The sequence below is a fragment of the Megascapheus bottae genome, chromosome 21, assembly GCF_031878675.1.
Source record: "Megascapheus bottae isolate mThoBot1 chromosome 21, mThoBot2.hap1, whole genome shotgun sequence".
Classification (NCBI taxonomy): domain Eukaryota; kingdom Metazoa; phylum Chordata; class Mammalia; order Rodentia; family Geomyidae; genus Megascapheus; species Megascapheus bottae.
In genome coordinates, this window is record NC_143529.1 from 39,792,623 (window position 1) to 39,933,658 (window position 141,036).

A 141,036-nucleotide genomic window follows, 5' to 3' on the forward strand; every position below is an offset into this window, starting at 1 on the left:
TACGAGCTGACACCGTGAGGCTGCCTCACACCGAACCTTGGGGACGATGGGCCTTGCGAGGCTCTAGTGAGGCTGACCTGCCTGTCGCTCGTGGGTTTGTTGTAGCCCCTTGGCAGCTCTGGGACAATGCGAGTCAGGCGTGGCATTGGGAGCCGGTTACTCGGGCTCGGCTTCCGGGGAGGAACGAGGCTAGGGAGGAGCCACAGCCGGGGGTTTGAAGGCAGAAGGGGCCCACGAACGTCGGCAGGGCTCCCAGTGCTACGCCACTAGGCGACCGGGCATGGCGGCGCCGGTCTTGGTAGCTCCAGGAGAGATGGCTGGCGGGTAGGAAGGAGCCCGACTCCGCCGGAGCAGCCGTCCCGCCTAGAGGGCCAAGGCCCGCTTTCTCCGCCACGCCCACCTCGGTTTCCTCACCAATCAGAACGGAGTGCCACGCAAGCCCAGAAGGTCCCGCCTCCCCGGCATGATGGCCAATCGGCGGCCCGTCCGCGGCGGGGGCGGAGCCGCGGCGGGGGCGGGGCCGCGGCACTCGGGTTCGGGCGGCGCCGGAGGAGCTCTGCGTGGCGGCGGCGGCGGCGGCGGCGGCGGCGGCGGCGGCGGCGGCGTTCCGGGCCCGCCTGGTGAGGACGCGGCGGGCGGGTGCGCGCGGGTGCGGGCGGTGGCAGCCAGGGCCTCGCCGGAGGGACGCTGGGACGGCTGCTGCTGCGCCCTGAGGCCGGCGGGGCACCCCAGAAAGTCCGCGCCGGGCTCTGAGGCCTTCGCCGAGTCCCGGCTCGCGCGCGCGGCCGGGAGCCGGCGGCTGGGGGCGCACGGGGGCGGAGGCCGCGCCCGGAGCACCGGGAGCCCAGCAGGGGGCCGGCTGCCCCCGCCTCCCCTCCCCTTTCCCCCGCCGCGGTTCGCTCCGCCGAGGGCCCCGAGCTCTCCGGCCAGAAGCCCCGAGAGGCCCAGCTCAGCCCGCACCGCCGCGACGCGGGGAAAGGCAAATTAAAGCGGGGCGTCCCTGCAGGAAAGACGTCCAGGCGTGGTGGAGGAAGCCCCGGCGGGCCGGGCGATGGGGAGGGGCGGGCGCGGCGCCCGGGGCCGAGCGGGCGGGCGGGCGGACGGCGTCGTGTGGCAGGTGACCGGACTCGGGAAGGAGGAGGCCAGGTGACTTCGCTGTGGACCACGTCGCGTTTCCAGGCTCCTGCGCGCCGGCCTGCGGGTGCCTGCCGGGCGGTCCTTCGGCAGGGCCGTGAGCGGCACGCCGCGCCGGGCCCTCCCCGGGCCCTGCCTCAGGACCCCCGCTCCCGAGCACGACGCGGCCCAGGTTCCGGGAAGTCGACCCTCACCCGCACTCCCGCCCTTCCCGGGATGAGTCCCCGCCGCAGAACTCGTGCCTTCTGCTGGCGTGGCGCCCGCTCCTCGGTGCCCTCTGTTCCTCTGACTCGCCAGTCCTGGGCTGAGCGCAGAGCCCGGCGCTGTCCTTGGACGTTCTCGAGGCTGGCGCTCTGCCGCTTGGCCCTGGCGCCACCGCCAGCTTTTTCTGCGTGCGTGGAGCCGAGGAGTCTACCAGGCCTCGTGCACTCCACCACCAGGCTGCCCTCCCCGCCCCCTCCCGAGAAGGAAGTCCATGTACTTTGCATTCGTTTATCCGTTCTATGTTTTTTGTCGGTGGTGGGATTTGAACTCTGGGCCTGGGCTCTGTCCCCGAGCTCTTCGGCTGAGGCTGCTGCCCTGCCCCTTGAGCTACAACCCAACTTCCCCTTTTCTAGTGATTAATATGCATTCTTTAGTCCCTTAGTGCCCGGGACGGCTTTCAGCCGAGGTCCTCCGATCTCGGCCTCCTGAGTAGCTAGGGTGACAGGTGTGAGCCGCTGCGCCCAGCTCTATTTATCCATTCTCAAGGCTCCCGGTCCTTAAAGTATGTTCAAAACCAACACACCGCATGGAGCTGACTACGTCAGCACATGATAAGCAATTAACGTCAGCGATCAGTATCGGGTGGAAGAAAAAGTAGACAGAACCAGGCAACAAAAGTTGAAAGAATTGGAAACTTGATGTACTTTTAAGCTCAAACCCATTTTTTTAAAATGTTAGAGCAGTTTGTGTAATGATTTCTCTGCAGTTGTATATAAAGTGTTTTCACCATAAAATGAGCTAATGTAAAAATACTTCTGATGTCATAATAAAAATATTAGTACTTTTTTAAAAAAGAAAGAGAATTAGGCAGTAATTAAGCAGAGGTATCTTGATTGGAGACAAAAATATAAACTGAATTGTCAAAGCAAATATTAATATTTAGGTAATACCCTAGGAGCCCATTTAAGTCTTCTTGGCACCAAGGAATTCAGTTTCCTCCTTGTTAAAGTTGCCTGCTTTTTTTTTTTTTGCCAGTCTTGGGGCATGAACTCAGGGCCTGGGCACTGTCCTTGGACTTCCCTCAAGGCTAGTACTCAACCACTTGAGCCACAACACCACTTCCAGCTTATTCTGTGTGTGTGGTACTGAGGAATCGAGCATGGGTCTTCATGCATGGTAGTATGCACACTACCACTAGGTCAAACTCCTGGCCCCAAAGTTGCCTGCTTTTAGTCACATGAGTACCTCTGCTATTGTAACCTGTCTTTTAATGCTGCTTGCCTGTTCAGTTACACCCATACTTTTCCTATCACCTCCCCAGCTTCCCCTTTTAAACACACATTCTGAGCTGTGTACATGCAGTGCCTATTCATTATAATCAGGATGTGCTGAGTCCCCTAGTATATTTGTTGCTACTGGGGATTTACCTTTACTAATGAAATTGAAAAGTTGCAGATCCCATAAAACATGATATGATAAAATCCATTGTTTGGGTTTTTCTTTTTTTTTTTTTTGTCAGTCTTGGGGCTTGAACTCAGGGTCAGGGTACCGTCCTTGGGCTTTCTCAAGGCTAGCACTCTGCCACTTGAGCCACAACACCACTTCTAGCTTTTTCTGTGTGTGTGTGTGTGTGGTACCAAGGAATTGAACCCAGATTCCTTCGTTCATGCTAGGCAAGGGCTCTACCACAAGGCCACATTCCCAGCCTTTTTGGGAGTTCATCTGTGCAGCATTTATATGGTGGTGATTAGTTCAGTAGTTTTGGAGAGCAACTAGCAGGATGTATATGATCATGATTTTGATAAGAATTATGGTCCCCCAGCCTGGGAGTAGGGCCTAGTGGTAGCGTGCTTGCCTAGCATGCACAAAGCCCTGGGTTTGATTCTTTGGTACCACATACACAGAAATAGCCAGAAGTGGTGCTGTGGCTCAAGTGACAGAGCGCTAGCCTTGAGCAAAAAGTGTCCAAGGACAATGCCTAGGCCCTGAGTTCAAGCCCCAGGACTGGCAAAAAAATAAGAATTATGGTATCCCAGTTTTGCAAACAATCCTATAAACCTCGTATCAGTAAGGTAACATACTCCTCAGCTGGGAAGCAAACTTCTGCATCCTCATTTCTGTCCTTCCCTCAAGACAGAATTTGAACCAATTTGATCCATGAAAATATCTTTTTATGTAAAATGTGAAATGGTGTATAGACAGTAATTATAGTGTTGAAAAATGTATGTGAGGACTTGGTCAGGGACAGGAAGGAAGGTAGAGTGATATTAGCGATTTCATTTTAGAGTCTTGGGATTATTTTCCTTTAAACTGGCATTTTAGTTGATTGCATTCTAAAATTAAAAAAAAACAAGACACTCATACTGTAGAATACAAGGGTGAGTGTTACCTTATTCCATCTGCCCCTGCCTGAGTCCACCCTCCTGATGGTTGCTCCAAACAATTTCAGTTTGATCAGATCTTATCGCTCCTCCCAAACCGCTTAACTACATGATTCCCGTCCAGTAGGCCCACTGGATGCCTCACAGCCCAGACCCAGGCTGCACCTCTACTCCGGCAGGGTCTCAGGGCCCAGCCACACTCCGCCTTTCTCCTCTGTCCACCTCACTCCCTCTCCCTGGAGGGCCAGCCACAGCATGCTGAGGAAGCCACCTTAGGTCAGACTGGCAGTGGCCCCTCTTTCTGCTCCCTGTGACCACAGTGGACAGGGGTTGCTGCCCACTTATTGTCTTTCTGGATTAAAAGCCTTTCTCTTGTGTTCCTTGTGTACACCATGGGATGAAAGCCACACTGTATAGCTGCAAAGTCATACAGCTTTTTCAAGCTGAGTTCCTTGAGTCGTGTGTAGCAGGGGGAGAACGACTGCCCAGAGGTGTGGGCCAGTGTAATCAGAGGACTTGGCGTGGTCCCCCTAGCAGTGGTAGACACTCGGGACTTGTGGGTTTGTGTGGTGGGACACTGTTGAGTCCTCTCTGTGGTCCTCACTCCAGGGTACCTGTCACCATTGAATGTACTGTTTGTGTTGGCCCACTGTGTTGGATGGGATTTCTCTTCCTTAGAAGATCCTTTATCCATAAGAACTTAGACTGTTCTTAATTCAGAATAGAGCTCAATGGGCAGTGAGTTGGTTTGCCAGCCAGACCAACTGTGATGGCCAGCTGATGTGTCTCCTCCCTGCATTTATTGTTACAACCAGTAGAGGCTGTTTGTCAAAAAAAAAAAAATGCAGAAAGCAAATAAAGTTGAGGGAAAAAGCTTGAAAGAGCTGACCAATAACACAAATATAACTAAAGAAAATAATCTATTTGTTAATTACCTCACACTTCTATAGCACTTTCTTTTTGGCTATTTAATTTTTTGTCCTTTCATATGACAGAGAAAGAATTTGATTTCCGGGGCCAGGAGTTTGGCCTAGTGGTTAAAGTGCTTGCCTAGCATTCACGAAGACCCGGGTTCGATTCCTTGGTGCCACATACATAGAAAAAAGCTGGAAGTGGTGCTGAGGCTCAAGTGGTAGAGCTCTAGCCTTGAGAAAGTCCAAGGACAGTGCTCAGGCCCTGAGCTCAAGCCCAGGATTTATTGATTTCCTTCAGCATAGTTGACACATTATTGTTATTTATAGACTATGTAAGTATAATTTCACTTACAATATTTCTAGTGCTGCTACAGGTTTGTGTGCCTGAAAGGCAATTATTCTAATCTTATTTGGTACAATTTTGTTCAAAAAAGAAAAAGATATATTAAAGCACATTTATAATTATAAAACTACATCATTGATGTTGTTGTGGCAATCAGGAATATCTGCATTGACTGCTGAGAACTGAGCTCTCCCTACAGTGCACCACACCTGCTAAGCTTCCCCCTGCATTCAATCTTGTGTCTTTTCCTCTTCCGTGTCAGGTGCTATTGGATCTGTTCAGATTGCTTTAGGACCCCTAATTCTGTGACTAATCCTAGGATATGGAACATCCTGGTTTCATCTGACTAGATTACTGATAATCACTCATGTTTGCACCAAAGTAACTGAACAATGCAAATGTATTTTGCCTCCGTGTGCCCTTTGCCTGAACCCAGAAATGTAGACTGTTCCTCCAGTGACTCCTCCATGACACAGAAGGGAAAAGGCAAAGGCAGTGTAGCAGTGGAAAGATGCAACAATCATGATTTGATACAAGTAGAATTTTTTTTTTTGCCAGTCCTGGGGCTTGAACTCAGGGCCTGAGCACTAGCCTTAGGCTTTCTCAAGGCTAGAGCTCTACTACTTGAGCCACAACACCACTTCTGACTTTGTCTATGTATATGGTACCAAGGATTCAAACCCAGGTCTTTGTGCATGCAAGGCCAGCACTCTACCACTAGGCCAAACTTCTGGCCTAGTAAATTTTACAGAAGCATGATGATGGGGACACTTAGGCCCTTTCCCAGGACTTTGGAAAGAGGACAGATGAGAGGCCCCGAAATGTGAGCTATTCTGGTTTTACTTATTTTTTGTGATGGTACTGGGTCCTGAACTTAGAGCCTCGCTGGCTGGCACCTTAGCATTTGAACCACATGTTCATTTCTGGCTTTTTGCTGAGTAGATGCAGAGATTTGTCTGTCCATGCTGGCTTTCAACCTACATCCTTATATCTCAGGCTTGCTAGAATTGCAAGTGTAAGCCACTGGTGCCTCATCCATATTCAAGCTTCATAGTCAAAACTACTGGTAGGGAGATCCTTTTCTAACCCACTGCTTGATGCCAGATAATCAGATAAGATGTCAGGTGATGGGCCCAGTGTATCAGCAGCTATAAGGATATGTTTGAACAGAATGAGAATTGGTTAGAAATTGTTTAAATTACAAGCCTTACTCATCTTTTACCAAACCCTGTATAGTTAAAATCCAGTTCCTACAACAGTTGTTGTTAAGAGGAATTTGGGGACAAGTCCCAATATCTGATTAAGAAACCAATCCCAGAAAGTGTGGCAAATAGTCATTTTTATTTTAATTGAACTGGTTTAGAAAAAAGAGCAAACCTAGAAAAGAGAGTGGTAGTTTGGGTTTCTCTGAAAGATAGACAGCTTCATGGTGTAGGTAGTCCCTTCAAGCCTCGCAGCAGACGGTGCTACAGGTGTCTACTGGAAACTGCCTGGTTTCAAGGGTAACATACTCATCACTGTAAGCAGTTTGCAAGTACAGAAAATTGAAAAGAAGAAAGTAAAAGTCAGCATTGTTTTGCCAGCTGTAAGCACTGTAAGCATGTTTCAAAATGCATGGATGTGGAGCTCAGGTTCCAGGAGGTGGAGGATGCACACCCATTCTGCCTGCCTCACTGACTAGCCAGAACATAACACTCTGGACATGTGCCCAGAGCAACTGGGGAAGATACTGACAACGGGTAGAGGGCCAGCATTTGAAATACTATCACATCAGGAGTGAGCTTCTGTTAAACCTCCAGCTGCCCTGGGCCTAGAGTCAGGATGTCCAGACCTGGAAATAGACACGACATAAGAACAAGGAGAGCTCCCGGGAAGCCTGCTTCGAACTCTAGGAGAAAATGGGAGAAAACTTCCATTTTCTTTCTCTCTCTCCCCCTTCTCCCTTCTCTAGTCATTCTTAGAGCAACGGGTTCCCTCTCTCCCCTCCCCACCCCCGCTTTCTCTTCCCCTGAAGCTCTGTCCCAGGCAAGTCTACTCAAAAGAAGTAAGTGGTAGGACAGAGTAATTTCAGCCCTAAATCAGCCCTGAAGGACTGAAAAGAGGAGCCCTGGGCAGCTTGGGAGTATACCAGAGAGAAGAGATAGAGGGAGAGAGAGGGAGAGGGAGGGAGGGAGGGAGGGAGAGAGAGAGAGAGAGGAGCTTAGTTAAGTGGCTAAGCTGTGCATGAAGGGATTTAACTGAACAGTTTATCAGACTGAGAACTTTGCCCTGCAGCCAGCTTACGAAAGGGTAAGCAAAATACATGCAGGACATTGCTGAGAGTGTGGTACAGCCACTGACACAATACACAGAGAGCTGGGAGGGACTTGCATCCTGAACCTAGTCAGGTTAGTACTTGCTCAACAGAAATACCAGTGTTCTCCACAGGACGTAAGCATGAGCCGTATACTATAAAAGCATAATCATTTTGCCAGGCACAGGTGTCTCTCGGCTGTAATCCTGATACTCAGGTGGCTGAGATCTGAAAAACCCCCTTGGACATGAAAGTTCATGAGACTCATCTCCAGTTAACCACCAGAAAACAAAGTGGCTCTGTGGCTCAAAGTGGAAGAGTGCTAGCCTTGAGCTGAAAAGCTCAGAGATATCACCCAGGCCCAGAGTTCAAGCCCCACGATGACAGGCACAATAATTTAAAAAACACACAGGATACAATTCAAAATTACTTGGATACCATGAACCAGGAAAATACCCACTCACGAGAAAAGACTCAAAAACTAAGATGATGCATTTATTGAATGGATCTCACTGTGGTTTTTTTCAAGGAATGTTCTGATGTCCACAGCCTTGGTCTCCTAATATTCATCTGAGGCGTACGTTAGGTCACTGTGGCAGAAGCACCATACACGTGTAATTACAGGTACTTACCAGTCTGCCAACCTTGAAATAGGCTATCCTGGTTTATCTAGATGGGCTCATGTAATTAGAAGCAGAGAAATTAGAAACGTGAGGAGTTTTCAGTATACTATTATTGGCTTGGAAAATGGAAGGGCCATGGTCCAAGGAATGTAGGGCCTTTTTTAAACATTTTGACTGTAATCTGTTGGACAGGGAGCCAACATGCAGGATACCAGTCTTGCCTTCCCACAGATGGAATCATTGCCTTCCTTCAGCAAGTAGCTTCATTCTCTTGGCTGTAGTTTCCTATGGAAAGTGTAGAATCAGGCCAGCAGGAGAAAGCTCTCCCCCTCTGTTGGCTCTGAAGTAGCCTGAGGATTCTGCCAGTCATTGTGTACATGGAGTTCTCTGGCTTGTTTTTAACAACAGTGAAAATTCCAGACATTCACAAAATGTAGGAGGACTGTAAAAGACAGTGTATCCAACTTCAGTATCAAGGCATGAACAAGCTTTATTTCCTGTACCTCCTCCACCCATTCAGTTAAATCATAATTATTCCGCTTGATCCCAAACAGTATATATTTTTAAGGGATAGCGATCCTTCCCCACTTCACATCCTCACATTGCAACCATTCAAAAATAATTTTTTATTGCTTAACATCTAGACATCAATATTGGATACTTATTAGCAGTCACATCTTGTCAAACCATAAATATTTGATTTGGCATTCAAACAAGGGCACATGACATTTGGCAAGTAACATCTCCAACATTTTCAATTCACTTTTTTCTTCCCCTGCCCTTCCACATACACACACTTATTTTTTTTTTATTTTTTATTTTTTTTTGCCAGTCCTTCCACATACACACACTTATTTTTTTTTTATTTTTTATTTTTTTTGCCAGTCCTGGGCTTGAGCTCAGGGCCTGAGCACTGTCCTTGGACTTTCTCAAGGCTAGAGCTCTTCCACTTGAGCCTTAGCACCACTTCTGGCTTTTTTCTATATATGTGGTACCAAGGAATCGAACCCGGGTCCTCGTGCCTGCTAGGCAAGCACTTTAACCACTAGGCCAAACTCCCAGCCCCATACACACACTTATTGAAGAAACAGGTCACTAGCCCGGTAGGATATATCACATTCTTGATTTCTTGGAATTTCTTTAATTCCTTAGGGTATATTTTACTGGCTATGTGTAATGAAAATCACTGGCTTATAAGCTCACTAGAAATAATTGTATTGGTAATTTAGCTGCTGACTTAATGTCAAGTTTGAAAAGAATATATATATGCATATATAGCATTATTTGTTTCTTGGGGAAGAGTTAGGGCTTATTTTGCTCAAGTATTGATTTGTTTCCTTTCTAGTTATGTATACTTTTTTTAATTTCCTAATCAAAATTATTAAACATGATGTATTAGAAGAATACAGTGCACCAGCTGGGCATGGTGATTCATGCCTGTAATCCTAGCTACTAAGGAGGCTGAGATCTGAGGATCAAGGTTCAAAGCCAGCCCAGGCAATACAAAGTCGAGAGACTCTTGTCTTTAATCACTAAAAAATGGGAAGTGGGGGGTCCGGCAGTTTGTCCTAGTGGTAGAGTGCATGCCTAGCATGCACGACGACCCAGGTTCAATTCCTTGGTACCACATACATAGAAAAAAGCTGGAAGTGGTGCTGAGGCTCAAGTGGTAGAGCTCTAGCCTTGAGAAAGTCCAAGGACAGTGCTCAGGCCCTGAGCTCAAGCCCAGGACTGGCAAAAAAAAAAAGCGGGGGGGCGGGGGGAAGTGGGGCTGTGGCTTAAGAGTAGAGTGATAGCCTTGAGCTATCACTTGAGCACTCAGGCCAGAGTTCAAGCCCCATGACCCCCCCAAAAAAAGAATACAGTTCACCAATCATCTGTTCGCTTTATTTCCTCTTCCATAGGTAGATACCCACCTCCAGTAATTTTCATCATCCTTCCATTGCTTCTGTTATGAATATAAGCAAATACATACATATATTCCTTCTCTTTTGACAACAGCCTGACCTTTGCCTATTTTTATACCTTGCTCTTCTTTACTTTCACCAAGTATCATGTAAAACATGTAAAGTTCTTTTATGGTAAGATGTCAACATTTACTTGGGTGATTTCATACCCCAGCTAGTTATCTGGCTAGCAGGGTCCTAAGAAGAAAAGTCAGAATATGGTAATTCTATGGAGTAAATCACTTGTTTATCTAGTAAGTGGGTATATTTTTAGCTCTTTATTTTTCAGGACCATGACTGTAACTTTGGTAAAGCACTTGCCTAGCATGTGCAAGGCCCTAGAACCACTTTCTAGCACTTGGATATGGACACACGCACACACACACACACACACACACACACACCACACACACACGGGCGCACACATGCACACCTAGCTATTCAGGAGGCTGAGATCTGAGAATCAAAGTTCAAAACTAGCCTAAGCACAAAAGAATCAGGGACAGCTCCCAGGCCAAGTTCAAGCCCTCTGACCCAAAAAATAAATAAAAGTAAAAACTGTAAAGTTGAAATATAGGCTCTGTTCAAAGATGGCTTCTTGAATCTCATCTCAGTCTGTTTTGTGGTATTGAATTTATTTGAATGTGATCTGCCTTTTTGGTAGCAACTGTTATATGGCAATTAACAAGATGTTAAGAAATATATTTATTTTTTGTCAGTTCTGGGGCTTGAACTCAGGGCCTGGGCACTGTCCTTGAGCTTCTTTTTGCTCAAGGCTAGCTCTCTACCATTCTGAGCCACAGCACCACTTCCAGCTTTTCTGTTTATATAGTACTGAGGAATCAATCCCAGGGCTTCATGCATGCTAGGCAAACACTCTACCACTAGGCCCTACTCTTGGTCCCATTTCTTGACTGCTAAATAAATTAGTTGGAATCAAAAACACATCACCTTTCAGTTCATTTTCAGGTAACACTTAGAATTATAGATCCTTAGATTTGAAAAGGAGCTGATTATCCATCCCTTCCCTTCCCTGTCAATTTCCAGATGCAAAGCTGGGCTACTGGGAATGTAGAAGTGGCCAAAATAAATGGCAGAATTGGGATTGGAACCTGTGCAACATTTGTGTTTGCTCTGCCAGGCCGCTGCTTTCATTCTCACCCCCAGAAGTGCCTGCTGTACTGACTGACCTGTTTAAAGTCTTGGTAAGCTACCTTATAGAGCCAGAGTTTCTTGAATTGTAGGCTTTCTAGGGTTTGAAGGGACAGTTCTTGGCATGTGTAGCTTTGTGCAGGGAGTGGATTCAGGCATGGTTTCCGTGATGCTTGGGCCATGTCAGCTGCCAACAGTGCAGCCATATTGGGGGGAGTAGAGGGGGAATATAGCTAGCTAGTTCTTGGAGTGTTGTCTTGACATATTGTTTCTTAGTTTCATTACATTGGTTAACTTACTTTGTTGCTTATTAGAAAGAAATTAAGCATACTTAGGAAGAGAATAAAGGATTAATCTCTAGCTATACCTTAGTAAAGAAGAAAGGCAGCCATTAATCTAGGGATTTAGGTAAGAATCCATTCCATTTATCACCAAGTATCAAAGTTTATTGTTTGGGTATTGCTTGTTTTTTGCTTGAACTCATTCTTGTACTTGCTAGCCAAGTGCTGTACCAGTTTGAGTTATCCCTCCAATTCTTATGTTTTTAGTAGTTTTTTTCTCCCCCACCTGATAGAGTATTGTATTTTTACTCTGACCAGTCTCAGACTCTGATCCTCCTACTTTCATCTCTGAAGGAGCTAGTGTTACAGTTGTGGGCTAAGGCATTTGCCTGGGGTTTTGTTGCTGCTGCTGTTTTTTTTTGTTTTTGTTTTTGTTTTTTGTGAATCATGGGATTTGACCTCTGGGCCTAGGCACTGTCCCTGAGCTCTTCAGCTCAAGGCTACCACTCTACCCCTTGAGCCACAACTCCACTTCCAATTTTCTAGTGGTTAATTTGGAGATAAGAGTCTCACGGTCTTTAGTGCCTGGGCTGGCTTTGAACATTGATCCTCAGATCTCAGCCTCCTGAGTAAGCTAGGTTTATAGGCGTGAGCCACCGCACCCGGCTCAGCCAACTTTTAAGCTGCATTTTCCAACATTAGTTTTTTTTTATTAAGTTACTAACTTAAAATATAGCCATAGGAACCAAATTTGTAGTTAAAAGTATGAAATGTCAGTAGTAGAGATACTGCTTTTGTTTTATTTTTGTGCCAGCACTGGGATTTGAACTCAGGGTCCTGGGCACTGTCTCTGAGATGTTTTGCTCTAGGCTAGAGCTCTACCACTTGAGCCACAGAACCACTTCCAGCTTTTTTCTATGTATGTGGTACCGAGGAACTGAACCCAGGTCTTTATGCAGGCTAGGCAAGCACTCTACTACTAGGCCAAACTCTGTGCCCACTGCAGTTGTTTTTAAAGCGTCTGTCAGACTTTTTCTGCCTGGGCTGGCTTTGAGCCACAATCCTCAGATCGAGATCTAAGTAGCCATCAGCACCTGACCATGAGAGATACATTTAAGAATGTGATTATGCCGGACACTGAGGGCTCACGCCTGTAAGCCTAGCTACTCGGGAGGCAGAGAGAGAGAGAGAGAGAGAGAGGGAGAGGGAGAGGGAGAGGGAGAGGCAGAGGCAGAGGCAGAGGCAGAGGCAGAGGCAGAGGCAGAGGCAGAGGCAGAGGCAGAGGCAGAGGGAGAGGGAGAGGGAGAGGGAGGGAGGGAGGGAGGGAGGGAGGGAGGGAGGGAGAAACAACTATGAAGCATTTTATGTATATGGAAGATAAGAAAATCACCTTTGTCCTTCATGGGTTCTTTACACTGCTATTCTCCTGGGATTTCCAGGAGGGCTCGCCAGGGACCAGGAAAGCGGATGGCAGGCCCAAGACTGGCAGTGTCCTTGCTGTGTTTCTAGTGTTGGTCACATATACTTTCCTCTTTAATATTAACTTGTAAATATGTGATAAGAATCTCCCTGACTTTTCTGCCCCAGCTGGCTTTGAACCACCATCCTCAGATCTCAGTTTCCTGAGTATCTAGGATTACAGGTGTAAGCCACTGCACCCTGCTTTTTAAAATCTTTTTGAGATAGGGTCTTGCTAACTTCTTCCAGGCTGCCCTTAGACTCTAGATTCTCCTTCCAACACCTCCTAAGTAGTGAGAGTCCAAGTGTGTACTACTATCCTGGCTGAGTAATTAGTTTGTTTTGCTTGTGGCACTAGAGTTAAGCTGAGCCTCAGGTTGCTAGAGAGGTCCTCTACCACCTGGGACACACTCATTCCTTTTGCTCGAGTTACTTTGGATATAACGTCTGGCATTTTTTTCCCTGGGTTATCCTGGATTGTGGTCCTATTTACACTGTCTGTGTAGCTGGAATGACGGATGCCTGCCACCAGCTGTTGGTTCAGATGGAGTTTCACTAATTTATTGCCTTAAACCTTGAGACTGCCAATCTCCACTTCCTGGGTTGCTGGTTATAGACTTGAAGCTTCAACCTACATCTAAACTGAGCAACTATTAAATGAGTTTATGCCATTTTATTGTTGTAGAACAGCAAACAGATGTCTTTTGTTTTTGTTTTTTTTTTTTTTTGAAATATCAACAGCAGGGTACGTCTGTCTCTTAAGTGAATTTGTCTTTTTTTGTTTGTTTGTTTTTTGCCAGTCCTGAGCTTGAGCTTGGTCTGAGCACTGTCCTTGGGTTTTCTCAAGGCAGAACCCTGCCACTTGAGCTACAGCACCACTTTTGGCTTTTTCTATGTATGTGGTACCAAGGAATCAAATGTGGCTCTTTGTGCATGCTAGGCAAGCATTCTACCACTTGGCCAAACTCCCCGCTGGTCTTTTTTTTTTTTTTTTTGCACTTTTTGGTCAAGGCGAGAACTCTACCACTTGGGCCACAGCACCACTTCTAGCTTTTTCTGTGTACATGGCACCGAGGAATCAAACCCAGGGCTTCATGCATGCCAGGTGAGCACTCTACCATTACGTCAAACTCTTGGCCTGAAAGTAGTGGTTCTTTTTTATTTTCGGTCATAGGGCTTGAACTCCAGGCCTGGGTGCTGTCTCTGAGCTCTTCAGCTCAAGGATAGCAGAGCTGTACCTCTTCAGCCACAGTGCCAGTGCCAAATGGTGGCTCTTGTCTACAGTTTTTATAAATTTGGAGTGGAGACAGTACACATGGCATGTCACCTAGCCACCTTTAACCATTTGACAGTGAGTGGTTCTGAGTAGCCAGGATGGGTGTTGTTCATTCTGAAACATATAAAGATAATCTTGGCCTACCTAAAACTTGAGGACAGTTAGGTAAGCTGCAGAGCTTCCTTTTTTAAGACCTGCCTTCCAATTTTCTGTCCATCCCTAAAGAGTTTGCAGCTCCTTAACATCTCAAAGAAGCCAGATGCAGACAACCCTCGGACCCCTGTGTGACTTTCTCTTCTTATAACTTAACATCTTAAAGGAGATGGTGGGTGGGTAGCTTGCCATTCTAAGGATTTATGTTATCCTTCAGGATTTTTGTTTGTTTGTTAGTGGGTCATGGGGCTTGAACTCTGGGCCTGGGCTCTATCCCTGAACTCTTCAGCTCAAAGATACCACCCTACCCTTGAGCCAAGCCCCCCTTCCTGTTTTCTAGAGGTTAATTGGAGATAAGAGTTTCAGGTCAAATGGGTACCAAGACATGTGAAAGGGTATCAATGTATGTGAATTAATGCACCTTCTATCTGGCAAATATCATGTAACCCTTTTACTAATTACAATAAAAAAAAAAGTTTCAGGTCCTTTTGTGCTCAGGCTGGCTTTGAACCTTGATCCTCAGATCTCAGCCTCCTGAGTAGCTAGAATTACAGGTGTAAGCCACTGCACTTGGCTTCCTTCAGTTTTTACTTTCTAGTTCTAATGTCTAAGTTTGGCCCCTTTTATACTTGTTTATTCAGCCAGTCCTAGGCCTTGAACTCAGGGTCTGAGCGCTGTCCTTGGGCTTTCTCAAGGATAGCGCTCTACCATTTGAGCCACAGCACCACTTCTGGCATTTTTCTATGTATGTGGTACGGAGGAATCAAACCTGGATCTTTGTGCATGCTAGGCAAGCACTCTACCACTAGGCTACATTCCCCACCCTATGAGACACACTCTTATCAATTAAGCCACCAAAAAAAAAAACAACCATGAAGCTCTGACTCAAGTGGTAGAATGCCAACTCAGGAAGATCCCATATTAACAAATGAACCCACCCTGATAGTTACCAGCTAACAAGCAGCAAACACAGTGAGCCCTGCCCTTATGAACTTCCAAGACAATAGGTCACAACTCATCTGAACTTGGTGTGAGTATCTTATGTTGCAACAGACTTTGTGCAGGATTTGGGATGGGAAATAGGCCTAGCAAAAAGTCGGGCAGTTCCTCATTTTTGTCCAGATACTCATGTGGCACCTTCTCAGATGTTTTTGCATTCTTGTTTGATAAATGGGCACCCATGGGGGTTCCTCTTGGATTGTTGTCCTTATGGGACAGGGTTAAATGCGTAGTTGGAATTGGTTGGCAATAGGTCATAAAGAAACTTTTTGAACTTGTGCAATAAAGGGCCCTTGATTTGATCTGCTTGATAATAAAATATGAATAAAAAAAAGCAAGAAAGGAGCAGGAGATCCTGAGAAATTTTTGGCACACAGGAATGAGTGGGACTTAAGTAAGTTACATGTTTTATTTCCAGTGCTGAGGATTGGATCCAGGGCTATGGAGATGCTAGACCACACTCTACCACTGAAGTACATCACTGACTTTAGTAAGGTTAAATATTTAAAAGATTGCTGTAATTATTTATTGGAAGACTTTTTGAGGAGACTAAGATAAAGTAAGTTTGATAGTACTGCATTCCTTGTTATGTGCCTTTTTTGTATTATGGTTTACTGTTAAATATAATACTTCAAATAGTTTTTCCCCATATAAATAATGTATTGAAAAAGGAAAGTTGCCATAAATAGTAACTATATTAATACAATTTAAAAAATACCAATAGCTGGACACACCTGTAATCCTATGTACTCAGGGGGCTGAAATCTGAGGATCATAGCTTAAAGCCAGCCCCAGCAGAAAAGTCTATGAGAGTCTTATCTCCAGTAAACTCAGGAAAGGTTAAAAGTGGCACTGTGTCTCAAGTGGTAGAGTAGTAGGTAGTCTTGACCACAAAGAGGCTCAGGGAAGCACCCAGGCCCAGAGTTTAAGCCCTAGCACTTGAAAACAAAGAAACAAAAATCCCACCTATTAAGTGATCCTGGGTGGTGATAATGAGGTTATTAAGAGTTTGGGGTTGGGCAAAGGCTGAGAAGAAGCTGACCTGGGACAAGTGTTGTTGCTGCTGTCACTCAGTACTATACTGGAAATTACCTTCCAAAACATAGTCATGAAAACTAAGGAGTGCAAAGCCAACAAGGACGCGTGGGGCTGTTTGCATCTGCCTTAATCTCAGCCTCAGTAAGAGGTGAAGCGAGAGACATGCACAACTACTTAAGATCCCAGCTTATGTGTCCTGTAGTGCCTGTTACATTCATATCTCTCAAATGGGATTGTCGGCACAATTGACTGTGCTTGTAATGGAGATTTGCCCGGACTGGGAATCCCAGGGAAGGGTGCAGACTGAAGTTCTCCCCTCCATTATGTGAGTGATGATGATGTCACCTGTTAATAGTTCTTGGGGGCATTAAAGAGTAATAATGCATGTGCCTGTTTTACAGCATCTGGAAATACTGTTATTAAAGGTTATGTTTGTTATTATTTTATACTCCACTATATGTGTGTGAAGGAAAGGTAATTTTTTTTAGTTCTTTATTTTTGTCCTTTGTCATATTGTAATATCTATGTGACATAGTAATTCCCTGGTGTGTTTGTTTTAGTGTTTGCTCCACTTTTAACTGGTGAAGAATGGGGGAGATAGAAGGAACATACAGAGTCCTGCAGGCTGCAGGCACACGCTTGGGTGGCCAGACCCCAGTGGGCGTGAGCACCCTGGAGCCAGGGCAGACCCTCTCACCCAGAATGCAGAAGTACCTGCACATTCGTGTGAAGCTGCTGGACAACACAGTGGAGACCTTTGACATTGAGGTAAGAGACACATTCCTCATTCCCTCTAAAGGTCAAGGATTGTATACCTAGGTCCATTTGTTGGTTCTAACTTGTTCATTTAGAGCACGAATTTGACTAAGAGTGGCTTTGATGAACACAGAAAAATCCTTACAAACAGTGGTTAGGGTTAGTTTAACAAGTGGGATCCTCTTAATTTTCACCTAAAATTCTGAAAAGGTCCAGTGTTCTCACTCTTTTCTTTTGAGAGGCTTGCTTAAAGGACAGATGAGAACAAACTACAACCAGATTATTTCCCCCTCTATCTTCCCTGGTCTGACTTTGCCTCATTATTATCTCTGTTGGAAGACAGATTCAGTCCCTCCTCCTCACAGTGGCTGGTATGAGGATTATCACACCCCATACAGACAGCCTGACCTACCGAAGGTGTTATACAGTGTTAATGTATAAATTTCATTTTTCTAGGTCAACTATAAGTTGTTGTTTTTTTCTTTTTAAATTTTAGAAAGTAGCAGTTACTTAGGAGGCTGAGGTGTGGTTCAAAGCCAACACAAGAAGGAAAGTCTGTGAGATTTATTTCCAATTAACCAGCAAGAAAAAGCCAGAAGTGAAGCAGTGCTCAAGTAGTGGAATACCAGCCTTGAGCAATAAAGCTGAAGTATAGCATACAGGCCCTGAATTCAGAACTGGTAGTGCATGTGCACACAAACATACACAGGAAGGAAGGGAGGGAAGGAAGGAAGGAAGAAAAAAAGGAGGGACGGAGGGAGCACATAAAGCAGAGTTTTTATCTGTTGTCCTAGCTACTTCAGAGGCTGAGGCAGAAGGATCAGTTGAGACCAAGAGTTCAAGGCCTTGGATGCTGAGGCTCTGTCTCAGAAAAAAAAAAAAAATCAGACCCATTTTCTACATTCTCCCACTGTCTCTCATTCACTGGTTTCATTTGTATTCACTTTCCACCCTTGTATTTGAACCAGAAGACATGCTGTGCTAGGTGACTTTGCTGCTGTACATGTTTCCAGTCTACAGAAGGGCAGTGGTCAGATAGCAATGAGAACCAGCTCAGTCACAGACCAGGCTCTGTATCCCACAGTACTTTGCTCAGAAAATGTGTGTCAAATAAATGAAATTAGATTCGGTTAATTTGCTTTCTTTTTGCTTTTTTTCACCACTCCCTAGTACTGAGAGATTTGAACTTGAGGCCCCATTCTTGCTAGGTAGATACTCTTTAACACTTGAACCATATTTCTAGCCTCTAACCTGCTTTTTTTTTTAATTTTTAATTTTTTTTTTAAATCGGTCTTGGAGCTTGAACTCTGGGCCTGGCCAATGTCCTGCTTTCAGGGTTTGTGCTCTACCACTTGAGCCACAGTGCCCCTTCTGGTTTTCTGGTGGTTAGTTGGAGATAAGAGTCTCATTTACTTTCAGAGTCAGACTGGCTTTGAACCTTGATCTATAAATCTCAGCCTTCTGAGTAGCTGGAATTATAAGTATGAGCCACCAACACCTGGCCCAACCTTTCTTAAGAATATTTTCACTTGTTCTGTCTGTGACAGTGTTTTCTAATCTCAGGGATTCAATTTTTTAAAATCATTTCTAGTCTCTTATACCTGTTTTATCTCTTTTGTTGTTATTGTTTTTGTCTTTGTTGTTTTGTTTTGTTTTGTTTTTTTGTACCTCAGTGGCCTTCTGAGGTAAATGTGTATATATATTTGGAAGATGCCAGTTTCTGTGCATAGATGGTTACACTGTATTGTATGAGAATTCTGCAGAATTACCTAGCTGATATTGAAAGTTTATCTTTTCTTTTTCTTTTTGCTATTCCCAAGGCTTGAACTCATGGCCTGGACACTATCCTTGACCTTTCTCAAGGCCAGTGTTCTACCACCGGAGCCACAGCACCACTTCTGGCTTTTTCTGTGTATGTGATATAGAGGGATTGCATCCAGGGCCTTGTGCATGCTAGGCGAGCACTGTAACACTAGACCACACTCCCGGCCCATGGAAGTTTACCTTGAAAGGAATCTTTTAACAGAGAGAAGACATTAGTAGTTTTTCTGATCTTATTTTTTGTTATGGAAATATAAAACAAACTGAATGCTGGTGGCTCGAACTACTCAGGAGGCTGAGATCTGAGGTTTGTGATTTGAAGCCAGCCTGGGCAGGAAATTCTGAGACTCTTGTCTCTAATAAGTCACAGAGCCACTTCTGGCTTTTTTGAGTAGTTTAAGTGGTAGAACTCTAGCCTTAATTGCACCCAGAGTTCAAACGCCAAGACCAGAGGGGAAAAAAACAGAAACATACAAAGCACCTAAAGCCTTGGGTGTCCAGCCGTTAACTGTTGAGGAGCTTGTGCTTGTTCTCCAGTGTCTGTCTGTGTGGAGAGGTGCGTGGTACCTTGGGAGAGGAGCTCTGAAGTTCCACTTTTATCTTTGTCTCCTGCCTCCCAATGAGTAAAAAAGTGAGAAAGTGTCAAGGCTGATGATAACAGGGATGGCAAGTAACCCAGAGTAAAATCTGCTGGCAGAGAAGGCGCGGGGTGGCCCACCAAGGACAGTCTGATGGTCGCACCTCTGAGTCAAGAGGGCTTGAAGTGAGAAGTTAGAGTGTTGGAGGGTAAAGTTGAGTTGAAATTTTTTGATAGCTGGATGCCATTCATTTCACCCATTGAAAAGTATACACTTCAGCCAGATGCCAGGGTCTCAAGCCTGTCATTTCTGCTACCTGGGAGATTGAGATTGGAAAGATCTCTCTTCATTGTCCAACGCATGCAGACAAGATCCCTGTTCAACCAGTTGTTGGTCACAGTGCTTGGACATGGGCTCAGTGGTGCACCCTGTTACACTGGCTATAATAGGAAGCTTAACAAAGGACGCCAGATGCAGTGGCTCACGCCTGTCATCCTAGCTACTCAGGAGGCTGAGATCTGAGGATCAAAGCCAGCCACGGCACTAAAGTCCGTGAGACTCTTATCTCCAATTAACCACCAGAAAACCAGAAGTGGCACTGTGGCTAAAGAGCTCAGGGACAGCGCCCAGGCCCAGAGTTCAAGCCCTACAACTGATCCCCCTCCCCCCCGCAAAAAAAAAAAAGAATTACAGGTGTGAGCCATTCATGCTTGGTTTGCCTTTTTGAAAAAAATATATACTAAGGATTAAACTCAGGGCCTCAGGACTGCTAGATACTGCTATAACAAGTAAGCCACACCCTAGTCCAAAGTAAAGAGGTAATAGAAGGGGGGCAGAGGAGGGAAAGGAAAGAGAGAGGACAGGCAAGGTAGCTATTACTGGTACTTGAACTCAGAGGTTGATACTCTCCCAATTGCATGCCTCTAGTCCTTTTTGCTTTATTTACTTGTTTCAAGATAGGGTATTGCATTTATACCCACACTGGCCTGAACTTGTATTTTACTCTTTTTTCTTAGCAGTTACCTAGGCTGGCTTCAGTCTGTAACCCTCTGGATCTGCACCTTTGGAATAGTTAAGACCAGAGGCCTAGTGGCTCAAGATGGTAGAGCAGTAGCTTTGAGCTAAAGAGCTCAGAGACAGGGGGCTGGGAGTTTGGCCTAGTGTTAGAGCGCTTGCCTAGCATGCACGAAGACCCAGGTTCGATTCCTCGGTACCCCACATACATAGCAAAAAGCCAGAAGTGGTGCTGAGGCTCAAGTGGTAGTGTGCTAGCCTTGAGAAAGTCCAAGGACAGTGCTCAGGCTCTGAGCTCAAGCCCAGGACTGGCAAAAAAAAAAAAAAGAGCTCAGAGACAGCGCCAGGCCCAGATCCATGACCCCATGACCGACAAAAAAAAAAAAAAAAGACCAGAGGCCTGAGCTCCTGAGCCCCTGGCATTTTATTTTATTTTTATGTATTTCATTTTAAGACGAGTGTCACTGTGTAATCTAGACTGGCCTTGAATTCAAGTCCTCCTGCCTCAGTTTCCCAAGTGCTGAGATTACACATAGGCATTGCTCACCTCAGCCTCATTTTTTTGACTTTTTTTATTCCAGTCATCCTATTGGGTACGTTGTGGATCTTATTGTATTTCAAGATGTTTCAAGTTTTTGCCATGTTGAAGAAGAAAGCCAGAGCCTCACAAATGCTCTCTGCCACTGAGCTAAACACTTAAGCCCTGTAAGCTATTTGTAGTGGCCAAAGAAGGAAGGAAGGGCTTTAAGCTAAAAAGAATTATATAACTTAAAAATGAAGCCACATGGGTTGGGAGTTTGGCCTAGTGGTAGAGGGCTTGCCTAGCATGCATGAAGACCCAGGTTCGATTCCTCGGCACCACATACATAAAAAAAAAAGCCGGAAGTGGTAGAGCTCTAGCTTTGAGAAAACCCAAGGACAATGCTCAGGCCCTGAGCTCAAGTCCAGGACTGGCAAAAAAAAAAAAAAAAAATGAAGCCACATGTTCTATCTTAGAAGTGGTTATTGAGTCTGTGAATAAGGATGTCTGACCCAGAAGAGCTTCTGCAGTGCAGGGTTGTAAGGAGCTGGAGAAAATACAGTGTGCCTGAATGTTGGGAGCCGTGTGCAGGGTCAGGCTGGCCCATGAATCTGCATCACTGAGTAAGATAACCACACAAAGAAATGAGTTGTCACGTATGAACGCCATGCCTCACTTTGAGCTATATCGTCGGTATTGTGAATCACTTTCTGCTGAGACGTGATTACCATTGGCTACGAATGTGTTATTGCTTTATCATTCTCTGCTGAGACCTATAGTGAGAGTAAACACGTGGACCTGCCCCACCCTGCCCACCTTTGTGCTGATAGGCTCCTGCACCCTGTGTTAGCCGAATGGACTTCCTCAATAAACGCGCTCCTGCCTTGACGGGACCCTGACTCGTCTGATTGCCCTCCGTCGAGGGAGGGCTGGGTGCGGGTGGTCAGTCTGCTCTTTGCTTTCTCGGCTCGTCCTGGTTGGGACATGTGCTCTCTCTATCCCTCCTGCGGGTCGGGAGGGACCGAGCACTAAAAACCCCGACACCTGAAGACGCTGGCCAGCAGCAGAGGCTGCTCGCATCATCTGAAACGCATTTTAAACTTTCGTTTAGAGTTGTCATGGAGAGTAAAGCAGGAACTTTTATTGATAATGTATTTAAGTCAATACTTAGTCTCATATGTAAGTAGTAGTTACCGAGACTTAATGATCATCCGCAGAAATCATTTACCGAAACAAACTTGCTTACCAGGTTTTTCTAAAATAAAGAAATTGTCGTGAGCAGGGGAAGTAATTCACCAATAGACAAATAATAGGATGCAACATAGTTTATTGATTTAACATAGCTTAGCAGAGTTGACACTGTACTCTAGTTCCTATCTTCTAGTCCTAACTTGCCTAATCCTAATCTGCCCATCCAGCACACCTGCTGGACTCACCGCTCTGACATCTCTTAGTCCGGAAGTCGAACAGGGCCTGCCCATCAGTTATTAGATGCGGCTCCCAGTCCTGCTGTGGTATGAGCTCCGGGGCCGCACGACGCGTCTCCAGCCTCGTCGGTCTTCTCGAGCAAGGAGTAGCTTCTGCAGGCCAGAGATCCTCGAACCACAGACTCGGTGAAGGCCAGCAGAAGTGCTGCTCCCTATCCTGGTTCCTTGGTTTATACTGATCCTTGGCCTGCTCCTCTCTGGCCCGCTCCTCTCTGGCCCAGACTCCTTTGTGCTTGATTTGGATTGATGTCTTGGTCCTTGCTGGGTCTGGATTGGTTACACCTTTTGGTCAGTGGTGCCCAGAGATGTGCTGGTTGCTTGCTCTATCTTGCCCAGGTGTCTGGGCTCCTATGATACTTCATCTTGTAAGCCAGGCTCCTGGTCGTTTCTATGGTTACAGTCATATGTGTCCTTACATCATTTTTATCCCTCATGTCCACAAGCCTTAGGAACAAGTTTGTATTGGCAATATATTTTTATAACACTATTTTTATATTAGCATTCCACAATATATTCATCATATATCACTTATTATATTTATCATGCTAACATTTTCTCCCTATTAAATGCTCACAACAGTAATATATACTTTATAGTTCTTTATATTGACTGTACTTAGATTTAAATACTCTCCATGTATGGATTTTTTAAATTACAGTGTTGCAAAAAAGGGGGAGAGAAATCTTGATGGGAGGGTCAGAGTGAAGCCCTGTGTATGAATTTAGGCTTCAATTATGTCTACTTTTAACTACCTTTGATGTTTATTGGTTGGACTTTTGGCTGCCCAGAATTCACTCAGTAGCTGGAGTGGGGAGAGAGAGAGAGAGAGAGAGAGAGAGAGAGAGAGAGAGAGAGAGAGAGAGAGAGAGAGAGCGCGCGCGCGCGCGCTCGCGCGAGAGTGCGAGAGTGTGTGTGTGTGTAAAGTCTAGTAAAGTTGGTTTATTTCAGTCAGTTAAATGCATTATCTGGTTTGGAACATTGAAATATAGCCTCAACTGTAGGGTTTTACTTTTGAGCCATAAGTTTGCTTGAAAGCCATCTGTATCTACTTGCTTGTGTGTTAATCTGTGGATGATTCTGTGTTCAGTTCTGACTATGTTTGATATGGGGAGTATCCAGCTCTAATATCAGAACAGTGGAGGGAGAGGTCTGGCAGATTCCCAAGGCCCCACCTAGAATGGTTGTCTTCAGTCTAAAGGTCAGGGCAGTTATACTTTCACTGGTAATTAGTTATTTTATGAGTTAAAAAATGGGTAGATTGGGGCTGGGAGTTTGGCCTAGTGGTAGAGTGCTTGCCTAGCATGCACAAAGACCTGGGTTTGATTCCTCAGAACCACCTATATAGAAAAAAAGCCGGAAATGGTGCTGAGGCTCAAGTGATAGAGGCTCTAGCTTTGAGAAAGTCCAAGGATAGTGCTCAGGCTCTGAGTTCAAGGCCAGGATTGGCAAAAAAAATGGGTAGGAGGCAGAGTTCAAGTAATAGCACTTGAGTCTCTGGATTCAGTCCTTGGTACTACAAATTAAAAAAAGAAGAGTTAATGTAAGTTACAGCTTTTCTGTTATTTGAAAGTCAAGGTGGTATCTGGTGATGTAGCTCGGTGGTAGAACACTTTTTAGCATATTCAAAGGTTCTGGGTTCAATCCTCAGTGCTGCCTTAATGTAAGTAAACCATCTGGGACGTGGTTGAGGGAGTGAATGTTCGCTGTTTCACAAGCTATGATGATCATGAAAGTCTTCTCTGTTGTGATGTTCCATTGTCTCATATTTCCCTGTCCTTTAGCATGCTTACACGTGTTAAGCTTCTTTCTTTTAATAATTAGAGAAGCACCTGGTCCTGGTGGCTTACCCCTGTAAAATCCTAGCTACTCAGGAAGCTGAGATCTGAGGTTGCAGTTTGAAGCCAACCCTAGCTGGAAACACTTGTGAGATTTTCTTCCTCCTCCTCCTCCTTCTCCTCCTCCTTCTCTTCCTCCTCCTCCTCCTTCTCCTCCTTCTCCTCCTTCTCCTCCTTCTCCTCCTTCTCCTCCTTCTCCTCCTTCTCCTCCTTCTCCTCCTTCTTCTCCTTCTCCTCCTCCTCCTCCTCCTCCTCCTTCTCTTCCTCCTCCTCCTTCTCTTCCTCCTCCTCCTCTTCCTCCTTCTCCTCCTCCTCCTCCTTCTCCTCCTCCTCCTCCTCCTCCTCCTCCTCTTCCTCCTCTTCTTCCTCCTCCTCCTCCTCTTTCTCCTTCTCCTTTTCCTTTTTTTTTTTTTCCAGTCCTGGTGCATGAACTCAGGGCCCGAGCACTGTCCTTGGGCTTTCCTCAAGGCTAGAGCTCTACAGCTTGAGACACAGCACCACTCCGGGTTTTTCTATGTATGTGGTACCGAGAACCTAGTCTTCCTGCATGCTAGGCAAGCACTCTACCACTAGGCCAAACTCAGTGCCACATGAGACTCTTATCTGCAATTAACAAGCTAAAAACCAAAAGTGGAACTGAGGCCCAGAGTGATAGAACACTAGCTTTGAGTAAAAAAAGCTCAGGATCAGCATCCAGACTCTTAAGATCAAGCCCCACGACCTACAAAACAACAACAACAATTAGTTGAAATATGTAACAAGTAGGAAGACAAATTCTCAGTCATGAAGTCTATGCTTGAAGACTTTTTGTTTTAGCTAAAGTTGGTATTTTCAGTCTGGCCAGGAAGAAATAATCGAAATTCCAGAAAGTATCATAGCCAGATGTTTGTCATTGCTCCCACATGGACATCCTAAATATGGCAAATAAACTGCCTTAGAACTTATTTTGGCCTGAATTCAGAAGAAAAAGCTAGTAATTCAACATCTGAAATTTGGGGAAAATACAGGCTTTTTACAAAAGCTTTTATGTGTTTCTAAGAGACATAGCTATTATGCGACTCTGCCCTTGTTTTTAGAACCTGTTATTTTGTCATGGAAAATGGATTTTTTTTTTAAAACCTGGACAGGAAATGTGGTAGAGTAGTATATTACAGAGACGTGGACATTTTTTCTCATCTTGATAAAGATTTTATTTTATTGTCGGGATAATGTATAGAGGAGTTACAGTTACATTCATCAGGTAATGAGTACATGACTTCTTGATGCACCTTTTCATGTTTCTGTCCCTTTTTCCTTCCTTCCACCCCCTCCCAATCATCTTGTTTTTTCCCCCTTCCCTTTCCTATATCAAATAAACAAGTGTATACACAATATACCAGGTAACAAAGTTAGATACAATAACCACATGAGATTAACCATAAGTGGAGAAAAGAAATTATTGCAATGGTACGTTAAGAATAACAATCACAAAGATAAATCTCTTGATCCATAACCTAGAGTTGAGTCTCATCCTGTATGACTGTGTACACAGCTTTTGAGCTATTGTAATCCTCTGCTAGGAGAGTCCTAGGTGTGTACTAATCGTTACACATGAGGGAAGCATGGACCCTATGCTCCTCTGGGATACATGAACATTTTTATTCTTAGTTACTTAGTTGTGGTATTAGAGGTTTCAGTAACAGCCATCTCCTCTGAATGCAACACACACAAGCAGAGCTGGTATGTTAGTCTTTAGGCTAGAAAATGAGAAAGACTAGGGACTGCTGTCCTGTAGACCCTAGTACCAGAGAAATCCCCTGGCCACAAGTATGTAATGGAGAAGTTACAACAATACAGGACCTCCACCTAAAGTAGAGAAATGCAGTTGGCAGCTGTACTGCCTTACCTGGCTCACCATTGCTTGACTTCTTAAGCTGTGAGCCCCACTCAGAGCAGGCCTCATGCTGGCTTTACCTATCAGGAGAGCAGAAAAGCTCCCCTTCAACGTTTTTTGTCTTTTACCATTTACCTTTCAGGGCCCCTCTCTCCCCCCTCCTTCTCCTCCCTCCCCCTCCCTCTCTCTCCCCCTCCCCCTCCCTCCCTCTTCCTCTTCCTTTCCCTCTCCCTCTTCCTTTCCCTCTCCCTCTTCCTTTCCCTCTCCCTCCTCTCCCTCCTCTCCCCTCTGCCCTCTGCCCTCTCCTTCTCCTTCCCCTCTTCCCTCCCCCCTTCCCTCCCTCCCTCCCTCCCTCCCTCATTCTTTTATGACATTTTAAATGCCTGAATTCTTAGTCCAACTCTCCCCAGGCAGGCCGTCCACAGGAGCAGGGAGAGATGGGTTAGGTAGCCAGGAACTTGTGCTCCTCAGGCCTCCCGTTCCCTGTTTGCTAGTCCCATCTGTATCAGCTTCTGCCTTGGTCAGGTTAGGACCAAGCTTTACCTCTCTACCCTTAGCCACATGATGGAGTGTAGATGTGTGTCTCTTTTAGTCTGCAAATCTGTGAGAGAATCTGTGGAATTTCTTTGCCCAGAGATTCCACTAGGATCCCAGACCAATGCTAGAGAATGAAGTGTCACTTTTGCATGTCCTTGTCTGCTAGGGCCATGCAGATTTCAGGCCAGAGCTTTACCAGAAGTCAAAGGCCCTCACTTCTCTGCAGGCCTTCCCTTAGCTGACCAGTGGACACCTGTGTCACATACATTTTCAGGACTGCCTGCCATCATTTGGCTTTCCGTTGATCTGTGTTGAAATGAGTTGTCTGGCTGGTTCCACTGCCTCCTGAGTACATTGAAATTTGTTCTTGTTCTGTTGGTAAACAGTAAGATCATTCCTAAAATTCAGTTAGATCCATCAGCGTTGCCACAGGCATTCTTGCACACACATGTGCTGCTCTCTTCAGCCCTGCCAGGATTACCCTAGAAAGCAGTTAGGTTGATTCATGTTCCTTTTCCTCTATAGGAACGCTCCCAGCCATGGCCACTTATCCTCCCTGGTACTGATGGAGTCTGTTGTTCTCACATTCCCTCTTCTTCCACTGCCCGCCATTTGGTATTGCTGTAGGGTCTGGTGCTGAACTTGCTCCAGGTCCACCCTTGTCACTGCCTCTGCCATGTCACCCTCCAGCATACTTCTCCCCTTGAATACCACCCTGCTTCACTGGTCATATGTTTCTTTCAATTTGCTCATTTGCAAAACAAGCCCCTCTCTTTTCTATACCTAGAGGGTGCAGTGTTCTGTTACAGCTTTGCTTTTGCTAGAGAGCTTTTTAATAAGGTTTTCTCATCAGCTCTACCTACAGTTAGTTCACCTTCAGTATTGAGGAAGTAAGCCAGGTGCTAGTGGCTCATGCCTGTAATCTTAGCTATTCAGGAGGCTGAGATCTGAGGATCACTTATAGCTTAGTGTTCTAAGCTAGCACAGACCAGAAAGGCTGTGAGTCTCCTACCTCCAGTAAACTAGAGATGTGACTCAAGTGGCAGAGTATTAGTCTGGAGAAAAATGCTCAAGGATAGTGCCTAAGCCCTAAGTTTAAGCCCCAGGACCAATTCAAAACAAGAAGAGGAGGGTGAAGAGGAACAAGGAATGGGGAGGAGGAGAATGAAGAGAAGGAGGAGGAGGAGGGGGAAGAGGAGGTGGAGGAGGATGTGAGGAGGGGGAAAGGAACAAGAAGAAAAGGAGGTGGGGGGGGAAATGGACAAGGGAAAGAAGAGGAGGAGGAGGAGATAATGATGATGGTGATGGGAGGAGGGGAAAAGGAACAAGAAGATGAGGAGGGGGAGAAGATGAACAAGGAGAAAAAGAGGAGGAAAGGAAGAGAAAAGAGAAAAGGAGGAGGAGGGATGAGGGGGGAAAAGAACAAGGAACAAAAAGAAGAGGAGGAAAGAAAAAAAGTAGCTCTGGGAAATGTTTGCAAACTCTGAGTGCTACTTAAAAAATAAATAAAGCTAATTCTGGTCTGGAGGCTTGGCTTGGCAGGGAAGTGTTTGCCAAAGACATACAAAGCCTGTGGTTAGGTCCTCAGTGAATCCTAAGCCAGACACAATGGTATACATCTTTACTCTCAAGACGGAATTACAGATTTTAATGAGGCCGAAGCAGAGAATCTCAACGTTGGAGCCAGCCTAGGCAGTATAGCAAGATCTTGCTAAAACCAAAACAAAACCTTTTCTTTCCTCTTCTTTTTCTTTTGTTAGTTGTGGGGCTTGAACTCAGGGCCTGGGCGCTGTTCCTGAGCTTTTCAGCTCAAGGCTAGTGCTCTACCACTTGAGCTTTTCTGGTGGTTAATTGGAGATAAGAGTCTCACAGACTTTTGTGCCGGGGTTGGCTTTGAATTGCAGTCCTCAGATCTCATCTTCCCAAGAGGCTAGGATTACAGGAGTGAGCCACTAGCACCCAGCGTGTGGTTATTTTTGAAATGGCACCCTGCTCTCTACCTGGCCAATCTTGATTGTGATCCTCCTGTTTGTTTTTGTTGGGATGACAAGCACTCACTGCTGCACTCAGCCATTGTGCTAACTCCATAGCTTGGAATGACAGGTGTGTCAACCAGACACCCAGACCTTGGTTGAAATAGTTTCATGAACTTTTATTTTTCCCTTTTTTTTTTTTTTTTTGCCAGTCCTGGGCTTGAGCTCAGGGCCTGAGCACTGTCCTTGGGCTTTCTCAAAGCTTAGAGCTTTAGCACTTGAGCCCCTAGCAACTCTTCCAGCTTTTTCTATGTATTTGGTACTGAGGCATTGAACCCTGGTCTTCGTGCATGCTAGGCAAGCACTCAACCGCTAGGCCAAACTCTATGCCCTCATAGAAAGCCCTTTTAAAGCAAATTTCTATTAATTCAGGGTATTCAATTTTATATATGTTTTGTGGTGTTAGCGTTTGAACTCAGGGCTTGGCTATTATTAGTTAAAAGGTATACTCCTTAAGCCACACCACTACCCTTTTTTGCTTAGCTTTATGTGTTAGTATTAGAGAAGGTCTCTTGTTTTTGCCCAGGCTGGCCTAAGACCACCCATGATGGTCCCTTCACTTCCTCAGCAGCTGAGGTTAGAGGAATGTATCACCATACCTAGAGAACAAGAGAAAGGAAATCTAAGGCATAAATTAGCAAGCAAACTTTATAATTCACACAGTGAACACCAGAAAACCATTTAAAGGTTTCAGAGCTGATTTGCCTAAGTAGAAAGACAGCTAATATTTATGCACTGTAAAAGTTGTTATTTAGATGGCAATATTTCCAAATTGATTTACAAATTGAGCGTGATCAAAATCCCATCTGGCTTCTTTGCAGAAATTGATAAGCTGACCCTAATATTTTTATGCCAAAACAACCTCAAAAATTAAAAAGAAGCCAGGCATGGTAGCTCATGCCTGTAATCCTAGCTACTCAGGAGGCTGAGATCTGAGGACTGAGGTTCAAAGCCAGCCCAGGCATAAAGTCCATGAAACTCTTATCTCCAAATGAGCTAGAAAGTTAAATAGCCCACAGAGTGGGAGAAGATCTTCACTAGCCATACAACAGACAAGGGCCTCATATCTAAAATATGCCTACAGCTAAAATAATTGAATCTCTTCAATACAAATCTTCAAAGAAACAACCATCCCATTAAAAGGTGGGCTAAAGACTTTAAGAGAGACTTCTCTCAAGAGGAAATAAGAATGGCCAATAGACACATGAAGAAATGCTCGACATCTCTGGCTATAGAAGAAATGTAAATCAAAACAACTTTGAGATTCCACCTCACCCCAGTTAGAATCCCCATGATCAAGAAACCTGATAACAACAGACGCTGGAGGGGGTGTGGACAGGAGGGATCACTACTACACTGCTGGTGGGAGTGTAAAGTTGTTCAACCACTCTGGAAAGCAGTATGGTTGGTTCCCAAAAGACTAGGCATAGAGCTCCCCTGTGACACAGCAATCACACTCCTTGGCATGTACCCAAATATCCAGAAACCAGGGCATACTAAAGCCACTAGCACAACGATGTTCATTGCAGCATTATTTACCATAGCCAAGATATGGAACCAACCTAGATGCTCCTCAGTAGATGATGAGATCAAGAAGATGTGGTATTTCTACACAGTGGAATTCTGTGCTGCTATCAGAAAGAATGGTATCGCCCCATTTGTAAGAAAATGGAAAGACTTGGGAAAAATCATATTAAGTGATGTAAGCCAGACCCAAAGGAACAGGGATCCTTTCTTGTGACCTTCTCTCAGGGACTGGTCACATCTTCCCACTTCTTGACTCAGGATAGCCTGCTGCTCTGGATTTACAGCAGCAATTGCCTTACTAACTATAGTAAGTTTCTGTGCCAGGGTTTGTGTTGTTTTGTTTTCTTGTTTTTGGTGGGACTTGACCTCTGGGCCTGGGCACTGTCCCTGAACTCTTCAGCTCAAGGCTAGTACTCTACTACCTTGAGCCACAGCATCACTTCTGGCTTTTCTGGTAGTTACTTGGAGATAACTGCCCAGGTTGGCTTTGAACCTCGATCCTCAGATCTTGCCTCCTAAGTAGCTAGGATTACAAGTGTGAGCCACCAGCACCTGGCCCATGTCAGTTTTTACTCTTTGTACAGGCAATGTTTTTCTGCTGAGTGTTTTTCTGACAGTTGTTTCCATTTCTTGGCTGATTTTATGATGAATATCTTTGAATATTCAATGTTCATTCTATTTGATCGCCAATCTTTGAAGCACATAAGTTGTTTATAAGTTGGCTAATAAGTTGGCTAATGAAAAGAGGTGCTTGTGAGAGGAGCTGGTTATAACCTGGATGAAGTTTGGAATGTATCATGTCTTCAGGTTTCTGGGTGGAGGCTAGTCTATGTGTGACTCACAGGTATTGAGGTTTGTTGGTGGAAGCTGGTCTGTGTGTGACTTCAGTGTTGTCAGCTCTTAGTCACCAAGCCTCACTGGACCATTTTTTAGCTCTGCTTCCATAGTCTCCTCGAATCCTCATTTTTGCAAGCAATCACATAGGTTTTACTTATTTATTTATTCTGTTAGCCCTGCAGCTTGAACTCAGATCCTGGACACTGTCCCTAAGCTTCTCTGTGTGCACTCTGCCACTTGAGCCACAGCATCACTTCCTGCTTTCCTGTGTATGTGGTATCAGGAATCAAACCCAGGGCTTTGTGCATGTCAGGCAAGCACCCTACCACTAGGCCAAGCTCCTGGCCAAAGCATATAGGTTTTATCTCCTGGCTTGGGCCCTTCATCTTTGATGTTTGTGCTTTAGGGATTCTTCTGAAATTGCACCTAGTATTTCACACATTGGTCTACTGTGAACACCCACATTGCCTTGCTCTCTGGCTGCAGGCACTTCTCCCGCTCAATTTAGATTGAGTTTACTGAAAACAGAGCATCTTCTTCCCTCAAATTCTTATATATTTTAGGGAAGGGACATGGTACTGGGAGTTGAATGCAGGACCTGTTCTTGCTAGGAAGGTATTCTACCACTTGAGCCATACACCAAGCTATTTGGAGCCCAGGCTGTTCCCAAACTCATTATCCCCCTATCTCAGCTTTCCAGCTGCTGGTGGTATAGGTGTGTACAGTTTTCCTTCTCTCTCTCTCTCTCTCTCTCTCTCTCTCTCTCTCTCTCTCTCTCTCTCTCTCTCTCTCTCTCTCAATCTCTCTCTCTCTCTCTCTCTCTCTCAAGGATTTTTTTTTAAAAAAATTTAGTTTAGTGTAATAGGGTTAAGGGAGGGAGAAACAGAGAAGATAAAAACATTGCATGCCCCCCCGCGGGAAATGGGAGTTAAATTTCTCATTTTAGATTTGGTTGTTTTGTTCCCTCAGAAGTTCTCTGGGAAGAAGCAAAGGAAGGGGTGACACTGTTCAAAAAGAAATGTACCCTATCTATAACAACAGTTTAATGTTTAAGTTCCTTGCTGTCATGAATGCCTTTAGCTGTTTTTAGCAGTATTATAGAGGTGCTGTGCAGAGGACTTACAGTTATGTAAACCTTCTTTTTGAATGTCACCCCTTTCCTCACCCTCTTATAATGACCTTTTTAAAGATCTGTTGATTTTTTTTTTTTTTTGCCAGTCCTGGGGCTTGAACTCAGGACCTGATTACTGTCTTTGAGCTACTTCTGCTTGAGCCAGAGCACCACTTCCAGCTTATCCTCAGTATGTGGGACCAAGGAATTGAACCCAGGGTTTCCTGAATGCCAAGCAAGCACTCTATCACTAGGCCACACTCCAGGCCCACTAGTGAACTTTTTTGAAGTAGGTTTTCCCTTTTGGTGTGTACATTTGTGCTAATTTTCCACTTTCCAGGTAGGTAGCTGTAGTTCATGAGTTAGGTTTCCGTTTGATTTCGATTCGTATTTTCACAAATGAGGTTCCAAGGTGGTCTGTGTTGACTGTAACTGACCTTATTTAAAGGCCACAGTGATTTCCCAGACAGGCCTTCCCTCAGAAAATGACTCCAGCCTGATTCAGAGCTGTGGGAATGAGCAGCATCTGACAGGGAGGAGGGGGCAGGACACGCTGGCAGACAGGTTTCGTTGTGGGTGTACGTTTTCACAAGTACGCACAAGTAAGGACAGGCAAGCCAACCAGAACCCCTTCTGTTTGGGAGGGTGAAAGAGAAGAATTGCCTAGAGGCCAGCCTCCTTAGGAGATTTGACAGTCAGCTAGTTGCTCTTCTGTTTGCTTTTTTTTCTGGACCTAAGAAGTCAAGTTTTGTTTGTCCAGCAATTTCAAGCCTGTCATTTAGTAGCAGGTTACTTCCCTGTTTCTTGTGACTTAATATTATTCAGTTATGCAGTGAAGCCAGATATAGATCCCCTTGGGGTTTATCTTTCTGATATGCCATGCTGTCCTGGGGCAGTTCTACCAATATCTCCCTCCTGGAAGGGAAGAGTGGTTCACGGCCATCTCTACTTAAGAAGTTCACAGTTCTGTCTTCAGGCTTGTCTTTCTTGGCGAGGGCAGATGGCTAGGGTGATTTTCCTCTTCTCATGAATTTGGGAGTGCAAGTAAGAATTAGCAGACCAGAGGCCTGATGCTCCTTTAGTGAACCACTGATAGTGCACTTCCTCCCAAAGCCTCTCTGGTCACGTGGAGCTTCCGCTACCCTCAATTTTTGTAGCTGTGTATGCAGCTTGACCGGAACAACTTGCAGGAGTGCCACAATGCCTTGAGCTTTTTCCTCCCCACATTTGAGATGCTCTTTCCCACATAAAAAGTATTAAGACTATCCAATTTGTGGGCTCATTTAATTATTTAGAGCCCAATCAGGAAATGACACGAGTAACTTGAACTTAGAAATGTAATGGGAATAATAGTTAACTGGTAGCAGGATATTAGCTACTAAGGACCAGGAAATGGTCCTGAAGAATGTAGGAATAACCAAGCTGGTTGCTCATACATGTAATCCTAGTATTTCAGAAGACTGAGACCTGATTCAGAGCCAGCTGCAAAGACTTTTCTGGTTGGAATGCAAGGCCCCTAAATTTAAATCCGGCTTCTGGCACTCACATGTGTGGGTATGTGCACGTATGTACACACATGATGAATAGAAATGTACTAAGGAAAGAAAATCCAAGGAAACAACAAATGTTGGACAGTGGCAAAGTTCATGCAGATGTCACAGGAACAGCCTGTAGAGGCAGGTAGAAGCTAAGTGCCAATAAAACATATGACAGTAGTAGCCCCTGGCCCACAAGAACACGTAAAATTCAGGCATGATGGTTCATGCCCATAATCCTAGCTACTTAGGAGGCTGAGATCTGAGGATTGAGATTCAAAGCCAGCCTGGGCACAAAAGAACCTGAGACTCTTATCTCCAATTAACCTCTACAAAACCAGAAGTGGGGCTTGACTTAAGGGTAGGGCGGTAGCCTTGAGCTGATAAGTTCAGGGACAATGCCCAGGCCTAGGGGTAGGGTGGTAGCCTTGAGCTGAAGAGCTCAGGCACATGCCCAGGCCAAGTTCAAGCCCCATGACCCACACACACACAAAAAATGTAAAACTGCAGAAGCAGAAGAAAAGCTCTCTTGCTCCTTGGATCCACCTTGCCAATGTCTTGGCAAGCCAGACATTGAAGAGAGGTGTCTATAATGCCCTGTTCTAGCTTCACAAAGCAGGACAATCATAGATTTTAGATGGAGAGGCAATAAAGAAGTAACTTGCTCATCATTAGTAACGGGTTTCAATTTGGAGGGCTGGTTTTTTTTTTTTTGGCCAGTCCTGGGGCTTGATCTCAGGGCCTGGCCTCTATCCCTGAGTATCTCCGTGCTCAAGGCTAGCTCTCTACCACTTGACCCAGAGCGCCACTTCCAACTTTTTTTTTTATGTGGTACTGAGGAATCAAACCCAAGGCTTCGTGCATTCTAGGCAAGCACTCTACCACTAGGCCACATTCCCGGCCCTCTGATTTGGAGATTTTAAATTTTACTGTTTCCTTGAGGAGTTTAGGAAAATCTTATTGTGTAGGTATCAGAAAAACAATTTCCATGTCCTGTGGTAGAAGATAATGTGCTAGGTGATCTCCTTAGTCTAAGTACTTGGGAAGCATATGGTACAGAGCCCTTCCTGAGAAGGCAAGGCCATTCACACCTTTCTACTCCAGTCCTTTTGGTGCTCACTGACACTTTGATGGACATATTTTAGAAATGTGTGATAGTCTAAGAATTGAAAGTATTACCAGGTGATGCTGACCAACATGCATGCACTGTGTTCACAAGCTGATATTTTGAAGCCCCTTTGTACAACTATGTAAAAAAAAAATATATATATATATATATTTTTTTTTTCCTAGTCCTGGGCTTGAGCTCAGGGCCTGAGCACTGTCCTTGGACTTTCTCAAGGCTAGAGCTCTACCACTTGAGCCTCAGCACCACTTCTGGCTTTTTTCTAGGTCTATGGTACCAAGGAATCAAACCCGGGTCTTCGTGCATGCTAGAAGCACTTTAACCACTAGGCCAATCTCTAGGCCCCTGTAAAAATAATTTTTTAAAAAGCCTTCCAGAATAAGAATGAGATGCTTATCCAAAATGTTGATGACCTTTCAAAGAATCCAGTATGAATGCACTACAGTTTCCTGTGAGCAATCAAGATTATTTTCATTGTGCAGTATAATGTTATAAAAGGCAATTTGGATCTGATCTAATTATTAGACAAGAGAAATTGTAACTAAAGAAGCTAACAGTAGATGTGAGCTGAGCAACAGGAGTGGGCATCTGGACAGTTGGGGGGGTTAAGACTTGGCACGTGGACTATAAATGGGCACAAGAGGCAAACAAGCTGAAGGACATCAGGCTGTTCCAAAAGAATTTTCCCACAGCACTCAAGATAAAGCAGTGCTTTGTTAGCCAAGCCTCTGTACCCATTTCCATCTAGACATAGTCTTTAATGGCACTTCTATTGATGTAGATTTTTAACAGTATGTTTTATGTCTGAGCTTGGGGAAGGACTTCAATACAGTGACCAAGTGGTAAATGAAATATTGGACAAAACATTTTTGTTTCATATTTGTGGTGTATGTGTGTGTGTGTGTGTGTGTGCGTGCGTGCGTGCGTGCATGCCACTCGTAGTGCTTACACTCAGGATCTGGGTGCTGTCGCTGAACTCGTCTGCTCAAGGCAAAGAATTTTACCACTTAAGCCCCAGCTCCACTTCTGGCTTTTTGGTGGTTAATTAGAGATAAGAGTTTCACAGACTTTGCTGTGTAGGCTGGCTTCAAACAACAGCCCTCCGATTTCAGCCTCCTGAGTAGCTAGGATTACAGGCGTGAGCCACTAACACTCAAGTAAACGGGAAGTTCTTTAACTTACAATACATACATTGTGTTCTCATACTTTTCTTCCCCAGCTTGTATTTGAAGCACAGTTATACTCTGGGAGGCCGTGTTAACAGCAGGACATGGGTGGGACAACAGGTCTCTTCCTTTATCTTTCTGCCCACAATCAGGGCTGGATACAGGGGCTGGAAGGCCTTTCCGCTTGCTCTCACATTGGGTCTTTCTGCCCACAATCAGGGCTGGATACAGAGGCTGGAAGGCCTTTCCGCTTGCTCTCACATTGGGTCTTTCTGCCCACAATCAGGGCTGGATACAGGGGCTGGAAGGCCTTTCCGCTTGCTCTCACATTGGGTCTTTCACCTTCTTGCTGCTGCTTTGGGAACAGATGCTAAGTATCAAAGTTTATGTCCTTTTAGTACAGAAGATTTGGGGGTCACAATAGACATTACAGATACAAATGACATTGAGGGCACAGCTGCTCCTGAAATACCTATAAAAATCAAGGAATGTGACCTAGAGAAAATTGAACAAAGAGTTTAGGAAGGAGAGCCAGCCAGAGGAGGATCTAGTTCCCTGAAACTAGAATGGGGAGAGACAGTTGGTGTTCCCCACATCTTCCCCCTCCCTTCAAACTTGTAACTTATCCCCACCCCCCAGTCAGTGTTGAAGCCCCTTGTTCTCTTCTTTTTTTCTTTCCATGGGTCATGGGGCTTGAGCACTGTCCCTGAGCTCTTCAGCTCAAGGCTACCACTCTACCCTTTAGCTACAGCCCCACTTCCACTTTTCTAGTGGTTAATTGGAGATAAGAGTCTCATGGTCTTTAGTGCCCGGGCTGGCTTTGAACTGGGATCCTCAGATCTCAGCCTCCTGAGTAGCTAGGATTACAGGCATGAGTCACCAAGCCTGACTCCCTTGTTCTCCTTTATACCCATCTGTAACCCTTTGGTGATAGTTTTGGAAATTTCAGGAGTAAATGGTAATTCTCACAGGTATGGCTCTCCCACAAAAAAAAATTGAAGGGTATAAATTGAAAAATTATTTTACTGAGTAACACAAAAAAATGCCAAATATTATCTTCATAATACATTATGAAAAAGATGTTGAAATCTCTTTTTTATTTCAGTCCTAGGGATGGAATCCAGGGCCTTGTACATGCTAGACAAGTAGCATACCACTAACTTACATCCTCAGCCCCTGTTTACATGATTATTGGCAAGAAAAAGAAATTATTAGGGGCCGGGAGTTTGGCCTAGTGGTTAAAGTGCTTGCCTAGCATGCATGAAGACCCAGGTTCGATTCCTCGGTACCACATACATAGAAAAAAGCCAGAAGTGGTGCTGAGGCTCAAGTGGTAGAGCTCTAGCCTTGAGAAAGTCCAAGGACAGTGCTCAGGCCCTGAGCTCAAGCCCAGGACTGGCAAAAAAAAAAAAAAAAAAGAAATTATTAGCTGCCATTTTATGAGTTAATGCACCCATTACAGAACCAAGCATTGTGCATCGCTCATCTTTAACCTGTCCTCTCTATAGACTTTCATGGAGAAGACAGTCTGAACCCTGGGGATCAGTCCAATCAGACATCCTCTGGTAATGCCTATGTTTTTCCACGTGTGCAGTTGATGACTACAGCTTGGGGCTTGGAGACCTTTTTGTGACAAGTATGATGCAGAGCAGTTTTTGTACATTATTTCATTAAGGCCTCATAATTACTCTGAGGCTAAATCCAAGGATCAATGTTTGAATACAACCTAGACAGAAGAGTCCATGAGAATCATATCTCCAACGACTAACAAAGAGCTGGAAGTGAAGCTGTGGCTTCCACCAGCCTTGAGTGAAAAAGCTAAAGAACAGTGGCCAGGCCCTAAGTTTAAGCCCTACTGGCACCTAAATAAATAAATTAATAAATACCTTCTAAGATAGATTTATTCCTCAGATGAGGAAAACAGGTTGAGCCTACCCACTTAGTAGAAGCAGAGATTTCATTTCCAGAGCCCATGTTTTATGTGCATACACCAACTTGATCCTGTGACAAGTGCTGGGGCAGGACTGTGAGCACAGAGTGGCCTGTTTGTGCATGTTGGAGATGATGCAGAAACATACGTAAGAGGGTAAGATCCAGAAGACTGTGGTTTGTAGCCAGCTGTAGTAGAAAAATCTCTTGGAGTCAAGCTCCAGCGCCAGATAGCCAGCAAAAAAACCCCCACAGAACTGAATGTATAGCTCAAGTGGTAGAGTGCCATCCTAACAAAGACAAGGTCTCAGTTCCATGTTAAACACACACACACTTGAACTCAGGGCCTGGGGACTACCCCTGAGCTTTTTTGCTCATGGTTAGCCTTTACCACTTGAGCCATAGTTCTACTTCTGGTTTTCCGGTGGTTATGAGTCTCATGGACTTTCCTGCCTGGCTGGCTTTGAACTATGATCCTCAAAGCTCAGCTTCCTGAATAGCTAGGATTACAGGCATGAGCTATCAGTGACCAGCCCCGTGGCTTATACCTATAATCCCAGCTACTCAGGAAATAGATCTTGAGGGGGAGGGTTGATTGTGATTTGAAGCCAACCCAGAAGAAAAGTCTGAGACTCTGTCTCCAATTAAGCAGCAAGCTATTGAATTAGAGGTGTCGTTCAAATGGTAGAACAGCCATGAGAATGACCCTGATGCCAATTAACACGCACGCACGCACGCACGCACACATGTCCACATACACAACTAGAAACGGGATCTAGAAACATATCTCAAATGGTAGAACACTTAACCTAGCATATCCAAAACCCTGGGAGGATAGGAGAGAGACACTAGAAATTTACTTTTAATTAGATGCCTTCTTAATCCTTCAAATTATTCTTTGGTTTATTTATTTGGAGGGCTGGTAATGAGACTTGAATGATGTGCCTTGCCCTCTCTCCTCGCATTTTTCCTCAAGGTTAGTGCTCTACCACTTGAACCACATCTTCACTTCCTTCAAATTATTCCAGAATCAATCATATGATTTTTTTCTGTATGTTTTAGTGATAGGACTTAGCAGTAAATTTCCTATAACATTTACTTGGTTATGGTGTAGAATTATTTTAATTTACTACTTACCAATAATTTACTTCAAATATTTTTATTAATAGCCACAATTTTATGTTTTTCTGTAGGGATGTAGATGTCTTTGTGTTTGGGGAAAAATATCCTCCATGCTTTGGAGAAATTTAAATCGCACTGCAAATATATGTTTCTTGGTAGTTTGTAAAAAAAAAAAAATGCAATTCTGAGGGCTTTTTTGGGAGTTGAGCTACATGTGTATGTGTGTGTGTGTGTGTGTATGCAAATACATGTAGGACATGGCTAGAAAACATGGGGCTTGAACTCAGGGCCTGGGCACTGTCCTTGAGCTTCCTCAAGGCTGATGTTCTACCACTTGAGCCACAGCACCACTTCCGGCTTTTTCTGTGTGTGTGGTACTGAGAAATCAAACCCAGGGCTTCCTGCATGCTAGGCTAGCACTCGACCACTAGGCCACACTCCCAGCCCACAAGATGTGTCTTGAAACTATGGGTGTGTGTTTGCATGGTTGGCACACGGACTTCCCTAGTCACCCATGGAGGTAGATACTTTGGCAACTGAGACGGCCAGGAAGGAGGGGCTATGGGAACTGCTTCCTCACTGTGTTCTTGCCATAGGACTTAACTTCTCCAGCCCCAACCCCACCCCAAATCATTAGAATCAGAAGCAATTGGAGGGGGGCGGGGCTGGAGTTGAGCTGTTTATAGCACACTGCCAAATGCCAGACAGGATGAAGACCTTGTTTCTACTCTTCAGATTTGCAGGAAACTGCAGCTCAGGGAAGGTCCAGACACCTATTTAGCACCCCAAGGTTAAGCTGTCAGCTCTTTCATCCAGCCTTTAAGGTCCCCAGCACCCAAGGGCCAGCTGCCAGCCTTTCTAGCACTAAAGTATGTGTGTGTGTGGGGGGGTGACATTCCAGTCCCTCATTCCTTTTCCAGGTTTCTCGACTCAGCTTCAGAATTCCCTACAGTGTGGTGTGTGTATGTGTGCATGTATGTGCACGTGTGCATGCACGCATGTGTGCATATGCATGCTCACTCACCAGGGTACCAGTCCTGAAAGCCTGAGTGCTATCTGAGCTTTACCACCTGAGACTCAGCTTCACTTACAGCTTTCTGTGATTAATTAGAGGTGAGTCTCACAGGTTTTCCTGCTCAGGCTATCTTCAAACCTAAATCCTCACATCTCAGCCTTCCTGAGTGTCTAGAATTTCAGGCATGAGCCACCAGCATCCAGGTTAACCCATAAGGAATTGATTTCAACAGACAATATGGCTGTCATGATTTCTAGTTGCCAACCACCCCAGGGGCTCCATTGCTGGGTCTGAGAAGCACATCCATACTTGAGTTACTGAGCACTGGCAGAGTCTTCCAAGATGCCATGGTACTGGAATAGTGTTTACTGGATGATGTCAGAGTGATTTCAGCCCAGAAGATTTCCTCTTTATGTATTAATTAGATTTACAGAGTGTCACTCTGTCCTAGAGAGGTGTTCACTACACTATTTTTCTTTTTCATTCTTTTTTTTTTTAGAATGTTTTTTATTTATTTATTTTTATTTATTTATTTATTTGCCAGTCCTGGGCTTGATCTCAGGGCCTGAGCACTGTCCTTGGGATTTCTCATGGCTAGAGCTTACCCCTTGAGCCTCAGCACCACTTCTGGCTTTTTCCTGTGTATGTGGTACCAAGGAATTGAACCCGGGTCTTCGTGCATGCTAGGCAGGTACTCTACCACTAGGCCAAACTCCCGGCCCCACTATTTTTCTTTTTCATTCTTTTTTTTTTTTTTTTTTGTGGGTCATGGGGCTTGATCTCAGCCTGGGAGCTGTCCCTGCGCTCTTCGGCTCAAGACTACTGCCCAACCCTTGAGCCAAACCCTACTTCCCCATTTTCTAGGGGTTTTTGGAGATAAGAGTCTCAGGTTCTTCTGTGCCTGGACTGGGTTTGACCTTGATCCTCAGATTTCAGCCTCTGGAGTAGCTAGGATTATAGGCGTGAGCCACTGTGCGCCTCCCCTCCCCCATTACACTTTTATTCTTTGAGTACATCTTTAATTCATGGGATTATAGGTTTTTATTCCTCTCAAGAATAATTTCTCGGGGCTGGGAGGGTGGCCTTAGTGGTAGTGCTTGCCTAGCATGCACAAAGCCCTGGGTTTGATTCCTTGGTTCACATACACAATAAAAGCTGAAAGTGGTGCTGTGGCTCAAGTGGTAGAGAACTAGTCTTGAGAAAGATCAAGGACAGTGCCCAGGCCCTGAGTTCAAGACCCAGGACTGGCAAAACAAAACAAAACACAACAGAAAATGGGTTATTGTCTCTCGGGGGCCCAGGGCAAAAAGTCCTTGGCCTGGCCTACAGTAGAATGCTCTACCTGGGATGTGGGGATATTGTTTCCTGGGGGCCTAGGACAGAAGGACACCTGAGGACAAGTGGGTGAGCAAGCACATGGTGCTTTGCTTGACCCTGGGGAATAAGACAGGACTCAGTCCTTCACATGTAGCTAACGTTAGTAAGACTAGTCAATAAGTAAGAGTATGGCCATATGGAAAATGATGCTGCCTCGGAAAGAACAACCAGGGACTATGGTACAGACTACAGGTTAGGTAAGATGAAAACTGAAGATCTCTATTTCCGTGCTATGTATGTAATATGATTCTCTTCTCTATTTTCTAGTTTCTGCTTCCTTGTTAAGCCCTATATAAACTTACCCCAAAATCCAGTCATTGCCACAACCTTCCAGCCTGGGAGTAGACCTGTTCCCTCATGGTTCCTCAATAAACAGTCTTCGCCTGTCGATGATGGAGTCCAGCCTGTTCCTTTCCATTCTCTTCTGTTTTCCTAACAATATACAGTTTATAAGAGTGTTCATAGAGAAAAGGTTTTGCTGATAAATGTTAAGCTTTGACATGCTTACAAATTACTCCTCCAAAGTTGTGTTAATTTACACTCTCCTACAGTATACTGTGTGGGAATTACCAGCTTTTTCACAGATAACTTCTGATCCTCCGTGATAGAGAAAATGTGATTTCACTACTTTGTTCTTCTGTTAGAGAGATTTAGAATATTTTAAAATTTCTAAGCATTTGTTTTTCTTCACTCAATTCATAAGAGTGGTTAAATTGCATCTAAACTGTAATTTTACTGAACATCTTTCCATTCAGAAGGGGTTTTTGTTTGTTTGTTTGTTTTTGCTAGTCCTGGGCTTGAGCTCAGGGCCTGAGCACTGTCCTTAGGCTTTCTCTAGACTAGAGCTATACCGCTTGGTCCCCAGAAGGATTTGTTTTTTTGTTTTGTTTTGTTTTTAATCTCAATAGTCTCTGTTCTTCTTGAACAGTAAAACTATGGCACTCCACTTTTTAACAAATATCAAATTTTCACTTGATAAAATATCATCTGAAACTGGAAATGGTTTCAATAATCTAAAATTATGAACATGACTTAAATCAGAATAAGAATGTAAAACAATTTTTTTGTTATAACCCAGTTTTAGATATAGCTTAAAGAAAGCCTTTTGGGGGCGTGGGGGAGTGCAGCCAGGAGTTTGGCCTAGTGGTAGAGTGCTTGCCTAGCGTGCACAAAGACCTGGGTTCGATTCCTCAGTACCACATACATAGAAAAAAGCCGGAAGTGGTGCTGAGGTTCAAGTGGTAGAGCTCTAGCCTTGAGAAAGTCCAAGGACAGTGTTCAGGTCTTAAGTTCAAGCCCAGGGCTGGCAAAAAAAAAACAAAACAAAAAAAAACAAAAAACAAACATTTTTGACTCAACAACTTCTAACTTAGGCTCTCAGCCCTTTTCCCCAAATCAGGTAATCAGACAGGTTCTAATCACAGTGGTTAACACCTCCACCCCTGAAACTTCACACATCTCTAGCCTCCAGCTACACTGGCAGAATGTTGACCATAGCTGTCGACCCCCAGGCTATATCCAGGGGCAGCTGCAGAAATGTCCCCCCAATGGCACCAGGATGTGACCTCATGAAATTGCTTATGATAAGGCTAATGGCAAGTTTAGCCTCTGTGAATCAGCTCACTTGCTTGTGAAGCTGCCTCACCATCTGTGTATGTTTTTTGTTTTTATAAACTCTGCCCTACAAAGGGCCAAGGCTGCTCTTTGTTCTGAGACCCTAAGTCCAGGACAGGACAATTGCTGGCCAGCCAACAAACTCCCAAGCTTGTCATCTGTAACCATGCCTCTGGGGACTTTTGTGGGTTTTTTTTTTTTTTTTGGTTGGTCATAGGACTTGAACTCTGGGCCTGGGCACTGTCCCTGAGCTCTTCAGCTCAAGGCTTCCGCCATACCCCTTGAGCCACAGTGCCACTTGTGGTTCTCTAATACTTAATTGGAAATGAGAGTTTCACAGGCTTCTTGCCCCAGCTGGCGTTGAACCATGATCCTCAGATCTCAGCCTCCTGAGTAGCTAAGATTGCAGATGGGAGCCACGGCACCGGCTCTCTGTGGACTTCCTGACTCTAAGATTATTTCATTTGTGTGTATGCATTTATTTTTCTGTTAGTTTCTAAGCATAACTATCTCTGATTTACTTGCTATGTGGCCTTTTATAAATGTTACACTTTTTTTTTTTTTTTTTTTTTGCCAGTCCTGGGCTTGAACTCAGGGCCTGTGCACTGTCCTTGGACTTTCTCAAGGCTAGAGCTCTACCACTTGAGCCTCAGCACCACTTCCAGCTTTTTTCTATGTATGTGGTATCAAGGAATTGAACCCGGGTCTTCGTGCATGCTAGGCAAGCACTTTAACCACTAGGCCAAACTCCCAGCCCCTAAATGTTACACTCTTGAAGGTAACATGAGCAAGAAATTAACTGAAGATGTATGTGAGGAATGTAGCTTCATGCCAATTTTCCTGTCTTTTTTGTTCACTACTCAGTATGTAAGATTTTTCTCATTTGTCTCCATATAGCCTAAATGTGATGGCCAGAATTTACTCACACAAGTGTGGAAACATTTGAATCTGATCGAATGTGACTACTTCGGGTTGGAGTTTCAGAACATTCAGTCCTACTGGGTATGTGCTTTTGATTTTTTTTTTTTTTTTTAAGACAGGCTCTAGCTCTTTGGAGAATGTTTATAATGTACTCAGTGCCCAAAGAGTCCGTCAGAACCTACTTTAATGGTATCAGTTGTTTGATAATTGGCATGTCCTGACCAAAGCTGTGTTATTAAAATATTTTCAGCTACAAGGAACATATTTTCTTATCGTCTGAATGCATAAAACTAGTTCCTGGGGCTGGGAGTTTGGCCTAGTGGTAGAGTGCTTGCCTAGCAGGCACGAAGACCCGGGTTCAATTCCTCGGTACCCCACATACATAGCAAAAAGCCGGAAGTGGTGCTAAGGCTCAAGTGGTAGAGTGCTAGCCTTGAGAAAGTCCAAGGACAGTGCTCAGGCCCTGAGCTCAAGCCCAGGACTGGCAAAAAAAAAAACAAAAAAAAAAAAACTAGTTCCCTCTCACTCCTCTGTCCAGTTGCACATCATAATGCCAAGGAAATCCTTCCTTTCTCTGTGTCACCACAGCAACCTCTAATGTAACCCCTCAAAAGCCATGTCAAAAGGAGGCCAAGTGTCAGTGGCTCACACCTATAATCTCAGAAGGCTGAGATCTGAGGGTTATGGTTCAAGTCCATTAATTCTTTTTGTTTGTTTGTTTGTTTTTGTTTTTTTGACAGTCCTGGGGCTTGAGCTCAGGGCCTGAGCACTCTCCTTAGGCTTTCTCAAAACTAGAGCTCTACCACTTGAGCCACAGCACCACTTCCAGCTTCTTTCCTATGTATGTGGTACCGGGGAATTGAACCAGGTCTTCGTGCATGCTAGGCAAACACTCTACCACTAGGCCAGAATCCTGCCCCCAACAAGTCCATTAATTCTTTTTTTTTTTTTTTTTTTTTTGCCAGTACTGCACTTGAGCTCAGGGCCTGAGCACTGTCCTTGGGCTTTCTCAAGGCTAGAGTTCTACCACTTGAGCCTCAGCACCACTTTTGGCTTTTGTCTATGTATGTGATACTGAGGAATCGAACCCAGGTCTTCATGCATGCTAGGCAAGCACTCTACCACTAGGCCAAACTCTCAGCCCGTCCATTAATTCTTATCTCCAGTTAATCACCAAAAAAGCTGGGAGTGGGTCCGGGAGTTTGGCCTAGTTGTAGAGTGCTTGCCTAACATGTATGAAGACCCGGGTTTGATTCCTCGGTACCACATACATAGAAAAGAAGCTGGAAGTAGTGCTGTGGCTCAAGTGGTAGAGCTCTAGCCTTGAGAAAACCCAAGGACAGTGCTCAGGCCCTGAGCTCAAGCCTAGGACTGGCAAAAAAAAAAAAAAAAAAAAATTAAGAGCCAGATGCTTGTGGATCTTGCATTTAATTCTGGCTACTCAGAATATTGAAATCTGAGAATTGTGGCTCAAGACACACCAGGCAGAGAAGTCTGTGAGGCTCTTACCTCCAGTTACCTAGCCCAGCACCCTATGCAGAGCCACAGCCTTGAGTGGAAAAGCCAAGGGAAAGCACAGGTCTCTGTGCTTAAGCCCCAGTACAAGCACACCCCAAAAGATTGTTAGAAAAATTTATCTTAATTTTAAAAATTTTATAGCATATGTATCAAGTGAAATTAATATATTCTTTTCTGTTACATCCTCTTTAGATTTGGCTTGAACCTATGAAACCCATCATTAGACAAGTACGAAGTAAGTCCTTTACCTCTAAATTCTGGCTACATAAGATGCCTCGTGGGTGGATATGGGTAGTGTTAGGTCTGCCTGGTAGAACATCCTCTCCCCTTCCTCTTTACCTAGCTGTCACTCACCTGACTGTGAGTCAGCAAAGGACACCAGACTCTGAGGTCACTTTGCCATTTGCTGAACCTCACTGGTCATGCCTCCCTCAGACAGTGAAAGCTTCCCCAGGTTCTGAGATCACTTCTGCCTCCTGCCTTTCCCTTTGTTTTCACATAAGATGGAAGTGTGTGGGAAAGAGAAAGGAAGGAAAAAGAGACCAAAAGGGGAGGGGACTTGCTGAGCCGGATCATATGGAAAAAGGCAGAAGGTGAAAGTGGTCTCAGAGCCTGGGGAACCTCTCATTGTTCAGGGAAAATTACATGTCTGTGAAATTACATGTTCATGTTATGTTGTATTGTATGCCTTCATGGTTCTAGTTCAGTGTACTAAGTGGTAAATGACATTTTCCTTTCAATAACAGAATAATGAAGGTTTTCAAAAATGTTTTTATTACTATAAGAATAGTATACTTTAGGCTAGGAGTTTTGCCTAGTGGTAGAGTGCTTGCCCTAGCATGCATGCAGACCCAGGTATGATTCCTCAGTACCACATACATAGAAAAAAGCCAGAAATGGTGCTGTGGCTCAAGTGGCAGAGTGCTAGCCTTGAGGGAAAAGCCCAAGGACAGTGCTCAGGCCCCGAGTTCAAGCTCTAGGACTGGCAAAAAAAAAAAAAAAAGAAGAATAGTATACTTTAGCCAGGTGCAGTGGCTCACACCTATAATCCTAGCTTCTCAGGAGGCTGAGATCTGAGAATTGTGGTTCAAAGCCAGCCCAGGCACTAAAGTCCATGAGACTCTTATCTCTAACCACTAGAAAACCAGAAGTGGGACTGTGGCTCAAGGGATAGGGCGGTAGCCTTGAGCTGCAGAGCTCAGGACAGAGCTGAGGCCCAGATTTCAAACCCCACAACAAGAAAAAATAAAAAGTATACTTTACCTTTTGTTTTGTTTTCCTGGTCCAGGGCCTTGCACTTGAGGTCTGGCTCTATCTCTGAGCCTCTCTCTATACCACTTGGGCCACAGCGCCACTTCTAACTTGTTTGTTTATATGGTACTGAGGAATTGAACCCAGAGCTTCATGCAGGCACTCTACCACTAGGCCACGTTCCCAGCCCACTTTTATCCTAGTATTATCAACAGGAATATGGTGGAGCTTCTAGCTTCAAGAACTTTTCTTTCTGCATTGTCTTTGAACCACAAATCCTCAGATCTCAGCCTCCTGCAAAGCCAGTATTGCAAGCATGAGCAACCAGTACCCACTATTTCTTTTTATTGTTTCTTTTTGGCCCAGAGTCCAAGCCCTAGGACTAACAACAACAACAAAAAAAAAAAAACAGTGGATGCTAGTTGTTCATGCCTGCAATACTGGCTACAATCTGAGCCAAACTCCAGGGGTTTGGCCTAGTGGTAGAGTGCTTGCCTAGCATGGCCGGGTTTAATTCCTCGGTACCACATATTTAGAAAATGCTGGAGTTGGTGCTGTGGCTCAAGGGTAGAGCTCTAGCCTTGGAACAGCCCAATGACAGTGCTCAGGCCCTGTGTTTAAGCCCCCACCCCTTAAAAAAAAATGGCTTAATCTTGGCCACTTTTTTTTTTTTTTTGGCTCAGGCTAGTGAAGCTAGGTAAGCATGCTACCACTAGGCTATGCTCCCAGCCCCTGGTTTGATCTTTTGAAAAAAAAAAAAAATTTTGTTTTTCTTGTAGGGCCAAAGAATGCAATGCTTCGCCTAGCTGTAAAATTTTTCCCACCTGATCCTGGTCAATTGCAAGAAGAATATACAAGGTAAATAACTCACATTGAACTTAAACAGGTCTTGTATTCATTGATCTGTGTTTAAGAACGAATGAGCCAGTATATACATAACAACAAGTAAATGAGAATAGTTAAAAGAAGCATTTTAGCAGTTGTTTATTACACAAATGCACAGTAGAAGAAAGGTTTATTGTACAAACCTGCAAATAAAGACTGGAATGTAACATTAAGTGATATTGAGCCAGCATTCTTTCAGATGAGTTTAGAGTTCTGCTTGTGAGTAAAGTTTATAGATATTTTGCTCATGCATGCGTTTTTAAAATCTGTGTACTTGGAGAAGTAGCACTGTCTGATAGTCCTTGTGAATATATGCAGAAGAAATATCTAAAATAATTTCTTCTGTGCTATTCTTTTTCATGTTTGATTTTCTGCAGGAATTATTGAAAGAAAATATTAGCAGTAATTATCTGGTCAAGGTTGGAAAATTTTCTTCTTGTATATTTTATTCTGATACATGTATTAATTTTTGATACATTTGGTAAATTTTTATTGTTATTACAAAAGATATACAAAGAGATTATAGTTACAAAATGGTTCCAGGTAATGAGTGACTTTCTTTTTGGACAATGTCACCCATCCCTCACTCTCTCCAGCTTTTCTCCCCCATCCCTATCCATATGTTGTATAGTTCATTTTCAGCTTAATGTCTAGTGAGTACCCCTGCTGATGCCAAATGTTCACCCTTTGTCCTTCCATTCCTTCTCTCCCCCTTATCCTCCCAAAGTCACGCATTAATTTTATAGTAAGGAATGAAGTAGCAACCCAAACACTTACCAGCAAAACAGAAGACGATATTGTCATAGTAGCTGTAGAATGAACCACAGCAGTGTCTTACTGTGCACCTCTTAAAGGCTTCTGCGGATTTTGGTAACATCACACGTTGTGGGTTGTCAGCTTAAAGGAAACGGAGAGAAGCCATCAACTCAGCACCTCATTTTTAGATTGAGTGGACAAATTTTCAGGATGGCAAAAACAAAAACAGAAGTTTATGAGTAAGCACAGAACTTACCTTTGATACTATATTAAATGTTGGTGGGCTACTCTGCAGTTCCTTTGGAAGGACTTTATTTTGAGGCAATCACTTTTAAATGTGTATTCTAGAAAATCAGAGCTAACAGAAAATGTTGGCTAGGATTCTGGGCCTAAATCTTAGGACATAAACTACAGACTTTTTATAGTTACTTTCTCTCCCTTATTTTTATATGAAAAGTTATTTTTTATTATTGATTACAAAAGCACATTTAGGCCAAACATGTTGGTTCATGCTTAATTTCAGGTATTTGGTTTTATTTATTTATTTTTCTACCAATACTGAGGCTTGAACTCATTGCCTGAGTGATGTCCCTGAGCCTCTTTGTGCTCAAGGCTGGTTGGTGCTCTACTACTTGAGCCACGGGACCACTTTTGACTTTTTCTGTTTATGTGGTACTAAGGAATTGATCCCAGGATTTCATACATGCAAGGAAAACACTTGACCACTACGACACAGTCCCAGTCCTAATCTCAGGTATTTGGGAAGCAGAGGTAGGAAGATCACAGTCAGAAGCCAGCCCTGGATACAAACATGTGACCCTATCTGAAAAAACTAAAACAACGGGGGCTAGCGAATATGACTCAAGTGGAAGACACCTGCCTAGCGAGTGCAAAGTCCTTAGTTCAACCCCAGTACTGCACACACACACACACACACACACACACGCACACACACACACACACACACACACACACACACACACACACACACACACACACACACACACACACACACACACACAAAATAGGCTGGGTGCCCATGACTCACACCTGTAACCCTAGCTACTCAGGAGGCTGAGATACAAGGATCGTGGTTACAGCCAGCCTGGGCAGGAAAGTCCATGAGGCTCTTATCTCTAGTTAACAGCAAGAAAACTGGAAGTGGAGCTGTGGTTCCAGGTGGTAGAATACTAGCCTTGAGCTAAAGAGCTCAGGGACAGCACCCAGGCCCAGAGTTCAAGCCCACAGCCAACAAAAGAAAACTCTGCAAAGAAACATCCATAGCATCTGTAAACAATGGGGAAACTGCTATAGGAAGTTTACAGAAATGGATCTGCTGGATATCAGGTTTACACATCTTAAATTTTAAGAGAACTTGTAATTTTTTTTTTTTTTTTTTTTTTTTTTTTTGCCAGTCCTGGGCTTGAGCTCAGGGCCTGAGCACTGTCCTTGGGATTTCTCAAGGCTGGTGCTCTACCACTTCAGCTTCAGTACCACTTTCGGCTTTTTTCTATGTATGTGGTACTGAGGAATCAAACCCGGGTCTTCGTGCATGCTAGCTAGGCAAGCACTCTACCACTAGGCCAAACTCCCTGTCTGACAATTTGTAATTTTTAATGGGTTTCTAGCTCTAAGAACTTAATATATGCTCATTAATTAATTAATGGTAAAATAATGCACATGTAATATTTCAAAATGCCTCTTCTAGGTACAGTCCCAATAATAGTGTTTCAGAGTGCCTGTTTCTAAAAAGATCAAAAATCTATTCCCAAATATTAACCAAGACTAAATATCAGTCTGTTAAAAGTTTTACAAGAGGGGCCAGGAGTTTGGCCTAGTGGTAGAGTGCTTGTCTAGCATACACAAAGCCCTAGGTTTGATTCCTTGGTACCACACAGAAAAAGCCGGAGGTGGTTCGATGGCTCAAGTAGTAGAGCACGATCCTTGAGAAAGCTCAAGGAAAGTGCCTAGCCCCTGAGTTCAAGCCCCAGGACTGGCAAAAAAAATTTTTGCACAAGAGTGGAATGTCTGTGGCTCATACCAGTAATCCTGGTTACTCAGGAGGCTAAGATGTAAGGGTCACAGTCCAAAGCCAGCCTGGTTAGGAAAATCCATAAAAGCCTTCTCTCCAGTGAAATACCAAATAAGTTGGAAGTAGAGCTGTAGCTCAAGTGATAGAGCGCTAGCTTTGAGTTTAAAAAAAAAAAAAAGTTCAAGTCTCAGGACGGCCACACACACACACAGCTCCACAAGCACATTTTGGATTATATTTTAATTCTACTTTCCTGCTATTTTATTCAGTGAGTTCAGCTTTATAATATTTACTTGTGAACTTTCTTATTGAAGGTATTGCTGCAGATAGTGATTGTGTGGTTATATGTTATGCCTGAAAAGGCTAATTTCTCTTTGTATTGTTCTTCTGGCAGTGCTCTAATGTGTGTGACTCAGCCTGCTGAGCCAATTTCTCATCTGACCTTTGCTTGCTCTTGGCTCTTTGCATGAAAGGCCTTTTATAACTTTGCTGGTTTCAGGAGGGCCCTGCATTTTATTCACTGTGGGTTGCTACCCCTTCCAGGGTATGTTTGCTCTCTCCACTGGCTGATGTCTATGTTACATTCCGAAAACTTGTGGGGTTGATGCGTCTTGTGTTACATTACCTTCTAGGTACTTGTTTGCCTTGCAACTCAAGAGGGACCTCCTAGAAGAGCGCTTGACCTGCACTGCCACCACTGCAGCCCTCCTCACTTCCCACCTTCTGCAGTGTTAGTATCTGTGCCCTCAGGGTAGCATGCACAGGCCACAGAGCTGATGCACTTAGTTCACACATTCAGTATATTCCCGATAAGCCAAAGTGTAACTGCTGTAAACTCCTGAAGAGCAATCTCTGCGAAGAGGCTCAGAGACAAAATCTGTAGCCACATTGGTTATTTTTCATTGTCTCTCATTTATATAATTATGTTTTTGGTACAACTAGAGATCAATCTTAAGGCCTCACAACATATTAGGCAAACACTCGACCACAACTTTGACGTTTTAGACAGTGTCACTCTATCGCTCAGGCTGGCCCTGAACTCTCAATTATCTTGCTTCTGAGTGCTGAGGTTATGGCTGTGTGCCACAACACCTATCAGCCTTAATGCATGTTGACAACAATGCAACTTCAGGCAAATTCTCAGCATTCCAAAAAGGGGTCTTTCTGGGGGTGAAAAACAGTCACCTCTGACTAGTTCAACATTAGCCATCAAGGGAAACCACCCCTTCGGTATCTCACTTGAAGCAAGATAGAACAAAAGGAATGAAATTCCTTTTGAATTCCTAATGGAATTAATGTCACTTCAGACATACACTATGGGGGAGAGAGGGAGCCCAAGAAGGCATAACAGGATGCATTTGATCCAAGTACATTATATGCATGTATGGAAATACCACCATTGTAACACTAAAACACTAATGAAAAGTGAAAAGGACAGGCCCAGTGCCCATAGCTGACTACTGTAATCCTAGCTACTCAGAAGGCTGACATCTGAGGATTACAGGTCAAAGCCAGCCCAGCAGAAGAGTCCATGAGACCAATCTCTAATTACTTATCAAAGCCAGAATGGAAATGTGACTCAAGTTGTAGAGTCCTAGCTTTGAGCACAAAAGCACAGAGACAGTGCCCAGGCCCTGTGTGAAGCCCCAGACCTGGGGACTGATAACCATCTGTAACCATAGCTGGTAACAGAGCTGAGAATTAAAGCTACAGGATTGAAGGCAACCAGGGCAAAGTTGTAAGACTCTTGCATGCTGCAACTGGTGACCTGGCTCAAGTGGTAGAACGACAGACATGAGAGAAAAAACAGAGTGTGAGTCCCTGAGTTCAAGTCCCAGTGCTGGGCACACTCGTGCATGCACACATATTTGTAGCCTTAAAATACAAGAAATGAGTAGATTTTTCAAGAAATCAGAAAAGTTCTGAAGGTAAATTTATTTAAAATAGATTGTTTTGGAACAAAATATATTCGCTTGATCACACAAGCAGCAGACAACTTATGGAGTGTGGCTTTGAAAGGTAATGAGCACATTAATGCGGGTGCACAGTGGCTCACGCCTGTCATCCTAGCTTCTCAGGAGGCTGAGATCTGAGGATCAAGGTTCAAAGCCAGCCCAGTCACAAAAGGACCTGAGATGCTTATCTCCAATTAATCCCTAGAAAACAGGAAGTGGGGTAGGGCGGTAGCCTTGAGCTGAAGAGCTCAGGGACAGTGCCCAGGCTGAGTTCAAGGCCCATGACCCAGAAATAAATAAATAAATAGCACATTAATTCGCTGGGAAGTGGATGGAACTAGAGCAAATCATATTGAGTGCAATAAGTCAAGACCAAAGGAACAAAGGTGTATGGTCTCCTTGATATATGGATATTAGATCCAAACAGTACAAGAGCGATGACTCAATACAATACTCAGGTACTCAATGTCACTGACATGAACTTGGAGATATAACTACATAGATATATAAATCTATGGTGGTATATGTATTCTATAGATATATTGATATACATATATATATGACATACAAACAGCTTAATTCCAGTTTTGTTCTTAAATTTATGTGCCAGTGATTGCATATAAGAGATTCCATTCTTGAATACTTGTTTGTTAAACTTGATATTTGAAATATGATGTAAAAAAATCAGTGTTGGGCCGGGAGTTTGGCCTAGTGGTTAAAGTGCTTGCCTAGCATGCATGAAGACCCGGGTTCGATTCCTCGGTACCACATACATAGGAGAAAAAGAAAAAATCAGTGTTAATAAAATCCTTTAATAAAAAAAAAGATAATGAGCACATGAGCCCCAGGTTTCCCCTTCACCCTTCTGGCGCCCCTCAGTAGAATTTTTTTTTTTGATCTTTGTTCTCCAGAAATGTTTTTTAAACCTTTTACGTGACTTTGAAAAATATAAAATGTTTGGGAAAAAAAAGTTGAAGTTTTTCTTTTATATACAAGCCCTCTACCATTTGAGCCACACCCTAGTCCTTTTTTTTTAGGGGGGGGGTCACAGCGCTTGAACTCCACCTGTGAGCTGTCCCTGAGCTCTTCAACTCAAGGCTACTGCCCTACCCCTGTGCCTGAGCGCTGTCCCTGAGCTCTTCAGCTCTAGGCTACCTCCCTACCCTTGAGCCAAGCCCCACTTTCTAGAGGTTAATTGGAGATGAGTCTCAGATCCTTTTGTGCGCGGGCTGGCTTTGAACCTTCATCCTCAGATCTCAGCCTCCTGAGTAGCTAGGATGACAGGCGTGAGCCACCGCGCCTGGCTTGCTTTAGTTATTTTTCATATATGCTCTTATAATTTTGCTTAAGGCCAGTCTTGGATTGCAGTCCTCATTCTCCTTCTTATAGCTGGGATTTTATTACATCATACATATGCATCTCTACCAACATGCCTAATGTGTTCTTTGAAATAAGGTCATGTTCACTTCCTTCTCAGGCTGGCCTTGAACTATGATCCTTTCGTCTCTGCCTCAAATATATGACTTCAAGCAGGGGCACCAATATAGGGGCAAGAGAGCTGAGGAGGGACGGGAGGGCTAGAATATATTACTGCCAACTTTGGGTGATTTTTTTAGATGTTAATTTATACATTTGTATATATAAGTGCTTGTCATTTCAAAACCCGAATGATTGGCTTTTTTTGCTTCATCTCAGCTGAAGTAGGAGATTATGATGAAACTCTGGATCGAGAGCACCTCAGAGCCAACAAGTACTTGCCTGCCCAGGAGCGCCTTTTGGAAAAGATACTGGACTTCCATCGAGGACACACGTAAGTCAGCTGGAAATGGCTGCCGGTGTGTGGCTAGTGCAAGAAGGCCTCCGTGGTGTATATGCAAGGGAGAACTGTTGTTCAAGCGCCCATAGGATTTGGATAGAGGTGACACCCATTACTCCTGGTCTCAGACACACCTGCTGGCAGATGACTGCAGCCCAGGCTCCGTGCAAAACACTGCTTTAGGAGGGGCAGCACGGACACCAAGGCCTGAAAGGGGAACTGAGTGCTCTCCCTGGGTAGAAGCTGCTGCTTGCCTGGGAGAGAAGGTGTGCGTTCTGTGGCCCTGTGGTGTGGCAGGAGTCACAGTGGAGAGCAGCCCCACTGTGGTGAAGTAGGTCCAGGCTGGCTTCAGCCCCTGTGGAACATGGGGAACCGTGCCGACCGCCATGGCCCTTGAATGCTGAAAGACCTGGCAGTGGCACCCTCTTCAGACCAAATGGAGATGCGGATGGGGAGAGGCTCCTGTGGGCCCTGAGCGCAGGGCAGGGTTTTAACAGAGGAGCTAGGCCTCACCACATGGCTCTGGAAGGCTGTACCTTCCAGAAAGAGCCCATGCAGTGTGTCAGGTAATGGATGGGTGAAGCTGTACTGGGACCATTGACAGACCTTGTATAGCTGAGTGCCACTCCTAATCTTGGTGAATGAGGAAGTAATCCAGACAGAGCACTTATCTGGGAGCAGGGAGAGTAGTGGAGCAGGTAATTCTGGCACCAAGGTGACATTTGATGTGAGTAGAAGTCCCACTGAGACAGGTGGCCCGAGACAGTGCTTACCCTCAATTAGGTACTATGCCAAGCACTTACAGACCTTCAACTCGCATGGATGCAGCATGTGAATTGTCACTGGTGTCCGTCGGTGTTTGTAGCCAGGTTCTACTTACCTTGAGAAAGCTACTGGCCCCAACTCCAGAGAGGTCTAGTTGCCTTTGGCTTCACCTTTTGCAAGCCTTGGATTTCCTCCATCTTGTAGCAGGAAAGATGCTGCTGTTGGGGGCCAGGAGTTTGGCCTAGTGGTTAAAGTGCTTGCCTAGCATGCACAAAGACCAGGGTTCGATTCCTCCGTACCACATACATAGAAAAAAAAAAAAAAAAAAAAGATGCTGCTGTTATGAATGCTAGACCCTGATGCCCTTAGGGGGAAAAAAGGTGGAGCCAGGTGCAATGGCTCATGCCTGTAATGTTAGCTACTCAAGAAGCTGAGATCTGAGGATTGAGGTTCAAAGCCAGCCTGGGCACCGAGATCCAGGTCCGTGAGACTTTTATCTCCAATTAGCTACCAGAAAACGGGAAGTAGCACAGTGACTCAAGGAGTAGGATGGTAGCCTCAAGCCGAAGAGCTCAGGGACAGCACCTAGCACCCAGCCCCACAATTGACAAAAAAAGAAGGTCCTCTCTCAGGTACATCTCAGGTACAGAGCCTCTTCCTGGTTCAGATTTATTCCTGGATAAGGACAGATTTGCCTCCTTGCTGTAATAAAGAGAAGGGAGAAAATGACTGGAAGATAAATGTATCAAGCTTCGTTCTGTGAAATGTCCAGCTGAGATAGCAGCCCCAAGTGGACAGGTAGATTTAAGATTCTGGGAAGAGGGGCCGGGAGTTTGGCCTAGTGGTTAAAGTGCTTGCCTAGCATGCACTTTAAGACCTGGGTTCGATTCCTCGGTACCACATACATAGAAAAAGAAAAAAGCCAGAAGTGGTGCTGAGGCTCAAGTGGTAGAGCTCTAGCCTTGAGAAAGTCCAAGGACAGTGCTCAGGCCCTGAGCTCAAGCCCAGGACTGGCAAAAAAAAAAAAAAAAAAAGATTCTGGGAAGACTATTGTCCTAAGAAATCAGGCGTCTGTAGTTAGTCAACAGTGGAAGTCCCAGGAGGCTCTGAGAAGTCCTCACTAACTTCATTATTCCTTGAAGACTGCAAAGTTCAGACATTAGTAGTAAGAACAGCTAACACACAAAGGAGGGCCAAGCTGGTGCACTGGGCCATAGGGAAAGCTTCCTTGGCTATATAGCACAGAGAAAGGGCCAGCCAGCTTGAGTTTTACGTGCCTATACATGACTACTTGCCCCGAGCGGAAAGTGCCTCTGGGGATTCATTTTTGGAGGTTTCTCAGTTTCAGCAGTTTAATGAAGATCCTAATAAAATGCTTGGTTCTACCCTAGAAGAAAAAGGTTGCTAAGAAAAGATCCCACGTGGTGCATTCAGGCAGTGTGCATGAGTGCCCCTCAGTAGGGTTCTCGCTACAGCTGCCTAGAGGTTGCTCCGTGGGCACTGACCACTCTCACTTCTCTCTGCCGGTGACAGAGGTGGTGAACTGGACACATGGTACATTGAGAGATCTTTACACAGATAAAACCAACATCGTTTTGGCAACAGCACTGTTAATTCACTTCATAATTTCAGTCTCATAAAGAATGTATTCTAATGCTTTCTAAGTATGTGTTCTGAAAGTACCTTAATGTTTTAAATTGAGCTTCGTAAGGCTCCATGCTAATCTGTGACATTTCCTCTGACAATAATAGCTACATGCTATTTTTGCATATAACTTGTCGTTCAACTTGTTGTTGAAAGACTATCTGGTGAATGCTAAGGAAACATTGTACTGTTGTAAGTGGGTTAAAATAGGACAGAGGAATAGATGCAAACGAAGCTGTTTTTTTGGCCTGTATATGTGGTATGTTGGTTTTGTAGGGGGAAAACAAAGAGGCAGTGAACTTTTTATCCTCTATAAACATTCCTTCTTAGTTTGTTGGGTAGTTTTATTTTGCTGTTTTCTCTATCACTTCTCTAATATATTTTAGCTTTCTTAGAAACCCACTGTTTCAGTAATAGAATAAACTGCCTATCCTTTTAGGGGCCAGACACCTGCTGAGTCAGATTTCCAGGTATTGGAGATTTCGAGAAAGCTGGAAATGTACGGCATCAGGTTTCACACGGCTTCTGACCGGGAGGGGACCAAGATCAACCTGGCAGTCTCTCACATGGGTGTCCTTGTATTCCAGGTAGGTAGAAGAGACAGGAAGGGGCCAGAACCCATGGCCACAGCTGCCCACTGCAAGTTTTACTCTGGCTCTTTTTCCTGACAACAGTCTGTGTGGTATAATGGTGGTGAGAAATGTGCTGGGTCCTGAGTGCCTTGTGATGACGAGGGCTCAGGGCTGGCACAGGGCCACTGGGCTAGGAAACAAGCTTGGTTCATTGTGCAAGGAGCAGGTACAGCCTAGGTGGGAGGCAGAGTACATGCTTTCTGTACTGCCAAAAGGGCAGGGTCTCCTCTGTGTGGTGTAGGTCAGAGGGAAGACACAAGGCATCTCCCTGAAGGGCAGGCTTCTGGGAAACCTGCAGCTAGAACATGAACTGGGCCTGTATATGTCAGTTTGCCAATACTGGGGCTTGAAATTAGGGTTGAGCTCTGTCTCTTACTTTTTTTCTCTCAAAGCTCTGTCTTTGAGCCCCAGTTTTAGTGGCTAGAGATGAGAGTCTCAAAGAATTTTCTTGTCCAGGCTGGCTTCGAACCATGATCCTCAGATTTCAGCCTCCTCAGTAGTTAGGACTATAGGCGTGAGCCACCAGTGTCCAGCTAAAAAGATTTTCAGAAAACACAACCCAAGGGCCAGGAGTGTGGCCTGGTGGTAAAATGCTTACCTAGCATGCAGGAAGCCCTGGGTTCAATTCCTCAGTACCACATACATAATAAAGTGCTAGCCTTGAGAAAACTCAAGGACAGTGCTCAGGCCCTGAGATGAAGAAAAAAAAAAAAAAACAAGAGCTCTTATATTCAGTGTATAAGAATTAAGGAGACAATACAAGCGCCAGAGGAAAGTGTTAACCTGAGGGAAAAGTTCTATTTTGAAAATATTTGTAAGTTCCAAGTAGAGCAAATGACCAGAGATTGCTAAAGATCATCAGGATGAAATTTTGTATTTCTAGGAAAGAAGGTAAAGGAGGGGAGGGGCGAGGAGTAGGTGAAGATGCTGGGTGAGTTAATATATCCTTGGGTGTGTCGACAACTCCGGGAGCTAGAAGGCAGCATGCTGGCCGTGATTGGGAGACAAAGCAATTATTCCCTGCGATGCTTTTTCTTCTTGGTACCACTTCCAATTTTCTGGTGGTAAATTGGAGATGAGAGTCTCACAGACTTTTGTGCCCAGGCTTTGAACTGTGATCCTCAGATCTCAGCCTCCTGCGTAGCTAGGATTACAGGTGTGAGCCACTGGTGCCCGGCACTCTGGACGTATATATGTATAAATGGGATCATGTAATCGTCCAGCCCTTTGCTCCCAGCTGCTGGCTCTTGTCCTCAAAGCTCATTTATGTTGGGTTTCACTCCTTTTATAGCTGTCTCGGACACACCCATTCCTTACCACACTGTTTGGAGAAGAGAGAAAATGGGGTTTGAAAGCAGCCATGTCAGAAGACCACATAGATGCAGTCACATACAGGAGAAGTAGGATCATAAGGAGATTTATCAAGGGAGTGGCAAGGCCACCTCTGTCACAGGAGTGGGAGCGATGTGGTACCTGTCCCTATCTAGGGGCTTCCTTGTAACACCGGGGCTAGAGGTGGGAGATACTTTGCAAGGGCAGGTAGAGCTGGGCTGACCTATCCCAGAGAAACTGGCTGGAGCTTCAGGTGTGGATGGAAGGTGTTGCAGCTGGAGGCAGGCACGAGCTGCTCCAGAAAATGAGTGGCAGAAGGCTGAGGATCTGAGATAGAGGGAATGCTATCCAGATAGTTCAGCCTCTACGGAACTATCAGGATAGCACCATCATACTTTAAACCTTTTTTTTAAATATCTTTATTATTATAGAGGTGAGGTACAGAGGGTTATATTTACATGAGTCAGGTAATGAATATATTTCGCTTTCTTTCTTTCTCTTTTTTTTTTTTTTTCCCAGTCCTGGGGCTTGAACTCAGGGCCTGGGCACTGTCCTTGGACACTTTTGCTCATGGCTAGCACTCTGCCACATGAGCCACAGAGCCACTTCTGGCTCTTCTGTGTATATGGTACCAAGGAATGGAACCCAGGGCTTTATGCATGGTAGGCAAGCACTCTAGCACTAGGCCACGCTCCTGGCCTGTATTTCCTTTTATGCAGTGTCATCTGTTCCTTCATTCTCTCCAAGTCTTTCCCTCCTGTCCCACCCCTTTTTGAATCTTATGTTAAGCCAACCACGGAGGCTCACACCTGTAATCCTAGCTACTCAAGAGGCTGAGATCTGAGGATCAAAGCCAGCCCAGGCACAAAGGACCTGAGATCTGAGATTCTTACCTCCAGTTAACCTCTATGGCTAAGTGGGGTTCGGCTCAAGGGTTGGGCTGTAGCCTTGAGCTGAAGAGCTCAGAGACAACACCCAGGCCCAGGAGTAGGGTGGTAGCCTTGAGCTGAAGAACCCAGGGACAGTGCCTATGCTGAGTTCAAGCCCCATGCCCCCCCCCCACACACACACAAAAGATGAGTCTTAAGATTATTTCAAGTTCATGGAAACACTGCATGTGCTTAATAACCCCCTCCCCTTTTTTTTTTGGCCAGTCCTCAGGCTTGAACTCAGAACCTGGGCACTGTCCCTGAGCTTTTTTTGCTCAAGGCTAGCACTCTACCAGTTGAGCCACAGAGCCACTTCCAGCTTTTATGTGGTACTGAGGAGTTGAACCCAGAGCTTCATGCATGCTAAGTACTCTACCACCAAGCCACATTCACAGTTTTAATAAACATTTTGTGAAGAGATAATCTGAGGCTTATTAAATATCCTTTGCTTTTCTCCATTCATTGCAAAGTTAGGGCACTGTGATGACTGCTGAGGACAACTGCAAATCCACTCCTCCTGTTCTGGCCAGGTGATTTCCCCACCAATCATTGGACCCACATTTTCAAGAATCTATTTCTCTCATTTATTTGTTCATTTATTTACTTATTTAGTTGTTCATTTTTTTCACTACCAGGATTTAAATCCCGGGCTTTGTTCTTACTTGATTTTCTTCCATATAACTGGCACTCTACCAGTTGAATCATACCTCCAGCCCAGATTTTTACTAGCTAACTGAAGATGGGGTATTGTGGACTTTTATGCCTAGCCTGGCTCTGAACTTCAATCCTCCTGATTTCAGCTTCTTGAGTAAATGGGATTATAAATGTGAGCCGTTTACACTTGACATTTTAATTTTTAGATTGTTGTTCATATGGTTCCTGCGTCAGATAGGTTCCAGCATCATTTTGATATGTCCCTTCATGTTTTGGTCATTTGTTTTCTCGTACAACACATACTTAACCTACTCTGCCCTGGCCAGCTGTTTCTCCCATTTTAGTGGAGAATAACATTTTTTTTTGCCATCCCTGGGGCTTGAACTCACTGATTTGGGTTTTCCTCAAGGCTAACACTCTACCACTTGAGCCACAGCACCACTTCTGGCTTATTCTATGTATGTGGTACACATATAGTCAAACCAAGGGCTTCATGAAGCATGCTAGGCTCTTACCGCTAGACCACACTCCTGGCCCTGGGAATAACATTTGGGAACCAAGATCTGTAATCCCAGTACTTGGTGCAGAGTCAGGAAAGTCAAGTTTCAGGCTAGTCTGAGCTATTAAGTGAGACTCATCAATCCATAAGAATCCAGGCACCAGTGGCTCACACTTACAATCCTAGCTACTCAGATGGCTGAGACCTGAGGACTGGTTCAAAGTATGCAGGAAAGTCTCTAATATGCTACTCAAAATGGCACACAGGGGCAGTGGGAGGTTCTTCCAGGCTCTGAGGTCATCATGGCAGCCTCTCCTCCTGCCCTCTCCAATAAACTCAGAAAAAAAAATGGTGGTATGCCTCAAGTGATAGAGTGCTAGTCTTGAGCAAGAGAAGTTTAGGGACAACACCCAGACCCAGAGTTCAGGCCCATGACGGAGAAAATAAGACATCCCAGGCACAAGTGGTATATACCCGTAATCCGACCACTACTTAGGAGTTTAATACCTGAGGATCGCAGTTCAAGCCAGTCTCAGCCGGAAAGTCTATGGGACCCTTATCTCCAATTAACCACCAGCAAACTGAAAGTGGTAAGAGTGCTAGCCCTGAACCAAAAAAAAAAAAAATTCAGGACAGCACCCTGGCCCTGAGTTTAAGCCCCACAACTGACCCCCCCCCCAAAAAAAAATCCATAGGAAAAAGAAAGAAGTAGGAAGGGGAGGAGTGGAGAGGACAGGGGAGGAAAGGAGAGGACAGAGTCGGGAGAGAACAAGATCTATGTATTTGTTGCTTAGTGTTCCTATTGCTTTGGGGGTGTTAGAGTGTCATCTCCCCAACCCTTCTCAAAGCTGCACATACTCAGTGTACCAGCTTACATACCTGCATTTGTTTCTCTCTGTCCATCTATAGATGGGGAAGCTGCAGTCCAGCCCAGTCATCCAGGGGGGCTTCTTTGGGCTTTCTTACTTTCCCACAGAAAGAAACCTGATACCATGCCCAGTCCAACCACCACCACCCCTCCCATCTCCCTTCCCTTTGCTGGAGTGGACTTCAAATGTGCCATGTTAACATTGCTTTGTGTTGTTTTTTTTTAAATATAATAAAACCCTATCAAGCCAAGCCATCATTCTAAAGCAGCTCAACATGTTTCATTTTAACATTTTAATTCAGAGCTATTTCAGATCAAGTGGCTTAATGTCAAGTTGCCATTTCAGTGCAGCAAGTTGCCATGTTGTAATCTCTACTTCATGAGAAAAGGACTTTGTGTTTATGTTACAAATGTGCCACCTTGCATTTGCCTTCTGTATTTTAGGGAACTACCAAAATAAATACCTTCAACTGGTCCAAGGTCCGTAAACTAAGCTTCAAGAGGAAAAGATTTCTTATCAAACTCCACCCGGAGGTCCATGCAAGTATTATTATAAGCAACTTTGTAAATGAGAATACCATTTATTCTGCTAAGCTATTGAAAGGATTCTAAAGACTATTTTGTAAGTCATTTCAGCCTTTGGGGTCTGGAAGGGGGAGGGAAGTAGTCGAGATGTCACACTGATCTCTGGGTCTGTACCCATGTAGCCATGCAGGCCTGCGGAGCTTCTGGGAAGGCACATGTCGGACGTGCCCCCAGGGATGGCAGAGCAGGGGTGCTGCCGGTCAGAACTTCAGTACCAAATACTCAGAGTGACCTGAAACTGCTGTAGTGAGGAGGGGTGAGAGCTGTGTTGAATGGGCTGAGGGGCCTCTCCACATCCCCCGGTCTAATTGAAAAAGCCCTGAACCCGGGGCCTGGGCACTGTCCTTGAGCTTCCTCAAGACTAGAGCTCTACCACTTGAGCCACAGCACCACTTCTGGCTTTTTCTGTGTGTGTAGGTGGCACTGAGGCATTGAACCCAAGGCTTTGGGCATGCTAGGCAAGTACTCTACCACTAGGCCAAACACCCAGCCCCTAATTTTTGTTTTTTGTTTTGTTTTGCTTTGCTTTTTGAGACAGTCTCAAAAATTATCTAGGATTGTATGGTCCTCCTGCCGCAGCCTCCTGAGGGCTGGGATTGCGGGCAGGTACCCCCGTGCCTAGAGATAGAGGACTTCTTTATAGTTCAAGTCGTTCTTCTGTGGATGAAAAAAAATAGGAATGACAGACACAAAATGCAAATCAAAGGCTACTTTTTTCCTCTGCGAGTAAGACGTTTTCTGAAGTTATTCTAAGTTAGAAAAGAAAATTACTGCTTATTTTGCAAAAGAAACTGTTACTTGAAATAACACATTTCAAAGACTAGAGACATGTTTGTGTCTGTAATTGGCAAAGTTAATGTTCTATATCCCTAAGTGTCTAGGTTATTTTTAAGACTAGGGAAATCAAAACATGACAGTGTTTGGATAGAGGAACTTGGTAATATCAGAAGGTTCAGAAATTTCATTATCTTTTGAGCTCAGAATTTCATTTCTAAAAATTTATGTGAAGGAATAGCCATAAGAGAACGTGAATGGGAGGTGGGGGACCCGCCGGGAGTGTGGCCTAGTGGTAGAGTGCTTGCCTCACATGCATGAAGACCCGGGTTCAATTCCTTGGTACCACATACATAGAAAAAAAAGCCAGAAGTGGTGCTGTAGCTCAAAAGGTAGAGCTCTTAGCCTTGAGAAAGCCCCAGGACAGTGCTCAGGCCCTGACTTTAAGCCCCAGGTCTGGCAACAACAACAAAAAAAGAGAAAAGTGGGGATTTCCTATTTGTGAACCTGAAAACTACATCTCCTGAATATCCAAAAATATATGTCACTTGACATGGAAAAGTACCGTAGTTTACAGGTAGGCAGAGTAAACGTAAAGATGTACTCTGAATACTATTAGTTGTATTCAGTTTTTTCAAGAAGGGGCAGCTTCTTTTTTTTTTTTTTTTTTCTTTTTCCCCAGTCCTGGGCTTGAGCTCAGGGCCTGAGCACTGTCCTTGGACTTTCTCAAGGCTGAGCTCTACCACTTGAGCCTCAGCACCACTTCTGGCTTTTTTCTATGTATGTGGTACCGAGGAATCGAACCCGGGTCTTCATGCATGCTAGGCAAGCACTTTAACCACTAGGCCAAACTCCCGGCCCCAAGGGGCAGCTTCTTAATTTTGAATTTTTAAACTGCCTTTTGTGTGATCTGCTTCCTAAATGTGTTTTCTTTAGCCCAGTACTTTATTGTCAAATTTTATATTTGTACCTTTATATTTTGTTTGTAGGGACCCTACCAGGACACATTAGAATTCTTGTTGGGTAGCAGAAACGAATGTAAGAACTTCTGGAAGATTTGTGTGGAGTACCACACCTTTTTTAGACTTTTTGACCAGCCTAAGCCAAAGGGAAAAGCCGTCTTCTTCAGCCGAGGCTCCTCCTTCCGATACAGGTAGGGCTCTGTGCCTTAGTTGTGAGTTGGCTGGCTCTTAGGGATGGAGGGCATAGAATCATATTCACTGGCAAGAGCACAGCAAATAAAACAGGAAGAAAACAAGACACTTTGCGTAGAAAGGTGCTATGGCCAGTAATAGTTACTCAAGTCTATAATCCTAACTGGGAGGCAAAGATTGGAGGATCATGGTTTAAGGCCAGGCCAGGCAGAGGGTTCATGAGATTTCATCTCAGCCAGTAGCTGAGCACAATGGTGCACACCTGTCATCCTCAGTGACACAGGGAAGCACAAAGAGGAGGATCCCAGCCCATGTCAGATATAAATCCAGACGCTACCTCAAAAAAGTATGTATGTATGTGTGCATGCATATTTATGAAAGAGAATGGGCATCTTTTTTTGCCAGTCCTGGGACTGGAACTCAGGGCCTGAGCACTGTCCTTGGGCTTTTTCAAGGCTAGAGCTCTACCACTTGACCCACAGCACCACTTCCAGCTTTTTCTATGTATGTGGTGCCAAGGAATCATACCCCGGTCTTCCTGCATGCTAGATAAGCACTCTTCCACTAGGCCAAACTCCCAGCCCTAAGATGGGCATATTCTTAACTGAAAAATTAAAACGGTAAATTACTGTTTATCCTTTTTAAAAACCTGAATCTTTGTTCACAGTGGAAGAACTCAGAAACAATTAGTGGACTATGTCAAAGACGGTGGGATGAAGAGAACTCCATATGAAAGGTAAAGTACAAAACAAGTGCCTATAAAATTAGTATTTTAAATATCTCTAAACTACTTAAAACAATTACAAATAAACAGACATTTCAGTGCATGAGCTCTCTTTTAGTTTGACAAAGGGTTGGTAATGTCTTTATGCAGATATTGCATGCATGTACTGTATTGATCCTACTTAGTGGTTTACATAGTATGCTGAACTTTTAATCTGAAAATACATATATGGAATTTTTCATTTAGTTTAAGTATGTATTTTTACAACTCTTTGTGGCCTCTGTTTTAGTTTTTGTTGTTGTTGTTTTTTGTTTTTGTGTTGCTACTGTAGCCTGAACTCAGGCCCGGGCTTTGTCCCTTCGCTTTTTTGCTCAAGGCTAGCACTCTACTACTTGAGCCGTAGCTCCACGTCCAGCTTTTTTGGTAGTGGATTTGGAGATATGAGTCCAATAGACTTTCCTGCCCAGGCTGGCTTTGCACTGCAATCCTCAGATCTCAGTCTCCTGAGTAGCTAGGATTACAGGCATGAGCCACTAATGTCTGGCTAAGTGGCTTCTGTTTTATTTCAGTTATTGTTCCCTATTAGCCTGCCTATTTCAATCCTCCCACCCCCCCACCCCTGCAGTGTTTGGGTGAGCTCTTTTTCATGGACAGAGTATACATTTTCTTCTCTAGAAGCAGGTATGTGGATGAGGAGGGTCTCGCTATTGACACTTGTCCTGTTTTGCAGGCGGCACAGCAAGACCCGAACATCTTTGCGTGCTCTCGCCACAGACTTGCCCAAACAGGTTAGTCTCTCCTGATCGAAACCATAGCCAGAATTCATTACCTGCACTCTTAGAAAGTCATCTACAGTGTTACAAAATCTCCAGATTCACCATTCAGCAGTCCCAATTCTGAGACTCAGTCTTCAAATCTCAGTCCTAAATGTTGTTTATAGTCCACTGGAGAATCCCCAGCAACTGCTGCACCCGCTTAACCATACATGTAGAACAGTGTTGTCACTGCTTGTGGGGAAAGGATCTTGCTGTATGCCACATGGACCTCAAACTTGAGATTCTCCTGTCTCCACCTCCTGAGTACTGAGATTACAAGTGTGCACCGCTATGCCTGCCTCATGTGTCACTGTCAAGAGACGGCCTATAAAGAGAATATAAAGCAGCCACGCATGGTAGCTCACACCTGTAATCCTACTACTCAGGAGGCTGAGATCCGAGGATCGAGGTTCAAAATCAGCCAGGGCACTAAAGACTGTAAGACTCTTATCTCCAATTAATCACTAGAAAACAGGAAGTGAGGCTGTGGCTCAAGGATAGGGCAGTAGCCTTGAGCTGAAGAGCTCAGGGACGGCGCCCAGGACCAGAGTTCAAGCCCCATGACGCCCCTACCCCCCCCCCAAAAAAAAAGTATATAAAGCATGGAGACAGCCTTGCTTTACATTGCACATATGTGGCATGATTGCTCTTGTACTAAAGCCAGGATACACAGAAGGTACACAGATACCTCAATGAAGAACATGTAGCAAACAGGAATGCCCCAGACGAGATGGTGGTGCTCCTAACAGGGCACTGAGATCGCACTGGCCATTCTCCCAGGTCACGTGACCCTCCCGCACAGGTGCATGACTACCGAGAATCCTCCTGCTTTCTGGTAATACTGTGCCATTGTGCTAACTGGTGCTTCAGCATTCTCGTGTTTACACTTGTTACCTTGTTATCTCTGCACAAGTTCTTATCTTTAAGGTTAGCAAAAAATCTCTCACACTTCCTGGAAGCTTCCAGCTCTGCATTTTCACCTCTTTTATTTGTTTGGTTTGGTTTGGTTTTGTTGTTTAGCTGGACTAAGTTTTAAATTTAGGGCTTCGTGTATGCTGGTAAGGCACTTTCCTACTTGAGCCACTTGGCCAGCCCTTCACCTCCTCTCTTAAAGTTCTGATGTTTGGAAGCTGCCTTTCTCTAGTGCACTGTTTCATTTCTGGTATTTTAAGACAGAGTCCTCACTATGTAGCCTAGGCAGACCTCAAACTTGCAGTGTTTCTATTTTAGCCTTCCTAGTGCTTGGATTGCAGGCATACACCAGCAACTCCCAGTAATTTGGGTCTTTTTTTCTCCTGATACTAAGGCTTGAACTTAGGGCCTTATACATTCACACAGGCTTTTTGCTCCAGGCTGGCACTTTACCACTTGGAACATGCACGGGTTCATCTGCTGACTTCAAATGAAAATGCTCAGGTCTAAATAACTAAAATTTTAGACATAGTCTACCTGACTCCTTCTAATAATGGAACGTGTGTGTGTGTGTGTGTGTGTGTGTGTGTGTTTATGTGCTGATCCTGGGGCTTAAACTTGTGTGTGTGTGTGTGTGTGTGTGTGTGTGTGTGTGTGTGTGTGTGTGTGTGTGTTTATGTGCTGATCCTGGGGCTTAAACTCAGAGCCTGAGCCCTTAACCTTTTTTTGAGCAATGCTCATGTTCCACCACTTGAACCTCAGCCACAGTTCTACTTTTGCTGACTAATTGGAGATGAGCTGCAAGAGAGGAAGAGGAAGCACAGAAATCGTGAGAAAAAGGGTGAACCAATTCACCAATGACACCCACTAGGCACTGTGTTGGAAATGCACTATACAGCTTATAGAGGAGAGAGGAGCTAGGAGAGAATGAGGGAGAAGGCGACACTGCTAAAATGGAAATGTACTCAGGGACCAGGAGTGTGGCCTAGTGGTAGAATGCTTGCCTAGCATGCACGAAGACCCAGGTTCAATTCCTTGGTACCACATACATAGTAAAAGCCTGAAAGTGGTGCTGTGGCTCAAGTGGTAGAGCTCTAGCCTTGAGAAAGCCCAAGGACAGTGCTCAAGCCCAGGACTGGCAAAAAAAAAAAAAAAGGAAATGTACACATTACCTAATATGTACTTGTAACTCTTCTGTACATCTTTACAATAATTTTTTTGGCCAGTTCTGGGGCTTGAACTCAGGGCCTGGGCACTGTCTTTGAGCATTCTCAAGGTTAGCACTCTACCACTTGAGCCATAGCACCACTTCTTGCTCTTACTATGTATGTGGTACCAGGGAATTAGGAATTAAACCCAGAGTTTCATGCATGCTAGGCAAGCACCCTACCACTAGGCCATGCTCCCAGCCCAAGACCTTGTGCTTTTTTAGGTAAGTACTTTGCCACTTGAGCCATACTCTTAGTCTGGTGTTTGTAATGTTCTGTGTTCTTTTTTTCTTATTTTTGATCTACAGAGCATCTCATTCACCGAGGGCTTGAGGACTTCAGCCTCCCTGTCTTCAGCAAATGCCTCCTTTTACCCGTTCTCCACCTTCCCTTTGGCTCCTCCTGGTCTGCCCAATTTCAAAGACAGCAGCTGCTCCCTTACAGATCCCCAGGCTCCCTACATCAAGAGTGCAGCAGCAGCAGCAGCAGCAGCAGCAGCAGCAGCAGAAGAGAGGAGCGGAGGAACAGTGGCTGACGGCTCCAGCACTCAGCCTGCCTACCTCCCTGGGCCCCCTGCACTCCAGCCTGGTCCAGGTGTTGGGGTTTGTCATGTGATGAACAGCTGTGGTTCCATCGGTCTTAGGGGACAGGGTCTCAGTGCTTTCACCCTAAGTACCAGAAGGGATGGTGGGGGGCTCAGGGGTGCTGGGAGGAGGGGCAGTGGTGAGGGTGACTTCTCCACTGGGTCATTCCTGTCCAGGGTGGAGTACCAGTGTGGCCGGCAGGGTCGAGGGGAGGGCCCTGGTTTCACATTGACAAATGCCCAGCTGCAGGTTTCTGAGGAGTTCATAGATGATGACCCAGCAGACATCTCTTTCTTTGCTGGAGGCTCTGAGGCATTTTCTTTCCCATATGGCTCTGTAGTCTCTCAGCAGCTTTGGACACCTGCCCATCCCACTGTGTCACCTACCCTGTGTGGTCCAGAAACCTTCCAGCATCCAGAATCTGCCCAGTCCAGCCCAGACAGATACTCCACTGAGGCAGTGGACATGAGTGTAGAAGATGACTTTGAATTTGGGGAGGGAAGTGATTTCAATGGTAACGTGCAGCCCTCTGACACCTCAGAACTCTTTGAGGTGAAGGCACAAGCTAGCCTCATGCAAAGCCTGTTGAGCCCCTCTGAGACCAGTTCCCTTAGGAACAACCAATCTGAGAACAGCTCCCTCAATAATATGCCACTGCATGGTGGGCTGTCTCTCCTTACATCCAGCTCAGCCAACCAGTCTGAGGCCAGCTCTATGGTCAACTTCCCAGCCTACTCAGTCCGTTCAGAGTCCAGCTCAGCCTTCCAGTTCTCTGACATCATTGACCAGCTAGAGCAGCTCAGCTACCCACCCACGACAGCTGAAGCCTCCAGCAGCACAGACACAGACTCATGGGACTCCGAGGCTGAGGCCCCTCTGGACGTGAGCCTTTTTTTCAGCAACCCTTTTGTTCAGACAAGTGGGGAGAGAGCCCCTTACAGTTTGCAGAACAGTTTAAAGTGTGTACCTCCAGGAGAGCAGGTAGATAAAAACCCATCTTGACCACTCCAGACTCCTTTATGAGGAGAGCCCCTCCCTATTCATGAATACGTTTATACACATAGTCAGTTTTTAAGTTCCTGACTCATTTTTTGAATGTCAAAGAATTAAAATTTCATGGGGCTGGGAGCATGGCCTAGTGATGGAGTGCTTGCCTAGCATGTACAAAGCCCTAAGTTCTGTTCCTTGGTACCACATACACAGAAAATGCCAGAACTGGTGCTTTGGCTCAAGTGGTAGAGTGCTAGCTTCGAGAAAGCTCAAGGACAGTGCTCAGGCCCTGAGTTGAAGCACAGGACTGGCAAAAATTTTTTTTTAATTTTTAAAGAATTAAAATTTCCATTTATAATAATGTTCACTCTTATGCAACCAGTTTAAAGTAGACAAGCATTTTTACTATTCCTCTTAGTGGCTGGTACATTGCCATCTGAAGGCTAAGGAATTAGCCTCCGTAGCTTTGGGCTGGGGCATGTGCCTTTAATTCAAAAACTGGTGCTACACATTTTGAATGTTACACAGTTCTGATTTGTGTTGACTTTTAATAGAATGTATGTAATTATGTCTGTTATGCTGCTTTATAAGATGAGCCATACTCCTCATAGTTAGAATATAGGTTTATCGGATGTGTCCAGCCAGTCCAACTGCAAGAAATCGCTACAAAATGCCTCTGCAGCCCCTTGCAGGAATGGATGTTCCTGAGACTGTCCCTGTGCCGGAGGGCCTCTGCCTGTGAGCTGTTCCTCTCCGCACTATGTGTACTAGAGCATAGATAATATGCTGTCAGCAATGTACGAACCAGACCCATAAAGGGGCCTCAGCATGACAATGCTTAGTGGGGGGGTGCAGGGAAGCTGTTTTTCCTACCTGAAGAACAAGTTATTTGTTAAAAATTATAGCAATAGAAGATGCCCCCACATATGAGAATTGTCGGGTTTTTGCTCCTCATCGGGGAATGTTGTCTCTGTCCTGTCAGGTGGTTTGCAGACAGGTGGCGCTGTGTCCAGTGGATGTCTCAGTGGAAGGTCCCTGGTTGAAAGGGTGGGACCAATGTTCTTGACACATACTGGCTGTGCCACCATTCGATGTCAGGGAAAGCCATTGTCGTGCAGCCCAGTGCCTCACCAATGCCAGACTCCGGCTCTCCTTGGTCTACACTGTTGAACTGGTCCAATCCACAGATTGAATATTCTGACAGGAGGAGATTATTGATGGTTTTCCTTTCTGATCTTATCTAGTAATGCAATACAAAGGTAGTTTGATTTTCTTCCCAGAATGTCCTGTGGAAGCTTTTCTCAGTGCTGGAGATGGGTTTTGCATGTGTTAAGCAAACGAGCACTCTGCCACTACACCTCAGTTTTCCTGTGGAAACTTCGTTTCCACTCATGGGTGAGACCTCTACTTCTGAGCTGAGATGGATTTAGTCTGTCTACTTTTCTAGAGTCTGTGAGCATGAAACATCATGAACATGTTGGTCTCCCATTTCTTCTTAGTGTCGCTTGGCACTAGCTAAGGGTTTATGGTGAAATACATCGTGTAATTTACGTTTTTGAGCTTCCTTAAGCCTAGAGTCTTTTGGCCAGTGCTTCAGTGTGTCCGAGCATCCCCTTCCAGTGTGGCGCAGTGTTCTGAAGCCTGCTGAGGCAGACAGGCGTCCTGTGCTCCCCGCTGCCGTCTGGGAAGGCTCCTTTTGCTCCCATGGAGAGGCTGGTCTCGAACTTCACTTGGCACCTGTTCACAACAGGCGCCAGTTTGTTTTCTCCCCATATACCACTCCAGTAGTAAACCTTGGATTTGTGCAGTGAGATAGAATTAACACATATGAAACATCCCACATGGTAGCCCTTCATTACATATTGCTTTACGCAGTGATGGATGCCATGAGGAGCGGAGCCGCCCTAGTGTGTGAGTAGCAGGTCTCGAGCTTTGTTTCTAAATGAAGCTGCTGCACTGAGAAAGGGGACATTCCGTTCAAAGCGGGTCTGAGTAGGGCTGTCCCCGAAGACAGATTTCAGAGTGCCCTCCCTCTCGGGGATTGGAATCAATTTGTGGCCGTGTTCCAGGAAGCCTCCTATAAAATAGGTTTTGTTGTTCTTGCTTTTTATTAATGGAGTCTCACTCTCAGGAGATAACTTTTAGTTAGGAAATGTTCAAACTACACAAAAGCAGAAGGGCCACAGCAATCCCCAGCCCGCCTCAGCGTCGCTGGTGCTCAGCCACCTTAATTTGCCCTTCCTTCTCTTGTAATTTCTGTTGCTCTTACTGACACTTTCCTTGGACATCCTACGTGTGTCTCTGGAACAGGACACTTTTCATAGCCCCTTACATAATGGTTTCTTGGTATCCTGTAGTTCTGAGTTCTCAGAACTTAAATTACCTAGTTCTCTTCAAAATGCCTGTTAAAACAGCTTGGTGGCACATACCTGCAATCGTAATAGACTCACTAGGCAGAAACAGGAAGGTGAAAAGTCTAAGGCCAGCCTGAGCTGTATAGTAAGACCCCATTTCAAAAACAATAAAATACCTTTAGCACCTGATTTGTTGACAGCAGTGTGTGTGATACAAAACACCTGTGACCATCTGCTGTGTTGCCAACGGTCCGTGTGGTAGATACATGCTAGGTTTCACTTAGACCCTCTTCCCAGCCAGCTTCCGCCCCTTCTGTGAAGCCTGGACTGGCTGTGCTGAAGGTCGAACCTGGCACTATGCAGGAGGCACTCGAGGTCACTGCTGAACACTCAGTCTCTCACTAACAGTAGTTTCCGCAGTTTCTCCTTAGGGGACAAAGCAGCTGTACGTGAGCCCAGCATGGAGGCCAGTGCTCTGTGCTTGGTACTGGTGAAGGGTGATGAGGCACTGGGCCAGACACTGCCCTTTTACACCTGGAGGCAGCACCCCAAGAGCAGGCAGGGGAGAGTTCTGCATGGTGTCGACAGTTCTTGACAGAGCTGTTGCCTCCTGAACCTTGAAATGGGACAGGCCTCTGCTGTTTGGAATGCTGCTTCTGCCAGTGGCTGTCTCGTGGCTTCCAGGAGTGGCTGGGCCCGGCATGACCTGCGTCCGTGCAGGGAAACAAGGCCACCTGCTGAGCTTCATATGCCACTGACAGTAAACTCTGTTTCAGGTAGAATGCTTATTTCCATTACTTGCTGAGTCTCAGTACTTTACACAGGCCAATAGATGAATATTTCAAGTCTAACAGCATATTTGTATCTTAACCAGATTGGCTACACTAAAAATATGTGTGCTTTTTTAAGCATTAGGTGTTGATAAGTACCTGTTTGTATCACAAAGGCATTCTGCAAGTGACACTGTATTGAACCCCTTCTCTCCAGATCAACTATGCCATAAGCAGTGCTGATGACCAAGGAGTGGGCACTAGCTCCCAAAATGGTTTAACAGAGAGACCTGCAACCTGATGGTTAAGCAGTTCCCATTATTGTCATTTTGCCAGTTGTGATTGGATCCTTTCTGATAGCTCTGGTGTACAGGTACATGTTGGTTTTCATTCAGGCTCCACATTCAGCTGCTGAGGAGGGGTCACGTGCTATGCACACACAGTGGCCATGACGATAGAGCGACACATAACACACATATGCCACTCCATGCTGATACCTTCCCAGCGCATGAGCATCAGAAAGAATCCAGTGCTAGAACAGTTGCTTCCTCTCGGGCACTTGGAGAGGGGATGCTAATGCTAGCCTTGGTTCTCAAGGCCATAGAATTTCATCTGCCCTGTCATCACTTTGGCTTGTCCTGTAGCCATGTGTACTATCACACAATGCTGCCACAAGCAACATATGCTGCCGCTGTTGTCCTTGCAGCAGTCACTCCGTGTCCGCAGTGCTCAGAATCCTGTCTCTGATGGAAGCACTTGCCTTCATTTCCTTAGGGAATGAAGAAAAGTGGAGCTGGAATTTTTCTTACACGTTTGAAATTTGTTTGTTCTTTAGAGGCATTTTGTTGTCTAGTTTTCAGTACTTAATTTTTTGTTTTCCATTGAAATTGCCATTTATAAATTTGCAGATTTGTACTAATTAAGAGTTCCTAAGTTGTTTATTCAATAAAATAAGGAAATATCTATTATTCACGTACTTTTTTTAATGATGGTCCTGGGGACTTGAACTCAGGTTCTGGTGCTGTCCCTGAGCCTTCATGCTCAAGCCTACTGCCCTACCACATGAGCCACAGCTCCACTTCTGGCTTTGTGATGGCTACTTAGAGATAAGAGTCTCGTGGAGTTTCCAGTGCAGCCTGACTTTGAACCACGGTCCTCAGTTCGCAGTCTCCTGAGCAGCTAGAATTACAGGTGTGAGCCACCAGTAGCACCGAGCAGTCAGGTATGAATTTTTAAATGGACTTCCTAGATTCTCTTCCCAGTCTTTAGAATTTTGATTTATATCAATCGAAAGTCGTTTCACCTATTAAATCGTTCCACAATCCTTACCTAGCTGCATATTTGTATAGCCCCTTCGTTGACATCTTTACTTCACAGGCTTTGGAGCCCTAAAGCCTGTGGACATGGCCTTGTTATCAGTGGACGTTATGACATCTCTGACCACGGCCGGCAGGGGACAATGCCTGGTTTCTCTCAGAAGGCTCTTTAGGCAAATCATTTTGTTTGTTTGTTTTGTTTTTGCCACTCCTGGGGCTTAAACTCAGGGCCTGAGCACTGCTCTTGGGCTTTTTCCTCAAGGCTAGCACTCATCACTTGAGCCACAGTTCCAATTCCAGCTTTCCTATGTACGTGGTACGGAGGAGGAATTGAATCCAGGTCTTTGTGCACGCCAAGCAAGCACACTGCCACTAGGCCACACTCCCGGCCCCTCAGAAGGCTCTTTAAATCAAGATGTTGCCTGATGGGACCAGTGTGGCCAATATGGCAGAGATCTGTGCTCAGACCACATACCACACCTCAAGATACACACTTGGGATGCCACTTGTGCTGAATACTTGCCGTGGGGTTGCTCTTCATCAAGTAAATGCTGCTGGACATCTAGCCACTATCACCTGCTCTCATCAGCCCAGCCACTCCTGGAAGCCACGGGACAGCCTCTGGCAGAAGCAGCATTCCAAACAGCAGAGGCCTGTCCCATTTCAAGGTTCAGGAGGCAACAGCTCTGTCAAGAACTGTCGACACCATGCAGAACTCTCCCCTGCCTGCTCTTGGGGTGCTGCCTCCAGGTATAAAAGGGCAGTGTCTGGGCCACTGGAAGGAAAGACACAAGTTAGAGGATCTTCGTGGGTGATTTGTACAGCATGACGTAAAGTGACTCCAACATGTGTGCACTGCCTTGGTGACAGTCCAGGGAAGTCAGCCCAAGGCTTCCCTCTTGTCATAAGTCTCCCAGGGGTGCTGGCAGAAGGAAGCTCTGTCAGTGCCAAAGCCATGGGCATTCCATGATCCCCAGTCCTTGGCTAGATCTCACCTGCTCATTCATACCATGTGCCTCTGTGAAGTCACTCAGGTAGGGGTCTCTGTCAGTGGGTTCACAGTGTCCAGTGGTAGTGCCCGCTGCACCGCATTCAAACTGCTGGATCTTCCAGTCATCACAGTCTGGTTTCTTGACATCCTGTAGGAAGATCTGGCCACCTCACTTCTACAGCTGCACCAATTTTTCGGTGTGTTCCCTCTATGGGCTCCCGGTGACAAAAGTACCTAGCAAAAATCTTGAAAGCCACATCATGGTGTTCAAAGACCTGAGACAGAGTTCCAGATTATCCTGGCAGTGGTAGTTTTGGTGCATCTTCTAAAGGGGCATGTTGTCATGCGGCAGCTGAGGATGCTGCCGGAGCCTGGAGTAGGCCAGGCATGCCTCGAGGCAGGGACAGGACACCAGTGCTCCGAGCAGTCTGCCAGGAAGTGTTCATCTCGTAGAAGAACGTCTTTTCCTACCAAAGAAAGAATCTCACTTTGAGCAAGATGAAAGAAGACAATGCTTCTTGGGGGCTCTGCACACGTCAGAGCACTCTGAACAAGAGCCCATGCTGCTTTAGTTCTGCTGGTCACTGGCTCAGAGCTTGGTGTGTCAACCAGCCTGCATTGCAGACAGGCCTGTGGAAAGGCTTCCGCGCTGGCATCGTGGGGAGCAGGCTGAGCCCCACACCTGGAAGAAGTGAGTGAGACGGAGGCCCCTTGTTCTCCTGCTCCCACCTTGATGTCAGAGCCAGATGCGGTGTGAAAGTGACTCATGGCATCCCAGTCCAGCAGCAAGGCCAGAAACCACTTCTGCCAATTCCTCAAGTCCACTCCTGCCACATGTCCATCTAGTTTGGCTTTCTTCTTTTCTTTTTCAATCAGCAGTTCACTATTTGAGCAAATGGTTCTTGTTCTTCTTGCAATGTAACCTTCAGCTTGAGCCTGAGGTTTTCCAAACAAGAACTGACTCTTTCTCCCCCGCTAGACCAGCATGTTTTGAGGGTTGCTTATTGAAGTGTGAAAGAAGACAATTGAAAGTTATGAAGTCTCTTTTCCTGGGCACCAGTGGCTCATGCTTATAATCCCAGCTCCTCAGGAGGATGCCATCTGAGGACTGCAGTTCACAGCCAGCCCAGGCAAGGGAGTCCGCCGGACTCTTCATTTCCATTAACCACCCGAAAGCCAGAGTGGAACTGTGGCTCAACTGGTGGAATGCTAGCCTTGAGCGAATAGTACCCAGGCCCTGAGTTCAAGACCTAGGATTGGCAGGAAAAGGGAAAAAGGAAACATGTTTCTTCTAACCGCAGTATTTCTTTATCAGCATCCTTTACCTCTAGTGAAATGAAAAAATAAAGACAAACACAAATGTATAATACTATATTCTTTAAGTAACACTTCAGAAATTATCAGATGAACATTTGGAAATTTGGCGGAATAAAGACTGCCCGAAGGAAAACGACCTTGAAATTCCTTTTAGACTTTAAGTGTCCTGTGGAGACAAGACTTGGATCTTGCACCTCAGGGTGTAAAATGCTGTTTCTCCATGGTGGAACTTGAGCAACCACTCACTCCCCTCTGACCGAACGCTGCACCCTGGTGTCTGCGCCCACAAAATAGCGCTCAGCAAATCATTCCTCTTCATTTCAAATAACTGACTTTGGGAAACTAAAGGATTTTTGAATACAAGTCATTTGTGACCATGTGTAGCTTACTTTCTATGGAGCAGGCACATCTTTCTACAAAGGGGGTGTCTGTAGAGTTGGTTCTGGATTAACTTTGGAAAAGACTCCTGTAGCTTCAAAAAATGCTCTTCCTGACTGCTTTTTAATTCAACACCTTGGTTATTGAAGTCTGTTTTCACAAATTTTTAAGATTAGCTCTTTAATAACATTCTATAGGAATTAAAACTTGATGTTTAGCTTTCCTTTATTTTTTTTTTCCCTAGTCCTGAGGCTAGAACTCAAGGGCTGGGCACTGTCCTTGGACTTTCTCAAGGCTAGCGCTCTACCACTTGAGCCATAGCACCACTTCCGGCTTTTTCGGTATATGTGATACCAAGGAAACAAACACAGGGCTTTGTGCATGCTAGGCAAGCACTCTACCACTAGGCCATGCTCTCTTTCTACCTCTTAAGACACTCCTCCAGTTCTGTGTTTTGCTGATCTTTAGGAGTCTCAAGGATTTTCTCTCTGGACTAGCTTTACCCTGTGCCTCAGATCTCGGCCTCCTCAGTAGCTAGGGTTACAGGCCTGAGCCACCAGCGCCAGCTCCTTTAAAAGTGTCTGGCTATGTGTTCAAGTATGCTTTAGCAATGCTGAATGAACTTTCCAAGCCGTGGAGGTGCAGTAAGCCAAGCACCCTTTATGTCAGCTCCAAACTCAGAGTAGCCCTGGCTTCCAGCTGCCCGTGTCACTTCTGGGCAGCCCTGCCTGGCCTCCCTGCCCTTCCTTGCTGTGTAGTGCAGTGATAGCTCCAGCGCAGTATGTTGCCTACAGACGCTGGCTGTACAGTGGCCTGGATGCACACAGGTGTACATGGCACCACCCCACCTTGAGAAGTTACACAGCTACTGCCCCTTGAGAAATCATCCCCTCACAGATTGTGATGGTGGTAGGGGTTGTGTTACCAGGGAAGAATCCCACAGTTTTGCAGGAGTCGGGTCAATGCTGCACCACTGTGCTAGATCATAGCTGCTGCTCTTTGCCTTACCCGGTACGGTTGTGTTTTTGTAGTTCAAAGTATAGATATGGTTTGTGAACAAAAAAGCCAATCAAGAGCTTGGGGCTATAGCACTCAAAAGTCTACTGGCACTTTGTGGTACTTTATCCACTAAGGATTTTTTTGTTGTTGTTGATGTTGTTTATTTTTTTTTGTTCTGGCCAGTCCTGGGGCTTGAACTCAGGGCCTGGGCACTGTCCTCGGACACTTTTTGCTCAAGGCTAGCACTCTACCACTTGAGCCACAGTGCCACTTCCAGCTTTTTGCTGTGTATGTGTACCGTGGAATCAAATCCAGGGTTTCGCGCATGCTAGGCAAGCACTCTTACCACTAGGCCAAACTCCCATCCTCCACTAAGTTTTGAGTTAACCGTTTTGAGTTGTGAATGTCAAGTATTTACATTGACAATATTTATGATAGCTTTTAACCTGCACAGTTTCAAAAGCAGCCGATTCCAAAGGAGCATTATTTTCCCTAAGGAACTGTTTATTGAATGTTGTGTTCTTTCTTCCCTGGCTGTTGCCTTATACTTTATGACTGGTTGGTCAAACCCAGCCAGAATTTAGGAGCACTTCCCATGGTGACTGATACTATTTCCTCACGTTTCACCTCCTTCAACTTAAAAATAAAGTCAGATGTTGCAGCAACTTCTGTTTTACTTCGCTTGTCTTCTGTTTTTAAGACAGATTCATTATGTAGCCAGGGCTTACCGCAAATTCCTGCTGGGATTCCAGATTCCAGGCATTCACCACCACACCCATCATGCAGCAGCTTTCTCATTACTGCCCCCTAGAACTTCCTCTGGAATGTATGTCTTCAGTTATGGCCTGTGCAGAGCACAGGAAATGGTCAAGTGACAAGCTGTGACCTTTTCATAGCTAAATGTAAGATATTGTGGCAGTTAAGATTTTTAATGGTGCAGTCGTGAAGAAGCAGATAAATTATTAGAGCATCTAGACTTTTCTCTGAATTTTAATTACAATAAAGGACCTTATGCAATTCTGGCTTGTTAGGGACAAAGAAGATTTAGGAGCACAAATCCTAAATAGTGTGTCCTCAGAAACTTAAGTGGTTCACCTAGGAAGTAAACCCACACCTCAGAGGCTAGCTCACCACCTGGCTCTACTTGCACCACTTCAGAAGAGGCAGGTTGGCATGGCAAAGAGAAGTATAAGAACTTCATGTCAATGTTGTAGCATACTTTAATAAAAGCAAATTCTAATAAACTGGTTAATCATTTTATATTGTAGCATTGTCTAGGTCTTCTGTCTCATGTACGTTTGTTTCTATTTTTAAATATATCTTATGGAAAATTCCAGAGTAAAGTGCCATCATGAATATTCCTCTTTTAAAAGACCCAACAGCAGCTGAGGTCTTTGCAGGTCCCTGAGTTTGTCAATGTGAAATAAGGCCTTCCTCTGTAACGCAGGGTGGGGTCCCGCGTCCATGCCAGCCAGCCCACTCACTTCCTGTTTGTGTAAACAATCAAGTTTTGTCTTACCAATTGGCCATTGGAGAGCCCTGCAGTGAAGCACCCCAGCAGTTCTTAAGAGAATCTTGTTTCTCTATAACCAGTCCTGGGTGGAGAAAGGAGGCTCACAGGATAGCAGGCTTGCAACATGCTGCCAGCGGAAGCACTTCCACTTTTATAAGTTCACATCATAATCAGAAATAACAACAATGATAATACATATGTACTTGGGAATATAACATAAATTTCATCTTTAGTAATTCTTAAATTGCATTTAAATCTCTCCTTTATTTTAAAGTATCTTTTCAAACGCAAAGCAAACTTTAAAGCAGGGGCCCATGGCTCACACCTATAATCCTAGCTACTCAGGAACCTGAAATCTGAGCATTGCAGTTAAAAGCCACCCTGGGCAGAAAAGTCCATGAGACTCATCCCCAGTTAACTGTCAGAAAGCCGGAAGTGGTGCTCTGGCTCAAAGGGGTAGAGTACTAGTCTTGAGCAGAAAAGGCTCAGGGACAGTGCTCAGGCCCTAAGTTCAAGCCCCATGCCCCAACCAAGCAAAAAAGATAACGTTAAAATAATTACCCATTTCTCATTTAAAAAAAAACTTAGGGCTGGGAGTTTGGCCTAGTGGTAGAGTGCTTGTCTAGCATGCACGAAGGCCCGGTTCGATTCCTCAGTATCACATACATAGAAAGAAGCCGGAAGTGGTGCTGAGGCTCAAGTGGTAGAGCTCTAGCCTTGAGAAAGTCCAAGGACAGTGCTCAGGCCCTGAGCTCAAGCCCAGGACTAGCCAAAAAAAAAAAAAAGAAATACTCTTTTTGAGAATTAAAAAGATAAAAGATATTTATTTTTGTGAAGCAGGTTTTTGCTGTCAGTTCCCATGTCCAGGCTGACCTCACACTCATAGTCCTTCTGCCTCAGCCTCAAAGAGGTGTCTTCATTATAAAATGTATGATGGAGGCTCACACTGGGACTCCCAGCTTCTGGGATGATCAACAGGATTGCAGTTTGAGGTCAGCCTGGGCAAAAAGGTGAGGAACCGCCATCTTAGTCTAGAAAGCTGGGCATGGTGGCCTGCCTCTGCAAGCCCCCTGCAGGGAACGTGGGGAGGAAGAAGACTCTGGGCTACACCTGGCCCTGGGAAAGCATCAGACTCTTAGACAAGTAACTAAAGCAAAGGCGGATGGCGAGACGGCCCAAGAGATGGAGTACCTGTCCAGTAACTATGAAACCTTGAATTTAAAACCTAGTACCAAGCAGGAAGCTGGTAGATCACCCCTATAATCCTAGCCCACCGAGAGGCTGGCATCAGGATTGCCATTGAAGCTAGCCCGGCCAGACACTGCACAAGGCTCATAACCAGGAAAAAGGCAGAACGGAGACGTGGTTGAGGTAGTAAAAGTGCCAGCTACAAGCAGGAAAAATTAAGATTAGGAAGCCCTTAGTCAAGCCCCAGTGTTGACATGTAAATAAAAGGTTAATTAATGGGGAAAAAAGACTGCCAAAACTATTTTTTAAAAGTATGAGAGTCAGAAGTGTGGCCTAGTGGTAGAGTGCTTGCCTAGCATGCATGAAGCCCTGGGTTCAATTCCTCAGTACCACATACACAGAAAAAGCCAGAAGTGGTGCTGTGACTCAAGTGGTAGAGCACTAGCCTCCCCCCCCCCCCCCGGCCCGGTCCTGGGCTTACACTCAGGACCTGGGCACTGTCGTTGGCTTTCTCAAGGTTAGCACTCTACCATTTGAACCACAGCACCACTTCTGGCTTCTTCTTTAATTTTTTTGTAGTTAATTAGAAGCATCTCACAGACTTTCCTGCTCGGGCTGGCTTCAAACCAGGCTCCTTAGACCTCGGCTTTCTGAGTAGCTAAGATTGTAAGCACGAGCCACTGGCGCCCAGCAAGTCAAGCGTTTTTATGTGACCTGGTTTTTGTAATGAGGATTAGTAAGTTTGGCCCTGTCTTCCAGGTAAGCCAGCACTGGTTTGATGGCTCAGGCCTCTGCTACCTGTTTCAGTCTCGGTATCTTATTTTCCTCATAGTACATCTTCTCCAGAGGGGAAAAAACACAATGCCTAGAAACACAAGACGTGCTGGGGCCTTCTCTATCTCTTGATGCCCTGGGCAGATTGCTCGCCGGCCTGTTTTCACTGTGTTGTATGTAGAGATGCGGTGCCGGGCTTCCACTCACGTGCCCAGGAAGTGCTAGCTGCAGCATGAGGCCCAGAGCTTCTCGTGCATGGTGAGCAACCACCGTCTTTCTCATTCTTGCTCCACCCCTGCCCTGTTCATATCCAGGCCTTTCCGCGGACAGTCCTCAGCCTTCTCCCTCAAGCCAGAAGAGCCTGCTGGGGCTGAGCCCTGCTCTTCAGGCAGGCATGGGCACCGCTGAGCAGACCTTCCCCCCTGGTCTGAGCCCTGTCCTTAGCAACGCTGCTGGAACAAGGATGGACCACCAAGAGGAGCTGAAGCACAAGGTGAGCCTCTCAGGCTGAGGGGTGTGGGTGGGGGCCTGGTCTGCAAGCCTTCCCTCCTCTGAGGTGCCGTCTGAAGCACGTGGAGGTGGGGAAGGCCCCATCCAGCAATCACACCAGTGCCTTGGGCAGGACCATTTCCAGGAGTGGACCTCCCCGTCACTCCTTTGTTTTGTTTTGTTTTTGCCAGTCTTGGAGCTTGAACTCAGGGCCTCAGCACTGTCCCTGAGCTGCTTTTGCTTAAGGCTAGCTAGCCACAAACAGCTCCATTTCCAGCTTCTTCTGTTTGTGGTACTGAGGAATTAAACCCAGGGTTTCATGCATGCCACTCTACCACTGGGCCATGCCTCCTGCCCCACTCAAAAGTGTCTTGTTAAGGGCCGGGAGTGTGGCCTAGTGGTAGAGGGCTTGCCTAGCATGCACGAAGACCCAGGTTCAATTCCTTGATACCACATACATAGAAAAAAGCCAGAAATGGTGCTGAGGCTCAAGTGGTAGAGCTCTAGCCTTGAGAAAGTCCAAGGACAGAGCTCAAGGCCCAGGACTGGCACAAAAAAAAGTGTCTTGTTAACAGTTCTGGAACCCCTGGACCCTCAGGATGCGTGGGAAGGACACAGCTATGACCTGGGATGCCTTCCTCCTCCCTCTCCCTTCTTGCTTCCACCCTGACCTTTCAGTGACTTAGCAAAGACCTGGGAACAAATAGGGGCTCACAGAGGGTCAAGAGGTTCTTAGATGAGAGACTCACAAGCAGTGAGAGCACTAGACAAAAGCTGAAGAGGATGAAGAGCCTGTAGCAGGGCCAGTCCTGTGCTTTGTGGCAGGAATGGGTGCCTGGCTGGGGAAAGAACAGGGCTGTGGGCTCAGCAAGTCTGGTGAGCCTGTGGCAAGGTGAGCCAGCAGAGGAGCTGACTGGCTCATAGATACAGGAGACTTCTGATGGCTTCCAGTTTTATGGCATGGGAGAAACAATCTACAGGGCCCACCTGAAGCTACAGCTTGGTAGGACCATATGAAAGGCTTAGAGAGACCTGGCTTAACGTAAGAGTTCCAAGCTGGCCGGTGGCTCACGCCTATAATCCTAGCTACTCAGGAGGCTGACATCTGAGGATCAAGGTTCAAAGCCAGCCTGGGCACAAAAGGACCTGAGACTCTTATCTCCAGTTAAACCTCTAGAAAAAAAAAAAAAACAAAGAACAAGAAGTGGGGCTTGGCTCAAGGGTAGGGCACTCAGGGACAGCACCTAGGCCCAGAGTTCAAGTCCCATGACTAACAAAAATACTACTAATAATAATGAGTTCCAGTTGTGCTTGGGGACACAGGGACAAAGCAGACGTCCCCGCGTATCAGCCTGAGGAGAGAAGGGCCATGAGGCCTACCTGAGTGGATCTGTCCACTGTCAAGAAGAGGCTCTGCCCCCATGGCAGCATGCTTGTCCTCTTCCTGTTCCTATTACTGAGGTGAACAGCAAAGGTGTATTTGGACGCCATCTTTAATGTTACACCCATGGCCTGTTGGCCTTGGCTGCTTTGGACCTGAGGTGTCCATTGTGGCCATACCATGGAAGAGCAAAGCCAGAGTTGGGGGCCTCACCCCTGTGGGAGCATGCCTCCAGGAACTGAAGAGGGCCCACTTGCATCATCCCAAGCCTTAGTACGATGGCCTTTGGGGAACATTCCAGATGAAGCTCTAGCAGTGAATTAACCAAAGGAAGACTACCCTGTCCAAGACCACAGTCCCCCGATGGCAGGGCCCATGGGCCCCTTGAAACTGTGAGGCAGATAGAACAGCACCATCTGCACAAGGCCTGAGGCAGGGTCCTTCCCTGAGCTCCCACCTGAACCAGAAGATGGGGCCGGGGGAAAGGTCCACTCCTGGGGCTTGAACTCTGGGCCTAGGCACTGTCTCTGAGGATTGTTTTGCTCAAGTGTAGCTCTCTGTCCCTTGGAGCCACAGTGCTAATTGTGGTTTTCTGGTAATTCATTGGAAATAAGAATCTCAGGGACTTTCCTGCCCAGGCTGGCTTCGAACCACAGTCCTTAGATTTCAGCTTCCTGAATACCTAGGATTACAGGCGTGAGCCACCAGCACTGAGCTAAAGTAACTTTTAATAGGTTACTTACTGTATTCCAGTAAACACTGAAAGATAAGGAGTGTGTGCACACACACAGGCACAAGCACATAGGGTGCTGGAGGTTAATCCAGGACCTCTACATGCTAAGCAGGTGCTCTGCTGAGCGGAAGAGGGGGGAAGTGTGCTCCTGCTGAGGAGCCGCTGAGCCAGGCAGGAGGGCGCCCTGTTCCCGGTTCTCTCTCGTGGCCCACGTGGTCCTGGCACACAGGGAACTTGCTTGGACTCCTCGTGGTGATGCACTTGGTGGCTGTTGTACTTTCTGCCCTCGCACTTTTTTTTTTTTGCCAGTCCTGGGGCTTGAGCTCAGGGCCTGAGCACTGTCCCTGGGCTTTCCTCAGGGCTTTCCTCAGGGCTAGAGCGCTACCACTTGAGCCACAGCTTTTTTCCTCGGTACCACTTCCCGCTTTTTTCTGTGTATGTGGTACAGAAGAATCGAACCCTGGTCTTTGTGCACGCTAATAAGCAAGCACTCTACCACTAGGCCAAACTCCCAGCCCCAGGAGATGGTCCTTCCTGTGCTGGACACCTGTGTCCAAGGCCAGCCAGGGTTGGTGGCAAGTGGCCGGAGTCTGTGGGCTTACAGACCACAGATGCGGGCATCTTGGAGCCATCTCTCACCCCAGGGAGTTCATGGAACATATTGAGTCAGGAAGACACAGGACTGCACAAAGGGGCCTTACTGACTTTGCATTTGAAAAGAACACAAAACCCTCTTTTTCAAAAGTACTGAGGTTGGAAAGGGGAGTGGAGGGCCTGTGCCAGGACAGGGTGGAGCTGCCAAGGACACACGGCAGTGGCCAGGCCCCCTCTGGCGGGCAGGTGTGGGAAGAGGAGTGGAGGAGCTGCGCTTGCTTTCCAGGAGAGGTGGCCTGGGGCTCGACCGGCCCGGCCGGGCTCAAGCAGTCCTGGGCAGTGCCTGGAGGGAGCTGGCCTTCTGAGCCACAGTCTGGGCACAGGACAGGGCACCACCACTGTCACCTGGCATCCACAAAGGGCTCTGTGAACATGTAGCAGCCTATCCTGAACCTAGGCACAGAGAAGACGTGGCCTCCACGTGTGGGCCTCCTCAGCCACTTGACTTTCCGCCCGGGGTCCATGACATGGGCTCCCCTGGTGTGCTCTTCCTTCCAGATGGCGGTGGCTGCCCTCACGTCCGAGTCTGCTGGTGGCCCTTCCTCTCCCACCACGTCTGCCCCAGCACTATCTCATGGGCTGCTGCAGAGGCCACGGAAAGCCCTGGCTGCCCTCTTCTATCTCCTTGAACCCCAATCCTGAGTGTACCATAGGGCGCCTGCACCCCCACCCTGAGTGTATCCCACCCTCAAGTGTACCACAGGGCGGCATGCACTGACCCCAAGTGCACCCCAACTGAGCCCTCCTGACCCCAGCTGCCCCAGGCTCCTGCCATGGAGGGGGGGAGGGCTGTCACACCCTGCCTCAATGGCCTCAATCTCAGAGGGGCTAGGACCCTGGGCAGGCACAGCACCGCAGGGCCAGCATGAGGTGGCGCCAGCAGAGGTATAATGTGTCCGTCGCTGACTTGCCCACCAGGCAGGCCCTGGCCTCGTAGAGGTTTAGGGCTTCTTGGGCTGGGCCATCTCAGACCCTGCACGGCAGGGCCCAGGGTGGGGCCTGCTTCAGGAAGTGCGTCAGCTAGCCGGGGGCTCGGCCTCACCTGTGCCCACAGTAACCTGAGTGAACGCGCCACTCAAATGTTTATGAGTCAAACTCATTTATGACCACATGTACACCTATATGCTGAACGTGTACACGTATACTTCTGTATCTGTAACTAGCTATACCACTAGCAGTGATAGATGAGTAACTACTATTACCACAAAACAAATAGGCTCTAGCCCTGCCTGGGTATGCTGATATTCGAACAACTCTTCTTCAAATGAATGACATAAGCCAGGTGCAGTGGCTCATGCCTGTAATTCTAGCCACTCGGGAGGCTGAGATCTGAGGATTGCAGTTCACAGCCACCCCAAGCACTAAAGTCCAAGCACTAAAGTCTGTGAGACTCATCTCTAATTAACCACCAGAAAACCAGAAGTGGCACTGTGGCTCAAGGGGTAGGGCAGTAGCCTTGAGCTGAAGAGCTCAGGGACAGCACCCAGGCCTGAGTTCAATTCCATGACCGACAAAAAATAAAAATATGTGAAGGAAATATGCCCAGACTTAATTATGATGTTTTCCCTTATAAATTCCCGCAAAAACTATGGTCTCAGATTCCATGAGAGGGACTGGAAATGTGGCCTGGTGGTAGAGTACTTGACTAGCATGCATGAAGCCCTGGGTTTAATTCCTCAATACCTTATACACAGAAAAAGCCAGACGTGGTGCTGTGACTCAAGTGGTAGAGCACTAGCCTTGAGCAAAAAGAAGCTCAGGGATAGTGCTCAGGCCCTGAGTTCAAGACCCAGGACTGGCAAAAAATAATCCATGAGAATATGCATTGAGCCGAAGAAAGCAAGGGTTGCAAACTGCAGAGTCTCCTGCATGGAGGGACACAGAGCCAGGCACAGGCTCATAGTGGTCTCTGCTTCTTGCAGTGCGTGCCAGCAGATGAGGACTACTTCCTAGTGAAGGAGCTCCTCGAGACAGAACGAACGCACCTGAAGGATTTGGAAGTCATTACCGTGGTAGGAAGCCAGTGCTTGATTTACACCCCAACACACACAAGCCCATTCTAAGAAACGCCTCTTGCCGTGCGGGAACTCTTACGTGTAAATCTTAAATAGATCTGCCTCGAGGCACAAGGGATAAGGTGGGATGCAATATGAGGTCCAACTTTTGGCAAAACTGTACAGCTGAAAATGTGTCCATTTGAAAGTTTTGACCTGAACAATGAGCTTTGGTTGAAAATTGAGTGGTCACCGAGGAGGACAGCTGGCCGCCACCCCGGGGCGAGGTGCGAGGGCCGTGCCGCTGTCCTGCTTGCTCCTCCACAGTGGTTCCGCAGTGCCCTGGCCCAGGAAGACGCCATGCCGGCAGCCCTCGCGACCCTGCTCTTCTCCAGCATGGACCCTGTCTACGAGTTCCACAGAGGCTTCCTCCACGAGCTGGAACAGAGGCTGGCGCTCTGGTAACCACGCTGGCCCTCGAGCCTCCCACTCCTGACGACCCTCACATGGCGGCTCTGCATCCCAGGCCCCCACTGCATATAATAGTGGCTCCTTACCCTGGACCCCTACAGTGACAGCCTGAGGTCGGGTCCCCCTCACGGGGTCCCCCAACCTCATCATCACCCCTACTTTTAGGAGCTTCAGCTTCAGAAACTAATTCAGAAGCATTATTTCACTCCAGCATAGGTAGAGTAGGATCTGCATTTATATGATATATATATAATTTATTGCTTGGTGCTAGTTCTGGGGCTCAAACTCAGGAATCTGGGCACTGTCCCTGCACTCTTCTGCTCAAAGCTAGTTCTCAGTCACTTGAGCCATAGCTCTACTTCAGACACCATCTTTGGATCCCTAACCTCTAGCTAGGGTGACGGGTGTGAGCCACCAGCACCCAGCTTCATTCCAGTATATTTTAAAATCATATAGCAAAGGTTAGAAAGATAGCAATAAACTTTATCCATCATGCTGCAGAAAAGAAAAGGAGGTAAAAGAAGGTGAAATAGTCTGGGCACGATGGCTCACGCCTGTCATCCTAGCTACTCAGGAGGCTGAGGTCTGAGGATCGAGGTTCAAAGCCAGTCAAGGCACCAAAGTCCATGAGACTCTTTTTTTTTTTTTTTTTAATTGTAATTAGTAAAAGGGTTACATGATATTTGCCAGATAGAAGGTGCATTAATTCACGTACATTGATACCCTTTCACATGTCAGTCCATGAGACTCTTATCTCCAATTAACCACCAGAAAAACCACAAGTGATGCTGTGGCTCAAAGTTGGCAGAGTGCTAACCTGAAGCTGGAGAGCTCAGGGACAGCGCCCAGGCCCAGAGTTCAAGCCCATGACCAACGGAAAAAAAAGAAGAAAGTAAAATAGGTGGAACATGATGGTGCCACAGGTAATCCCGGCTACTCAAGAGAGATCACAGCTTAACGCCAGCCTTGGCAGAACTTAGCATAACCCTCCGCTCCATCAATAAGCTGTGCAGAGCTGTCTACTCCTGTCATTCTAGTTACATGGGGACCTCAAGTAGGAGGATCCTAATCCAAACTAGTCCCCAGAAAAATCATTATATCCTGAAAAAGAAAGGAAACAAAAGGCAGATGTGTGGCTGACGTGGTGGGGTACAGGCCTGGCAAAGCAGAGACCCTGCATTCCAGCTTCACTACTGACACACATAAAACAGTTAATCTGCTCCTTTGATGTGGCCACCATCTTTTTAAGAAAACAGAAAGACACATAACAGTTTGTAACAAAAACCCCTCTCCCTCATAGTATGTCGTTGTTCATATGCAACAGCTTATGCGTGTGCTCCCAGCAGGCCGGCAATGGAAGCCTGAGGATGGAGCTCACAGCTAGCCTGCACTACAGAGCAGGGCATTGCTTCAAGCCCAGTTGACTGCAATGAGCAGCTCTTCATGCCCCATCCAGCCCGGATGCTTTTATGTGGGTTTTGTTTGTTTTGAACTTGGGGCCTGAGTGCTATCCCATAGCTCTTTTGCTCAAGGTGAGCATTCTGTCACTTGGAGCTACAGCTCTACTTCTAGTTTTCTTCCCTCCCCCCACCCCCAGTCCTGGGACTTGAATCAGGGCATGGGCACTGTCCCTGAGCTCTTCAGCTCAAGGCTAGCACCAGTTTGAGCTACAGCGCCACTTCCAGTTTTCTGGTGGCTAATTGGAGATAAGAGCCTCTGAGACTTTACTACCTGGGCTGACTTTGAACCACGATCCTCAGATCTTAGCTACCTGAGTAACTAGGATTACAGGTGTGAGCTACCAGTGCCAGCTTTGATGGGTTTTAACCTCTTTGTTCCTGTCTTTCAGGGAAGGGCCCACCAGTGCCCATATGAAAGATGATCTCCAACGCATTGGGGACATCCTGCTCAGAAACATGCATCAGCTAAAGGTAGGACGGACTTGTGTGGTGATCTTGGGCCTAGCTCCAAGGTGACACACAAAACATACTGTCCTCACATTGTTCTGTTGTCCTTAGAAAGGCATTTCCCCCATGCGGCAGAAAGCACAGTGCAGAACAAGGCCCCTAAGGAGAGAACTTTCAAAATGGGGGGGTCTCATATCAGATGTTCCTCAAAACAGATTTCCCCTCAAAATTTTTAAAAATTTTGTATTTATTTATTTTTACTGGCTGTGGGCTTGAACTGTGGGCCTGGGCGCTGTCCCTGAGCTCTTCAGCTCCAGGTTAGCGCTCTACCCCTTGAGGCACAGCTCCACTTTGGGTTTTCTGATGGTTTAATTGGAGATAAGAGTCTCATAGACTTTTGTGCCCAGGCTGGCTTTGTACCATGATCCTCAGATCTCAGCCTCCTGAGTGGCTAGGATTGCAGGCATGAGCCACCAGCACCCTGCTCAAAATTCATTTTTAAAAAATTTTGGGGGTGCTTGGAGTTTGGCCTAGTGGTAGAGTGCTTGCCTAGCATGCATGGAGACCCATAGAAAAGCCAGAGTGGTGCTATGGCTCAAGTAGCAGAGCGCTAGCCTTGAGGAAAAAGCTCAACGATAGTGTTCAAGCCTTGAGTTCAAGCCCCTGGACTGACTGGCAAAAAAAAAAAAAAAAAATGCCAGTCCTGGTCTTGAGCTCAGGACCTGAGCACTGTCCTTGGGTTTTCTCAAGGTGAGAGCTCTGCCACTTGAGCCTCAGTACCACTTCTGCTTTTTCTATGTATGTGGTACTGAGAAATCAAGCCTGGGTCTTCGTGCATGCTAGGCAAGCACTCTACCACTAGGCCACATTCCTGGCCAAAATTTATTTTACTAGAGCAGTATTTCCCATCAGTATAGCATTCCCTTTAAGATAGTAGTACCTCAGCGGGGCCAGGAGTGTGACCTAGTGGTAAGACTGCTTGCGTAGCATGCAGGAAACCCTGGGTTCGATTCCTTGATACCACATACATAGAAAAAGCCAGAAGTGGTGCTGTGGCTCAAGTGGTAGAGCACCAGCTTTGAGAAAAGCCCAAGGATGCCCAGGCCCCGAGTTCAAGTGCCAGGACAAGGAAGAAAAAGCAAGCAAGCAAGCCAGCAAGAAAGAAAGAAAGAAGCAGGCATTAAGGAAAGAAAGAAAAGAAAAGCTCATATTTCAGAAAAATAGTTCTGTTCAAAACAGAATTTCTTTTTTTTTTTTGCCAGTCTTGGGCTTACGTCAGGGCCTGAGCACTGTCCTTGGATTTTTCCCAAGGCTCTACCACTTGAGCCTCAGCACCACTTCTGGCTTTTTCTAAGTATGTGGTACCAAGGAATTGAACCCAGGTCTTCATGCATGCTAGGCAAGCATTCTACCACTAGGCCAAACTTGCGGCCCCTCAAAACAGAATTTCTTTTTTTTTTTATTTTTTTTTTTTTTGCCAGTCCTGGGCTTGAGCTCAGGGCCTGAGCACTGTCCTTGGACTTTCTCAAGGCTAGCGCTCTACCACTTGAGCCTCAGCACCACTTCCGGCTTTTTTCTATGTATGTGGTACCGAGGAATCGAACCCAGGTCTTCATGCATGCTAGGCAAGCACTTTAACCACTAGGCCAAACTCCCGGCCAAAAACAGAATTTCTTAAAATGAATTTCTTCTTAGACTAAAACTCTCCAGAGAGGAAGCCCCTAAGCTGCTTTTTCCTCAGAATACCATTTTTTTCAAAATGTCTTGAAACGTCTTTCTTCCTTAGTAAGATTCCCTTCAAAACAGGGGTCCCTTGAATAGAATTCCCCTCAGAACAGCATTTTCTGGAACAAAATTCTTCTTAGAGCCCTCCAGCCCTGTTACTTCCAGGCAGAAAACTGTCCTCAGAAGAGACTTCCCCTCAGAGTAGCTTTCCAAGAGTTCCCTAAAGGGGGCTCCCCGCAGGGCAGAAGCACTAAACCAGTATTCTCAGAACTCTCTCCACATTTCTCCTCTGAGTGGCACAGCTTTCTGAACAGAATTGCCTTGCGGAAAGCACTCCCCAGAGCTGCATCCCCCGGAATGCGTGTCCTAACAACGGGCTCCAGACAGACAGCCTTCCCCACATAGACAGCTTCTGCCAGAGCAGTGGTCCCCTCAGAACAAGATTCCCCACAACCGTCTTCCTCTAAATAGAGTATTCACCACAGAACAGCAGCACAAAGTTATGCTCAGAACAAAATCCCTTAAAATAGTATGCCTAAGCCAGCCTGTCATCCTAGTTACTTAGGAAGCTGATATCTGAAGATCGAAGTTCAAAGCCAGCCTGGACACGAGAGTCTGTGAGCCTTTTTTTTTTTGTCAGTCATGAGGCTTGAACTCTGGGGCTGGATGCTGGCCCTGAGCTCTTCAGCTCAAGGCTAGCACTCTACCATTTCAAGCCACAGTGCTACCACAGTGCTACTTCCAGTTTTCTGGTGGTTAATTGGGGATAAGAGTCTTACAGACTTAATCAGCGCTCCTCAGATTTCAGTCCCCTGGGTAGCTAGGGTTACAGGTGTGAATCACGGGCACCCAGCTTTTGTGTGAGGTTTTTATTTCCAATGGTTCACCAAAATGTCAAAAGTGGACTGTGGCTTAAGTGGTAGAGCACTAGCCTTGAACAAAAAAGCTCCAGGACTGAATTCAAGCCCCAGAACCCACACACATATACATGCGTGTGCGCGCGTGCGCACGCGCACGCGCACACACACACACACACACACACACACACACACGTATTCCCCTCTGACAGGGTTTCTTTTTCTTTTCTTTTCTTTTTTTGTGGACCATGGGGCTTGAACTCGGCCTGGGCGCTGTCCCTGAGCTCTTCAGCTCAAGATCAGCGCCCTACCTTGAGCCAAGTCCCACTTCCCATTTTCTAGAGGATAATTGGAGATGAGAGTCTCAGGTCCTTTGTGCCCTGGCTGGTTTTGAATCTTGATCCTCAGATCTCAGCCTCCTGAGCTGACAGTTATACAGAATTTCCCTCAAAATAGGGTGCCACCACTGCAGTGAGGAGAAAAGGTTTCTCCTCACAATTGTTCCACAGAACACATCTTTCCCCGGAAGAGCATTCCTTCACCCACAGTTCCCGAACACACGGTTCCCCTGCGGCCTGGGACTCCGAGGACAGGGTGGCTCCTTATAACTGAGTGGCCCCCAAAGAGTACCCCTGTCTCTTCACGACACTCCTCTCAAGCCTCAGGCTCCCCCAGACAGGATTCCCCACGACAGGCTCCCCAGACAGGATTCCCCACGACAGGCTCCCCAGACAGGATTCCCCACGACAGGCTCCCCCAGACAGGATTCCCCACGACAGGCTCCCCCGACAGGATTCCCCACGACAGGCTCCCCAGACAGGATTCCCCACGACAGGCTCCCCAGACAGGATTCCCCACGACAGGCTGTCCAGACAGGATTCCCCACGACAGGCTCCCCAGACAGGATTCCCCACGACAGGCGGCCACTCTCCCCGTGAAGCACCACCCTCACGTCGAGTCTCCTCACAGCAGTGCTTTCTGGACACTAGGATAGAATTTTCCAGACTGTGGTTTTCTAGAGCAGAATTCTCAGAACAGGGCTCCGGTCAGGGTGTCATAGAGAGCTGCACTCCCCTGGAACAGTGCTCTCCCTCCAGCTAGTGTGGGTGGGCCGGCTCAGCGCTCGCAGGCTGTGTGGGCGCATGGTTCAGGATCTTCTTGCATGCGAAGGGCTCTATGAAGAGAATACACCAGGGAGCTCCCCAGTGGAGCGTTGTCTGACAGCCTGGTGAACGCCACGGAAGAGCCACTGCTTTTCAGCAGAGGCCCCACGCGCACTCGGTACGTTGGCCAGGCTGCTCAGCATTCCAACCGCAGCGGTCGGGGTCCTGGGAGGCACTTGTACCTTGGCTCCCCTGAGCCACGTGCTGCCCAGGCCTCCACCCCAGCTTCCACACAGCCAGGCACCAGACCCGGAGCTCCCGAGACCCACGGTGGCCCTGTCCTGTCTTTGGATGGTGCCTGCCTGAAGGGATTTGCCCTTTACAGAGCCTTCTTGACTGCCCGGCACTTGTCTTTCTGAATGAGTCATTACAAGGCTCAGCTTGTACCGGAAGCCCTGTCCTAATCCAGAATAGAAATACACACAAATCTGTTTACTCCATCCCGCCATACCACATACATTATTTTTAACATGTGTGAAACATGGATTCCGTAGCAAAGCCTTGAACTAGCGTAGCCTAATATCCACGTGTGTGCTTTGACGCGTCATTGCACGCTGGCTCCCTCTCCGGCGATGTGCTGTGACTACATTCCTCCCTTCTCAAGTACACTTCAAGATCAGACAGCGCTTGCAGGAGGTGTGTGTAATCCCTGCCCACTACCTGTTTACTGAGTCCCACGAGGCAAGCTAGACTCTTAACGTGTCTTCATTTACAAGAAGCGAGGGGGCCTTGCGGCTGGAATCGGGACGAACTCCAAGACAAGTTCCATGGAGGTGGTTAGGCTCTGTTCTACCCGGTCAGGATCTCAGCACCCCGGGCACTGCGCAGGCCCACAGGCCACTTCGCACTGACCCCACCCGTCTCTGCCAAAATGCCTGTCCTGCTTCCCCAGGCTTTCACCAGCTATTTCCAAAGACACGACGAAGTCCTGGTGGAGCTGGAAAAGGCCTCCAAGCGCTGCCACAAGCTGGAGGCTGTGTACAGAGAGTTTGAGCTCCAGAAGGTCTGCTACCTGCCCCTCAACTCGTTCCTGCTGAAGCCAGTTCAGCGGCTGATGCAGTACCGCCTGCTGCTCAGTCGGCTGTGCGCTCACCACCCACCCGGGCACCGAGACCTTGCCGACTGCCGTGGTGAGTGTGGTGCCCTGCACTGCGCCCTCTGCCTGAGGGCTGGGGACTGGGGACTTATGGCGGCTTGTCTTGCCCTAAAGGCTGAGCCTCTGCAACTGGGCCATGCAGGTGCTTCCTTCTGCCACAGGCAGAACCAGCCTCTGGCCCTCCCTCCCATCTGGCAGAGAGGACCAGGTCCTACCCCACCACGGCCTCTTCTGCCCCACCATCCTTGAGCAAGGACTTTCTCGGCCCTAATGCCAACAACATGTAGAGCACTAGAATCGCCCCATGCAGTCCCAGACGGAGGCATAGGCCAGGGTCGCCTGCTGCCACCAGTCCCGACCCCCTCCCCCGCAGCCACCCATGCCTGGGTGAATATGTCTCCCAGAGGGACCTTGGGATATCAGTCCTGGAAGCCTTGGGGTAAGGGATCTGTGAGATGTTTCTGAAAACATAAATGGACTTTGTCCACTTTGATTTATGTTAAAGGAAAATAGTTGACCCTTTTAATCTGCAAATACGACTTCTAGTGGTAGCATAAATTTAGTGCAGAAAGTCACCGTCTATAAGTGATGTCACGAAAGGGCCAGGAGGGCAGCCCCGCTGCGCATTCCCTGAAAACCGGAGGAGCAGTTTCAGCAAGGTAGCACGGCTGCATTTGGGCAGGCGGCAGAGCCAGGATGGGGTGGCCAAGCAGCTGTCCCAGGGCGGCCTGCTCAGGTCGCCGCTCTTGGCATCAGACTTTTGAGTTTTGTCACAGTGCTGAATTTCCTGACTGTGTACCTCTTATATTTGCTCAACTGTAAGATGAGCACTCACTCCTCTGTTCTGGAGGAAATTGCCCAGAAAGGTGCTAAGGATCACGTACAGAGCCTGCCCTTCTCCAAACCAGCTATTGGCTGATTCACGATACACTAACGACTGGAGCTGTGCTTTGAGGGATTGCCCGAGGCCACAAGCCTGTCCTGCCAGGAGTCTGAATAAAATGTGGCAAGTAAAACCACCCACTGTGCTAGCCTTGAGCAAGAGAAGGCAAGGACAGGGCCCAGGCCCCAGAGTTCAAGCTCCAGGACCACACACACACACACACCCCAACTCCCCAAGATAAACACCCTTTAAAGCCTCCGCCTGTGCACAGTGAGGGCGGAGGTGCGAGGGCTGGACTGCGGGCTTCTCCACACAGACGCCCTCGCAGCCGTCACAGAGGTGAGCACTGAGCTCCAACCCAGCCTCACCCGCATGGAGCACCTGCAGAAGCTGACGGAGCTGCAACGGGACCTGGCGGGCGTAGACAACCTCATTGCTCCCGGAAGGGTGAGTGACTACACTGGGCAGAGGCTTCGAGCTGACCACTTCATGTTTTATGTGACTTTATTCACCTAGCATAACCTCTCCACACACACCTGTTTACTCTGGGGGTTTGGCCTCTGGGCCTCACACTTTCTAGGCTGGCACTTTACCTGTGTCACACCTCCAATCCTACTTTTTTGCTGGTTGTTCTGGAAGAGGATCTAGCAAACTTTTGTGTCCAGCTGGTCCTTAAAGTTCTCAGATCTTGGCCTCCTGAACAGCTAAGGTCACAGCTGCCCATGGCAATGGCAAGATGGCTGGATCCGGTTGAGCTGGTCTCCTACCCTGGCTCTCCCAGCCCCTGGGGGCCACAGACCCACCTGGTCTTGTGGAGCTGGCCTATCCTGGGCATTTCATTAAAATGGGTTGCAGTGTGGATCTTGGGTCTGGCAGCACGGTGTGTCAGCCCGGGCACGACCTCAGTTCTTTTTGTGGCTTCTATATGTGCCCATCCATCACATAGTCGCTGGTGTTCATCCACGCATGTGCGAGGAACACTTGCGTTTCCCCCTGAGAATGGTGTGAGGGCTGCCGCCGTAGACACTGGTGTGTGAGTTTTGTATTTCATGTCTCTGGCTGGTCCCCTTTTACACACCCTCACAGGGGGTGCTCTTATCTTGGTGATACGTTTGCCTAATGGCTAAGGATGTCAAACTTTTTTTTTTTTTTTGCCAGTCTTGGGGCTGGAACTCGGGGCCTGAGCACTGTCCTTGGGCTTTCTCAAGGCTGGAGCTCTACCACTTGAGCCAAAGCACCATTTCTGGCCGTTTCTAAGTATGTGATACTAAGGAATCGAACCCAGGTCTTTGTGCATGCTAAGAAAGCACTCTACCACTAGGCCACACACCCAGCCCCCAAACTTCTTTTTAAAACGTTGTTCTCAGCCATTTGTATGCCTTCTTTGAAAAAAAAAAAGTCTACTTAGACCCTTTATTGCCTCTTCTTTTATCAGAATACATGAAGAACTCTTAAAATTGAACAGTAATAAAAAAAAATCACAACAGTAAAAACATATCCCATTGAGTTTTAAGAGTTGTCTACCTAATGCTTGCCTGGCATGCACAAAGACTCGGGTTTGATTCCTCAGTATCACATAGATAGAAAAGCTGCAAGTGGTGCTGTGGCTCAAGTGGTAAAGCACTAGCCTTGAGAAAGTCCAAAGACAGTGCTCAGGCCCTGAGTTCAGTTCCCAGGACTGGCAAAAAAAAAAAGTTCTCTACCTATCTTGAACTATTCTAGAATATGACCAAGTTGGTACACTTCTGTAGTCCCAGAAGGCAGGAGAATGTGTTCAAGGCAACCTGGGCCACCAAACAAGACCTTGCTTCAAAAACCAGGAGAAGCAGGCACTGGTGGTTCATGTCGGTAATCTTAGCTATTCAGGAGGCTGGGATCTGAGGATCCTTCTTGGAAGCCAGCCTTGGCAAGAAAGTCTGTGAAACTCTTATTGCCAATAGGCCACCAAAAAGCTGGAACTAGAGCTGTTGCTCAAGAGGTAAGGCACTAACTAGCCTTGCCCAAAAAAACTCAGGGACAACACCCAGGCCCTGAAGTCAAGCCCCAGAATGTGCGTGCACACACACACACACACACACACACACACACACACACACACACACACACGCACATGCACACGCATGCGCACACATACCACACACGCGCATACACACACACACACGCAGGCATACCACACACTCATGCGCGCGCGTGTGCACACACACACACACACACACACACTCACACACACACACAAGGGCTGGTACAGTCGTTCATGCATGTAACCCCAATAGAGATTAGCAGGATGATAATTCCATGCTTGCCCAGGGAATGGGGAGGGAGTGAGACTCTACCTGAAAAACAACTGTAGCCAAAAAGGTGGGTGTGGCTTAAGTGATAGCACACCTTTTATTCAAACACAAGAGTGAGGGAGGGAACCAGGTAGACTCCAGTGTCTGTAACCCCAGCTCCTCAGAAGTCTGAGACTTAGAGGACTGAGGAGGTTTCAAGACAGCTTGGGCAGAAAAGTCTTGGAGATTCCATCTCCATTTTACCAGCCAAATGCCAAGCCGGAGGTGTGGCTCATGTGAGAGGATTAGCCCTGAGCAAAGAAGCCAAATGAAGGAAAAGCCAATCCTGGCAAAATTAATCAAAAACTTGAAAGGGCAACAGAATATTATTTGCAAATATTGTGAGTTGTCCTGTCATTTTTTGAGTGCATCTCTTACGTTACTAATTTTTATGATGTCCTGATTGTCCGTAGTGGTTTGTGCCATAGGCTTCACAGCCAAGAAGCCATTGCCTAGTCCATGTGTGAAGCTTCCTCTAGTTCTGAGGTGTGATGTCAGCTCCTTCACTTAGACATTCATGGTGTCCTGTGTGGCATCCACTTCCGTTTTTTTTTGCACAAAGATGCTTAGTTGCTCCAACACCTTTGTGACCTGTCTTGTTATCTTTTCCCCACTTTTTCTTTTTAAAATTTTGTGCTGGGGAAGTGGCACTGTGGCTCAAGTGGTAAAGCAATAGCCTTGAGCTGAAGAGCTCAGGTACTGTACGCAGGCCCCACGACAGATAAAAGCAATCAAAAAAATTTTACAGGGCCAGGAGTTTGGTCTAGTGGTAGAGTGCTTGCCTAGCATGCATGAAGACCAAGGTTCAATTCCTTGGTAACATATACACAGAAAAAGCCAGAAGTGATGCTGTGGCTCAAATGATAGAGCTCTAACCTTGAGACAGTCCAAAGACAGTGCTCAGGCCCTTAGTTCAAGCCCCCAGACTGACCAAGAAATGTGCTGGCATTGAGGCTTGAGCTAGGGGTTTTGCACTCTTGCTTGACTCTTTTGCTTAAGGTTGGCACTCTGGTGCTGCCCTGGTATTGGCATTGCCTGCGGCTGGCTAGCAGCTACCACCTCAGTCCAGCCTGGCCTATGTTTCAGGAGTTCATCCGAGAGGGCTGCCTCCACAAGCTCACCAAGAAGGGCCTGCAGCAAAGGATGTTCTTTCTGGTAGGTCTCCCCCTTCCAGAATGGGGCCACTCCTGGAGGAAGCTGGGGTGCTAGCAGCCAGCCAGCAGCCTGGGCACTGGGGCAGCCTGGGAGTTACAGGGGAGCCAAGTGGGCCCCAGAGAGGTAGAAGGACCTGTCTGACTCTGAGTTCTGGGCCAGTGGAAGGGCAAGCGGCAGAGAAGGAGGAGAAACAATCCTGGGTCACAGGGATGTCTGCTGGCCCAGGGGTTACCAGGAGCCTGTCCCTTCTCCCCTGGCCTGTACTATGTAGGTGATAAGCTGACCACACCACACCAGCCAGAACTCCTTACTGCCTCCTGCTGGCGTGCAGCTGGGCTGACAGGGGCTGTGGCACCACTGCCAGCTAGTTCACTTGGCTCCTTCCTTAGCTAAAAAGAATGGAGTCATAAAGTAAGTCTTTTTCTGCTAAAAACCTCCAGCGGGATACACGTACACCCGATAATCACATAATAGCCACCTAGAATCCAGGAGTGCCTAAGTGTCAAGAGGTAGAAACGTTGTCCCTTGTTTTCACAATTCCCTCAGCTCTCAGATGTGCTGCTGTACACAAGCAGAGGTGTCACAGGGACTGGCCACTTCCGGATTCGGGGCCTCCTTCCACTCCGAGGCATGCTGGTGAGTGCTTCAGTCTCTCCAGGCATGGCCTGGTCGCTCTGGTTGGCAAATCCTCACAGTGGCAGATTGAAACTTCAGGTACATGATGCTAAAAACACCTGCTGGGCTGAGCGCTGGTGGTTCAGACCTGCAATCCTTGCCACTCAGGAGGCGGAGATCTAAGACTGTGGTAGGAAGCCAGCGTGGGCAGGGAAGTCCATGAGACTTCCATCTCCAAATTACCACCCAAAAGCCAGAAGTGGAATTGTGGCTCAAGTAGAGAGCACTTAGCCTTGAGCAAGAGCTCAGAGACAGCCCCAGGCCCTGTGTTCAAGCCTCATGACCAAAGAAAAAGAAAAGAAAACAAAATAACCTGTGGGGTTTTTCCTGTTCACCTGACACTCGGCTGCCCTGCTTGGCAGGAGATGGCCTTCCGGCTTCCATGCTGGGCCGTGGACTCCAGGATGAGCCTTCTCCTCTCCTGGTTCACAGTGGGTCTTGGCAGCCAGATCCCTCTACACACCACCTGTTGCGACACTTTCAGGTCCAGTGGGTCTTTGGGGCTCTTTCACCCAGGATTGTGACTCTGTCCCCTGGCGGTCACAGGCTCTGCTGGATGCAGGGCTGTCTGCAGCCTGGGGCTACTTTGGCCTCTGTCCACACCATGCCTCTGGGAGGGTCACTAGCCTGGAAATGCAGCCATTCTTCCCCTCAGGTGACTCAGTCTTGGCTTTGGGGTCAGTGATCTTTCTAGCCAATCTGGAGGCTCATGTTGCCTTTGCCTTTGTGCAACTGTGGGGACATGGGGCTGTAGAGTGAACACACGCGGTGTGTCCATCAGAATATGCCCTGATCCACGGCCATCTCCTGTCTCACCACCCCTGTGCCAGCCACACTCCTCCCTCTGCCCCCGCGCCAGGCCGCAGCCCCCACAGAGCGCGTGCAGGCTGCGCCTTGGGTTCTGGGTTTGGTTTGAATGGCCTAATCTGCCACCAACGGAGCAGACTTCACTGCTTCCAAGTTTACATTAAAAGTACACTTTACTGTAACACTAGCTGCTCTGGAGGCTGAAATCAGAGGACGGCAGATCCCAGCTAGTCCAGGCAAGAAAGTCTGTGATACTCTTGTCTCCTATTAACCACCGAAGAGCTGTAAGTGGTGCCATGGTTCTAGCGTTAGGTCCCTGGCCTTTAGCACCCAGCACCAGGCCCTGAGTTCAAGCCCCAGGACTGGGACACACACACAAATGCACTTTATTCCCGAGCACAGGGGGCTCACACCTGTAACCCTAGTTACATTGGAGGCTGAGATCTGAGCGTTGCAGTTCAGAGCTAGTCCACGTAGGAAAGTCCATGAGACTCTTATCTCCAATAAACTACTCAGAAAAGCTGGAAGAGGCACTGTGAATCAAGTGGTACTTGCCTTGAGCAAAACCAGCAGAGAGACAGCCCCAGGACTGGCACAATAATAACAAATAAGCATGTGTACACTGTACCACAGAAGGTAAAAATGCATGCTGACTACTGTGCAGAGCCTCCGGGCATCCCACGTGCAGACTTGTCACTGCAGTCGTCTCCTCCACTGGGTGCCATGTGGCTACACGTTCTCACTCCATTTGCCATATGCATCTCTGTGTGGCATCTCTGCTGCACTAGAGGTAAGTGGCGATGAGTGGAGGACTAGACACTGGCTACCCGAAGCTGGACGTGACACTAGCTTTCCAAGACTGTCAACTGAGCCTTTGCCTCCCCCGGGTCCTCAAGTCCACCTCACCACCACCACAAGGGACACCACACCTCCATGTCCTCAGGTCCACCTCTCTACTGCCACACAGGACAGTCAGCTAGACACTCACCTGGTAGCACCAGCCAGGCGTCCACTACTGGGTCTGAGTGTGGTGGATCCTGGGGAGCGTTGCTTGTCAGTCGTGTTCCCTCGTCCCGCGTGGATAGGCAACAAGGCTGAGCTGGTCCCCTGGCACAGGGTATCGAGTCTGTCACTAGACCTCTTGAGCCTCAGCTTTTCGGCAGGTTTGTAACACCTTTACAAGTAAAACTAGTAGCCATCTCATACGGGTTTCAAATTCTTTTTCCAGGGAATAACTTTTTTCTTTCTTTCTTTTATTGTGAGTCATGGGGCTTGAACTTGGCCTGGGCCCTGTCCCTGAGCTCTTCAGCTCAAGGCCACCACCTTACCCTTGAGCCAAGCCCCCCTCCCCCCCTTTTTTTTCTAGAGGTTAATCATAGAGAAGAGTCTCAGGTCCTTTTGTGCCTGTGCTGATGGTGAACCTTGATCCTCCAATCTCAGCCTCCTGAGTAGCTAGGATGACAGGCGTGAGCCACTGCGCCCGGCATAAGTGCATTCTTAATCAGCAATCTGGGACTGTCTCAGTGGCGCTGCTTGTGCTGTGGAATGGTATCTGGCCCTTGAGGGAGAACTGCTTGTGCAAGGAGGGTGGGTATCTGCTGTGGCCACACCTTCTCCAGGGCTTCCGCCCAGGGTCACAACACCCCTCCCCAGGGAGCCCCATGGCACCTCTCTGGGGCTTCATTTTTCTCAGTGAATCACCTAGAATTTGACAGATGTTATTAGATGGCTATGGGAGACATTTCTTTTACTGAGTCTATTCTCTCACTGCCCTCAAAGACTGCATGTTTCTTGTAAAAGCTTCCACCCTCCATCCTGGCCCTGTCTTCCCCAGTGTCAGACAGTCCGCACCTCTGTCCAGATAGTCGCCATGTGGGGAATACATCCACCCTATCCATCTCCCTTCTTTGCCATTTTGAAACATGTGAGGAAACTGTGGAGTCATTTAAACAAATGTTTTCCAAGTTGCCATTGAGACTTCAACTGAAATCACATTCAATTTACATAGACTTAGAGGAGACCTTATCGGGACCTTTGGCCAGCACCTGCTCTGCCCAGTCGGAGAGTGGCTGGTACTCTGTGGTTCAGGAAGGGGGTCCATTCTCTGGGTTGTCTGTGGACCTGCATCCAGAGGATGGTGGATCTCTGCTGGAGAATCTCCTCTGCGTCTGAGCTACTTACTGCCAGGAAGGACAGAGGGCCGCTTTTAGCCAAGGTGTTCTCAGCATGTACACAAGTGATTTTTTTTTCTCTGTGACTTCTAGTGAGATGAGTTCTGTTCATCTTCTCCCTAAGTTCCCCCAATCTAGGACAGCTGTTACATATGTTTTTAGGCTTGATTTGGTCAAATTTTGTCTCGGAACGGTTGTATCTCTAATGGCTCTGTGTGTCCCTGTGAGTTGTCTAATATCAAAAATGCTCAACGTCCTCTCCTTTGCTTGGTTTTCAGCTGATAGTGCTGGACCCGCCGGTGAGTACCCAGTGTCTGCCTGGAGCTCACCCACTCGGGTGCTGTTGTAGTGTGGGGACGCCAGCGTGTCCCCATAGTCATGCAGGCTTGGACAGCACTGGGCTTCCAAGCTGGCTGCACCTCGTAGGGCTGGCAGTCACCTGTTGTGCCTAAGGTTTGGTTTGGCCTTTGTGGCCAGTGGGACCGTCACCTCTCCTCTCACCCGCAGGTAGAGGAGAGTGAGAACGAGTGGTCTGTTCCTCACTGCTTCACCATCTACGCAGCTCAGAAAACAATTGTGGTGGCAGCCAGGTGAGGCCCCTCAGCACCCCTGCACATCCCTCCTGGCTCCCAGAGCCTCATGGGACGCGGCTCTGCAGGCCCTCCCAGACAAGGGCAAATTCAGAGGCCTTGGGAAGAGCCCCTGCAGGGCCACAGCAGGCCTTTCCCTCTCCAGATCACCGCGCAGTTTAGGGACAAGCCTTGTAATGGTCAGCACTACTGACATCTCACTGACCCTGCCCCTGGAAGTGCCGATTTAATCGAGCTCAGCCTGAGACAGTATGGAGTCCTGCCCCGCCCCCACTCCAGGCCCTCCCTGCTGTGCCACAGAACTGGGTCTAAGCTGCACCCTGGGCCTGGGAGAGCTGTACCACACAGCAGCCCAAGCCTCACTCTCTGCCCCACAGCACCCGGCTAGAAAAGGAGAAGTGGACGTTAGACCTGAGCACAGCCATCCAGGCGGCTCAGAGTGGCAGCAGCCCACCACCAGAGCTGCCAGGAGGCCCTGGGTGCACACGTACCCTCAGTGAGTAGCCCGGCAGCCCTGCCCCTGTGGGAGCTTTCCTGGAAACGGCTTTCCTGGGTTATGGCAGCTGGCGCAGTCTCCATAGGAAATGCTTCTTCAGGCCACGCCTTGTGGCCGGGCACCTAGGCCCCAAGGCTGTGGTAGGAGCTGGGCACAGGGGGTGGGGTCAAATGCTGACTCTCGACAGGGTCCTCCGACGAGATCTATCTGGAGCAGGCGACGGAAGAGGATGCCCTGAGCACCCGAGGGTCCCTGGAGGGACCAGGCCAGCACCGAGCCAACACCACCATGCACGTGTGCTGGTACAGGAACACAAGCGTGTCCAGGGCAGACCACAGTGCAGCGGTGGAGGTACTGCCCCTTTGGCTCCCGGATCCTGTCTGCTGGCTGGTGGGGGGAGGGGCGGGGGCTGGTCCAGAATGGGCCCCGGTTGTTAGGCTTAACAGGAGTCAACAGGCTTCGGCTCCCTCCTCAGCAGAAGCTGGTTTGGAAGGCCTCCTGCCTCCACTGAATTATGAAATGAGGCTTCACTGCCGGATCTACACATCTGGTGCCCTTTGGGAAAAGCCGGGGCTCTGCCAGCAACTCCCCCCTTGCTATGGCTAGCTGGTGGGTGGCCTGAGACTCTGTGGGTGTTGTCGGCCCCGTGTGAAGGTCCAGGATACGGTTCTCTGGTGCTCCCACCTCCCTGACCTGTCCACAGCCCTCTGCCTGCTGCTCCGGACCACACAGTCTCCTTGTGGGACGCCCAGTGGCTGCTCTGTTACAGAACTGCCTTCACAGAACCTTCCCTGGGCCTTCTCTTCCCGCCTGCTGCAAACTACTCCAGAGCCACCTCCTAATTCCACGGGGCCAGGGGACCAGCCTGGGGATCCCCTGTGGTTCCCCACAGTCCTGGATACCCAAAGATCACAGTCCAGAGCTCCTGGGGTCAGGCAGCACACGAGAACAGGCCCTGAGCTACCAGACACCTGCCAGGTGAAGGTGTTCTGCCTCAGCATTTGGGAGAACCTTCCAGACCCAGCTGTGTCATCTCTTCAGACTCCCATCTTCTCGCCTTCTGGCAGATTTGTGGATGGTTTAGGCTGTCAGAAAACTGACTTTACTGTTCTAGGAACTTAGGCCAGGGGCCAGTAATCATAGCTGTAATCCCAGCTACTCAGGAAGCTGGGATCTGGGGACTGCCATGCAAGCAGTCCAAGGCCAACTAACCAGCAAAAACCTGGGAGTGGAGCTGTGGTCCAGGTGGTAGAGCACTAGTGGAAAAGAGCTGAGGGACCTGTGACGTAAGCACCCTCGTCCACATAGTCCCTAGACTTACCATGGTATTGAGGACAGGTGGGACACAGGCTTTACCCAGAGTGCTTGTCTTTATTCACAGAACCAACTTTCAGGGTATCTGCTGAGGAAGTTCAAGAACAGCAATGGCTGGCAGAAGCTCTGGGTAGTCTTCACCAACTTCTGCTTGTTCTTCTACAAAACTCATCAGGTAGGTGCACCTACAGGAGCCCAGCACAAGGCTGGAGGACATCCGTCCTGGAGGTCAGGCTGTTCACCCCGCCCAGCACCTTCTAGGTGGAAAGCAAATCAGCGCCTCACCAGGGGCCTCCCACCCACGCTACTGCTTTCCAGAGCTGGGAGCCCTCAGGGAGGGGCGAGCAGAGGGAGCAGAGCCGTGGGCCCCTCCCCTGGGGCCAGGCAGACACCTGTGTCCTAACCCCACCCCTCTCCTATGTCTGCGCCGGCTTCCAGGATGACTACCCTCTTGCCAGCCTCCCTCTGCTGGGTTACAGTGTGAGCGTCCCCCAAGAGGCGGACGGCATCCACAAAGACTACGTTTTCAAGCTGCAGTTCAAATCTCACGTCTACTTCTTCCGAGCTGAGAGCAAGTACACGTTTGAGAGGTGATTCTGAAATGGGACAACCCGATGGGAGCACTGTCTTCTCAGGTCCTACTGCTAATCATGAAATGAGAAGCAGATTTTCTGGGTTCTAGAGCAAGGGCCATGTGAGGCTTACGGGTTTTTAGCTGACCAGTGTTCTGTCCTTTGTGTCCTATCATTCCGGATCATTCCTGGGGAGATACCCGAGTGTGTAAGTCCATTGGTCTGACCACTTTTGCAGATGGATGGAGGTAATCGAGAGGGCCAGCAGCTCACCTGGAAGGCCCCCGGGCGTCATGCAGGACTTCCTGTGTCCCTCCCCAGGAATGGAGGGGACAGGCAGAGAATAGGAGGAGTGACACTCATCTGCCTGGATAGGGGTCACCGGGGAGTCTTCCTGCCAGATGGGAGTGGACACCAGCCAGCCGCCCAGGGCCCCACGGACATCTCTAAGAGGGGCTTCGCCCCACTTAAGACAGGGCAGGCCTACAGATGGCTAGGACACTGGGACACATATCTACTTTAGAGATCTACGGATGGCGAGGACAAAGAGGCCACTGGTTCATGACACAGGACTGGCAGAACAGCCCTTACACACCCTCGCCTTCACCTACCACCTCAGCCTGTACACAGGATATAGAGACCACGGGACTTCTGAGGGAAGCCCTGCCCAGAGCCTCAGAGCCTGGCCTACAGAAAGATCAGAGCCCAGCGCCAGCTACTCTGGTTCCCACCAGCATAACTGGTGGCCCGTGTCCTAGAAGGCCAGGATCTCCACCACATCAGGCCCAGTGCTCCTTGCCAACTGAGTAGGCATGCAACTCGGCTTGTGTAAGTTAAAATAAACTGTCTCAGCCCAGTGCTGGTGGCCCACACCTGTAATCATAGCAACTCAGGAGGCTGAGATCTGAGGATCTCAGTTCAAAGCCTGCCTGGGGCAGGAAAGTCTGTGAGACTCTTATCTACAATTAACTATCAGAAAACCAGAAGGGGAGCTGTGGCTCAGTGGTAGAGCGCTAGCCTTGAGCAAGAGCCCAGAGACAGGGCCCAAATCAACAAAAATAAAATAAACCACCACTTTACTTGTGTCCCTTTCTAGTCTACAGGAACCTTCAGAGTGGACGTTGGGTTGCAGGGCTGGGGTCCATGGAAGGTCTCAGGCTGCAGGCCCCACACAGGGGCATTTCTCCAATCCAGGTCTTTATTTAAACTGGTGAGACCGTCAATGCTCTATGAAAACTAACACCCCTCGGAACATGTGAGAGTAAGTCCAAACTGCTTAAAAAACAAAACATTCTGGATGACTTGAGTAATCATGAGAAGACAAGTATCTGATCTCACACCACAAGGCAAATCCAGGACTATGTTGGGCCACCATGGACCCTGAGGATAACGCCCCCCAGGGAGGGGGGAGATGGAGCCACTGAGTAGCTGCTCTGCTCCTTGATCTGGCAGCAGCCAGGGAGCCCAAGTCCAGAGGGCTGGACCAGCCCTGGAGAGAAGGTTGCAATGGCCATGCCCCCAGCAAGTGGCTACCTTGTTCTCTAGGCTTTCTGCCAGAGGTGTTGCTTCCACCAAGCCAGGAGAGTAGACACAGGTGGGGTAGCTGCCATGTGGGGCAGCTACTGTGTGGGGAACAGAAAGGTGACCTGGCTGTTGAGGCCTACAGGCTGGCCTGTCCTTGCAGTCAGTCAACAGAGGGAGCTTCCGAGTCAGCAGGGTCCTTTCAGAGCTCCAATCAAAAACCCTTCTCCCCTTGCCACAAAGAGCAGCGTGCTCAGCGGGTCGACGTCAGATGGTTCCTGCCGTGTGAGAACCTGCAGAGGAGAGGCTTGTCACCACCCCAGAATGCTCCCTGGGCACACGCCTCGCCTGCTGTCCAGGCCTCTGGCACCATAGCAGCTAGGCCTCACCCCAGCCCTCAGATTGCAGCACCCCCCTCAAGTCTCATTCCCCAGTGTTTGGGTCTCAGGAGCAGCACAGATTGGTCTAGTCAGAGGGAGGACGTATCTGTGCTTGCAATGGGAACCCAGCCCTCTGAGCTGCTAGAATGGCTCCATGCTGCCCCACATGTCTCTTCCCTGTGGGCTGGAGACGTCAGAGTTCCCACCGGCCGGCTGCTCACACAAGCACACGTTTCCCAGGCAAAGGTCAGAGTCGACCACAGGAGGCTCTAACTTCTGTGCCAGGCCTTCTGTGCACACTCAACACCCACAGGCAGCAGCCCAAAGGCACACATGAGAACAGAATGCTAACGGCAGGGAAAGGCCCAGCCCAGCCCCTCCCCAGCAGGCCACTCACCTCTGCACGCGCTCCACCAGGTGTACCATCAGCTTGTCCGAGATGCCAGGACAGGACTCCTCTGCCAGGCTGAAGGCATTCTCCAGCTCCTCCAGAGCACCCACGCTCCCGCCACTCTGCTTGTGCTTTTCTTTGAGCTGCAGAGAGATTCTGTACCTGAATGGGGCCTCACCTGAGGCTCAAGTCCCTGAGAGTCCAGGAAGCTGGTGAGGCGGATGGGTGGTAGCAAGGCACGGGCAGCAAGCCCTGACGACGGGCTGCTTCTGCTCCGACATCTTGGGCCTCAGTTCTCAAGAAGGAATCAATATATGGTCTCCTCACAACGGAGAGTCACGACAGTGACTCCCAGAGCGCACTGCAGGATCTCTGGGGCAGATCTTAGCCCACAGCAAACCTCCCTGGGGTTATGACCCTGCCCCTTGGACAACTGCCAGGACCCACGTCCTGTCCCAAGCAGCTGCACCCTACCAGAGCCAGGATCAACGCTATCCTTGGGGAGGCTTTGCCACCTGCACACTTGTTGATATTCCACCCTCTCACATGGGGTTCCAAGAGCTGCTGTTGCCTCCAGGGGTGGAAATTGGCTCTTGGGAGGAAAAACACGGACCCCAAGACTAGACATGGGGTTGGGGGGTTGACCAGGCTGCATCCCATTGTGGGAGATGGCGCTAACTTCTACCAGCACAAATATGGATGTAAGGCTGTGTGACCACCAAGAGTCACCTTCAGGCCTCCCTGCCCTGGAATGGACCCCAACTGGGCCTAACCCTTCTCCTCCTCATGTGGTAGGCTTGTACCTTGAGAAAGTCACAGGTTACTAAATTCTAGTTCAGGAGCCACCTGAAAGCTGAGAACACACAGGGTCCTGTGGCAAGCGCACCCATCCCAACACAACCCCGGGCACGGCCCTGCCCTCACCTCTCCGAAGACAGGCCGGACAAGCGTGGCCAGGCACTGGGACCTTGGCTGTCTCTTGACAGGCTCAGTGGGCTGCAAGGGGGACATGGAAGCACCAGGTGAGATGGCGCCAAGGCTCCTTCCCATTTACTTCTGGCATCTTGAGCAGGCAGTCAGGACCTGCCAAGTGGCTGGTTTCTAAACTAACATGCAGCCCAAGTAGCTTGAGCCAAGGACCTGTTAAGACCCACCCAACATGAGCACTCAAGGGTACTGGGGCCAGGCCACGGACCAACCTTCTGCGAGCCATGCAGGGCTGTCCCCTTGTGCAGCTTGCTATGTGGACTCGGCCGGATGGTCGGGGGGAAGGTCCAGATGGGGCCCTGCTCTCCATCCTCAGCCTCGCCATCGCTGAGGGGGGGGGATGAATTAGGAGGGCCAGTGGGGACACCAGGCATGGGGGTGGGGTGGGTCATGTCTTCTTTGGCTCTGAGGCAGCCTCACAAGCCAGGAGACCCTTCAGTGAAAGGGGACCTGCCTGGGCTACAGTGTCCAGGTGACAGTACTGCAGGTCCTGTCCTTTGGCCCAAGAGTCACTTCCTAACATCAGACCCCACCCACACCAAAGTACCCAGGAGCATGGGGTGGGTACTCAGAGGAAGCCCCTTGAGGACAAGTGGGCTCCCTACATGTCGGAGTCCTCGGAGCTGGACTCCTCCCCGTGGCCCTCAGACTTCCAGCGCTTGTAGCGGTCGATGAGCTCAGTGAGGAAGGAGGTCTTCTTGGTGTAGCGTGTGATGAATTTGTGCTTCAGGAGTTCCTTGGCCGTGGGCCGCTGGCAGGGCAGGGAACAGAGAATAGTCACCAGGCGCCAGACACAACAGCCCTAGCCTGCAGGAGTGGGCCCAGGAGGCTGGGGAGGAGTGTGAGGAGGTAACTGAGAGGTGACTGCACCTCTAGGCCTGTCCCACCCTCGTCAATGGCCACTACCCACAAGCTCCCTACCCCAGCCTGCTTACGAATCGGGGGTCCTTGTTGAGGCAGGCCTCCACAAACTCCTTGAAGGCTCTGCTGTGGTGGCCCTCTAGGGTGGGTGGGCTGTTCTTGGGGATCAGGAACAGGACGCGCATGGGGTGGAGGTCCGAGTTGGGTGGCTCCCCCTTGGCCAGTTCAATGGCAGTGATACCCAGAGACCAGATGTCAGCCTAGGAGAGGTGCCACACACGACACTGCTGCAGGCTGCCTGCAGCCGGCCAGGCCACCCTCCCGTCTCCCACCCCGAGAACCTACTTTGAAGTCGTAGGCCGACTGCTTGATAACCTCGGGTGCCATCCAAAACGGGGTGCCCACAAACGTGTTTCTCTTGATCTGTGTATCTGTGAGCTGCCCGGCCACCCCGAAGTCTGCCAGCTTCACGTCACCCTGCTCTGAGAGCAGCACGTTGGCAGCTGCTCAGCACAGGAAGGCAGGTGTCACCCCCACTCTGCCTCCGGGAAACCCTGCCTGCAGCTGCCTGTGCCGTGGCCACTCCTTGGCTCCTGTGGACATCCATCCTTTTTGCCACTCACACTAGGGCACTGGGATCACCAGACAGAAGCCCACAGACTAGAGAACCCACTCCAAGGCCTCCTACCTGAGCTCCAGGGTCTCCTTGCACAAGGCTTTTGCGGCAAACACCGAGAGAATGAGAATGAGCTCCCTCACACTGACCTGACCCAGTGGCTCTAAGGAAGCCCCCCAGCACCCACCACATCCCTCCCAGAGGCCTTCCCCAAGCCCTGGTGACATAGGCAGCATCTGTGATTAAACATGGCCTGGTCCTAAACCAGGTATGTGTTTGTGTGCCTCACTGGTAGAGCAGCTTGCTGGGTATGCAGAAAACCCGAAGGGTCTAGCCTGGCGCCACAGGGGAGGGGCTGCTGCTGGCAGTGTCCTCTGGAAGCAAATCAGGATTGACTGCCCCCATCTCTCCTTCAATAACCAACACTCCACCCCCTACCCCCCACCCCCCGCAGGACCTTTGATGTCTCGGTGGATCTTCCGCTCCGAATGCAGGTAGTCCAGGCCCTTCAGAATCTCCCGCAAGATGGTAGCAATGTATGTTTCCTCCAGGGGGCCTGGTTTCAGCTGGAGGAAAATGGCAGGGCAGAGCCTCAGCTGCAGCCCACCACACCCAAACATCCTCAGTGCCTGAGCTCCACTGCCTGTCAACAGGACGGGGAGGTGGGGTGATCCTGCAAAAGGCTGGTGCTTTGTTTGAACTTGGGGCCTCACACTTACTAGGCTGTAGTTCTACCAGCTGAGTCATGCCTCTAATCCTGCTTTTTGCTGGTTATTTTGGAGATGGATTCTACAGAACTTTCAGTTCTCCAGGCAGCTAGGATTACAGGTGTGAGCCACCAGCGCCCAGTCTCCTTTAAGTACTTGTGAAGTAAGGCTCAGTGTCAGTGGCCCGTCAGGAGGTGGGCCTCATGGAACGGGGATGGCAAAGCTCTTTCTAAAGAGCATAAGGAACGCCTCAGAGCTCTCCCCAGCACACGGCCCGCCCGCCTGCATCTGGCGTCATCTGGCGCTGATGGCCCTGCACCCATCAGCACTAGGGCTATAGACTTGGTTTGGATGAGGGATTTTCTGGTGGATGACCGAAACACTAAGACGGGCGATTTCCAAGGATCTGTGGGAAGGGCCTACTGGGATGGGACATGACCCCTCCCATCGCAAGCTGGTCACGGCTGCAGCCCACTCACCAGGTCCAGCGCAGAGCCACCACCTAGGTACTCCATGATGATCCATAGCTTGGTGCTCTGAGAGCAGAGAAACCTGTCAGCGCCCAGCTAAAGGTGCTAAATGTGCAAGGGGCACGCCAGGAGTGTCATGCGCAGGCAGACCTCTCACACCTCTCACGCCACCAGGAGGAGTTAGCCAGGGCCCAGGCCAGGACCCCAAACAAGGAAGGGCTCAAGTGGTCACACCAGACTCCCTCCTACCACACCCCTGCGACAGGCATGCGGTAGACACTAAATGCTCAGAACAGTGGATAGTTTGTCAAAACCAAGCTGAAGACTCGGCCCCTACAACCCAGGCAAAGCCATGGCCAGCATAGTCACACACCAAGGACCCTCTTGGCAGGACCCACTGCCAGCAGCCTCCTAGCTGTGCCTGCTCAGGTCATCTTCCCCTCTTCACTCCTGCCTATCCTGCCACCCGCACTTCCCTCTTCCATCAAGACCTTGGGTCGTCCACAGACGGCCCCCCATGCCCGCCTGCATCCTGCTCTGGTCTTCCTTGGGTCACAGCCTATCAAATCGACCCGTGCCTCTGGGGACAGAGGTGGGGCACACACAGAGCCGGGGACCCCATTCCCCCTGCCCCCCCCTCCGCCCTAGTCCCCTGCAGGCACCTTCAAGTAGGAGCCGAAGTAGCGTGTGATGTAAGGGCTATCACACTGGCTGAGCACAGTGATCTCCTGCTGGATATCCTCGATCTCGTCCTCAGCCTCCTCCAGGTCGATGGTCTTGATGGCCACCACCTCCTTGGTGTGGTTGTCAATGCCCTTGTACACCTCCCCAAATGAGCCCTTGCCGATGCGGTCCAGCTTGGTGAAGAGCTCCTCAGGGTCCACTCGAGAGTGCTGCCAAAGCACAGGGCAGAGTGGGTAGGTGCGTGCCACTCAGCGGAGCAGGCCCTCCTGAGAGGCAAGCCACTGCCAAAAGAGCTCAAAGCCAGCTCATCCCCAGATCCTCTCATTCCTTCTTCTGAAAATCTAAATTTAACTCTCCAGGCAGCAGTGAGCACAGACGTAAACTATGAATCTGGCTATGTCTTAAGGTAGTCTCATCAGCTGTTAAGACATTAATAGAGCTGGAAGGGGCACCAGGTAAAGGAATCCTTCATTTTGCTGTAAATCTAAAATTACTCTTAAAAAGAAAAAGAATGGAAGTTGTACTGTGGCTCAACGTGGTAGAGCACTAGCCTTGAGATGAAGGGGTCAGGCCCAGAGTTCAAGCCCCACAACCCACCAAAAAAAAATAATAAAAAGGTTCAAAAAGAAACAAAACAACAAGTCAGGCACTGGTGGCTTATACCTGTAATACTAGCTACTTAGAAGATGAAGATCTAAGGATCAAGGTTCAAAGCCAGCCAGGGTGTGAAAGTACAGGAGACTCTTATCTACAATTAGCACCAGAAAACCAGAAATACCCCTGTGGCTCAAGAAGTAGAGGGCTAGCTTTGAGCTAAGAGCTCAGGGCTAGAGCCAGGCCCAGAGTTCAAGCCCAGAGGCTGACAAACAAACAACAACAGTAATGGAGCTGGGGCTCAAAGTGCTAGCGTACTAGCACAAGTACTCAGGAACAATACCTACAACTGACAAAACAAAACAAAACAAAACAGTATGAGAGAAAAACTCAGCGTGATCTCATGTTCTCAGCACTGCCGGAAACCACACCTCCATCCCTTACTCCAAAAGAACTGAAAACTCAATGTTTCCTGGCTGGTTAGTTCAAGATAAGAGCCACAAAGCCTATCTGAAAACCGCTGAATCAGCAGAGCAGAAGGTGTCATTGGCCAAACTCACTGGGGATTCTGACCTGGGATGCCTCCCCTGGGATGCCTCGAGGGATCAGGAGTCCATAGGCTCCCGACTTCTGCACAGAAAGGCAGACACAACAGAGCTCCGCAGACCACACTGCACTCTCCCTGGCCCCTGCCCATCACACTTCCTAGGCTCCCAAACACCTGTTCTCTTCAGTACCCACTGCTCCACTGAGCTGGAAGAGGCTCAGGGAATGACATGCACAGTACATGCCAGGGAACCTCAGGACACACAGAGTTTGTCCACCAAGAGCCAGCGATCTCACTGCCACCAGAAGTGCTCGCCCCTGCAGTGGTTTCCCCTCACCCAGACAGCACCTTGGTGGTCAGGCTGTGGAGAGCACTCTGCTAACAGGCACAAGAACCTGAGTTTACTCCCCAGCACTCCAAGAATTACCAAGTAAGAAGCATCACCTGGCTGCCAGTGACTCACACCTGTCATCCCAGCTGTCACACTCAGGAGGCTGAGATCTGAGGATGGTAGTTCAAAGCCTGCCAGGGCAGGAAAGTTCCTGAGACTCATCCCCAGTTCACTACCAGAAAGCCAGAAATGAAGCTGTGACACTCAAGGTGGTAGAGTGCTAGCCCTGAGCCAAATAGCTCAGGAAAAGCACCCAGGACCTGAGTTCAAGTCTCAAACCAACCAACATAAAATGAAGTAAAAAGTGGCCAGGCATAAAAAGCCAAACCAACACCTTGGTATAATGTGTAAGTTCTAAAGGATGAGGTACTCAATGTACGGGGTCTTATGGCAGAGTCTGCCACCCCATCCCCCAACTGCCTCAGGGCCACCTCAGCCTCAGCAGAGGGTCAGGGTGGACCAGCTAGACCCAATCCAAGAGAACCTAATAGTGTGAGATTGTTAACTTGCTGCCTTCCAAAGGTTTCTAACCAAGTGAGCAGGGATGGCAGAGCAGCCACCTGGGAAATACACTGCCAGGTTCCTTTGTGATCACCAGGCTCTAACCTGAGAGGAACCTGGCAGTGAGTCCAAGGAAGATGGCTGGGGAAGGAAGCCACTGAAACAGCACCACTGCAACCCAGAGCTAACCCAATCCTTCCAAGACACTGACTAGTCAGGGCCTGGGTATGCATGATCAGCCCCTCGCAGGCATTAGAGCCAGCACTCCAATGGGCCAGTGGTGGTGTCCACACCCACTCTGCCTAGCCAAGTGAAGAAGCAAGGATTCCATCCAGGATGACCCTTCTTACTCCCCCATCAGAACCACGTTTGAAAGAAAAACCAGAAAAACTCATGCTGAGTCAGACAGCTTAGGTGTTTTCCAGTTTGAGCTGGGCAGCATAGATGCAAGAGACCCAGGGCCAAGTACTCTCACCAGAAACTCACTGGTCCCCAAGGTCCCCAACCGCTGGTCAGCAGGTGAGCAGTACTGAAGATACACAGCTCCCACCTGTAATCCTAGCTGCTCAGAAGGCGGAGATCTTAGGATCATGCTTCAAAGCCATTAAGATTCTTATCGCCAATTGACTAGCAAGAAGTGAGGAGTGGAGCTGGGCACGGTGGCTCACGCCTGTAATTCTAGCTACTCAGGAGGCTGAGATCTAAGGATCAAGGTTTAAAGCCAGCCTGGGCACAAAAGGACCTGAGACTCTTTATCTCCAATTAATGTCTAGAAAACAGGAAGTGGGGCTTGGCTCAAGGGTAGCCAAGTTCAGGTGGTAGCCTTGAACTGAAGAGCTCAGGGACAGCACCCAGGCAGAGTACCCCATGATCCACACACACAAAAAAGAAGACGTTGGAAGTGTGCTATGGCTTAAGTGGTAAAACATCAACCTTGAGCAAAAGGCTTAGTTCAAGCCCCAGTATCAGCTCAAAATAAATAAATAAGTATTCTCCTGTTATCCATGTGATCAGAGCTCAGTCCTGAACACTGGACACAGTACGAATTCTGCCTGCTTCTGTTCCTTTAGACTCAAGGCCACCTTCCCATCACTCAGAACCCTGGGGTGCTGTTCTGCCAAATACAATCCACAGGCCTCCATTCCACTTAGCCCACTCCCCACCTAGGTGGAGTCCCTCAAGGGAGCTGTCCCAGGGACTGGGTCAGCCACACAGCCTGCACCCTACCTGGCAAACAAAAGCTAAGTAGCTCCCCATGAGGTCCCTCTTCTGAATGTTGGAGTCTAGGGAACACTGTGAGACCAGGAAACGGTTAAGAGGTTGGAAGTCCACCTGATTAGCACTCAGAAGGCTGAGTGTTGAACCCTGAAAAGGCTTAAGAGTCAAGGCAAGATAGATGTATTTGAGACCCTGGAGATGAGATGAATGTCTGAGTTATATGGGTATACTCCCCTCTGCACCCTATCAACAAGGGAGTCAATTATCACGATGTATACCAACTATACGTCATGGTTGTAACCACAAGATAGATACCCTCGTTTCTGCACATACCTTTAGTCACCCACCCTGTACTAAACTAAATAAATAAGCTTGCCAATGGGAGCTCGGGGTTCAGAAGCCAGTGAGCACTGGTGCCCTTTCCTATCCTCTCTCTTCTCTAGTCCTTCAGCCCTGGGATCAGGTCGTGCTGTCCCGGGCTACAGGGAGCAACAATGGAGATGGGGTGGACTCAGGCCATTCAACTGGCTTTCTCGGTGGAGACACCTGTTTTCCTATTTCGTCCAGGGTCTACCACATCTGTAGCCTCTGCCTGCTAACATGTCTGCTATTTGCCACTCACGAAACAAGTGTGATAAGCAACCCAGTACACACAGCCAGGGCCATCTTCAACCACCACCCAGTTGTCAACAGCCAAGTGAAACTCTTCTTTGGGCCTTTGGGCTGGGGCAGAACAGGCCAGGGAAGTCTTCACAGAGAAGCAGCCACTGGGAGGAGTCACAGCTACTAACAAAAGGCCATACTAACAGGCCACAGGACAGCATGAGAACGCTTGGAAAGAAAACAAGAGATCCACAAGGGTTCCTGCACTGAAAAAGTGGCTCATGCCTATAATCCTAGCTACTTAGGAGGCCAAGACCTAAACATCAAGGCTCAAAGGCAGCCCAGGCAAACAAATCCAATGACTCCTAACTCCAATTAACCAGCAAAAAGCCAGAATTAGAGGTGTGGTTCGAGTTGTAAAAAAAAACAACAGAACCAATTATGAGTGAAAAAATCCAGCAAGATAGTGCCATTGAGTCCAGGCTCTAGAACCAGCACAAGGGAAGGAGCGAAGAAAGGGAGGGAGCCCCGTGTCTCTGGCTGGACACCCCGTCCCTGGAAGGACAAAGGGCTTTCCTTCCTTTCAAGTCCCTTTCGCCAGCGAGCACAACATCCCTGCATCGGCTCCCAGTTACAATCCTGGGATCCAGAAGGTAACTCTGAAGCTCCTGGAAATTAGCGAAGAAGCTATTTTTCTCCCAGCCTTGCCAGCCCTTAGGGACGATTCTGATCGCTTCGTTCAACGTCGGGCAGCCGTGCCCGCCGCTGGCCCAGGAGCCCGGGCAACAGCTGCCGAGCGCAGGTCTCCAGGTTTCCAGGCTGGTTCCTGCCTGAGGCCGGCAGCGAGCGGACGGACGGACGGACGGACGGACGGACGGACGGACGCGCTTCCCGCCCAGGACGCCCGGGTCTGGAGCCTTACACCGCCCGGCCAGCGGGCTAGAGCCGTTCCCTGGCGCCAGGTTTCCTCGGAAACAACCAAGGGCCTCGCCCTCCCCGTCCAGCGCCCAGCGGTCCTCGCAGCAGGCGGCTCGCGGCCGCCGCGTCCCCGTGGCTCCACGCCGGGAGGACGACACCCCGGTAGGTTAAGGAGGGGAAGCAGCCCCGGGGAAGGCTCCGCCGGGCGGCCTCCCGCCCTCCCCGCCCGCAGCGGCCCGCAGCGCCCCGCCCGCCCTCCCCGGGCCTCCGCCCCGCTCCGCCCCGGCCCGGCCCCGCGGCCTCCGCCCCGCTCCGCCCCGCTCCGGCCCCGCGGCCTCCGCCCCGGCCCCGCGCCGGCTTCACTCACCTGGTGCGCGAAGCCCCGGAGGTGAGCCATGTCCGCGCCGCCGCGGCCCGTCGACCGCCCGCCGCCCGGACGCCCGCGCGGCCTCGCTCAGGCCCCTGTGAGAGACCGGGAGTCCTGGGGTGGACCCGGAGAGCCCGCACCCCGCCCGCCTCCTCCCCGCCCGCCAGGAGCGGCTCACTGTCCGCGCCCACCTCCGGGGGGCTCCATTCCGGGCTTCCGGCCCGCTCCGCCACACCGCCCGCAGCCTCAGCCTCCAGGAACTCCCAGGCCTCCCCGTCAGCGAGACGGCGGCGGCGGCGGCGACGATCCAGGGCGGCGTGGCGGGCGCGAGGCTTTCTGGGACTCTGAGTTCCGCGGCCCGCCTGGCGCCTAGGACCCATGGGTACGTCCCGTGGGCATTGAACTACAAGTCCCAGCAGGTCGAGCGGCGGAGACGCACACTCGAGACCGCACGCGCACCACAGCCTCTACTGACGCGAACTACAAGTCCCGGCAGGCCGCGGAGGGCGTGGGAGACCGCCCACCCACAACAGCCTCTGCAGAGGCTGACTACAAGTCCCGGCAGCCTGCGGGTGGGCCGGAGAACGCAGGCGCACCCAGGGCCTCCCGCCCCCCGCCCCCAGCGAGTCCGGCAGGGATGCGCTTGCTGCTCTTCCCTGGAGCCTGCCCGGCTCTCACGTCGGGAGCCACGCCTTGGGGGCCTCGAGTGTGGGGGTCTCGAGTGTGGGGGTCTCGTGTGGGGGTCTCGTGTGGGGGTCTCCAGTGTGGAGTCTCGAGTGTGGGGGTCTCGAGTGTGGGGTCTCCAGTGTGGAGTCTCGAGTGTGGGGTCTCCAGTGTGGAGTCTCGAGTGTGGGGGTCTCGAGTGTGGGGGTCTCGAGTGTGGGGTCTCCAGTGTGGGGTCTCGAGTGTGGGGGTCTCCAGTGTGGGGTCTCGAGTGTGGGGTCTCCAGTGTGGAGTCTCGAGTGTGGGGTCTCCAGTGTGGGGTCTCCAGTGTGGAGTCTCGAGTGTGGGGTCTCCAGTGTGGAGTCTCGAGTGTGGGGTCTCCAGTGTGGGGTCTCCAGTGTGGGGTCTCCAGTGTGGGGTCTCCAGTGTGGGGTCTCCAGTGTGGGGTCTCGAGTGTGGGGTCTCGAGTGTGGGGTCTCCAGTGTGGGGTCTCGAGTGTGGGGTCTCCAGTGTGGGGTCTCGAGTGTGGGGTCTCGAGTGTGGAGTCTCGAGTGTGGGGTCTCCAGTGTGGGGTCTCCAGTGTGGGGTCTCGAGTGTGGGGTCTCGAGTGTGGGGTCTCCAGTGTGGGGTCTCGAGTGTGGGGTCTCCAGTGTGGGGTCTCGAGTGTGGGGGTCTCCAGTGTGGGGTCTCGAGTGTGGGGGTCTCGAGTGTGGGGGTCTCGAGTGTGGGGTCTCGAGTGTGGGGTCTCCAGTGTGGGGTCTCGAGTGTGGGGTCTCCAGTGTGGGGTCTCGAGTGTGGGGGTCTCCAGTGTGGGGTCTCGAGTGTGGGGGTCTCCAGTGTGGGGTCTCCAGTGTGGGGTCTCGAGTGTGGGGTCTCGAGTGTGGGGTCTCCAGTGTGGAGTCTCGAGTGTGGGGTCTCCAGTGTGGGGTCTCCAGTGTGGGGTCTCGAGTGTGGGGTCTCCAGTGTGGGGTCTCCAGTGTGGAGTCTCGAGTGTGGGGTCTCCAGTGTGGAGTCTCGAGTGTGGGGGTCTCGAGTGTGGGGGTCTCGAGTGTGGGGTCTCCAGTGTGGGGTCTCGAGTGTGGGGGTCTCCAGTGTGGGGTCTCGAGTGTGGGGGTCTCGAGTGTGGGGGTCTCGAGTGTGGGGTCTCCAGTGTGGGGTCTCGAGTGTGGGGGTCTCCAGTGTGGGGTCTCCAGTGTGGGGTCTCGAGTGTGGGGGTCTCCAGTGTGGGGTCTCCAGTGTGGGGTCTCGAGTGTGGGGTCTCCAGTGTGGGGTCTCGAGTGTGGGGGTCTCCAGTGTGGGGTCTCGAGTGTGGGGTCTCCAGTGTGGGGTCTCCAGTGTGGGGTCTCGAGTGTGGGGGTCTCGAGTGTGGGGGTCTCGAGTGTGGGGGTCTCGAGTGTGGGGGTCTCGAGTGTGGGGTCTCGAGTGTGGGGTCTCCAGTGTGGGGTCTCGAGTGTGGGGGTCTCGAGTGTGGGGGTCTCCAGTGTGGGGTCTCGAGTGTGGGGGTCTCGAGTGTGGGGGTCTCGAGTGTGGGGTCTCCAGTGTGGGGTCTCCAGTGTGGGGTCTCCAGTGTGGGGGTCTCCAGTGTGGGGTCTCGAGTGTGGGGGTCTCGAGTGTGGGGGTCTCCAGTGTGGGGTCTCGAGTGTGGGGTCTCCAGTGTGGAGTCTCGAGTGTGGGGTCTCCAGTGTGGGGTCTCGAGTGTGGGGTCTCCAGTGTGGAGTCTCGAGTGTGGGGTCTCCAGTGTGGGGTCTCCAGTGTGGGGTCTCCAGTGTGGAGTCTCGAGTGTGGGGTCTCCAGTGTGGGGTCTCCAGTGTGGGGTCTCGAGTGTGGGGGTCTCGAGTGTGGGGTCTCCAGTGTGGGGTCTCCAGTGTGGGGTCTCGAGTGTGGGGTCTCGAGTGTGGGGTCTCGAGTGTGGGGTCTCCAGTGTGGGGTCTCGAGTGTGGGGGTCTCGAGTGTGGGGTCTCGAGTGTGGGGTCTCGAGTGTGGGGGTCTCGAGTGTGGGGTCTCGAGTGTGGGGGTCTCCAGTGTGGGGTCTCGAGTGTGGGGGTCTCGAGTGTGGGGGTCTCGAGTGTGGGGTCTCGAGTGTGGGGGTCTCGAGTGTGGGGTCTCGAGTGTGGGGTCTCCAGTGTGGGGTCTCGAGTGTGGGGGTCTCGAGTGTGGGGGTCTCCAGTGTGGGGTCTCGAGTGTGGGGGTCTCGAGTGTGGGGTCTCGAGTGTGGGGGTCTCGAGTGTGGGGGTCTCGAGTGTGGGGTCTCGAGTGTGGGGGTCTCGAGTGTGGGGGTCTCCAGTGTGGGGTCTCGAGTGTGGGGGTCTCGAGTGTGGGGGTCTCGAGTGTGGGGTCTCGAGTGTGGGGGTCTCGAGTGGGGGTCTCCAGTGTGGGGTCTCGAGTGTGGGGGTCTCGAGTGTGGGGGTCTCCAGTGTGGGGTCTCGAGTGTGGGGGTCTCGAGTGTGGGGTCTCGAGTGTGGGGGTCTCGAGTGGGGGGGTCTCGAGTGTGGGGTCTCGAGTGTGGGGTCTCGAGTGTGGGGGTCTCGAGTGTGGGGTCTCGAGTGTGGGGTCTCCAGTGTGGGGTCTCGAGTGTGGGGGTCTCGAGTGTGGGGGTCTCCAGTGTGGGGTCTCGAGTGTGGGGGTCTCGAGTGTGGGGGTCTCGAGTGTGGGGGTCTCGAGTGTGGGGGTCTCGAGTGTGGGGTCTCGAGTGTGGGGTCTCCAGTGTGGGGTCTCGAGTGTGGGGGTCTCGAGTGTGGGGGTCTCCAGTGTGGGGTCTCGAGTGTGGGGGTCTCGAGTGTGGGGGTCTCGAGTGTGGGGTCTCGAGTGTGGGGGTCTCGAGTGTGGGGGTCTCGAGTGTGGGGTCTCGAGTGTGGGGGTCTCGAGTGTGGGGGTCTCCAGTGTGGGGTCTCGAGTGTGGGGGTCTCGAGTGTGGGGGTCTCGAGTGTGGGGTCTCGAGTGTGGGGGTCTCGAGTGGGGGTCTCCAGTGTGGGGTCTCGAGTGTGGGGGTCTCGAGTGTGGGGGTCTCCAGTGTGGGGTCTCGAGTGTGGGGGGTCTCGAGTGTGGGGTCTCGAGTGTGGGGGTCTCGAGTGGGGGGGTCTCGAGTGTGGGGTCTCGAGTGTGGGGGTCTCGAGTGTGGGGTCTCGAGTGTGGGGGTCTCGAGTGCGGGGGTCTCCAGTGTGGGGTCTCCAGTGTGGGGTCTCGAGTGGGGGTCTCCAGTGTGGGGTCTCGAGTGTGGGGGTCTCGAGTGTGGGGGTCTCCAGTGTGGGGTCTCCAGTGTGGGGTCTCGAGTGTGGGGTCTCGTGTGTGGGGGTCTCGAGTGTGGGGTCTCGTGTGGGGGTCTCGAGTGTGGGGGTCTCGAGTGTGGGGTCTCGAGTGTGGGGGTCTCGAGTGTGGGGGTCTCGAGTGTGGGGTCTCCAGTGTGGGGGTCTCGAGTGTGGGGTCTCGAGTGTGGGGGTCTCCAGTGTGGGGTCTCGAGTGTGGGGTCTCGAGTGTGGGGGTCTCGAGTGTGGGGGTCTCGAGTGTGGGGGTCTCGTGTGGGGGTCTCGAGAGTGGGGGTCTCGAGTGTGGGGGTCTCGAGTGTGGGGGTCTCGTGTGTGGGGGTCTCGAGTGCGGGGGTCTCGAGTGTGGGGGTCTCGAGTGCGGGGGTCTCGAGTGTGGGGGTCTCGAGTGCGGGGGTCTCGAGTGTGGGGGTCTCGAGTGTGGGGGGTCTCGAGTGTGGGGGTCTCGAGTGTGGGGGTCTCGAGTGTGGGGTCTCGAGTGTGGGGGTCTCGAGTGCGGGGGTCTCGAGTGCGGGGGGTCTCGAGTGTGGGGTCTCGAGTGCGGGGGTCTCCAGTGTGGGGTCTCGAGTGCGGGGGTCTCGAGTGTGGGGGTCTCGAGTGTGGGGTCTCGAGTGTGGGGTCTCGAGTGCGGGGGTCTCCAGTGTGGGGTCTCGAGTGCGGGGGTCTCGAGTGTGGGGGTCTCGAGTGTGGGGTCTCGAGTGCGGGGGTCTCGAGTGCGGGGGTCTCGTGTGGGGGTCTCGAGTGTGGGGTCTCGAGTGCAGGGGTCTCGAGTGCGGGGGTCTCGAGTGGGGGTCTCGAGTGTGGGGTCTCGTGTGTGGGGGTCTCGAGTGTGGGGGTCTCGAGTGTGGGGTCTCGTGTGGGGGTCTCGAGTGTGGGGGTCTCGAGTGTGGGGGTCTCCAGTGTGGAGTCTCGAGTGTGGGGGTCTCGAGTGTGGGGGTCTCCAGTGTGGGGTCTCGAGTGTGGGGGTCTCGAGTGTGGGGTCTCCAGTGTGGGGTCTCGAGTGTGGGGGTCTCGAGTGTGGGGTCTCGAGTGTGGGGGTCTCGAGTGTGGGGGTCTCGAGTGTGGGGTCTCGAGTGTGGGGGTCTCGAGTGTGGGGGTCTCGAGTGTGGGGTCTCGAGTGTGGGGGTCTCGAGTGTGGGGTCTCGAGTGTGGGGGTCTCGAGTGTGGGGTCTCCAGTGTGGGGGTCTCGAGTGTGGGGGTCTCGAGTGTGGGGGTCTCGAGTGTGGGGTCTCGAGTGTGGGGGTCTCCAGTGTGGGGTCTCGAGTGTGGGGGGTCTCGAGTGTGGGGGTCTCGAGTGTGGGGTCTCGAGTGTGGGGTCTCGAGTGTGGGGGTCTCGTGTGTGGGGGTCTCGAGTGTGGGGTCTCGTGTGGGGGTCTCGAGTGGGGGGGTCTCGAGTGTGGGGTCTCGAGTGTGGGGGTCTCGAGTGTGGGGTCTCGAGTGTGGGGGTCTCGAGTGTGGGGGTCTCGAGTGGGGGTCTCCAGTGTGGGGTCTCCAGTGTGGGGGTCTCGAGTGTGGGGGTCTCCAGTGTGGGGTCTCGAGTGTGGGGGGTCTCGAGTGTGGGGGTCTCCAGTGTGGGGTCTCGAGTGTGGGGTCTCGTGTGTGGGGGTCTCGAGTGTGTGGGTCTGGTGTGCGGGGGCCTCGAGTGTGGGGGTGTCGAGTGTGGGGGTCTCGTGTGGGGGTCTCGAGTGTGGGGGTCTCGAGTGTGGGGGTCTCGAGTGTGGGGTCTCGAGTGGGGGTCTCGAGTGGGGGTCTCGAGTGTGGGGTCCTCGAGTGTGGGGGTCTCGAGTGCGGGGGTCTCGAGTGCGGGGGTCTCGAGTGCGGGGGTCTCGAGTGTGGGGGTCTCCAGTGTGGGGTCTCGAGTGTGGGGGTCTCGAGTGTGGGGTCTCGAGTGTGGGGGTCTCGAGTGTGGGGGTCTCGAGTGTGGGGTCTCGAGTGTGGGGGTCTCGAGTGTGGGGGTCTCGAGTGTGGGGTCTCGAGTGTGGGGTTCTCGTGTGTGGGGGTCTCCAGTGTGGGGTCTCGAGTGTGGGGGTCTCGAGTGTGGGGGTCTCCAGTGTGGGGTCTCGAGTGTGGGGTCTCGTGTGTGGGGGTCTCGAGTGTGTGGGTCTGGTGTGCGGGGGCCTCGAGTGTGGGGGTCTCGAGTGTGGGGTCTCGAGTGTGGGGGTCTCGAGTGTGGGGGTCTCGAGTGTGGGGTCTCGAGTGTGGGGTCTCGTGTGGGGGTCTCGAGTGTGGGGTCTTGAGTGTGGGGGGTCTCGAGTGCGGGGGTCTCGAGTGCGGGGTTCTCGAGTGTGGGGGTCTCGAGTGTGGGGTCTCGAGTGTGGGGGTCTCGTGTGGGGGTCTCGAGTGTGGGCTCTCGAGTGTGGGGGTCTCGAGTGTGGGGGTCTCGAGTGCGGGGGGTCTCGAGTGTGGGCGTCTCGTGTGGGGGTATCGAGTGTGGGGGTCTCGAGTGTGGGGTCTCGAGTGTGGGGGTCTCGTGTGGGGGTCTCGAGTGTGGGGGTCTCGAGTGTGGGGTCTCGAGTGCAGGGGTCTCGAGTGCGGGGGTCTCGAGTGCGGGGGTCTCGTGTGGGGGTCTCGAGTGTGGGGGTCTCGAGTGGGGGTCTCGAGTGTGGGGTCTCGTGTGTGGGGGTCTCGGGTGTGGGGGTCTCGAGTGTGGGGGTCTCGTGTGGGGGTCTCGAGTGTGGGGTCTCGTGTGGGGTCTCGAGTGTGGGGGTCTCGAGTGTGGGGGTCTCGAGTGTGGGGGTCTCTTGTGGGGGTCTCGAGTGTGGGGTCTCGAGTGGGGGTCTCCAGTGTGGGGTCTCGAGTGTGGGGGTCTCGAGTGTGGGGGTCTCCAGTGTGGGGTCTCGAGTGTGGGGTCTCGTGTGTGGGGGTCTCGAGTGTGTGGGTCTGGTGTGCGGGGGCCTCGAGTGTGGGGGTCTCGAGTGTGGGGGTCTCGTGTGGGCGTCTCGAGTTGTGGGGGTCTCGAGTGTGGGGGTCTCGAGTGTGGGGTCTCGAGTGGGGGTCTCGAGTGGGGGGTCTCGAGTGTGGGGGGCCTCGAGTGTGGGGGTCTCGAGTGCGGGGGTCTCGAGTGCGGGGGGTCTCGAGTGCGGGGGGTCTCGTGTGGGGGTCTCGAGTGCGGGGGTCTCGGTGGGGGTCTCGAGTGTGGGGTCTCGAGGGGTCTCGAGTGTGGGGTCTCGTGTGTGGGGGTCTCGAGTGTGGGGGTCTCGTGTGCGGGGGCCTCGAGTGCGGGGGTCTCGAGTGCGGGGGTCTCGAGTGCGGGGGTCTCGAGTGCGGGGGGTCTCGAGTGCGGGGGGTCTCGTGTGTGGGGGTCTCGTGTGCGGGGGCCTCGAGTGCGAGGGTCTCGAGTGCGGGGGTCTCGAGTGCGGGGGTCTCGATTGCGGGGGTCTCGTGTGTGGGGGTCTCGTGTGTGGGGGTCTCGAGTGCGGGGGGTCTCGAGTGGGGGGTCTCGAGTGCGGGGGTCTCGAGTGTGTGGGTCTGGTGTGCGGGGGCCTCGAGTGCGGGGGTCTCGAGTGCGGGGGTCTCGAGTGTGGGGTCTCGAGTGTGGGGTCTCGAGTGTGGGGTCTCGAGTGTGGGGGTCTCGAGTGTGTGGGTCTGGTGTGCGGGGGTCTCGAGTGCGGGGGTCTCGAGTGTGGGAGTCTCGAGTGCGGGGGGTCTCGAGTGTGGGGTCTCGAGTGTGGGGTCTCGAGTGTGGGGGTCTCCAGTGTGGGGTCTCGAGTGTGGGGGTCTCGAGTGTGGGGTCTCGAGTGTGGGGGTCTCCAGTGTGGGGTCTCGAGTGTGGGGGTCTCGAGTGTGGGGTCTCCAGTGTGGGGTCTCGAGTGTGGGGGTCTCGAGTGTGGGGTCTCGAGTGTGGGGGTCTCGAGTGTGGGGTCTCGAGTGTGGGGTCTCGAATGTGGGGGTCTCGAGTGTGGGGGTCTCGAGTGTGGGGTCTCGAGTCTGGGGGTCTCGAGTGTGGGGTCTCGAGTGTGGGGGTCTCGTGTGGGGGTCTCGAGTGTGGGGTCTCGAGTGCGGGGGTCTCGAGTGCGGGGGTCTCGAGTGTGGGGTCTCGAGTGCGGGGGCCTCGAGTGCGGGGGTCTCGAGTGTGGGGGTCTCGTGTGGGGGTCTCGAGTGTGGGGGTCTCGAGTGTGGGGTCTCGAGTGTGGGGGTCTCGTGTGGGGGTCTCGAGTGTGGGGGTCTCGAGTGGGGGTCTCGAGTGTGGGGTCTCGTGTGTGGGGGTCTCGAGTGTGGGGGTCTCGAGTGTGGGGGTCTCGTGTGGGGGTCTCGAGTGTGGGGTCTCGTGTGGGGGTCTCGAGTGTGGGGGTCTCGAGTGTGGGGGTCTCGTGTGGGGGTCTCGAGTGTGGGGGTCGCGAGTGGGGGTCTCCAGTGTGGGGTCTCGAGTGTGGGGGTCTCGAGTGTGGGGGTCTCCAGTGTGGGGGTCTCGAGTGTGGGGTCTCGTGTGTGGGGGTCTCGAGTGTGTGGGTCTGGTGTGCGGGGGCCTCGAGTGTGGGGGGTCTCGAGTGTGGGGGTCTCGTGTGGGGGTCTCGAGTGTGGGGGTCTCGAGTGTGGGGTCTCGAGTGGGGGTCTCGAGTGGGGGTCTCGAGTGTGGGGGCCTCGAGTGTGGGGGTCTCGAGTGCGGGGGTCTCGAGTGCGGGGGTCTCGAGTGTGGGGGTCTCGTGTGGGGGTCTCGAGTGTGGGGGTCTCGTGTGGGGGTCTCGAGTGTGGGGGTCTCGAGGGGGGTCTCGAGTGTGGGGTCTCGTGTGTGGGGGTCTCGAGTGTGGGGGTCTCGTGTGGGGGGTCTCGAGTGTGGGGTCTCGAGTGTGGGCGTCTCGAGTGTGGGGTCTCGAGTGTGGGGGTCTCGAGTGTGGGCGTCTCGAGTGTGGGGGTCTCGAGTGTGTGGGTCTGGTGTGCGGGGGCCTCGAGTGTGGGGGTCTCGAGTGTGGGGGTCTCGTGTGGGGGTCTCGTGTGGGGGTCTCGAGTGTGGGGGTCTCGAGTGTGGGGGTCTCGTGTGGGGGTCTCGTGTGGGGGTCTCGAGTGTGGGGTCTCGTGTGGGGGTCTCGAGTGTGGGGGTCTCGAGTGTGCGGGGGTCTCGAGTGTGGGGGTCTCGAGTGTGGGGGTCTCGTGTGGGGGTCTCCAGTGTGGGGTCTCGAGTGTGGGGTCTCATGTGGGGGTCTCGAGTGCGGGGGTCTCGAGTGTGGGGTCTCGAGTGTGGGGGTCTCGAGTGGGGGTCTCCAGTGTGTGGTCTCGAGTGTGGGGTCTCGTGTGGGGGTCTCGTGTGGGGGTCTCGAGTGTGGGGTCTCGTGTGGGGGTCTCATGTGGGGGTCTCGAGTGCGGGGGTCTCGAGTGCGGGGGCCTCGAGTGCGGGGGTCTCGAGTGCGGGGGTCTCGAGTGCGGGGGGGCCTCGAGTGCGGGGGCCTCGAGTGCGGGGCTCTCGAGTGTGGGGGTCTCGAGTGCGGGGGTCTCGTGTGGGGGCCTCGAGTGTGGGCGTCTCGAGTGTGGGGGTCTCGAGTGTGGGGGCCTCGAGTGTGGGGTCTCCAGTGTGGGGGTCTCGAGTGCGGGGGCCTCGAGTGCGGGGGTCTCGAGTGCGGGGGTCTCGAGTGCGGGGGCCTCGAGTGTGGGCGTCTCGAGTGTGGGGGCCTCGAGTGTGCGGGGGTCTCGCGTGTGGGGGCCTCGAGTGTGGGCGTCTCGAGTGTGGGGGTCTCGAGTGTGAGGGCCTCGAGTGTGGGCGTCTCGAGTGCGGGGGTCTCGAGTGTGGGGGTCTCGAGTGTGGGGGCCTCGAGTGTGGGCGTCTCGAGTGTGGGGGTCTCGAGTGCGGGGGCCTCGAGTGTGGGCGTCTCGAGTGTGGGGGCCTCGAGTGTGCGGGGGTCTCACAGGTGTGGATTTCCCTGGCGTCTTCCTAGTCTTGTGGTCTCACAGGTGTGGATTTCCCTGGCGTCTTCCTAGTCTTGTGGTCTCACAGGTGTGGATTTCCCTGGCGGTGTGGATTTCCCTGGCGTCTTCCTAGTCTTGTGGTCTCACAGGTGTGGATTTCCCTGGCGTCTTCCTAGTCTTGTGGTCTCACAGGTGTGGATTTCCCTGGCGTCTTCCTAGTCTTGTGGTCTCACAGGTGTGGATTTCCCTGGCGTCTTCCTAGTCTTGTGGTCTCACAGGTGTGGATTTCCCTGGCGTCTTCCTAGTCTTGTGGTCTCACAGGTGTGGATTTCCCTGGCGTCTTCCTAGTCTTGTGGTCTCACAGGTGTGGATTTCCCTGGCGTCTTCCTAGTCTTGAGGTCTCACAGGTGTGGATTTCCCTGGCGTCTTCCTAGTCTTGTGGTCTCACAGGTGTGGATTTCCCTGGCGTCTTCCTAGTCTTGTGGTCTCACAGGTGTGGATTTCCCTGGCGTCTTCCTAGTCTTGTGGTCTCACAGGTGTGGATTTCCCTGGCGTCTTCCTAGTCTTGTGGTCTTCCTAGTCTTGTGGTCTCACAGGTGTGGATTTCCCTGGCGTCTTCCTAGTCTTGTGGTCTCACAGGTGTGGATTTCCCTGGCGTCTTCCTAGTCTTGTGGTCTCACAGGTGTGGATTTCCCTGGCGTCTTCCTAGTCTTGTGGTCTCACAGGTGTGGATTTCCCTGGCGTCTTCCTAGTCTTGTGGTCTCACAGGTGTGGATTTCCCTGGCGTCTTCCTAGTCTTGTGGTCTCACAGGTGTGGATTTCCCTGGCGTCTTCCTAGTCTTGTGGTCTCACAGGTGTGGATTTCCCTGGCGTCTTCCTTGTCTTGTGGTCTCACAGGTGTGGATTTCCCTGGCGTCTTCCTAGTCTTGTGGTCTCACAGGTGTGGATTTCCCTGGCGTCTTCCTAGTCTTGTGGTCTCACAGGTGTGGATTTCCCTGGCGTCTTCCTTGTCTTGTGGTCTCACAGGTGTGGATTTCCTTGGCGTCTTCTTAGTCTTGTGGTCTCACAGGTGTGGATTTCCCTGGCGTCTTCCTAGTCTTGTGGTCTCACAGGTGTGGATTTCCCTGGCGTCTTCCTAGTCTTGTGATCTCACAGGTGTGGATTTCCCTGGCGTCTTCTTAGTCTTGTGGTCTCACAGGTGTGGATTTCCCTGGCGTCTTCCTAGTCTTGTGGTCTCACAGGTGTGGATTTCCCTGGCGTCTTCCTAGTCTTGTGGTCTCACAGGTGTGGATTTCCCTGGCGTCTGCCTAGTGTTGTGATCTCACAGGTGTGGATTTCCCTGGCGTCTGCCTAGTCTTGTGGTCTCACAGGTGTGGATTTCCCTGGTGTCTTCCTAGTCTTGTGATCTCACAGGTGTGGATTTCCCTGGCGTCTTCATAGTCTTGTGGTCTCACAGGTGTGGATTTCCTTGGCGTCTTCCTAGTCTTGTGATCTCACAGGAAGCTTGTTGCTCTGATCTTTCAGTTTCATATCTTGATTCCATTTTAATTCCTGAGTCTGGTCTGACAACACATACACAGAGATACACACAATTTATATTTATATGTATTTTTAACTTTTAATCTCTGTTGCTTTATCTGTCTTAGTCTCAAAATCTCAGAAACCATGAGCAAAAAAAAAAAGTTTCCTCCTTTAAGTTGTTTGTGAATTTTCTTACATTGATGGGAGAAAAACGACTTCCGACATGAACAAAAGAAACCACCAGAAATGAGAAAGATTACCTAGCAAGAAGTAGGAAGAAGAATGCTCAGAGGAATTTGAAAATACCACACACTCCAGAAACAATACTTGAATATTTCAAGAAATCACTCAATAAAAAGTTCCCAGAGATTAAATTATGGTAGATTAAAATTATAGGCCAAAGGTGGATGCAGTGGCTCACACCTGTAATCCTAGCTATTCCGGAGGCTGAGATCTGAGGATCAAGGTTCAAAGCACAAAAGGACCTGAGACTTTTCTCTCCAGATTACCTCTAGAAAAAGGGAAATGGGGCGTGGCTCAAGGGTAAGGAGGTAGCCTTGAGCTGAAGAGCTCAGGGACAGCACTTGGCTGAGTTCAAGCCCCACAAAAAAATTATAGGCTAAATGGGCCTTGGGGAAATTATTATTTTTTTTTTGCCAGTCTTGGGGCTTGAACTCAGGGTCTGGGCACTGTCCTTGGATTAGACACTTTTTGCTCAAGGCTAGAGCTCTGCCACTTGAGCCTCAGTGCCACTTCCCGCTTTTCCTGTGTATGTGGTACCCAGGACTTTGTCCATGAGGGCAGGTACTCTACCATGAGAATATGCTCCTGGCTGTGGGTGAAAATGGGCCGCAAGCCAGGCCAACCTTTGTCTCCGCCAGCCCCAGCTACTTGATCACCAGGATCCCAGAAAACTGTCAGTCCAACTCACTTGAGTCTCTTGAGGTGGAGTGTGGCAGACTTTTTGGCCCAGGCTGGCTTCTAATCTCAATACTCCAGGTCTCAGCCTTCAAAATTGCCACAATTTAGCCATAAGCCACCCACTGGCACCCAGCATTAAAACTACTTTTTCTTTTTGCCAGTCCTGGGGCTTGAACTCAAGGCCTGAGCACTGTCCTTGAACTTTCTCAAGGCTAGAGCTCTACCACTTGAGCCACAGCACCATTTCCAGCTTTTTCTATGTATGTGGTACCAAGGAATCAAACCCAGGTCTTGGTGCATGCTAGGCAAGCACTTTAACCACTAGGCCAAACTCCTGGCCCTGATCCTTTTCATTTTTAACAGTTATGAATAAAGATGTTTATTCAAGCTTAAAGTAAAAAAGTAATTTTAGGCCGGGAGTTTGGCCCAGTGGTTAAAGTGCTTGCCTAGCATGCATGAAGACCTGGGTTTGATTCCTTGGTACCACATACATAGAAAAAGCTGGAAATGGTGCTGTGGCTCAAGTGGTAGAGCTCTAGCCTTGAGAAAGTCCAAGGACAGTGCTCAGGCCCTGAGCTCAAGCCCAGGACTGGCAAAAAAAAAAAAAAAGAAAAGGATCTTATCTCAAAAATAAAATTGAGAACAGGATTTCAAAGAGATGCTTGCTTGCTCATGTTCATGCATGAAGACCTGGGTTTGATTCCTTGGTACCACATACATAGAAAAAGCTGGAAATGGTGCTGTGGCTCAAGTGGTAGAGCTCTAGCCTTGAGAAAGTCCAAGGACAGTGCTCAGGTCCTGAGCTCAAGCCCAGGACTGGCAAAAAAAAAAAAAGAAAAGGATCTTATCTCAAAAATAAAATTGAGAACAGGATTTCAAAGAGATGCTTGCTTGCTCATGTTCATGCATGAAGACCTGGGTTTGATTCCTTGGTACCACATACATAGAAAAAGCTGGAAATGGTGCTGTGGCTCAAGTGGTAGAGCTCTAGCCTTGAGAAAGTCCAAGGACAGTGCTCAGGCCCTGAGCTCAAGCCCAGGACTGGCAAAAAAAAAAAAAAAAAAGGATCTTATCTCAAAAATAAAATTGAGAACAGGATTTCAAAGAGATGCTTGCTTGCTCATGTTCATTTTTGCAGCATTATTCACAGTAGCCAAGAAATGGGAGCAAACCCAAATGCCCATTAGCAGATGAGTGGATAAATGGTAAGTGTGTCTGCTGGCCTTAAAAAGGAAGAAAATCCTGACTCCAGCCACAACATGGATAAACCTTAAACATGCTGAGTCCACAAGCTGGCCACGAAAGACAGGAATGCTCATTCCCGAGAGGCTAAGATTCTGGGTGCCAGGGCTGGTGGGGTGGGGCTTTCGGGCTGGATGGGAGTAGAGGGTTATTTTGCAGATTGAGAAGTGTTTTGCAGGTTAGCTGTCCAACATGGTGGCTATGCCTCACATTCAAGAACTGGATGCCTAACAATGGTTAAAACAAGGCTGAATGTGATGATTTATGCCTGTGATTTCAGCAATTCAGGAGACAGAGATGGGAACACTCATGTTATATGCCTTTCACCACAATTAAAGTTGAATTAAATGTAAAAGGTAACAAAGCCAAGGCTCTGTTGGGGGAGGCAGTAGGGGGAGGAGGCAGTAAAGGGAGGGAGGGACTAACGGAGATGAACTTGGTCAGAACAGGTGGTTTGCAATCATGAAATCAAAACACTGAAACTTCAAGATATGTGTAATGTGCAAATGTCCATGAGACCTCTCCTGTGCAACCAAGGTATGCTAATAAAAAAGTGAAGCTCTGTGTCTCACTACAATATGGGCGAGCCTAATCAAAACATGCTCGTAAAATAAACACACAAAAGGAAAATACTGACAAGTACAGATAGCTCACACCTGCAAAGCTGCTCAGGAGGCTGAGATCTTAAGGATTGTAGTTTGAAGCCAGCCTAGGCAGGAAGCTCCATGGAATTCTCATCTCTAATTAACCACCAAAAGCCAGAAGTGGAGATGTGGCTCACGTGGCACAGGGCTATCTGTGATCAAAACAAACGAAGGACAGCACCCAGGCTTTAAGTTCAAACTTTAGTAATGTAATGGTTTAAATAAGCAAGCAAATAAACAAATACACCCAGAACTAAAGTAATTCCTTCCCAGCTTCCCATGAGGCTCTCAGCCCACTGGAATGGACAGGTAAAATCAATCACCCCAGCAAGGCTGGGGAGACCAGATTGCCCACCCTGTCTGTCCAGGAATTGCCTGATGTGAAGTTCCAGAGCACCTGCAATCACAGGCTAAGCGGCGGCCACGGGCTGGGGAGGGAAGTGGGGTCAGAGGCAACAGAAAAAGGGCCATGGAGACCATAAAGTGGGAAGGGGAAGCAGCCCTCGGCCCCTGTGTCAATGTGGTGACCTCACAGAACAGGGGAGATGACCAGGTCAGTCTAGGATGCTCACAGCCCAGGGTTCCTTCTGTAGGACATGGAGCACACAAGCTGATCCGTTTCCAGGGGTTGAGAGCTGTCTTGGGATGATGGAAGATGGTGGATCACAGCGCTGGGCACACAGACCTTACCTCAGAAGAGCTCATTCCACCATGGTGTGTTTTTGCTGGGCTGGATCTCAGAAAAATCCTGAGGTCTGGGAACCCTGAGATGGGAGTGTGTGTGTGTGTGGTAGTGTGTGTGGTAGCGGGTGTCCTGGGTCGGCTCAGCAGGCTCCGGGCCCGCCCCACACAGCGAGCTGCCCAGGACAGCAGCGTCAGGGATTGGTGAGAAAGGAAGGGTCTGTTTGGGAAGGGTGCCAGTGGATGTGGCCCTGCACAGGCCAGCTGCTGTCCAGGACCAATATCCACGATGAGAAGGTCAGAGAAGAAGAGCCCTGGAGGGGGCTTCTCGGACCCAAGTGCTGAGTCCTGCTCACCCGAGTCCCAGGGCTCCTCCTGTGACCCAGGCTCCAACCCAACGGTTTTGAACAGAACAAACACTGCCCACTCTAGGCCTTGGTCTCTCTGCTGACTACTGGAATTTGAGAGTGTAAACTCCCTGAACCAGGGCTCCCTGGGGCTTCCTCAACGACCAGAGAGCCAAAGGGCAATGTCCCCGCAACAAGCTTATGCCCAGCTCAGGCAGGCTGTCTCCCACCTGGAACGCCCCGAAGCTGCTTATCACAATGTGAAGGACAAGCAGGACTGCTAAGGAGGCGTGAGGCATGGGTCCCAGTCACAGCTCCCTTTAAAAACCAAGGAAGCCACCAGAATGTCCTCAGGACGTGATACCAAATGTAAAGTCAGGCTCCCAAACTACACTCTTTGTTACCTACCTAGTAGTGTGCGTGCGTGTGCGTGCGTGTGTCTGAAGCTTCACCGCTTAAGCCACAGATCCACTTCTGGCTTTTGGTAGTTAAATGGAAATAACAGGTCCATGGGCAACCTCTGCCCTGGGTAGCATTGAGCTGAGATCCTCTGATATTAGCCTCCTGAGGAGCTGGTATCTGATTGTGGGTCTAAAAAATTCTCTCCCCGGCCAGGTGTGGTAGTTCACGCCTGTAATCCTAGCTACGCAGCAGGAGGCTGAGATCTGATGATCAAGGTTCAAAGTAGCCTTGAGCTGAAGAGCTCAGGGACAGTAACCAGGCTGACATCAGTCCCCACGACCCACAAAAAAAAAAAAAGAAAATCCCCCCCACCTATTTCTCTCTGTCCTCTGTCTCTCTGTCTGTCTCTCGCTCCTTATTTTTGTGCATGACACTAGGAGGTGCTCTCCAATGACACTCTGCCACCTAATCCACCCCTTCAGTCTGGCATTTTGCTGGTTAATTGGAGATGAAGTCTATCTGGCAGATTTTCCTGCTTCTGATGCCCTTGAGCTGCCAGACCTCAGCCTCCTGAGCAGGTAGACTTTATAGGCACGACGCACCCCTATGCTTGGCTTGAATCTTTTTATATGTGTTTCTAATTTCACAAGGTCCTCTAGTGCCCAGGTTTTACAGCTATAATTCAGAAAACTATGTTGTGTTTGGCTATGACCTTGACTTTGAAATCTCAGATCAATGCTGTTTCCAAATTACATATTTATGCAAAAAGAACGCCTCCAGATCTCAGGAGGAAAAGGAGCCTTTGAATGCAGGGAAAAACAATAGGCCTGCAGGAAGCAAGGCCTGCTGCTCCCTCCGTGTGACCCCTGCTGCTGGGCGGTCCTGGAGCTGGCCTGGACGCCGCTCCCTGTCCCGATCAGGGTGCAGGTTGGCCCCTGGCGCCCTGGAGGAGCGCGCCTCGGAGGCGAGTCGCCGGGGCCCGGGGACAGAGACGAGCGTATTATTGTTAGTATTATTGTTTCTTTCCTTTTTGTTTTCTGTTTCTTTTCTTGGGGCTTGATCTGAGGGCCCAGGCACTGTCCTTGAGCTTTCTCAAAGCTACCACTCTACCACTTGAGCCTCAGCACCACTTCTGGCTTTGTGTATGAGGTATCGAAGAATTGAACCCAGGGCTTTGGGAATGCAAGGCAAGCATTCTACTACTAGGCCACATTCCTGGCTCCCTATAGTTTTTTTCTTTTTTCTTTTTTCTTTTTTTTGCCAGTCCTGGGCTTGAGCTCAGGGCCTGACCACTGTCCTTGGACTTTCTCAAGGCTAGAGCTCTACCACTTGAGCCTCAGCACCACTTTTGGCTTTTTTCTATGTATGTGGTACTGAGGAGTTGAACCCGGGTCTTCGTGCATGCTGGGCAAGCACTCTATTGCTAGGCCAAACTCCTGGCCCTCCCTATAGTTTCTTATACTAGTTTAGAATGTACCAACCATTAATAGTAAATACTTTTCTTTTCTTTTCTTTTCTTTTTTTTTTTGCCAGTCCCGGGCTTGAGCTCAGGGCTGAGTGCTGTTCTTGGACTTTCTCAAGGCTAGAGCCTCAGCACCACTTCCGGCTTTTTTTTTGTATGTATGTATGTGGTACCGAGGAATCGAACCCAGGTCTTTGTGCATGCTAGGCAAGCACTTTAACCACTAGGCCAAACTCCTGGCCCCTAGTAAATACTTTTCTTTTTCTGGCTGTCAGCAGCTAAGAACCAGGCAGGTCCATATACCCTAAGAGTGGCCCCCGAATAAATGGCTTGTAAAAACCTGATCCCAAAAATCTCTGATGGGGGGCAGGGGGAGGCTATGAGGTTGTCATTAGTTTTTCTGCAATTCAAGTGAAAATTAGAGAAGCTCAAATAACAGGATTATGGGTCGATAGGACAACTAGAGTGTCAGTTCTCTTATTTATTTTCTGTTCGTGGGGCTTGAACTCTGGGCCTGGATGCTGTCCCTGAGCTCTTCAGCTCAAGACTACTGCTCTACTACTTTGAGCCACAGCAGCACTTCCAGTTTTCTGGTGATTAATTGGAGAGAAGAGTCTCATAGATTTTCGGGCCTGGGCTGGCTTTGATCTCAGTAGCTAGTCTTAACAGGTGTGAGCAACTGGCTTCCAGCTTAATTCTTTTCTAAAAAAGGCCACCTTCGCCTGGCACTGTGGCTCACACCTGTAATCCTAACTACTCAGGAGGCTGAGATCTGAGGATCAAGGTTCAAAGACAGCCCGGGCATTATAAAGACTGTTGTGAGACTCTCATCTCCAATTAACCACTAGAAAACCCAAAGTGGTGCTGTGATTCAAGGGGTTGGACAGTAGCTTTGAGCTGAAGAGCTCAAGGACAACACCCAGGACCAGAGTTCAAGTCCCCTGATCAACCAAAAAAAAAAAAAAGGGGAGGGCACCTGGAAGAGAAATCTTGGGCTTCAACTTTAGAGGACTGGGGAGATATTGTTGGACGATGGGGAGCCATAACATGGGATATTCCTTACATGAAAGTCGATTGCTTTTAAAGACTAGGAGCCTCAGTTTGCAATACCAGTGGGTAAAGCAGGAGAGGGTCTCCTGGTTAGCTTGAAAGTCAGCTAAAAAAATCCCACTGATTAAAATATGATGTAAAAATCAACATTATTAAATTCTTTAAAAAAAAATCCCACTGATAGGGCTGGGAGTTTGGCCTAGTGGTTAAAGTGCTTGCCTAGCCTGCATGAAGACCCGGGTTCGATTCCTCGGTACCACACACATAGAAAAAAGCCGGAAGTGGTGCTGAGGCTCAAGTGGTAGAGCTCTAGCCTTGAGAAAGTCCAAGGACAGTGCTCAGGCCCTGAGCTCAAGCCCAGGACTGGCAAAAATAAAAGAGTCTACCAGGTTGGTGAGGGAACGCCGTGTGAGATGTTAGGCTGGAACGGAGCCTCTGCAGCAAGTTGTGTGGCTTGCTCAGGCGTCCTTGGAGCATTCACAGCAGTCGGGCGGTGTGAGGCCATCCAGCCTGATGCTTGGCTGACAGTCCCCTGCTCACGGCTGCCCCAGGGCCGGCTCTGACCACGCTCAGGGAGCTGAGGTCCGGAAGGGAGTGGGAAGTACATTCAGGGGCTGATGAGGAGCCACCAGAGCACCAGTGGCAATCACCATGGCAGTTAAAAACGCCCTCTGGCTGGTGCTCTATCACTGAGTCACAGCTGTGTGTGTGTGGTGCGTGTGCTGGTCCTGAGGCTTGAGTCCCGCCTAGGTGCTATCCCTGAGCTTCTTTTGCTCAAAGCTTGCCCACTACCACCTGAGCCACAGCACTACTTCTGACATTTTTTTTTTTGGTCGTGGGTCTTGAACTCTGGGCCTGGGCGCTGTCCCTGAGCTCTTCAGCTCCAGGCTACGGCCCTACCCCTGGAACCACAAAGCCACTTCCAGTTTTCTGGTGGTTAATTGGAGACGAGAGCCTCATGGACTTGAGTACCTGGGCTGGCTTTGAACGACAACCTTCAGGTCTCAGCCTCCTGAGTGGCTAGGGTTGCAGGCGTGAGCCTGGTGGCTCCTGGCTCTCTGCAGTGACAGTGACCTAGTCAGTGCTATTTGTTTACTTACTGGAGATGGCGTCTCCCTGCACACACCAGTCTTACCTTAAACTGCAGATCCTCTTGCTTCACTCTCCTAAGTGTTGGAATTTCAGATCTGCAACTCCCTCAACCAATTTCAAAGCTAGAGGAAAATGAGTCAAAACATTGGGAAATTGGGAAAGAGACAAGCGTGCTGGGAAATTTGATTTTTTTGGCAGTCCACACGTGAACTCAGACCCTCAGGCTTCCGAGGTGGGTGAGGTGCAACCTGAGCCTCACCTCAGTCCTGCTGTGCTACTTCTTAGGTGGAGACGGCCTTGTGTGTGAGGTGTGGGGTGTGGGGCGTGGGCTGTGGGGTGTGGGGCGTGGGGCGTGGGGCGTGGGGCGTGGGCTGTGGGGCGTGGGGCGTGGGGCGTGGGGCGTGGGGCGGGGCGTGGGGCGTGGGGCGTGGGGTGGGACGTGGGGCGTGGGGTGTGGGGTGTGGGTATGGGGTGTGGGTGCAGGTGTGGGGTGTGGAGTGCCGTGTGTGGTATGTGGTGTGTGGCGTCTCCTGTGTGCAGTCTTGGGGTAGTGTGGTGTGCCCTGGACAGAGATCCTCCTTCATCTGCCCCCTGGCAGTGGAGATGACAATCACATAGCACAGCCCCAGTGTTTTTGTTAAAATGGGGTCATTCTATTTTTTTTGTACTCTTGGCCAGCCTCCATCCTCCATCCTCTGCCAAAGGCAGCTGGGGTTACAGGTGTGAGCTGCAGCCCCCTGCCATCATTGCGCCTTCCTCCAGATGAAGGCTGAGGACGGATCTGGCTAGCGGACACCACCACAGAGGACTTGGTGAGAAACAAGTAGTAGGAATCGGCCTGAGCCACGCCCAGCTGAGCGTGTATGTGGGCCTCGGTCCCTCGTCGCGGGGGCCGTCTGCAGAGGACATGGTGTGGCCTCACCCCTGCCCCAGCGCCATCCACTAAAGACCATGTGGTTCACTGCTGTGCCTCCTAACCCCAACTAGGGGGCAGAGGTGGCACTGCCAAGAGGGACCCAAAGGCAGCAGCCGGCCGGGGAAGCTCCTCTCTGAGAAAGGCAGGGCCTGGCAACAGGGCCTTGGAAGGGAAGTTTAGGGGGCCAGCCCTGACTGAAGGCCCTGGCTGTCTTCCAGCACTCTGCCCAGGCCAGGGCTGTCCTCTGCCCACCTCACTCTTCTCAGGAAGGTGGGACCACCCCGCCCAGGGCCCAGATCTACGGCCAGGAGACAGAGGAAGACCAAGTAGAAAGGCCACCCACACAAATGTCACCCTCCAAAGGGCCTTGTGCGATGAGGGACCCCGCAGGGACGGGACAAGAGGCCTCTGTGGAGCTGATGGCAGGAGCCTGCGGAGGCTCCAGTTTTGGTACAAGGGAAGCTGGTGATCTTTGATCCTGATGCTCTAAGAAGACAACCACTGAGAGATCGGACAGACAGCGAGGCACCAGGTAAAGACAGCTTTCCAAGAATGAGAGCCTCTGGATTTAAAAATATCACCCTCCAGAAAGATTAGAAGGTGAATCTAAGAAGCCTTCCAGAAACCAGAACCAGAAGACCAAGAACCAGCTCAGGGGATGCAGGGAGCTGGCAGCCCGAAGCAGCCCCCGTGGCCCTCAGCAAACTGGTAAGAGGACAGAGCAAGGCCTTCAGGGAGGGGCCGCAAGGGTGAGGCTGGCACCAGAGAGGGACCGGCAGTGCCTGTGGATGCCAAGCTTGGCGGCCTGAAGGATGAGAGGCTGCCCTCAGCCTGTGGAAAGGTGTATGGTCAGGGAGCGGAAGCCCCTCGGCTCCACAGGGAGTGAAATGTACACCACCATGGTGCCTGGATACCGAGGGACACTAGGATTTATGATGAAATGGGCCTAGGAACGCGGCAGGCAGGAGAGAGACGAGGAGACAGATGGAAGCTGTCCTCAACTCTGCTCATGGAGTGGGCCTTGGGTGCTTTTGATCTGTGTCAGAGATGGGAAGTAAACTACTCCCAAGCCATTCTGCACTTTACCTCCCTCAGGGTGGGTGTGGGATGGAGGACGTGGGCCTGGGGAAACTTCAGAGCCCCTGGCAGCCAAGAGCATGTGCAGCCGCCCAGGGGCTGAGTGGCCAGAACCAGGCCCGAGGGGAGACACCACCAGGAAATCAGAGTCTGACTGCAGTCCACTGTGGGGCACATACTCAGTCAGCCCCTGGGGTGAAGGAAGGAGACGTTTTGAATGTGGGCGCGCACGCGGGGGGCAGGGCTGGCGTAGGCATGGGCATGGGCTGTGATTACTGACCTGGACCACCCAGGAGATTCAGAAGCAGCCGGGGCTCCGGGTGGGAAGAGGAGAGGGACAGGAAGCAGGTGCACCGTTGGTGGGCACCGTCCCTGGTCTTCCCAGGGTGACACCACACCGTTACTGGGGGAGGCCGGTGACGATGGTCCCCTGGGGAGCGAGGCCAGGGGTGGAGCTAAATTCACCAAAAGCCTTGTAGGGTTATTGGTCTTTTAAAATCACGGTTGTTCATAATTTGGGTTCTGTTGCAGAAAAACGCCCAGGAGAGTGAAGTTTGCCACACTCGGTGTCAAAATAGGTGCTGAAGTCGCTGGATCTGTGAGAGAAGGAGCCGGGCGGGGCCAGGGTTCATCCGCTGCTGGGTCTCCACAAGGGCTAGACAGCCTCTTCAGGGCGCGGACCCCCACCAAGCCAGTGTGGGGAGAATAAAAGAAAACAAAATCTGCCCATTTTCTTCTGTCACTTGAGCCACGTTCTAGTCCTTCTGCTTTCTCCTCCTCCCCCTCCTCTTCCTCCTCCTCCTCCTCCCCCTCCTCTTCCTCCTCCTCCTCTTCCTCCTCCTCCTCCTCCTCCTCCTCCTCCTTCCTCTCTCTCTCTCTGTTTCATTCTTTCTTACTCTCTTTGGGTCCATCATAGGGGGTCTGGGCGCTGTCCCTGAGCTCTTCACATCAAGGCTAGCACTCTACCCCTTGAGCCACAGCACCACTGCCAGTTTTCTAGGCGTTAACTGGAGATAAGAGTCTCACAGACTCTCCCGCCCAGGCTGGCTTTGAACTGTGATCCTCAGATCTCCGGCTTCTGAGTGCTAGAATGACAGGGATGAGCCACCGGTGCCCAGCTTTGCTTGCTGGTAGTGTGGATTTTTAGGTGAGATCCTGACAGCTGCGCCTTCCTCTGCCTCTCCGTAGCTGGGGCCACAGGTGTGGAACAGCTCACCTGGTTTGTGTTGGTCTTGTGTAGGAATGGGACTTGAACTCAGTACACCACACTCTGCTTTCCATACATGGTTAGCACTCTGCCACGTGAGCTGTGCTTGCAGTCCAGTTTTTTTTCCTGATTCATTGGAGATATACTCAGATATTGTCCCCCTGCCTGGCTCCGAGCTGTGCTCTTCACCCTCAGCCTTCTGAGTAGCTAGAATCACAAGTTTGAACCATTGGTGCCTGGCACCAGGCTTGTGTTTTAAGACAGGGTCTCACTAAATGTTGGCTGGGCCTTGACCAAAATCGTCCAGTCTGTGCCTCTTCCTTACATTTTCTCTTCCTATTACTCACAAAAGTAGATTTCGAAAACACATTGACTTCTAATGTATGCACTTCCCAAATCCTGTGAAGATGACATGAAGGGTAGGAAAAGAGCCTAGGGAACAGGGTGCTGGTGTGGGGGGTTCAGAGCCCAGGACACAAACGCACAAGCTCTGTGCAGGAACAGGCGCACTTGAGCTGACTCGGTGTGAGGCTGGGCCAAAAAGTGAGTAACTAACAAGCCGGGTGAAAGGCTACCCTGCTGTGAGCCCCGCTGTGGACCGAGAACAGGGAGGGCCCAGGCGGCTCGATGAGACCCTCAGGACCCCAGCAAAAGATAACTAAAGCCAGAGGGGCGCCGGGCTGTGTCTCAAGTGGCAGAGCGCCTGCCTAGCTGGATCAGGACCTCGATTCAACCACCATGAGAGACACACACCAGCACCGACATTTGAGGCAACAGCCTGGGGGATTAATATCTGATAACAAATGAAAGCTTGATGTTCAGCATATAGAAATGGGATGAGACACAGTGATATATACCTGTAAGTCTAGCTCTTGGGAGCAGGGGAAAAAGCACAGCGAATTTTCAGTCTAGGCCGCCTGGTGAGATTCTTAGAATGCTGTATAGCAGTGGGTGTGGTGGCTCTGATCCCAGCTACTCAGGAGGCTGAGATTTGAGGATCATGGTTCAAAGCCAGCCTGGCACTAAAGTCTATGAGACTCTTATCTCCAACTTAACATCAGAAAATCAGAAGTGGTACTGTGGGGGCCGGGAGTTTGGCCTAGTGGTTAAAGTGCTTGCCTAGCATGCACGAAGACCCGGGTTCGATTCCTTGGCACCACATGCATAGAAAAAAAGCTGGAAGTGGTGCTGAGGCTCAAGTGGTAGAGCTCTAGCCTTGAGAAAGTCCAAGGACAGTGCTCAGGCCCTGAGCTCAAGCCCAGGACTGGCAAAAAAAAAGAAGTGGTACTGTGGCCCAAAGTGGTGCTAGCCTTGAGCTGAAGAGCTCAGGGACAATGCCCAGGCCCAGTGTTCAAGTCCACAACTGACCGAAAAAAGAAAAAAAAAAAAGACAAAGCAAAGCAAAGCCAAAGCGCAGATTGTGGACAAGCCAGTGAGGACTGCTGGGCACTCCATGGCACTGGGGCCGACCCACACCGGACAGCCCGGGCGTTCACAGCAGCCACAGACCCAGGGGAACTGCTACTCAGGCTTTCTGGGAGCTTCCAGATGAGCAAGGCACTGCCAGACTGCAGGGATTGCTGGAGGGGGCGGCCCAGAGCAGGAGAGGGGGCGGCTGGTCCACCTGAGGCTGGGCCTGCTTCCAACAGTAAGGGGCAGCAGGTGGGGCGAAGGCCCGCGGTTGTAAGCTCTGGAGAGGGATCTGCAGGCATAAGCACCTCCCTCCAGGGAGAGGAGGGGAGCCCAGGAGGGGGATGGTGGTGGTGGCAGGCCCAGACCCCACTCCGAAGGTGGGGTTGGGGGGCAGCTTGGGCCTGGTGAGGGTGGGGAGGACATGGGAAGCCATGGTGGGTGGGACACTGTGGTGAAGGCACAGGCTCCACCATGGCCAGACAGGCCAGGTCCAGTTCAGAATGCCTGGCTCCTGCTGACAGAGGCCACTTCCCTGGGCTTCACCACAATGCTGGCCACTCCACAGGCCCTGTGAGCCCCACACAGCCCACCCGGTCCCGTGTGTACCATCCATCCCTGTCCACTCTAGGCCTGTCCACGTGAGTCCTGTCCACGCTGTCCACTCTAGTCTTGTCCACTCTAGTCCTGTCCACCCTGTCCACTCGAGTCCTGTCCACTCTAGGCCTGTCCTCTCTAGTCCTGTCCACTCTAGGCCTGTCCACTCGAGTCCTGTCCACTCTAGGCCTGTCCACTCTAGTCCTGTCTACTCTTATCCACTCTAGTCCTGTCCACGCTGTCCACTCTAGTCCTGTCCACCCTGTCCACTCGAGTCCTGTCCATGCTGTCCACTCTAGTCCTGTCCACTCGAGTCCTGTCCACCCTGTCCACTCGAGTCCTGTCCACTCTAGTCCTGTCCACTTGAGTCCTGTCCTCTCTAGTCCTGTCCACCCTGTCCACTCGAATCCTGTCCACTCTAGTCCTGTCCACTCGAGTCCTGTCCACTCTAGGCCTGTCCATGCTGTCCACTTGAGTCCTGTCCACTCTAGTCCTGTCCACCCTGTCCACTCGAGTCCTGTCCACTCGAGTCCTGTCCTCTCTAGTCCTGTCCATGCTGTCCACTCTAGTCCTGTCCACCCTGTCCACTCGAGTCCTGTCCACTCTAGTCCTGTCCACTCGAGTCCTGTCCTCTCTAGGCCTGTCCACGCTGTCCACTCGAGTCCTGTCCACTTGA

At 49.5% G+C, this 141,036-nt stretch overlaps 2 protein-coding genes across 2 annotated transcripts; one reads left to right on the plus strand and one right to left on the minus strand.

The window, feature by feature from the left end:
- The first annotated feature begins 572 nt into the window (after positions 1 to 572).
- Positions 573 to 105,371, plus strand: Farp2 (FERM, ARH/RhoGEF and pleckstrin domain protein 2). The gene is made up of 29 exons (XM_090355195.1): positions 573 to 620; positions 10,886 to 11,043; positions 15,576 to 15,716; positions 16,756 to 16,963; positions 43,906 to 44,010; positions 45,640 to 45,682; positions 47,478 to 47,556; positions 51,004 to 51,101; positions 54,022 to 54,136; positions 56,991 to 57,138; positions 61,910 to 62,005; positions 63,814 to 63,977; positions 64,646 to 64,714; positions 65,433 to 65,490; positions 67,946 to 68,231; positions 81,126 to 81,304; positions 85,991 to 86,080; positions 86,390 to 86,523; positions 88,383 to 88,464; positions 93,078 to 93,315; positions 94,481 to 94,611; positions 97,581 to 97,649; positions 98,196 to 98,285; positions 101,810 to 101,892; positions 102,270 to 102,388; positions 102,576 to 102,739; positions 103,770 to 103,877; positions 104,141 to 104,292; positions 104,513 to 105,371. The coding sequence occupies exons 4-29, from the start codon at positions 16,784 to 16,786 to the stop codon at positions 104,619 to 104,621; spliced, it is 3,189 nt and encodes a 1,062-aa protein (XP_090211321.1). The 5' UTR covers positions 573 to 620; positions 10,886 to 11,043; positions 15,576 to 15,716; positions 16,756 to 16,783; the 3' UTR covers positions 104,622 to 105,371.
- Positions 105,372 to 105,454: 83 nt separating this feature from the next.
- Stk25 (serine/threonine kinase 25) lies at positions 105,455 to 116,313 on the minus strand. Its single transcript, XM_090355194.1, has 12 exons — positions 116,222 to 116,313; positions 116,031 to 116,125; positions 110,870 to 111,100; positions 110,217 to 110,273; positions 109,488 to 109,596; positions 108,760 to 108,917; positions 108,489 to 108,674; positions 108,159 to 108,304; positions 107,766 to 107,880; positions 107,491 to 107,562; positions 106,573 to 106,709; positions 105,455 to 106,088 (listed from the first exon to the last, which is right to left on the minus strand). Exons 2-12 carry the CDS (start codon positions 116,058 to 116,060, stop codon positions 106,049 to 106,051), a joined length of 1,281 nt encoding a protein of 426 aa, XP_090211320.1. The 5' UTR covers positions 116,061 to 116,125; positions 116,222 to 116,313; the 3' UTR covers positions 105,455 to 106,048.
- Between the last annotated feature and the right edge of the window lie 24,723 nt (positions 116,314 to 141,036).

Bases quoted from the DNA above. Each gene is read 5' to 3' on its own strand.
- Farp2 (XM_090355195.1), top strand. From the start codon at position 16,784: ATGGGGGAGATAGAAGGAACATACAGAGTCCTGCAGGCTGCAGGCACA. The intron at 64,715-65,432 runs GTAAAGTACAAA...CCTGTTTTGCAG, and splicing joins AAGAGAACTCCATATGAAAG to GCGGCACAGCAAGACCCGAA. The intron at 102,740-103,769 runs GTACTGCCCCTT...CTTTATTCACAG, and splicing joins ACCACAGTGCAGCGGTGGAG to AACCAACTTTCAGGGTATCT.
- Stk25 (XM_090355194.1), bottom strand. From the start codon at position 116,060: ATGGCTCACCTCCGGGGCTTCGCGCACCAG. The intron at 110,274-110,869 runs GTGCCTGCAGGG...CTCTGCTCTCAG, and splicing joins ACTTCGGCTCCTACTTGAAG to AGCACCAAGCTATGGATCAT. The intron at 108,675-108,759 runs GTAGGTTCTCGG...CACCTCTCCTAG, and splicing joins AGTCGGCCTACGACTTCAAA to GCTGACATCTGGTCTCTGGG.